At 53.7% G+C, this 141,921-nt stretch overlaps 2 protein-coding genes across 4 annotated transcripts; both read left to right on the top strand.

Moving 5' to 3' along the window:
• The first annotated feature begins 45,241 nt into the window (after positions 1–45,241).
• On the top strand, positions 45,242–55,379 carry CTSD (cathepsin D). The gene is made up of 9 exons (XM_079928192.1): positions 45,242–45,423; positions 47,485–47,644; positions 49,607–49,730; positions 50,196–50,314; positions 51,720–51,946; positions 53,590–53,712; positions 54,084–54,228; positions 54,323–54,421; positions 54,501–55,379. The coding sequence occupies exons 1-9, from the start codon at positions 45,353–45,355 to the stop codon at positions 54,666–54,668; spliced, it is 1,236 nt and encodes a 411-aa protein (XP_079784318.1). The 5' UTR covers positions 45,242–45,352; the 3' UTR covers positions 54,669–55,379.
• Positions 55,380–58,539: 3,160 nt separating this feature from the next.
• On the top strand, positions 58,540–73,088 carry IFITM10 (interferon induced transmembrane protein 10). 3 transcript variants are annotated; one of them, XM_079928771.1, is made up of 3 exons: positions 58,540–58,566; positions 60,098–60,550; positions 72,490–73,088. In XM_079928771.1, exons 1-3 carry the CDS (start codon positions 58,552–58,554, stop codon positions 72,637–72,639), a joined length of 618 nt encoding a protein of 205 aa, XP_079784897.1. In that variant the 5' UTR covers positions 58,540–58,551; the 3' UTR covers positions 72,640–73,088. The 3 variants fall into 3 exon arrangements, 2 of the variants coding, with proteins under 2 accessions (XP_079784897.1, XP_079784898.1); XM_079928772.1 differs by lacking the exon at positions 58,540–58,566 and adding an exon at positions 59,155–59,282; XR_013829352.1 differs by lacking the exons at positions 58,540–58,566; positions 60,098–60,550 and adding an exon at positions 61,684–61,825 and having other exon boundaries at positions 72,490–72,619.
• The last annotated feature ends 68,833 nt before the right edge of the window (positions 73,089–141,921 follow it).

Genomic DNA, 141,921 nt, shown 5'->3' with positions numbered 1-141,921 from the left:
TTTTATTGTAATAAAATACACAGAAAATTCAGAGCCTTGGCCACCCTTAGGTGCGCAGTTCAGTGGCATTAAGTGTCTTCCCACTGTTGTGCAACCATCATACCACCCACTTCCAGAACTTTCCGTTTCCCAAACTGACACTCTGTCCCCCTTAAACTCTCATCCCCCGCCCCCTCCCCAGCTCCAGGCCCCACCATCCTACTGTCTGTTACTGTCTGTCTCTATGGACTGAACTACACTAGGAACCTTATTCAGGTGAAATGGTGCAGGATTTGTCCTTCTGTGTCTGACTTAGGAAATAGGAATTTTTAAAAATAAAGAATACCCTGACCGATATTTCCAATTCCAGTGCAGAATTTCAAGCCTTTTTCTTGACTCCTTCAACTGTATATTTATATCTGCCAACTTGAAAATCTGTTTCCTAAGGGCATTTTACACAATTACACACACACACAGCATATAAATGTAAACACACACACACACAGTCCACCACATTTGACAGTTGTCTTCAGATGACTGTCCTTTAAAGTGGATTGAAATAAAGTCCTCCGGGTGCTTAAGTCACCGCCTCCGCATATGCGGTCAGTTCTCTGTTTCATCTTCTCCCCTTTCGGCTGGTTCCTTCATTTTGACCCCACTGGGTTTCACACTCCATGGCTCATTTCTGTGATTTTGAAGTCCCAGCTGTAGGGCACGGGAGGCTCCGCAGGGTGGTCTCCTCTGTGCCCTTGGGTTACCTTTTTTGTTAGCTTTGATTTACTCTCCCACCTGTTTAAAATGTCTTTATTCACGTCCAGACCCTTTCTGAAAAAATCGACCCAGGTCCTCACCCCGTCTGCCCCTGCATTTCCCCCGACTCCGGCCCTGCAGACCAGCCTCGCCCTGTGGGCCCCCTCCTCCCCCGCGCAGGACCCCGTACCATCCAGCGGCCACCCCAGGGTTTGTCCCACCAGACCCCACTTGGGGACCCGTGGGGCACCTCCAGTTTCCTGCTCCCACAGGGAGGGCGTCGAGCGTGGGCTGACACACGCCACCTTGTACATGTCCGGGCAGTTTGGAGCTGTCCTCCGCTGCCTCCTGAAACTCCCGTCCAGGCAGCTCTGTCCTGGAAGCACTCACGTGGCTCTGCAGCTGCTCCCTTTCGGTGCCCGGACCCGGACATCAGTGGCTGGTCCCCACCCAGGGGGACAAGGGCCGCGTCACACAAAGGTCACTGATAACGGAGTAACACGCTCGCGGCTTGGGCAGCTCAGCCGTTTCAGATGATGGCTTATCCTCTGGAAGGCCCCGGGTCCTCAGTGCGCCCGGACGGTACACACTCCGGATCCGCTCGCGGATGGAGACACTGCTGCGGACTGCGGGGCCCTTCCCGCCGAAGGCAGCGCACGCGGTGGGGTTTGGGCCTCTCTCCTGGGACACCACACCGCGCACGACGAGGAAGGCTGTCCTGGGCTGCCCCAAGCGCTGGCCGTCCAGGAGGTGACAGGGCTCGCTGAGGCCCAGGCCACCTGTGCCCACGCCTCCCAGCCTGGCCACTGGCCCGCAGCCCCAGGCGTCAGCGCCTTCCCTGCCCCACTGCCCTCAGGAAATTCCAGCGTAATCATCGCAGGACCCGGGCATCGGGTGAGGCTCTCCAGTGACAAATAACAGGTGGTCCCTGGCCACCCCAAGCCGAGAAAAAGGAAAGGAGTTTTCAGGGGAGGAGCAGGGGTAGCGGGCAGAAGCCAAGAAGGAGCCGAAGGACCAGGCCCAGGCTGGACGGGGGACGCGGATTCCTGGCCAGGGGACAAGTGGACACTCCCGCCGGGGCCTTCCTGCCATCCTTCCTTCAAGGCCCGTGTAGGGGGAGCTCCGCAGGCCCACCGAGATGGCTGCAGCGGAGGAGGAGGGGTTGTTTCTTGCAGGGAAAGGAGGTCTCTGTTCCCAGAAGCTGGGGCGGGGGGCTAGTGCAGGTGCCCAGAGGCTCCCCTGGCCGCCTCGCACGGTTGCCACCCGCGGGCCACCTCCACGCCTCCCTGGTTCCACTCGGCACTCAACAGCAGCACCTTTTCTGCTCTGTGGTCTCCTCTTCCCGCAGCCGGGCCAGTGCTGGGGGGTGGACAGGGGCGGGGGCCGCCCGAGGCTTAGAGTCGGACCCCTCCCTGACGTCCTCCTGCCCGCTGCAGCCCTCCAGTAGGCCGGCCTGGCCGAGCCTTCCCACTGCGTCCTTCTGCACGTGCCCCGGGCTGTAGAGGACCTGCCTGTGTGCTGCGCGCCATGTGATGGGCTGGTCTATGTCCCCCACAGTCACACGCTGCAGCCCTGACCCCCAGCTTCCCAGATCGTGACCCTTTGGAGCCGGGCCCTTAAAGAGGTTATTAAGGTAAAAGTGAGGTCACCAGGGTGGGTCCTAACCTAGTGTGACTGGGGTCCTTGTAAGAAGAGGAGGTTTTGCTCCAGGACTGGGTGACAGTGAACGTGGTTAAAGCTTCAGGCTGTGGGACTTTGTTCTGGCCACCTGAGTTCACCAACGCAAGCGCGAAAGCATTCAGGCGGGACACGGGCTCCACTGGCCGATGTCACTGGGCCTCTGGCAGGCTGCGGCACCCATCCTGAGTCCAGGGCACAGGTACAGGTTAGGGTCAGGTGTGAGTGGGGGGTCTCTGGCTGGCACTAGGAGTGAGTTTCTCCTTAAGACACGGCAGCATCCGCTCAGCTCACCACTCCATCGTCCCCAGCCCGTGGCCCTCACATTGTGGGCAAGGATGCCCGTTGCCGTGCTCTGGATGAAGGGAGCATCAGATGAATGGAGGAAGGAAGAAGAGGACAAAGGCCAAACAACCGCTGTCTCTCAGGGAAGGTTCCAGAAGCTGCTGGACACGGGCTTGCAACCGCTGGCCAGAACTGAGTCACCTTACCACATCAGCTGCAGAGGGTGGGAGGTGGGGCTGGGCATGGCGGGCGGCACGGGAAGGTCATACAGCGAGGTCAAATGACGTGCCCGGGAGAGCGTGCCTCCTTCGGGGACCGGAACCTCCATCTGTGCTGGGCCCAGGGCAGTGGGGCCAGGAAGCACACGGCCCCCAGGGTGTCCTGGGGGGTGACGGCCAGTGGCTGCCTCTGCTCTGTGACAGTCAGCTTCACACGTCAGCTCGACTGGCCGAGGGAGGCCCAGATTGCTGGTACCACACGGGTTTCGGGGGTCTGTGAGGGCGTTCCCAGATTGGCGTTTGACGGGTGGCCGCGTACACGCCCTTCTCGATGCAGGAGGTCATCATCCAGCCCGGGAGAGCCTGAATAGGACAAGGGGATGTGCTCCTTGCTAGAGTGGGAGCCTCCGTCGTCTTCTGCCCTAGGACACTGGCCCTTCTCGTTCTCAGGCCTTCGGACGTGGACCGAGTACCACCACCAGCTGCCCTAGCCCCCCTTCCTGCACATGGGGCTCCACGATGGCCTGAGTCAGTGCCTATCATAAATCTCCTCGGGGCTCTCTATAGCTACTGGGGCTGCTTCTCTAGAGGCCCCTGACTAAGCCACGCTCCCACCCTTTCTCCTGGACCCAAGCGTCCTTCTTTGCGGGGAGCAGTGTAGAGGTGGACTGGGTGTGCGTCACTAATGCCGAAGGATGACAGCCCTTTCCTCCGTCACGTCGTCTCCATGTGGTGCTTCCGTGATGCCTTCAGAGGACCATCCCCGTGCTCCGTGTGGCATGGTGTGGACATGGCCGGTGGACCCCGTGCTCACGGGCCCTGCCCCGCATCCTCCCCTTGGGGCTCCCCGGCTGGAGGCTCTGCTACGTGAGACTCTTCCCATCTCCCACCTTCAGTGCGTTTCCTACAGGCCCCCGACCAGAGAGCCCAGCCACTGGGCCCTGCCCAGAAGTCTGTGTTTTCTCAGCTTGGGCCACTTCCCCTTCCACACAGGTGGGCAGTCAGGTGCACGGCGCTCAGCCCCGCCCATCGGGGTGCCTTTCCTTCTCCAACATCTTTCAAGGCCGCCTGAGACCGGGTGCGACGCAGCCACCGTCCTTGACTCGCACCTGCGTGTGGAGCAGCCTGTCGGGACACTAAGCGCAGAGCCTTCTTCCTTCCCGCACCTGGTCCCGAGGGACCCTCCTGTGGCCGTAGGCGCGGCGGGGGAGGGCCCTGTGGCCGGGGACTCGGGGCTCTGGACTAGCTGGTCACTTACCGTATGTGCGCACCTTGGTCCCGCTTGGGCTTGGTCTCGGAGTACCACCTCCAAGTTGCTATGCACAGAACTGAGCTCATCGTGGGCACGGATGGCGGGCAGGGCCCAGGTATGTGCAGGAGCTGTTGACCCAAAGGCATGTAGCTCTGGGCGGCAGGCAGCACGGCCTCGCTCCACGGTCCCGGGAGCTTGCCTCGTGAGTCCCCACTGACGCTTCCCACGAGCTCCACGTCGTGTGTTTGCCCTTAGCTGACACATCAGCATCACAGGGTCTGCAGGCCCTGAGCTCAGCTGTCAGGGTTCCTCACTCCGCACCCGGGACCCCTGCCCCTCCCACTCGGGTGCCACTCACAGCCGGCAGGCTCGTGTCCCCCAGTTTCCAGGCTGGAGAAGATCCCCAGGTGGGGGACACGTGTCCTCTCGGAGACCCCATGCAGAGGGCGGGGCTGTGTTCAGACTCAGTCTGGTCAACGTGAAAAGGGAGAATTTTACTTTTAATGGCCCCAGGGGCACCTGGCACACATGCCATCCTTCACCGAGACAGACCCACACCCCTCGCGACGGCACGTCTCCGTGACTGCTCTTTTCCTGAAGGATCTGGCCCTGTGTAAACATCTTTTCTACATTCTTCCAGGAAGCGGTTAAGAAAGTAAGCGGAGACGTAATTTACAGCAGCACGGAGAATAGAAAGCCCCGCTATCTGCCCCGTAAAAGCAGCCAGACGTGCTCAACAATGAGCCTTTAAAACGGTGCTGAGCTTTCTAGAAAATAACAGTAGTTCCCAGATCATAAAAAAGGGAGGAGGAATGCAGCTTCTGGGAATGACGGACTACACCGCTTGACCTCTCCTGATGACAACAACCAGAGAAAACATCAAAAGAGCAAAACAGAGTTTTTGAAGACAATGGAGGTTTAACAGGGCTGCCGGGATTTATTTGTGTAAGATTCAGAGAGGAGATAAGAGTGCTGGGGCCAGAATCTTCGGGAGATTACCCGTTCCTAAAGCGATCTCAGCAGCTGAGAGTTGGAGGAAGGGAGGGGAGTTTTGTGTCTCCCACGGCTGGAGGGACTGAGTGCACCACGAGGGTCAGAGCTGGGACCCCGGAGCGCCACACGCATGGGGAAAGGGGAGCCGAAAGCCACCTGCCTCGTAGACTGAGACCCACTTTAAGTCAACTCTATTCTAGAGTGAATTACAACCATCCTCTTAGCCCCATCACCTGATAGATGGTGAAGGAAACCCTCTCTGGAGGGTGATAACATCCTTCAGAGCTTCTGATCATCTCCTGGGATTTTTATATAACAGGTCTGGTCCTAAATCAGGACCAAGCAAGCCTAGAGAAGCATGAGAACCAAAACGGGGCGAAAAATAAACAAGAGGAACAGAGCAGCAGAAGATTCAGCTCCTGGAATTGTCAGGCATCTCTTTAATAGAAACTTGATTATGATTTTTAAGAAATCAAACAACCAGATAGAGGAATTTGGCAGAAAAATTGCAAAAAAGCATGGAACGGAAATTCTAGAATTAGGAATGCAAAGACCTCAGGGGTAGGTAGATGGATGCAATATACGTTAGGCACAGCTTAAAAGAGAATTAGTAAAATGGAAGATCAAATATTTAAAAGAAAGGAACATAAGAGCGTTATACATTCCCAATGTATATGGGAACATAGATGGATGCAGCCACTAGGAAAAACAGTACGGATGTCCCTCCAAAAATTAAGAATAAAAGAGCCATATGGCCCAACAGGTCCACTTCTGAGTATATATCCAAAGGAAATGAAAACAGGACATCAAAAGGCCGTCTGCACCCCATGTTGACAGCAGCTCTAACCACGATAGCCAAGACGTAGAAGCAACCTTGGTGTCCATCAACAGATGAATAGATAAAGAGTTTTACAGAGAAATGGGAATGTTTTATGTCCTAATGCAGTCAGGGTTCAACGAGTGTATACATTTCTAAAACTAATTGTACTGTACACTTAAAATATGTTCATTTTATTGTCTTTAATTCTATCTCAATGAAGTTGATACAATAATTTCCCATAGACACTGAAAAAAGAATGCGTGCAGCTGGAGAAGGTATTTTCCACACGTGTAACTCTGAAAAAGACTGTTGACTTCACGAAATAGCACATCCAGATTCCCAAAAACCACGTGAAAAGGTGCTCATCGACAGTGGGGGACATGCAAATGTCAACTACAGTAATAAATTATTACACACTCATCAGACTGGCGATCATTTAAGTCTGAAAATGCCACGTGTTGGGAAGGGTGTGGAACCTCAGAAATGCTCACGCGTGGCTGGGAGTGTGTAGTTTGTGCATCCGCTTGGGAAAGCCGGGGGGCGTTGTTAAATTACCATCTGTGGGGGGACTTCGCTGGTGGTCCATTGGGTAAGACTCCATGCTCCCAATGCAGGGGCCCAAGTTCAATCCCTGGTCGGGAAACTACATCCCACATGCCAAAACTAAGAGCCGGCGCAGCCAAAATAAATAAATAAAATTTTTTTAAAAAAGTGTGTAATTGGAATCGCAGAAGGTGGAGGCTGGGGCCAAATAATTTTAAAAAAAAAATTTTTTTTAATTTAAAAAAATTTAAAAAAAATTTAAAAAAAATTACCATCTGTGTACATCAGACTTTGTCAAGTATTGATTATTTCATATATACGTGCATTTATGGGTGTGTACATACATGTATACTACACACACACACGCATACACTATGCACGCACAGACATTAGGCACACACGCATGCATGCATGTATACACGCGTGTACATTCACACAAGCATACATGTCCGACAGTAGAGATACACACAATGCAGTGCACATACACACGTGTACACACATGAATGCACACACGTGCGTGTGTACGCGCGCACATTCATGCATGTGCATGCAGGCACACGAGACACATGTGCCTCTGCGCACAGATATACACACATGCACCCGTGTGTACGTGCACATGCATGTGTACAATATACATGGATGCCTATATGTGCACGTGCACATCTGGGTCCACGTATACAATGAATAATAACCGTGGGCGTGCGCGTGCACACGTCATGTGCGCACATATGCATACATGTGTGTGCGTGTACATACACCATCTACACAGATCACACGTCCTGCACCCACGTGTGCCTGTTTGCATCTTCCGTAATGCCGTTTGCGTCTGTAATCCATCCATTTTCATTGCCATGTTGCATCCATTGTACGAATGTCCACATTTATTTATCCATTTTACTATTGAGGGATACTTGGATGTTTACCAAGATTTCGGCAAATACAGTGTTGGAATGTCATCAAAACTGATAACACATCCATAGCTAGTGGTTCCTAGGTGAGCAGGAGAGACTAGGATTGAGGAGGGACACGTGAGAGCTCTCTGGAGAGGGAATAATATTCTGTCTCTTGACCTGCACAGGGGTTACATGGATGTTTGCTTTCCAGTAATTTATTAAACTGTAGACATGTGCTTGTGCATCCTTCTGCATGTTTCACGATAATAAATGAATGACTGAACGAAGGCACATCTATTTGTTTTACATCCTTAACATTCTAAAGATGTCCATCACCCCCAGATGGTCTATAGATTAAATGCAATCTTGATCAAAATTTTCACTGGTGTTTTGTGGAAATTGATAAACTGACACTAACATTTGTGACAAAAATGCAAAGGGCCAAGAAGAGTAAGACACTCTGGAAGAATAAGAAGTCGGAAGAGTTCCCCAACCAGCCATCAGGGCAGCACAGAACTGTAACAATTGAGAGAGGATGGTATTCACTGCGTGTGCTAAGTGATAACTAGTAAGAATAGAATGGAATGCAAACCCCAGGGAGCAATCCGGATGGGTCTGGACCACTGGCACGGGGCAATGCTGGCACCAAAGGTCAGTCCCTTAGAATTCGATGCTGGAGCAACAGGGCACCCGTGTGGACGAAAAGAAACACACAACGTTAGTTATGTGGACCGATCCTAAGACATTTAGAAGAAACACTAGGAGAATATTCTCATGACCTAAGGTAGGAAAAGGCATCTTAAACCATATCTGAAAGGAAAATAGAATCAACATATTTGACTACATTTAAATGTGTTCAATAGTTAACTCTCGAAGTTCTGTTCATCAAAAGACACCATAAAAAGTTCAAGGAAAAGTCACAAATTGGGAGAATACGTTTGGAAGACATATGAAATACCAAGGTGTTGTATATAGAATAAATGATCCATGCCTGCAAATCACTGAGAAAATAAAACAGACAATGCAACAGAAAAATTGGCGAAATATTTAAACAGCCATTTCACCAGCGTGGACATGCAAATGGCCAGTAGACGCGTGAAAAAGATATTCTACCTCATATATAACCAAGGAATGCAAATTAAAACTGCAGGGATGGGTAGACAGTTCTCCAAAGAAGACGTACACATGGCCAACAAGCACATGAAAAGATGGTCAACCCCATCAGCCATCGGGCAAACACAAACCCAAACCACAGAGAGGTATGACGTCACACCTACGAGGGTGCCTAGAATCAAAGTCAGACAATAACAAGCGTTAGCGAGGCTGTGAAGGAACTGGGATGTTCGTGGACTGCTGGTGGGAATATTCCTCAAAAGATTAAGCATAGAATGACCTTATGACCCAGTAATTCTCCTCCTAGGTCTATTCCCAAGACATGAAAACGTGCGTCCACACACAAAAAGCGCACACGAGTGTTCGTAGCAGGTGTAACTCGTAATAACCGCAGGGTGAAAACAACCTAAGTGTCCACCAACTGATGAATGTATAAACAAGACGTGTCACATCCCGACAATGGTAACCAAAATAACTAAGTACTGCCACACACAACAACGCGGATGTACCTTGGAAACATCACGCTCAGTGAAAGGAACCGGTCACCAAGGACTTTGTCTCGTGTGAGTCCATTTATGTGGAATGTCCAGAACAGGCCAAGGTATGGAGTCCAAAATTAGTGCTTGGCGGGGCTGCGGGATGGGGTACGGGGGTCACAGCTAAGGGATCTGGGGGATGACAGCATTCCGGACGTACCTGGAGCCGTGTGACAGTCACCCAACTCTGTCAATATACCAAGCACCACTGAAGTGCGCATTGTATGGTATGTGGATCATACCTCGATCAAGTTGTGTTAGAAAATCCCACCGACTTGCCCTTTCAACGTCCCGGAGAGGCTATTAGCATTTAGATGCCTGACTGAACCCAGCTTTGTCGGGGCTGCAGATCAGAGCCCTCCTGCTCTGCTGTTCCCATGGAAACTGGTACGACACCTGAGAACCAGTTCGACGTTATCTGGGAAAAGTGAACTTCCATGTTTCTCGTGGCCATCTAGCAATTCCACTCCTGAGTACAAGGGCCTGGGTGGTTCACGTAAACATGCATCACACCACCTGAGTTCGTGAATGGCCATTGAGGCAGTGTTCATAACGGTCCCAGATCAGGAATGAGACAGATGTCCACGCGAGATGGACGCGGTGACGAGGGCAACGCAGTGGAGACGCACGGGAATGAGGAAATGCAAGAAGAAACGGTGAGTGACGTAACTGGTGAACATTGGGGTACAACTAAGCAAATCTCAAAATAATAAATAACTAATCTGTAGGGATAAATGAACAAAGTAGAAGTAGAATATTTGCTGATAACACATCATGTAGGAGAGAGAGATTGGGGTTTAAGGCCGTTGAGAGATCGACTAACAGGAAACATTGTAAAGAACACATATTATATTTTAATGCATTTAACATTTTACAGACAGCCAATTGCACTTTTTTGTGTACAGTTCTATGAGTTTTGCCAAGAGTTATTTAACCACCACCAAAATCAAGAGACAGAACAATTCTCTCACCAGCGTCCTGTGTGTCATCAACCCTCCACCCCTAACCCCTGGCAACCACTGATCTGGTTTCGGGCCCAGAGTTTGTCGCTTCCAGAATGTTCTATTCATGGAATCGTGCAGCACATGTAGGCTTTTGCGTCTGTTTGCTCACTCAGCCCGATGCATCCGAGGTTCATCTACGGATCGCTAGCTGGTTCCTTGTGTGCCGTGGATGGTCCCATTGTGGGCTTATCTCAGTATCCGTTCACATGCTGAAGGACATCTGGGTGGTTTACAGTATTTCATGGCCATGACATGACAAACGCTGCTGTAAACATTCCCGTCCAGGTTGTTGTGGGAACCTGAGCTTTCATCTCACTCCAGATGCCTCGGAGCGTCCAGGCTCGTTGGCAACGTGTGAGAGCTCCCAGTGCACTTGGCATCGTCTGTTTTATAATTGCTTTATTCCACCTGCTCTCACAGGTGTGCAGGGGTAACTCACTGGGGTTTAACTTGGGTCTTCAGGACAGGAATGGTGTTGAGCGTCCTCGGGCCCGTGTATCTTTGGTGAAGCAGGGTTTTTTTCTTATTTAGTCGTGAGCGCTTTCAGGGACTCTAGATGCAAATCCGCTGTCGGATACGTGATCTGCAAAGTTTCTCCAAGTCCACAGCTGGTTGGTTCTTTTTCTTAACCCTGCCTTTTGAAGAGCAAAGTTTTCATCGTACTGACGTCCAGCACAACCGTTCTTTCATTTACAAAGTACGCTTTGATTCTCAGATCTAAGAGCTCCGCCTAACTCCAGTTCATGCGGGTCTCCCTCCTATGCTGTCTTTGAAAAGTTTCATTTGCCACATTTTACATTTCGGTCCATGACCACTTTGAGTTAATTGTTGTGTACGTTGAGGTACGGCTCCAGGCTGTTGATTTGCTTCGATTGAAGGTGATGTCTGGGGACGTCCCTGGTGGTCCAGTGGTTAGGACTCTGTGCTTCCACTTCAGGGGGCCCGGGGTTCGATCCCTGGTCGGGGATCTAAGATCCCGAAAGCCGTGTGGCCAAAAAAAAGAAGGTGATGTCTGGTGTCTCCAGTACCATTAGTTGAAAAGACGATCCTTTCTCCACTGACTTTACTCTGTGTCTTTGTCAGAACTCAGTCGACCATCTCCGAGCAGGTCTGTTCTGGACGTACCCTCCCAACCCACTGACCCTGGAGTCGGTGTGTCCACCAACTAACTCCACGTGGCCTCAATCGCTGGGGCCGCAGAGCGGGTCTGGGCGCCGGGTGGTAAGACTCCTCCGACTCTGATCTTTTCCAAAGTGATTTTGGCTCTTCTAACTCCTGTTTTTCTCCACGTGTTTTGGAATCCTGCTGCTATTTTTATTGGAATTGTCTTAAATCTGTAGATGAGTTTGAAGAGAACATCTGAACAACACCGACACTTTTAGCTACTGAACATGATAGATGGTCTCTCTCTCCACTCATTTAGGTTTTTAATTTCCTCCGGCAGATTTCACCTTCCTGCCTGCCACTGTTTCATACACCCAGAGGGTCTGTGTCCCAGCTGAGGCCCCTAAGCTTAGGAAACCCCAGTGTTTTATACGGGGCTGCTAGCAAGCCCAGCCCGCTGTGGCCAGGGAGACGTTATCTGTGTCATTCTGGACGATCTGCCGCCTGCCCCACAGGGAGGCACTGTCTTCCAAGGCTGTTTGCTTTACAGATGCTCTTAGAAAGATGGTCTGGAACCAAGTGTGCCGAGGAGGGAGGGCCTGTGGGAATTCCCCGGTGGTCCAGTGGTCAGGACTCCACGTTCTCGCTATGCAGCCAAAAGATAAGAAGAAGAAAAAGGAAAAAAAAAAGGAGGGAAGACCCATGTAGGGTGGTCTCTCAACACCCCCTCCCAGATCCCAGCTCTTGGTAACGTGTACTCTCTTTCTTTTCTTGATTAATTTAGCTGCAGTTTTATCCATTTCTCAATTACTCCCTCTTATTTTTCTGCCTTTTGTTTTATCGATTTCCGCCCTTAGTTTTAGTTCTTCTACTAAACTTAGCTTCATTGGTTTTTTTTTTCAACTTCGTTAGGTGGAACTCTAAATACCTAATATTAAACATTTCTTTCTCTCTTTTTTTTTTTTCCTTTTTTTTCAACTTGGCCGTGCAGCTTGTGGGATCTTAGTTCCCCGACTAGGGATCGAACCTGGGCCCTCGGCAGTGAAAGCACGGAGTCCTAACCACTGGACCACCAGGGAAGTCGCTCTTCTTTATTAATATAATCCTTTGAAGCTGCACATCTCCTTCTAAGCACAGCATTTACTGCCTTCCACAGATTTTTGGTGTGCTGAGTTTTCATCTTTATTCAGATCAAATGTTTTCAAATTTCTCTTGTGGTTTCTTTTCTTTTTTTTTTTTTTTTTTGCCAAATATTTTGGGGGCTTCTCTGGATATCTCTTAAAAGCTGATTTCTAATTTCCCCTGGGTTCAGATGATATACTCTGTGAGACAAATCTTTGGAGAGTTTGGGGACTTACATGCACTGTCCTTGGTTTTTGTATTGGGATGGGCTGGCTTCACAAAATGAGTGGGAAGTGTCCCGCCCTCTTCAATATTGTGGAAGAGCTTATGTAAAATTGAGGCTAATCCTTCTGGCATGGAGGTTTCTTTGTTGGGAGCTTTTAAGTTGCAAATTCATTTTCTTTAATAGTTATGGGGGTTTTCGGATGACCTGTGTCAGCTCAGTTGAGTTTGAGTTAGCTTTTAGGCGCTGGTCCACTTCTTAACGTTTTTGTTTTTTTTTTAATAAATTTATTTATTTATATTTTTGGCTGTGTTGGGTCTTCATTGCTGCACGCGGGCTTTCTCTAGTTGTGGCGAACAGGGGCTACTCTTCTTTGTGGTGTGCGGGCTTCTCATTGCGGTGGCTTCTCTTGTTGCGGAGCACGGGCTCTAGGCGCGAGGGCTTCAGTAGTTGCAGCATGTGGGCTCAGTAGTTGTGGCACGCAAGCTCTAGAGCACAGGCTCAGCAGTTGTGGTGCACGGGCTTAGTTGCTCTGCGGCATGTGGGATCTTCCCGGACCAGGGCTCGAACCCACGTCCCCTGCATTGGCAGGCGGATTCTTAACCACTGTGCCACCAGGGAAGCCCTGGCCCACTTCTTTCAATTTGTCAGATTTGTGAGTGTAAAGGTGTCCTTCGTACCCGGCATTGACTTTCCCGCTAGCAGGGCCGTTAATTGCTAGGTGGTCACCTTGAACTTGCAGAGACTCACCTCACACTTCGTTAGAACTGTTCATTTCATCCCGAGCCTCCATCTTAGGGCAAATCCCTATTCTGGGGGCACAGTCTGCTCTGAAGCCATGGTCCTTCTGGGGTTTTGATGGAAGCCCCACGGGGTATCTAGCTTCTCTCCTGCGGTGAGATTCAAAGTCTAAGCTCCGCCATCTCTTTGGGATCAACCTTTGAAAGCTCTGCTCAACTCTCACCTTCCAGCTTCAACCAGTCACCTGGATTTTCTCCTGCACATGCCTGGTTTAGGGGTCGGGGTGAGTTTGGGGTGAATTTTGGGGTCCCCTCTCTGGGGCTCCCTCCTATCTGCGGTCTCCCCCTTCACCCCCAAACCAGCCTCTGACACCTGAATCCACCAAGATTTGAACTTTCTCCTTGCACCCCAGCTTCCCTGCTTGGCACTGACTGGCGGACCCGCGGGACCAAGCCCCCCGCCGCTGTGTCTGCCCCATACCTCGAACCCCACCCGCTTCTGCTTGCTTGTGACTGTTCCCAAGTCCCTCCACAGAGTTTTTTAAAACATTTTGTCCAGAATTATCATTGCTTTCGGCAGAGAGCTACGTGCAATTTCTGAAACCCAAACTACAGATGATTTAAAGACAGGTTAGGAAGTCTGATGCAACAGAATGACATAGTTCCCTGTATCTGACAGTCAGAGAACCATCCTTTTCCTCAGGCTCACGTCTGTGACACCTGACTGCGTTTAAGTCCGTAAAGGAGGAATTTGTGTCATACTGACCCCACTCTCTGACCATATTGCAAGTAGGTTAAAAACCACAACACCACCAAGATAACCTAACATGCGTTTTTAAGCCTAAAAGATAAAAGACATTCTAAACTAGCTGGAGACCTGAGAATAAGTCATAATAGAAATTAGATAGAATTTGGAACTGAGCAATGATGAAAACAGAAGACACCACAGGCCAGAGCTGGAGGACGGCATTGAAGCAGTGCTTATAAGAAAACCGAACGCTCTCAGTTGGAAAGGAGCCGGGACTGAAATCCAGGAGGGAATCGTGTGATTCATGAAGTCAGGAGGAAGAGCACGGTGACCCGCCCCTAAATCTGAAGGAAAAGAAATTCTAAAAATGCCGTAGAAATTAATGAAATTGAAAACAAAGATGTGTTAGAAGTGCTCACAAGGTCAGAGAGAGGAAGACAGAAAGAGAGAATGAATCTACAATACCGGTCATGAAATCTACAATGACAAATACGAACGAACCCGAAGTTTCATAAATAACGTGAGAATGCTACAAACAACTGCAGGCCAAGTCATTTGAAATTGTATTTGAAAGGATCAAGTTCATAGCAAAAGATCACGTCCAACTCATCTCAGGTGGCCTCGGCCTGCAGCGGCTTGAAGCAGGGTTTCGGTTTCCCGGCCAGAGACTGAAGTCAGGCCACGGCAGTGAGATCGCTGAATCCGGGCCACTAGACCACCAGGGACCAGCGGCCAGTGACAAGGCCCTGGCCCGTCAGCGGTGTAGAAATGAATTTCCACAGAGAGACGGAAAGTTGTGAAACAAGTAAAGTGTTTATTAGGATTAAAAAGAGTGCATGTGGATAGACACAAGGGCAGGCTCAGAGAGAGAGAGTCGCACCCTTGTGGTGGTTTGAATCACGCTTATGGGCCATTTCTTCCAGGTTTCCTCTGGCCAATCATCTTGCTTTGTCTGGTTCTGAGTCCGTATTTGGTTTATCTCAGGGTCCTCCCACGTGTGCACATCTCCTGGCCAAGACGATTCTGGCGCAGAGGCCTGTGGGTAGGTTGACATCACTCTCTTTTTGACCTCCGAGGAGCCTCTCTGCGCATGTGTAGTCGGGAAGGTCTCCTTGACCTTGAGAATGAGGAACATGTGGTCTTTTATCTCTTATCCGGGCAGGACTCAGCTCCGCCTCCTCGTCATCTTGCATTATCTGTCCACAGGGGACAAACTCCAGCTGCCCAGCCTGGGGCCCATCTATCTCCTGCCTCAAATCTGACTCAAGAAGAAGAAGACAATCTGTCTTGACAGCACTGAAGCAGTTAAATCAGAAGTTATAACGTATGGGCTTCCCTGGTGGCGCAGTGGTTGGGAGTCCGCCTGCCGATGCAGGGGACGCGGGTTCGTGCCCCGGTCCGGGAAGATCCCACATGCCGCGGAGCGGCTGGGCCCGTGAGCCATGGCCGCTGAGCCTGCGCGTCCGGAGCCTGTGCTCCGCAACGGGAGAGGCCACAACAGTGAGAGGCCCGCGTACCGCAAAAAAAAAAAAAAAAAAAAGAATAAGTTATAACTTAACCCTAAGAAGGTGAGAGGTGGGGAATAAAAGACCAAACTGTTCCAACCTTACACACATGTGACTATGAAAGTAAGTTGGTTTTAAAGTTTATTTTATGAGACTAGTGTAACTTCAATACCTAAATCAGATGACAGTCGAGAAAAAGAAATTACAGGCCAATCATATTTGAATGCAAAAATCCTAAATAAACATGTTAGCAAATCACATCCTAAAACATGTGACAAATTTTCCTGACCAACTCACGTTTAAAGCAAGAGTGTAAGGATGACCTATTAGAAGCTCTATTAAAAAGTAAGGTCATATATGAAACGGAGTTTGGGACGATGCCTCATTCAAGGTGATACTTGGTAGCATCTTCTAGGTGAGCTCTCTGAGGCTCTGGGATTCAGCAGTGAATAAACCCAAACAAAATGCTGACTCCATTCTAGTCGGGGAGACAACAAATAGAACCAGCAGGTATTAAGATACCAGCTGTGTGTGGTGTCTGCTTTGAATAAAAATAAAAGATACCTGTTACATGGTATCTACCTTTGCAGTTTCAGGGTGAACTTGCTTGTCTGGTGGGACAAAGCCCTACCCTCGACTCACTTATTTTGTAACTTTTAATCTCCCACCTATTTCTCTCCTGGCCCCGCCCCACCCCCTCTGGCTACCACCTGTTTGTTCTCTGTATCTATGCCTCTGTTTCTGGTTTGTTCGTTTGTCTTGTTTTTTAGAGCCCACTTGTAACAGGGAAGGGCAAAATCTGACTTCTCTTTGGATCTCTTTCTTTTACTTTAACCTTTGCTTTTCGTTGCTTTTATTATTACAATCCTCCATAATGGCCTGCCTAGGGGAACCCTGCCCCTCTGCCTGTATGTTAAACTAAATTGCCTCTGTTCAGCTCACAGGGAGACAATCTGACCCTGCCCACCTGTGAATGGCTGCAGAGAGGAAGAAATTAACACATCCCCTCCCTGATGCTGGCCACGGGAGATGTTTTGCAAGATAAGTGGCCTTTTTACTTTACTTCCTCACCTCCTCCCCCTCTCTGTTCTGTGAAACAGACTGGCATCCAGACCCCGGATAAGATGGTTATTTGGAGACTTTAGTCCACGATCTCCTCCGTCTGCCGGCTTTCGGAATAAAGTCGTATTCCTTGTCTCAACACTCATCTCCCGATTCATGGTCCTGTCGTGGGGCAAGCAGAGCGAGCTTGGACTTGGTAACACACATATACGTGCAATCCTACAGTATTTGTCTTTTTCTGTCTGACTTATTTAACTTAGCATAACGCCCTCCAAGTCCATCCATGTGGTTGAAAATGGCAAGATTTCATTCTTTTTATGGCTGAATAGTATTCTGTCGTGTGTGTGTGTGTGTGTGTGTGTGTGTGTGTGTGCATGCCACATCTTCATCCATTCATCTATCAATGGACACTAAATAATGCTGCAGTGAACTTAGGGGTGCAGATACCTTTTCAAATTAGTGTTTTCATTTTCTTCAGATAAATACCCAGGAGTGGAATTGCTGGATTACACAGTAGCTCTATTTTTAGAGACATCTCCATACTGTTTTCCATGGTAGCTGTTAGTGGAGTTTCTTGAAACTTACTTAGATTTTAATTTATTGTTTCTGACTAAGTAATATGTTCACATGGGTGTAAATTAAAAAGGGCACACAGTGAAAACTCTTCACCCCATCCGTGCCGTATGGGACTGACCATGTTATCGGTAAGGCTTCCGGTCAACATTAGGTTATTAGTAGTTAATTCTACTCATTAGGGGAATAAAATACGATGCATGGATTTTCCAGTGCACGGGGGTCAGCACCCCAACTCCCTCATTGTTCAAGGGTCAACTGTACTTCCTCTCCTCTGAATTTCTCCTGCTCTCAGTTGCCTGTGCTTCTATTGTGTTCTTTTTTTAAATTATTATTTACAGGAGCTCCTCATATGTTAGAGAAATGAGTCTTTCTCTGTGATTGTTACTTATTCAGTTTGTCCGAGGACTTTTGACTTTGCCTATTGGCGTTTTACCTCATTAAACATTCAAAAACATTTTCAACTAATCAAAAAATTTTTTTAACTAATTAAAAATATATATATTTTTAAATGTAGGTAACCAAATTCATCCGTCCTTCAGGGTTTTGGCTTCTGGGTTTAGTGTCATGCTTAGAAAGGCCTTCCCCACTCTAAGATGCTAAAACAACAATAACCAAAGACAATAATGATAATAATGACAGCTCACTCCCACCTAGTGAGTCATACGTGCTGGGCCATTGTAAGGGCTTAACACCTCATTATTCTACAAGGCGGCTCTGCCTTACTGCACCTTATAGATGAGGAAAGGAGGGACGGAGGTCACGGAGGTCGCAGAGTTCACACCTGTGTGAGCCAGGATGGGCATCTGGACTACATGGCTTCAGAGCCTCTCATCCACTCTGTTCCGCTGTCACGCCTCATCGGCTGTGTGCTTCTGTAGTTCCGTAACAGGGAAGAACGCAGTCTGACCCCGTGCTGGAACTGTTTCTTTGGCTTTAGCCTTCTTTCTCCTTTGCCTTTGTTAGTATCTGTCTACAGCCGTACTCACCCAGAATGGCCTGCCTCGGGGAACCCCGCCCCTCTGCCTGGATGTTAAACTAAAGTGCCTTTGTTCAGCTCACAGGGAAACACCCTGACCCCGCCCACCTGTGGATGGCTGCAAGAAGGAAGAAAGTAACGCATCCCCTCTCCGAGGCTGGCCAAACCAGGTGCTTTGCAAGACGGATGACCTTTTTACTCTACTTCCTCACCTCCACCTCCTTTCTGTTCTAGAAAAGAAACTAGCAGCCAGACCCCGGTAGGATGGTCTCTAGGACATTATTCTGCCATGGTCTCGGTCTGCCAGCTTTCTGAATAATGTACTCCTCGCTCAACACCTCGTCTCCTGATTGATGGGCCTGTCGTGTGGCGAGCAGAGCGAGCTTGGACTTGGTAACAGTTCCACTTTTTATTGTTAAATCATGGATCCGTCTGGAATTTAATTGGGGGGGTGAGATACACCCTCATTCCTGCCCCCGGCCCCCGCAAGCTGTGAACTAATGGTACCCTCGCCATTTTCTCCAACACTCCGTCTCCCCTGCTTTGAAGTTCCACCTTAACTCGGCCTCCACCTCTGCTCTGGGCACCCTGAGACATGGAATATTTCCTGCCATATCAGTAAACAAGGGATGTCTGAGCCAGTGAGCCCTGAGGGAACTCAGGAAAGAAAGAATACCTGTCATCTAGCAGCCATCAGACTGCAGCCACTCCCCACGGGGCACCCCGAGGGGACTCAGGATGAGAAAGCCCAGGACACTGGCCCCAGGGAGCTGACGTGCACATCAAAGGAATGATTTCAGTGAGCCCAGACTCTTGTATCTTCCCATACATAGAAAAGCGCTACATTCCTTAACTTGGGATATCTGGTTTTCTTTAATGAACAGTAATCTTTTGACATTCCAATTACCTGCCCTTAGTTGCAAACCTTCTGTATAATCTAGCTCCCCGCCTCACTTCCTGGGAGCAGTTCTCTCAGGGTTACTTGGGATGCTGCCTCCTGGGCTTGAAGTCCTAAAAATTCCTGCCTAATAAAATATAACTCTCAACTTTTAGGTTGTGCCTATTTTTAAAGTCAACAAGCCTCAGTCCGCAGGGAGCTAATTCAAATTTCACGAATACACCAGCTCCCAAATTGGGAAGTCCAGCTCAGATCTCTTTCCTGAACTGGACCCACGAATCCAGTTCTCTGCTCAACACCTCCCCTCGGATGCCCCCCTCCAAGCCCGAAGTGCGCGCAACCACCAAACCTTTCCTCCCTCGACCCCCAGATCTCCCGGCTCAGCAGATGGAAGTCCCACTATTTCAGGTGTGCAGGCCAGCATACCTTGACCCTTCCTCCCCTCAGACCCACTCCTAGTCCCTCAGCAGGTCTCACTCAAAACACACAAAATAGATCCAGAGTATGACCGCTCCCAGCAGGGGCTGTGTGTTCCATCACTTCCCCCGGATCCCTAAGTGAGATCTGGGAGGAATGCGGACCCTCAGCACCTGCAGGCCAGGTGAGTTGATGCCCTTGCTCTATTTTTCCATTCAGCCTATGTCCATACTTAACGATTTTCCAGACACAGCTGGGGCGGGGGGGTGGGGGTGGGGGGGCTTTGACCCAGGTGAGGTTGCCTACATCTCCAGGCCACCTGTATTGGAAGAAGATGCCCAGCCCAGCCAAGCTGCTGCAGGTACCAGGGGCCCTGGAAATCCTGCTCTGGTTCTGGGGCTTTCAAACTAGTTCGGATCTAGTGCTCAAGGGCGGGGTGTGACTCCCCGACTGTCATCTTCCCCGAGGCTCAGGGGTGTCCTGGCGTGTGTGTTGGGGGGATGACCCCATGCAGGACAAGTCAGGTGAGCTGAGGTCCTGAGGAGGCAGCATGTACACCTGGGGCTGCCCACTGGCAGGTTGAAATCCTCTCCAAACACAAGGAAAGCCACGGGCAAACTTCCTCCTGTTGCTCAGAAACACGATGTCCATCTGTTGGAACCATTTTCCTTCTATTTAATCTATAAAAACTCATCTCTCTGTGTTGTTTTGCTATAAATCTCTGTCAACTAAAAAATAACTCACAGCCTAAAAGTTGAGAGTTATGTTTTATTCAGCGGGAATTTTTAGGACTTCAAGCCCAGGAGGCAGCATCTCAAGGAACCCTGAAAAGGGACTAACTAAGCGGTCCAGTGGTTAAGACTCCGCACTTCCACTGCGGGGGGCACAGGTTTGATCCCTGGTCAGGGAACTAAGATCCTGCAGTGCAGGTGCGGCCAAAAGAAAAAAAAGGTAACCCTGAAAGAACTTGTCCAAGGAGGTGATGGGGTGGGGGTGAGGGTAGGTTATATAGAAGTTTTGCAACAAAGGGCAGGTAGTCTGAACATCAAAAGGTTATTGTTAATTAAAGAAAACCAGATATCCCAAGTTAAGGAGTTTAGGGCTTTTCTATGTATGGGAAGATGCAAGGGTCTGGGCTCACTGAAATCACTCCTTTGATATGTACCTCAGCTACCTGGGGCCAGTATCCTATGTTTTCACATCCTGAGTTTCCTCAGGGCTCAGCAGCCCACGTTGGAGGGCTGCAATCGCTGATGACTGTGACACCCCTTGTTTACCGATATGGCCGGCAATATTCCATTTCTCATCTCAATTAGATCCCAAGACAAAAGGAAGCAAAAACTGGCTTCCCTGCTCTGGAAAGAGTTCTGGCCTGAACTTCAAAACTTTCTAAGGAAATAGAAAGAATGGAAAGAGAAACAGAACAGCCCCCGATCTGGGAGACTCCTGCTTCCCGCCACGATGGGGTAGCAGACACCAGATTACCCTCCAATCTGAAACACACAAAAATAGAAAACAATATATGAAACAAAATATTTTCAGATATTGGGCATCTGTCAGTGCAGGGCTGGGGTCCTTGATGGGGGCGGACAGATGATCTAAGAGTTGCCACAGCCAAACATCTGCAGAGAGTTTCCAGGCTGCAGTGGTGATGGGACCCGGGTGGAGCCTGGCAACCTCACTGAGGAGATGCGTGTGGAGTCAGGGGAGTTAGAACAGCTGAAGTTCATACAGCAAAGCACCAGAGAGGAGACAGCAGCGTGGGGAGAGCCCCAGAGGCCTGCAAGGATCTCTCTCAAGTTTTTAGCTATGATCGGTGCATGCATTTGGGGAAACCACCCCCAAATGGGGGAAGAACCAACCCAAAGGAAATGGAACAAACCTCAGAGCTCACACAATGCCAGGCAGAGGTGGTGTTCACCCCAGCCAGAGTGGAGACGCCCCATAATTCACAGTACTGCCCAGAATGAAGAATTAAGGAATTAAGAATTAAGGGAATCCAGTAGTGCCCAGAGAGGTCTTACTTCAATAGTGGGCAAAATTAGCTCTAGACTAAATGCTGCTTTGGCTCTGCCTAACAAGGCTTTCCACCAAGACCCAAGAGAATCAAACACAACCGGTTCCCAGAAGGAAGATCAAAAATCCTTGTGGGAATACAAAGTATCCGTCGCTCAACGAGGTAAGAGTCACAATGCCTGGCATCCAATCAGAAATGACCAGAGTGCAAATAAGCAGGAAACTGTTGTCCATAGTGAGGGGAAAAATCAGTCCAGAGATACAGACTCTTAAATGACAAAATGGAAGAATTTGTAGGTAGGAGAGCAAAACAGCTATTATAATCGTATTCCATACGTTCAAGAAGGTATAAAGCGAAGCACAAGCACATTAAAGAGAGATGGGGAGACGTGGAAAAGGTCCAAAGATGTCTAGAGATGAAACGACAGTGTCCGAGACAAAAATCACACTGAATAGGATCAACGGCAGATTAGTGAACTGAGTATCCAAATGAAAGTCAGAGAGAGAAAAGACTGAAAAATAAAAAAAGGCACAGCGTCCCTGAGCTGCGAGAAAACTCCGAGCAGGACAACGAGCACAGAACCAGAATCCACCAAGGAGGGAGGACACAAAGATTATCTGAAGAAATACCGACTGGAATGTTTCCAAATTTCATAAATCCACAGATTCAAACATTTTAATGACCCCCAAGCAAATAAACACAAACAAACTGCACCAAGACACATCATGCTGAAATTGCTTAAAGCCAGCAATCAGCAATAGAGGGAAATTTTTTAAAGCATCTGTTAAAAAAAAAAAAAGGCATGTTGCCTATAGAGGAATAAAATAAGAATGACAGTAGACATTATCAGAGACAATTCAGTTTAGAATACAAGAGAGCGAGTTCTGAAAGAAGCTGTAAACCTGAATTTCTATATTCAGCAAGAATTTATTTTAAAATGAAGGCAAAGGAAAAACATTTTCAGACATCAAAGAGCTGAAAGGATTACTAAGCAGAGACCTGCACATTAAGAAATTCTTAAAGGACATCCTTCAGGCAGGAAGAATGTAACACCAGATGGAAATCTGGATCTACACAAAGCAATGACGTGTACCAGAGATGATATACACGGAGATAAACAAAAAAGAAAAAATTCTATTGAAAACTATCTTTAAAAGGGAATTGGTTGTTCAAAGCAAAAGCTGGAACAATGTATTGTAAGGTCTATAATGTGATCTAAGTAAAATGTGTAACAGTAGCACTAAAGCTGGGAGGGGCAAGGAGAAGTATACTATTGTGAAGCTCTTACACTCTACATGAAGTAGCATAATGTTACTTGCAGGTAGACAGAGAAAAGTTAAAGATATGCACTATAAGTCCTGAATTCACCAGCAAAATAACAAAACAAAGAGTTATAACTAAGAAACCATTGAAGGAAATAAAATGGAATCAACTGAAAAAAAAAAGAGAGAGAGAGAGAGAAAGAACAAAGAACATACGGGACAAATAGGAAACCAATAGCAAGATGATAGACTTAAATTCAACCATATCAATAATCACATTAAATGTAAATGACCTAAAAATCTTAATTAAAAGGTAGACATTGTCAGACTGGTTAAAAAAAGAAAAGCAAGACTCAACTATATACTACATATAAGAAACTTGTTTAAAACATAAAGACACTAGTAGGTTAAAAGTAAATGACTGGGAAAGTATACACCATGTTAACAGTTATCAGAAGAAAACAAGTGGTGGTGGTTGGGGGGATGGCATGATGAATTGGGAGATTGGGGTTGACATATATACACTAATATGTATAAAGTAGATAACTAATAAGACCCTGCTGTTTAAAAAAATAAATTTAATTTAATTTTAAAAAAAAAGAAAGAAAGAAAAGAAGGCTTCCCTGGTGGCGCAGTGGTTGAGAGTCCGCCTGCTGATGCAGGGGACGCGGGTTCATGCCCCGGTCTGGGAAGATCCCACATGCCGTGGAGCGGCTAGGCCCGTGAGCCATGGCCACTGAGCCTGCGCGTCCGGAGCCTGTGCTCTGCAATGGGAGAGGCCACAACAGTGAGAGGCCCGTGTACTGCAAAAAAAAAAAAAAAAAAAAAAAAAAAACATAGAAAAAGAAAAACATGTTAAATTTAAAGTAAGCAGAAGAAAAGAAGAACAAAAAAAAGAGCAGAAATCTATGAAATACGAAACAGAAAATCAATGAGACCCAAGCTGATATTTTTAGAAGACTTTTTAAAAAATGGATAAAATTCTATGTAGGCATATTGATCCAGAAAAGGAGAGAAGATACAAATTATCAGGAATATCAGGAATGAGCAGTGATTACAAGGGATCCTCCAAAAATGAAAAGAATAATAAGTACCTGAAAAACTGTGTTTGCCTGTTGGTGAGTGTTGGGTCAAAAGACACAGCCAAGCCACAGATCCGGAAAGGAAGGGTTTATTTCTTGCTGCAAGTAAGGGGAACACTGGGGATCTTCTCCAAAGCAGTGTCTCCCCGCAGAGTCCTGGGTTCATTTGATTGAAGTCAGGAGGGTCAGAAAAGGTCATCTTCACCCCTTAGATTCCGGTAGGTCTGGTGGTTGCAGGCTAATCGTCACCATTGAAACAGAACCGGCAGTCTTTGCAGCTGGTACACTATCTTTGCTATTGCTACTTCTATTCTCTGATTACAGTTTGTTCTTTTGTTCCCTTAAGACCATTAAGTATTACTGAGACCTGTTCAGGGGCAAGCACTGTGGCCAGGCTAAGGCCAAAAATGGCTTCTCTTATGTCAAAAAGCTCTATCTGATTCTTTTCCTTGAGGGACCCCCTACCCTATCTGTTTACAAGGGGACACAACAAACAACTTTATGCCAATATGTTCAGCCACTAAGATGAAATGAACCAACCACCAAAGCTCGCTGAAGGAGACAGATATGCCTCATGGCCCCTTATCTGTCAAAGAAATTGAAACTGTAGTTTAAAACTTTCCCTCAAAGAAAGTTCTGGAACCAGATGTCTTCACTGGTGGGTTCTACCAAACCTTAAAAGAAGAAATAATACTACACCAACTATACACGAGAACTGAAGAGAAGAAAGCACTTCCTGGCTCATCCTCTGAGGCCAGCGTTGCCCTGACACCATAAACCCGGCAAAGATTTTAGAAGAAAAGAAAACAACAGATCGTGAACATGACAGCAAAAATTCTTAACAGAAGTTTAGCAAATCAAATCCCAAAATATATAAAAAGGATAATATATTATGACCAAGTCAGGTATATCCCAGGAATGCCAGGTTCTTTAAACATTTGAAAATCAATGGGTTTAACTCACCATATTAACAGACTAACAGGAAAAATCACACAACAATCTCCAAAAGTGCAGAAGAGGCATTTCACAAAATCCAACTTCCATTCCTGATAAAAAGCTTCCAGAAAACAGAATAAAAGGGAATTTCCACCACAGAATTATGGAATTTCCATAAAAGGCATCTATGAAAAACTTACAGGGAATTCCCTAGTGGTCCAGTGGTTAGGACTTGGCTCTTTCACTGCGGTGGCTGGGTTCAATCCCTGGTCAGGGACTAAGATCCCTCAGGCTGCGTGGCCCAAAAATGTAAACTGAATGCTTTTCTCCTGAGGTCAGGAGGAAGGTGAGGATGCTTTTCTCCTGAGGTCAGGAGGAAGGTGAGGATGCTTTTCTCCTGAGGTCAGGAGGAAGGTGAGGATGCCTGCTCTCACCACTGCTGATCACCACCGGTTTCAGCCAGTGCAGTTAGGGAGAGGAGAAAAATGCATCCAGATTGGAAAGGAAATAAAACTGGCTTTATCTGGGGAAGACATGACCATCCTTGTGGAAATCCTACAAAACTTATAGAAGAGTTACTGGAACTAATGTGAGAATTTAGCAGGGTCATAGGACAGAAAGTCACTAGACAAAAGTCAACTGTATTTCCATTCTCTAGTAGTGAACACTTGGAAACCAAAGTTTTTAAAACACCATTTACAAGGGAATAAAAATGGGAATTATTTAGATATAATTTGACAAAAGATGCCTAAGACTTGAACTCTGAAACTGTAAAATATTACTAAGAGAAAGTACAAAATGAACAAATGGAGAGATATACAGTGTTCATGGATAGAAAAAAAAAATCTATGTTGTTCCCCAAGTGGCCTATAGATTCAAACAATCTGAGTCAAAACTCCAGGAGAATTTTTTTGTAGAAAATGACAAGCCGATTCCAAAATTTAGATGAAAATGCAAAGGACCAAAGATAACTAAAATAACTCTGAAAAAGAAGAATGTTGATGAACAGCTTACCCCACCTGACTTATTATAAAGCTGCAGTAAAGACCAAGCTTGTGTGGTATTGGTGTGAAAATAGACAGATAGATAGATGGGTCGGAATAATGTCCAGAACCAAACCCAAACACACATGGCCAACAAGGCAATACGATGGAGAATGGATTCTCTTGTAAACAAAAGGTATTGGAACCACTGAATAACCATAAAGATGGACATCGACCTTACCTCACATCATAAACAAAAATTAATCCAAAAGGGGTCACAGACCTAAAATAAGAGAGAAAATGGTAAAACTTGTAGGAAAAAAGCATAGGTGAAAACCTTACTGACCTTGAGGTTAGCAAAGATTTATTAAATAGAGCATTTAAAAAACAGAAAATCAATAAATTTGACTTCATCAATGTTTTTTAAACTTCTCTTTGAAAGACATTGTCCAAAAATGAAAAGACAAGCCACAGGCAGGGAAAAAATATTTGCAAAGCATGTGTTTTTTGCAAAAACACAAAGGACTTGTATCTAGAATATATAGAGAAGTCTTTCCACTCAGTAATAAGACAACCTAATAGAGAAACAGGGAAAAGATTTTTTTTTTTTTTTTTTTGCGTTATGTGGGCCTCTCACTGTCGTGGCCTCTCTCGTTGCAGAGCACAGGCTCCGGACGTGCTGGCTCAGCGGCCATGGCTTATGGGCCTAGCCGCTCCGCGGCATGTGGGATCTTCCCGGACCGGGGCACGAACCCGTGTCCCCTGCATCGGCAGGCGGACTCTCAACCACTGCGCCACCAGGGAAGCCCGTAGGGAAAAGATTTGAATGAATACCTCACAGAGAAGAAATGGTCAATGAGCACATGAAAAGATGCCCTAGTTCCTAAGTCATCAGGGAAATGCAAATTAGAACCACGTGAGAAAACACAAACACCTATTTGAATGGCTAAAATGAAGACTGCCAACCATAGTAAGTGCTGGTGAGGGCATGGAGCCATGGGACTCCTCAGGCACTGCCAGTGGGAGTGGAAAATGAAACAAGCACTTTGCAAACACCGTTTGGATACATCCTTAAAACGTACCCACCCCTCTACCGTATGACCCAGCAATCCCACTCCTAGATATTTACATAGGAGGATCAAAAGTGCACATCCCCACGAAGACTTGCACACGAACATTCCAGCCGGCTGTAGGCGGAATGGCTCAAAGCTGGAGCCCGCCCAAATGTCCGAGTAGACAAGTAGTGGCACACGTGCATTATGGGACAGTACACGCCAATAAAAACTAGGAACCCTCCTACACGGTTGGTGGGAATGTAACTTTGTGCGGCCACTGTGGAGAACAGTATGGAGGTTCCTTTAAAAACTATAAATAGAGTTACCATATGATCCAGCAATCCCACTCCTGGGCATATATCTGGACAAAACTCTAATTTGAAAAGATATGTGCACCCCAATTTTAACAGCAGCACTATTTACAACAGTCAAGACATGGAAGCAAACTAAGTGTCCATCGGGAGATGAGTGGATAAAGAAGATGTGGTGCAAATACACAATGGAATACGACTCAGCCATAAAAAAGAGTGAAATCATGCCATTTGCAGCAACGTGGATGGACCTAGAGATTATTATACTAAGTGAAGTAAGTCAGACAGAGACAAATATACGATATCTCTTGTATGTGGAATCTAAAAAAATGAAACAAGTGAACTTATTTACCAAACAGAAACAGACTCACAGTCATGGAAAACAAACTTATGGTTACCAAAGGGGAAAGGATGGGGGAGAGATTAATTAGGGTTTGGTATTAAAATATAGACACTGGGCTTCCCTGGTGGTGCAGTGGTTAAGAATCCACCTGCCAATGCAGGGGATATGGGTTCCTGCCCTGGTCTGGGAAGATCCCACATGCTGCGGAGCAACTAAGCCCGTGCGCCACAACTACTGAAGCCTGCGCTCTAGAGCCCGTGAGCCACAACTACTGAGCCCGTGTGCCACAACCACTGAAGCCCGCGCGACTAGAGCCCGTGCTCCGCGACAAGAGAAGCCACGGCAATGAGAAGCCCGCGCACCGCAACGAAGAGTAGCCCCTGCTCGCCACAACTAGAGAAAGCACGCACGCAGCAGTGAAGACCCAACACAGCCAAAAATAAATGTTTATTAATTAATTTAAAAAAATATTCACACCACTATATATAAAATAGATAACCAACAAAGACCTACTGTACAGCACAAGGAACTATTCTCAATATCTTGTAATAACCTATAATGGAAAAGGATTTGTATAACGGAATCACTTTGCTGTACACTTGAAACTAACACAACACTGTAAGTCAACTATGTTTCAATAAACATTAATAAAATCAATAAAAATTTAAAAATAATCAATAAAAATTCAATAAAAATCAATAAAAATTTTTTAAAAACTAATGAGATCAATTGTGGGGGGCAGAACAATGCTCCCTAAAGACGCACACGTGCTACCCCCGGAACCCGTGATTAGGTTCGGTTACAAAGGGGAATTAGGTTCACTGGGCAGCTGACCTTAAAATGGGGGGATTATCCGGATTACCCGAGGGAGCAAGGTCATCACGAGGTGTTTCAAAGGGGGAGAGGGAGGGAAGAGGAGAGTCTGGGGGGCGTGTGATGCCCCTGAAGGGCGGGGGACTGACCACTGCTGTCGGTGGCTTTGGCTCTGCAGGTGGGCCACAAGCCAAGGAATGGGGGTCTCTGGCAGCCGCTAAGTGTCAGGACCCGGGTGTTCCCCGGGAGTCCCCGGAGGGAGCGAGGTCCCTCGACACCTGGATTCGGGCCCAGTGAAAGCCGTTTCAGGCCTCTGACCTCCAGAATTATAAAATGCTAGATCTGGGTTGTTTCAAGCCACTAAGCGTGCGGGACTCTTACAGCAGCAGCAGGAACGTCACGCCTTGATTCAGGCAGGAGCGCGGCTAAATCTCCAAGTGACGATGCCGTGTGACAGAGACCCGACGAAGACAGGCACCTGCTGATTCCAGCCCTGCCAGCCTCTAGGGACGTGAGCTCGGCTGCAGGGCCAGGAAGCCGGTCCAGGGATGCCTGGCACTGGCGGGGGCGGAGGAACAGGGGGACACTGGGCAATGGAACCTTTGCGCTGGGTAAGCTTGCCTGTGACCCCGAGATGTGTCCACGGGGCAGCCATGGATAGAAACATTCAGGTGTGCACTTTAAAGACGTGTGGTTCATTGCAGGTCACGTGTGCACCAAATAAAATGGTGAAAAAATGGTGCAGCCTGTTGAAAGGTCACGGAGCAGGGGCAGTGGAGGTGTGTCCGATGGTTCAAAAGAAATGCGGGCGGTAGATTTGGGCTGAGGGAGACCAACCTCATTAAGGGTTAGGAGAGCAGCACACTGGAGGTAGGACCTGAGGACAGGAGACCGGGGCGGGAGGCAGGGTGTCAGCACCCACAGGGCCCAAGGGGAAGGCACAGGGGCTTCTTGGGGAAGGGTCCCTGGGGTGGGCGGGGTCAGCAGGGATGGGCCGCGTGGGGCCTTAAGGCCTGGGGAGAACGAAGTGGAACTTGGTCCTGTTTCCAAGTGCGCCGGGAGTCATTGGGGAGTCTCCGGCGGAGACCAAAGGGGTTAGATGCACCCTTGACAAGCCCCTGGGTCTGGGGGCTCCAGGGAGCAAAGGAGACGGCACCGGCCGCCCAGGGTGGGCCTCGGAGAAGGGGTTTGGGAGAAAGGGGGCTGGGAAGGGATGAACGCTGGGCTGAGGAAGCACGTGCCGTCTCCGTCTTCCGTACTGGGAAGTCAGCAGATGTCAGAGACAGGAATAGCACGGAGCAGCGCGCTACTTAGAAAGAGCTGCTATGAGAAATAAGGCATTTATTTAGAAATAGGGAGGTGAGCGTAGGAAGAAGCTGCGGAAAGACAGAAGGGGGTGTCGAGGGATGGGAAAATGGAGGGAGAGCAGAGGGGTGCTGCCTACGACCGGCTGAACTGTGTCCCCCAAATTCACACTTTGAAGTCCTGACCCCCAGCACCTCAGAATGTGGCTGTATCAGAGCTGGGCCTTTAACGAGGTGATGACGGTAAAATGAGGTCACTGGGGTGGGTCCTAACCCCACAGGACTGGGGTCCTTATAAGAAGAGGAGGTCACGACACAGACACACACGGAGGGACGACCCCGTGAGGACGCAGGGAGGAGACGGCCGTCTACACACCGAGGAGAGAGGCCTCGGGAGGACCAGCCCTGCCCACACCTGGGTCTGGGATCCCAGCCTCAGGACGGGGGACATAAACGTTGCTGTTTCAGCCGCCCGGGCTGTGGTTTTGTCACCTCGGCTGTGACACCGGCTGACCCACACTCTGCTTTTCTGAACAAAACTCTGAGTGTTCTTGGCCTCCATCACCGAGGGGTGTAAAGCTGATGAAACAAAAACGTGGGTCTGTCCAGTAAGGCGTGGGAAGGGCCCGCCGACCCGGGGAGGCTGCTTCTGATGCGGGGACAGTGGCAGGAGGGGGATGGTGCCCCCCCTTTGTCCCTGGCCTGCAGCGGGAGGGGAGGGCGGGGAGGCCAGGCAGACTGCTGGGGCCATCCTGCCTGTACCCCTCGGGTGGTGGGTGGAAGCTCAGTCTTGGGAGCCAGACCCTGGCGTTAAAAGCCTGACTCCACTTCTTAATAGCTGCTCGCTCGACCTGTCCAAGCCGCTGTCTTGTCTCCTGGAGTGCGGTCAGGCCACCCAAGGTGGCTGCTCTCTGTACATCCCTGCTGGACCGGTCCCCGCCTCACCTGCACCCCACTCAGCTGGCTCACCTTCCCTCTTAGTCATAGAGCCTAATCTATGCCTACATACTTGCCTACATACTTGCCCCCTGGGCCGCAGCTAGTGATGACTGTTACAATCTTCAGGTCAGAGGTATCTCCACTATGACAGTTTATCTGAGGGGCAGTGAGGGGCACGCCCCTCTGTTGGTTTCCCTGTAATCCATGAGCCAAACAGACGTCAGTCTCCCCCACAGCCAGTAACCTCCCCACCACGTCCTGCCCGCCGTCTGCCACGCACGGTGGGGTGTCGCTCCAGGACCCCGCTTCGGATGTGGAAGATCCCCCGTCCATTAAACCGTCGCTGTCTCTGTCGCTGACTCCGGGCTCTTTCTTGGGTCTCGAGGGCGTGCAAGTACAGGGCTTGCAGGCCTGCGGGGTGAAATTTCCAACCCCTGTGAAATGGAATCGCAGCTCCGCCTCTCGGAGCGAGGCGAGAGGATGCCCCTCTTCAGAGGTGGCAGCGTCGAGCCTTCCAGACTCTCTCGGACTCTGGCCCTCCTGCCTCCCTCTCGTCAGGACCCTCGTGACCACATTTGGGGGCCACCCCAAAAATCCAGGGGAATCGTCCCAGCTTGAGATCCTTCCCTTAATTATATCCGCAAAGTCCCTTTGCCACGTGAAGTCACATATCCACACGTTCTGGGAGCTCTCCAGAGAAACAGGACCAACAGGATGTCTAGCTACCGTACCCCACCTTCCTGTCTTATGAGGTGTTGATCCCGTGATTACGGAGGCTAAGTCCCAGCATCCGCTTTACCGAGTCCGCCAATTCGGACGTTCATCTCATCCAGAAACACCCTCCCAGACACACCCAGACTCGTGTTTGACCGAACATCTGGGACCCCCATGGCCCAGTCAGGTTGACACATGAAATTAACCCTCACAGACGTGGATCTCCCTGGGGGATACTATTCAACCTAGCACGAGGATAAAGGGGTTCAGTGGCAGGAGGGGGTGGAGGAAGGTGGGAGAGAGGTGGGGCAGAGCCCCCAGAGCCGGGACTGGGCACAGCGGCCGTCTCGCTGGAGCTCGAGGCCTGGGCTCTGCTCACCACCTGGCAGGTCTGTCCGGGGCTTGGGGTAACGCTTCCTCTCCTGGGGGGCGGCGGGAGGGTCAGTAGTGTGTAGCTGGGGGCTCCATGGTGTGCTCGGGTTTCTGCTGCCTCAGACCTGGAAGCCAAGGGAGGGGTCTTCGCCGGCCCAGATGTGAGCCATTGGCCGGTTGAGAGTGGGGGTGAAGGGGGTGGAGGGTGGGCTGGAAGAGTATCCTGCCATCAAGAAGCTCGGAGTGGGCACCCAAGCCCTCTGCCCGTCAGGGACCCTGTCCAGGCCACAGAGGAGGGGGCTCTTTCCCCGTGGACACGGGAAGGAGGGGCTACAGTTTCTGGGGGGCGACCCAGACTGTCACCCCGACGGGGTGAGGAAGGGCTTGTGGGTGAAACCAGGTGCAGGGATGTGAGGGCTGCTGGTGCTGGACACCAGTCTGCAGGCAGATGCTTCTGGGACCCCCGCACCTTCCCCCATGTGCTGGGACCCCATTCTCAGCTTGGTCTCCTGACGGCCCTCCCTCGTGCCCCCAGGCTTCCCGTGTTGTCAGCAGGAGTCCCACCCCCTGGAAACCACCGGCCTGCTGCCCCCCCGCCCCCAGGGTAATAACAGCTCCCGTGTCTGGGCGCCCACGTGTTGTCTGCACCCCAGGAGGGGGACGCCCCAGGCCGAGGTGCTGCCCCTGACGTGGTCTAAGCGGGGGAGGAGGGGCACCACATGCAGGGCAGGGGGGCCTGGCAGGAGCTGCAGGAGCCGCGGGAAGTGGCCGCTTTGGAAGGGCCTCCGAGAGCCTCTGTCCACCCGAGAGACCGGGCCTGTGTGCTGGGTGGGCAGCTGTGCTGAGAAGCGGGGCGGCCTCCCCTGGGGATGGAGTGGACGGAACCTGAGGCCAAGGCAGCTTCCCGCGGCTCCCGACACAGACAGCAAGAACCCCGGCCAGAAAGGGAAGGAAGCTGCCGGCGGGGCCGATCCTCGTGCAAAAAGCCTCCCGCCACTGTCATGTGCCCAGGGCTAGCAGGCCTGGGGCCCCGAGGGCACTCGGTGCAGGCTCTGGGGGGGGAGTGGCCTCCAGCTGCCTGTGGCCAAGCCGGCAGAGAGGCCGTCGTCCCTGAAAGGCTCTCCCAGAGGACACTTCCTGGCCATGGCCCCCTCCCCTCCCTTGTAGCCACTCTCCCCGGGATGGACCACAACCTCAGCATCTCCTCTCCCCACCGGACCACTCCCCAGGGCCACAAGGGCTGCCTCTGGTGGAGGGTCCCAGCCTCCCCCTCTGGAGGCATCAGAGCATCGCTCAGGCCACCGGCCGGCTCCATGGTGGCCACCTCCTGCTCTTGGCTTCCAGACCCTGTATCCTGCTGCCCTTCAGCCCCGCTGGGGTCCTAGCAGCATCTCAGCCTGCCCCTCGCACGTGCTCCTCTTGTGGCCGCGTCTTCTTGGAGGTGTCCTTGGCCCCTTCTCCCTTCCCCTCGGCTAGCCCATCCACTGTCTCCCAGCCCCATGCCAGCCTCTTCCCTCCTCTCCCCCCTGACCCCACCGGGCTGCACCCAGTCCCCTCTGCTTCTCGGCCCTGCGGAGTCCCCACAACACTGGAGCCCTGCCTCGGAGGCCCTGAGCACTCCAGCCCAGGCCCCACGCCCTCCCACCTCTGCGGTCCTTCCTTCAGCCTGGGGGTCTGTGACCAGAGAAGGCAAAGCCCCTGGGGCTTCTGCAGCGGGGACAGAGAGGGGGCGGGCTGCACCTGAGCACTGGCTGCCCTGCCCCACACACCTGCCCCTGTGCTCTCTCCCTGCAGGAGAGATCCCACAGCACGACCCCATCTTACAGACAAGAGACTGAGGCATGGGGCAGCTGAAGAACCCACCCCAGAGGGCTGAGGGCTCGCCACTGGGGAGAAGTCTGCTCCAGGGCCATGCTCCCTGCTGGCAGGGAATGGGGGAAGTACAGGGGACAGCCCTGGGTCACTCACAGAGTCGGGGGGGGGGGAGGGGCGGGGGGTGTCTGAGTCCGTGGCTCCCGGTCCCTCCAGGATTGAAAGTCGAGGCCTCAGTATTTGCCTCCAGGTGGGCCGAGGCCCATCCCTCCCGCCCCTCAGCTCGTGCACTGGCTACGACAGAATCCAAGCTGGGTCTCAGAAGAATCAGGGCATTGTTCACGGGACACAGGCCTCCCCCCACCCCACCTCCCCTGCTCTGCTGAGTCACTGCTCCAAAGACAGTGGGTGTTGCAGCCCCAGACCCGTCTGTCAGGCTGCCTGGGAGGGGCTGGGTGCTGCAGAGAAGCTGGTGTCCCGAGAGCAGGCGGGCATTGACCGCCAGCCACCTGCCCACCCCTGGGAACCGGCCCTGCACTGCCGGCTGTGGGCGGAGGGTGGGTGGGAGCTGCGGGAAGAGCGATCAGGTCTGTTCCGGAAGAAGGACCGGCCCTGGGACTGGCCGGTGAGCCGATGCCTGGGCTCCACTGCAATGGGCTCCCACCCACCTGTGCACCCACACCTGGGAGGTCATGACGGGGTCACCGTGGCCCTGCCCTCAGGAGGACAGCCATGTGGGCACGCCCCTTGCTCTGCTCTAAGGACATCTCGGGGTGGATTGGGGCGCATCGAGGCAAGACGGCCTGGGCCCCCTTCTTGTCGGGAAGTGCGCCTTCCCTGGGAGCAGCTGGCCCAGCACGTGGCTGTAGATGGAGGTCAGCTGCCTGGCGGCGGGTCCCTGGCCACATCTGGGGGTGGATTGAATGCAGAGTTTTGGGTGGCACGCCTCTGCTCCATCGGCCTCCAGCCGCCAAGTCACAAGTCACACCTTCGTTCTGCAGGCACGTGGAGGACCCGAGAGTGCTCCGGGGAAGCCGCAGACAGTTCTTCCCGACACTCACAAAGCCGGCGCCGAAAAACAAGCAAGCCGGCCGGCCCAGCCCGGCCCAGCAGACCTGGGCAGAGCAGCGTGACCACCACCCCAGCTGCACCAACCCGCCCCACAGTCCTGCAAGCCTCCCAGGTCCAGCCACCCGCCCATCCCACTTAGCCTCTCCGGGGCATCCGTCCCGCACCCCCTCACCTGCCCGCTTACTCTCACTATCCTGCTCCACCAGCCCCCCCGCCGGCTGACCGCCGCAGCTCCACGCCTCTCCTGGCCTTGCTCTGAACTTGCCCCACATGTCCACGAGCCTTGGGGACGCCTGTCCTGGCAGGACCAGCCCACCGGCACCGCACACCCTCTGGGCCCCAAACTGAACTCCTCGTCACCACTTTAACGTTCCCGTTTTCTTTCTTTCTTCCTTCCTTCCTTCCTCTCCTCCTTTCTTGCTTTTTTTTTTTTTCGGCCACCACGTGGCATGGGGAATCTTGGTTCACAGACCAGGGATCAAACCCTCACCCCCTGCATTGGGAGTGCAGAGTCTTAACCACTGGACCACCAGGGAAGCCCGATGTTCCTCTTTTCAACAAATGACAGTGTGGGGGGTAAAATAACACCCCCTCCCAGTCCCCCAAACCCGTGAATGCGTGACCTTCCACGGCAAAGGGGACTCCGCAGGTTGTGAGCGAGCGGAAGATCTTGAGATGCGACATGGTCCTGGGGTCCCCAGGTGGGCCCAATGTCATCACGGGGGTCTTTATAAGAGAGAGAAGGGAGAGGCTGCACCAGTGGCTCTGAGGATGGAGGAAGGACCACGAGTCCAGGATGCGGCGTCTCCAGAAGCTGGAAGAGGCAGGAACAGATTCTCCCCTGGATTCTCCAGAAGGAACCAGCCCTGCAACACTCTGACTTTCGCCCATCGTGGCTGAGTTCAGACGTCAGGTCTTGCGAGCGGTGGGGAATGACTGTGCTGTCTGTGCGGCTGTCACGGCAGCCACCGGACACTGACAGGGAACACTTCCCCAGGGCCTCTCGCCAGAACCAGGGGTGCCCTTATTTTCAGGAGGAGCAGACAGGGCAACAGTCCGTGCAGCCTGCCCCCTCTTCCTCACCCTCCTGCGTCCACCACTCCCGGTATCTGTTGTCAGTCCCTTTGTCCCATTCCTAAGGCCACCATCCTAGTCAGGTCCATCCCCTCCGCCTGGAGAACCCCCAGGCCACTGTAACATGCAGGAGCTGGTGGTCAGGTCACTCCTGGGCCCTCTGCTCTTTGCACGTCCTCACTGCTCTCACGGCTTCAGGCCCGTCCCGGGAGCCGGCCTCATGGGGTCTGCACGGCAGATTCCCACTGTTCCATGGGTGCTCGTTGCCCCGTGAGTGAAGGCAAGGCTCTTGCTCCGGGGCCTCCCACAGTCTGGCCGAGCTCCCACTGGGAACACCGCCTGACCAGACAGCCCATCATCCCTCTGCCCACACCCCCACTCTCCCCGCCTCCCATCGGGGGCTTCTCTGCATCCCTGGAGCTCACTGCTCTCCATCCCACCCAGGCTTTCCCCCCCCACCCCCGCTATGTTGGGTCTTTGCTGCTGCGTGCGGGCTTTTCTCTAGTTGTGGCGAGTGGGGGCTACTCTTAGTTGCGGTGCGTGGGCTTCTCACTGTGGAGGCTTCTCTTGTTGTGGAGCACGGGCTCTAGGCACGCGGGCTTCAGTAGTTGTGGCTCACGGGCTCAGTAGTTGTGGCTTGCAGGCTCAGTAGTTGTGGCTCGCAGGCTGTAGAGCGCAGGCTCAGTAGTTGTGGCTCACGGGCTCAGTAGTTGTGGCTCGTGGGCTCAGTAGTTGTGGCTCACGGGCTCAGTAGTTGTGGCTTGCAGGCTCAGTAGTTGTGGCTCACAAGCTCTAGAGCGCAGGCTCAGTAGTTGTGGCTCACGGGCTCAGTAGTTGTGGCTCACGGGCTCAGTAGTTGTGGCTCGCGGGCTCAGTAGTTGTGGCTCGTGGGCTTAGTTGCTCCGCGGCATGTGGGATCCTCCTGGACCAGGGCTCGAGCCCATGTCCCGTGCACTGGCAGGTGGATTCTTAACCACTGCGCCACCAGGGAAGCCCCCCACCCAGGCTCCTTGCACATGCTGCTCCCCAAGCTCCAAAGGCCCTCTTCCCCCCCAACCCGCGGCCCACATCGTCCCGGTCCAGCTCCCATTCACCGTTCAGGAGGGCATATGGTGGCCGCCACCTCACCGCAGCCATCCCCTCAGTACCAGCCGTAGCCTGTGACCAGGCCATGCACTGCTCGAGGACTTGGTTTGGGTCTAGCTGCCCCAGGAAGGCAGGTCTGCTTCTGTCTTGTTTGTCCCCAGCGTGCAGCTCAGAGGCTGGCACCTGGGAGTGAGGTGGGTTCTGTTAGAGAACGAGGGGAGGGGTCCCTGACCAAACGGGGTCGGGGGGGACACGGGGGAGGTGAGTCAGCATGCCGCCACTCCAGACGCCGGCCACAGCAGGCTCTGCACTCTGCCCAGGCAGGTCCCTAACATGTTGGCTCCTGGGGTCCGAAGGGCCCCATGTGGCTACCAGCCCCCGCCCCATCCCCCCTCCCCAGAGAAACCATGATGGAGGAAGGCCATGGCTCAGGGCTCAACCCTTGGGGCTGGGATGCCTGCTCCAGAGGGCTTGTGAGCCACTGGGACCCTGGTCTCCTTTTCATCAGTGCCTGGACTGAGGCCCTGAGAGACCACTGGGTACTGTCTCCATCTCAGAATCTGGGACTTCGCAAAGCTCAGCACAGTCAACCAGCTAGCGTTCATGCACACACGATCCTTGGTAGCACGGGCCCATCTGGACACCCCAAGACACCTGCCCATGCAGCCAGGCCTCACCCACAGCTCCTTGCTGGTCTAGAACCAGGCCCCGTGCTGGGCTCAGAACTGGGGGATGCTCATGGCTGGGTGCAGGCCGTAGCAGGAGCCCACTGGGAGGGGACTCCCAGGGTAACGTTTAGCCACTGTGGGCCCTGGAAGCTGTTTCTCTCCATCGTGCGGAGAACTGGACTAAGGTGCAGGGGGCAGAGGCCAGGGAAGGAGGCACTGAATGACCCTGTCCGGGCATCAGGGTGGACGAGAGCACTTCAGCCATGCCAGGTCCCTGCCCTGCAGGGCACCCAGGGCTCCTAGGCCCTGGACCAGGGGTAAATGTGAGTACCTGCGCCCAAGCCTGTACCCCCCCATCCTCCACCCGTGCCTGGGCCCCCCCACATCCTCCACCTGTGCCTGGGCATGGACCCCCCCATCCTCTACCTGTGCCTGGGCATGGACCCCCCCCATCCTCCACCTGTGCCCAAGCATGTACCCACCCATCCTCCACCTGTGCCCGGGCATGGACCCCCCCCATCCTCCACCTGTGCCTGGGCATGGACCCTCCCCATCCTCCACCTGTGCCTGGGCATGGACCCCCCCCATCCTCCACCTGTTCCTGGGCATGGACCCCCCCATCCTCCACCTGTGCCTGGGCATGGACAACCCCCATCCTCCACCTGTGCCTGGGCATGGACCCCCCCCATCCTCCACCTGTTCCTGGGCATGGACCCCCCCCATCCTCCACCTGTTCCTGGGCATGGACCCCCCCCATCCTCCACCTGTTCCTGGGCATGTACCCCCCCGTCCTCAACCTGTGCCTGGGCATGGACCGCCCCCATCCTCCACCTGTGCCTGGGCATGGACCCCCCCCATCCTCCACCTGTTCCTGGGCATGGACCCCCCCCCCATCCTCCACCTGTGCCCAAGCATGTACCCACCCATCCTCCACCTGTTCCTGGGCATGGACCCCCCCCCCATCCTCCACCTGTGCCCAAGCATGTACCCACCCATCCTCCACCTGTTCCTGGGCATGGACCCCCCCCTTGATCCTCTACCTGGGCCCAAGCATGTACCCCCCCATCCTCCACCTGTGCCTGGGCATGGACCCTCCCATCCTCCACCTGTGCCCAAGCATGTACCCACCCATCCTCCACCTGTTCCTGGGCATGGACCCCCCCCATCCTCCACCTGTGCCCAAGCATGTACCCACCCATCCTCCACCTGTGCCTGGGCATGGACCCCCCTTGATCCTCTACCTGGGCCCAAGCATGTACCCCCCCATCCTCCACCTGTGCCCGGGTACCCCCTCCTCTGCCCTAACTTTGCCAACCACTCACACCTCCCACCCTTCCCCCACCAGTGGGTCCCTGTCCAAGATCAGCTGATCTGAAGCTAATTCCCTCCCTCCGGCAGCACTACTAGCCGGAGCCTATGGCTGGGGCCCCAGGGGCTGCACCCTCCCCTCCCTCCTGGGGTCAGGGTGGCCCAGCTCTGGGGGCCTGAGGGCAGGGTGACTCAGGCCCTAGAGGTGGGCGGGGCAGTGAGGACAGGGAGAGGCATGACCCAGCAGCCCAGCCGCACCTCCACCCACCTAAGGGAGGACCTGGTGACAAACCACTTCTGGCCGCATCCCGGAGCACCTTGCCCACTCTGCCCTTCACCGTCCCTCTCAGCTGCTGGGCTCACAGGGGCCTCATCCCTCCTTCCCTCCAGGCGCCAGGGAGCAGCAGGCTCAGAGCTTCACACAGGGCTGGGGGCTCCAAGCCTCGGGCCAGACCCGAGCCTGGGGCAGGGAGACCAGGGCAGAGAGAGCCCACTGCCCATCTGCAGCCCCCACCCTTCACCTCGCAAACTGATGGGAGGGAGGTGAGGACAGCAGGACCAGGGGCCCTGCCGCAGCCCCACCCCGCATCTGCAGGGTCCACCGCGTGGCCTGTGGTTACCGTTCGCCCTGCAGGCTGTGTGGCCTCCGGGCCTGTAGCTGTGCCATGGAGTGCCCACCCCCTCCAGCCTCGGGGACTAAGCTTCCACGGGCCGCGGGGCTTTCCTCGTGGGGCTATGGTGTCACGTTCTCCACCTGCCTCGATAGCCAGCATGTGCACCGCTGACCAGGACAGCTGGGGACCAGCTCCAGTGGACGGGACTACATGGCCCTCCAAGGGCCGGTCCCCGTTCCCTGGCACGTCCGTCTGCCCCACGTCTCAGCCACGCTTAGCTAATCCGGTGTTTCCACTGGAGCCACTCTGGGGGGTGTGTAAGGTCCCTACCTGGGATCTGACTGGCACCTTCCTGATGACAAAGGAAGATAAGCACTTTTCCCATCTCTTGGGCACCTGGTTCCCTGTGCCTGTGTGCGAAGCGTCTAGCAGATCATTCTCCTGGTTTGCTTTGCTCTGTTAGGTTTTGCCTTTTTATGGGTTTGCTGCTCCTTTTATATTTCAGATGCTAGTTGCTCGTCAGATTTGTGTAATGAAAACGGTTTTTCCCTCTCTGTGGCTTTGCCTCTTCACTCTCTTAACACGGTGTTTTTTGAGAAACAGAAGTTATCAATCTTGATATAGACTAATTTATCACTTTTCCCCTGAGAGAGATTGATGCCCTTTTTTCTATTAATACTTTATTTTTTAGAACAGTTTTACATACACAGAAAAATTGCAGAGAGTACAGAGTTCCCATAAACTCACCTCCCCCACACACGCGCGCACACACACACACACACACACACACACACACACACGTGTCCACTATTATTAACATCTTGCATTAGTGATGCATTTGCTAAAATCAATGAGCCAATATTGATACATTATTGATATTGATACATTGTTATTAACATTAATGTCACAAGGAGTCACAAGGAGTGACGTTAACATTAATGTCACAAGGAGTCACAAGGAGTGACGTTAACATTAATGTCACAAGGAGGGACATTAAGGTTCACTCCTTGCGTTGTACATTCTACGGGTTTTGAGAAACCCATAATGTCCTGTATCTACACTTGAAGCATCGTACGCAGAGTCTCTTAACTGCTGTAACAGTGGCTCTACTGAGTCTGCCCGTTGACCCGCCTCCCCTCCTCCCCTCCTCCCCTCCTCCCGTCCTCCCCTCCTCCCGTCCTCCCCTCCTCCCCTCCTCCCCTCCTCCCGTCCTCCCCGCCTCCCCTCCTCCCGTCCTCCCGTCCTCCCCTCCTCCCCTCCTCCCCTCCTCCCGTCCTCCCCTCCTCCCGTCCTCCCGTCCTCCCCTCCTCCCCTCCTCCCCTCCTCCCGTCCTCCCCTCCTCCCGTCCTCCCCTCCTCCCCTCCTCCCCTCCTCCCGTCCTCCCGTCCTCCCCTCCTCCCGTCCTCCCGTCCTCCCCTCCTCCCCTCCTCCCGTCCTCCCCTCCTCCCGTCCTCCCGTCCTCCCCTCCTCCCGTCCTCCCGTCCTCCCCTCCTCCCCTCCTCCCGTCCTCCCCGCCTCCCCGCCTCCCCTCCTCCCGTCCTCCCCTCCTCCCCTCCTCCCCGCCTCCCCGCCTCCCCTCCTCCCGTCCTCCCCTCCTCCCCTCCTCCCGTCCTCCCCTCCTCCCCTCCTCCCGTCCTCCCCTCCTCCCCTCCTCCCCTCCTCCAACCCCCGGTTCTTTTACTACTGATTCTTTTACTGTCTCCATGATTTTGCCTTTTCCAGAATGTCATACAGTTGGAATCACAGAGCGTGTGGCCTTTTCAGATTACCTCCTTTCACTTACAGATATGCCTCTATGTTTCCTCTGCGTCTTTTCATGGCTTGATAGCTCACTTCTCTTTAGCGTTGAACAATATTCCATTGTCTGGATGGACCGCAGTGTATCGATCCATCCACCTACTGAAGGGCATTTTGGTTGTTTCCAGATTTGGCAATTACGCAAAAAGCCGCTATAAACATCTGTGTGCGGGGTTTTGTGTGGACAGAAGTTTTTAGCTCCTCTGTGTAAATACCAAGGAGCGCAGCTGCTGGATCATATAGTAAGAGCAGGTTTAGTTTTTTAAGAAACCACCAAACCGTCTTCCTTTAAAATGACGGCACCATCTGCGTTCCCACCAGTGATGGGTGCGGGTTCCCGCTGTTTCACACCCTCACCGGTACCTGGTGCCGTCAGTGTCCAGGTTTTGGCCGCTCTGATGGTGTGTAGAGGTATCTGGTTGACGGCTTTCTGTTCGGTTTTTTTAAATTAATTAATTTATTTGGCTGCATCGGGTCTTAGCGGCAGCGCATGGGTTTCTCTCTAGTTGTGGCGCGTGGGCTCTAGCGCACATGGGCTTAGTCGCGGCGTGTGAGATCTTAGTTCCCGGACCAGAGATTGAACCTGACCCCTGCATCTGAAGGCGGATTCTTAACCACTGGACCACCAGGGAAGCCCCTCCGGTTGCCATTTTAACGTGCGTTTCCCTGCTGACGTGAATGTCTCTCCACGGGCTTCTCTGTCCTCTGGACGGACGCCTCCTTTGCTGGGGCGTCTGATCCTGCGCACTTGCCGACTGTTGGGTTTCAAGAGTTTCCACGTATTTTGGATGCCTTCTCTTCTCATTCTCCTTCTCTTCTCATTCGCCTAATCCTGTCTGTCTTTTTCACAGATTTGGTGGGGTTTGTGCATTTCCTATTTAAAAAACAAATCTTTGTTGGTTTCAAGATCATGAAGGCGGCCTCCTTTGTCGTTTTCCCCCTGATGCATTTACCATGGATCTAACTGACCTAAGGAATTGACCATCTTCCTAACCCACCTGGGATTTTGACAGCTGTGTGTGGTGTGAGGGAGGGATTGAGGCGCTCCCATCCCGCTGCACGTCCATTGAGAAGAGAGCCTTCCCCGCTGCAGGAGTGCAGGGCTCTCCTTCGTTCAGCTCCCCCATCTATTTGCCTGTCTTTGCATCAATACCACACTGTCTCGATCACCGGGTCTTTACAAGAGCTGCTCTCTCTTAAACATCACTGCTGCCGCTTCAGTGAAACTGCTCTCCTCCAGGCCAAGTCACTAAGTCCCGTGGTCGGTGCAGAGTCCCATCCTGCCCCCGGCCCATAGGCGGGCCACAACCCTCCTTGGGCACTCCTCCTGTCCCCAGCGGCTCCTGCTGTCTCCTTTGCTGGTTCCCCCTCGATTCTCTAACCACATAAAGCTGGGAGCCCTCAGGCATCTGATCTCACCCTTTAGAAAGTGCTGAGTACTGATGACGCTCAAGTTTCTGTCTCAGCTTGGATCTCTCTCCTCAACTCCCAAGCCCAGTAGCTGCAGCCACTCAGCAGTGCCACTGCATGTCCCCCGGGCATCTTGCCAATGTCACAAACATCTGAAACGGAGCTCCCCGTCTCCCTCCCCGTCCCTCCTCCCGCCTCCGTCCCCACCTTGGCCGCTAACATGCCATCCTTCTGGCCATTGTACACACACCTGCGTCAGTGTTAATCCCTCCACTGCACACCATTTTCCCGATCCATCAGCATAGCCCACAGGCTCTGCCTCAAAAGTGCATCCCTGTGAGAATCTAGCTGCTTCTCACAGCCTCCTTGGCCACCGCCCCAGTACAGGCCACCTCAGCCCCCACGTGGATGGTGGCCCCAGCCTGCAAGCTCGTCTACGGTCGCCCTTCCTCCCTCGCCTTGCTCTGCAGGGCGGCCAGAGCGTGGTGCTCAGAACCCTCCAGCTCATCCCACCCGGGGTCCTCTCGGTGGCTGGACGTCCGAGTGACCTGGCAGGGAAGCTCCGCTCTGACCCCTGATCTCATCTCTTCCACCCGCTCTGCCTGTGCTCAGCTGACTTAACGTGCTTGCACGAGGCTTCTCCGATTGCAACACCCGCTTCCTGTCACTTGCCGTCCCTCCTCTGCCCCGACTTTCCCTTCATCATCTCCTTACAGTGACCTGTGTAAGCGGTCTTTTTATCTTCTGTCTCCCCTGCCTGGAGTATAAACTCCACAAAGGCAGGGATCCTGTTTTGTTCCCATGATTTCCACAGCGCCCAGAGCTCGCCTGGCATGCGGCTGGTGCCCCACAGTCACATGTTGGGAGGGGAAAACGGATGCACAGGGTCCCAGAGGGCCTGACCCACGAGATGCCGAGCGGAGGTCAAAGGGAGGAGCCCCCAGAAGGGGCTACTCTTCTCGACTCACCTGGGCAGGGCACCCCCCCCACACACACACATCTGGGCCTGGGCTCTCCCTCCTGGAGCATCAAGGGTTGGGCTGGGGACCAGCACAGAGAGCATCTCTGCTCTGTAATAAATGGACAGACGGCCTCCGCAGTGGGTGAGGGCCTCTCCACCCTTTGGGCCAGCAGAGGGTCCCTTCTCGGCAGCCCCCTGCCGCCTTCAGGGAAAACCAAGGATGTCAGCTTGGCTCCCACCAGCTCGGGCCAGACACAACTGGCTGCCGTGTCAAGCTTCTGGCCCCTCCGATCACCCACGCTGCCTCCTGCCCAGACCCCCCAGGGGCCTCAGAAATGCCTCTGAAGAAGAAGCAGGTAGGACACTCTGAACGTGTGTTTTCTCAGACGTCTGTCTCTGAGCACCACAGGTACACGCTATCGTGTCCCCACCAGACATCAGGACCAGCACGGTGACCCAGGGGACACCAGCTGGGACCCCTTCCACTGTATGGCAGACTCCAGCCCACCCAGGACCTGGCTGACCTCTCCAAGATACTGGCCTGCCGGGAGGGAGGGGATAACGCCTGGTGCAAGGGCCCCGCTTCTGGGCCTGCACGGAGGACAGCCTTGGACCCGAGGGCGCGGGGCCAGATTCCGAGGGCAAGGATGTGTGCCTGCTTTGCTCCCGGCTTTAGTCCTCACATCTAGAACCACAGCAGGGAACCCAGTATTTATGTGATGGCTGGGTACGGAGGTAGGGCGAGGCGGGGGTCACTCACCTGTAGCCATCAGGCTGACCAGCGTGGAGGCGGTGATGGTGGCCGAGGTCAGGGTTCTGGTTTATTTAGTGGTTACAGAAAAGACGGGAATTCTAACCCTGCCTCTGTGAGCCACAGAACCTGTTTGCCCCCCTTTAAGTGGGGGAGCTGGGAGGACCACTCACGAAAAAGTGCCCTGGGCAAGTCCCCTTGTGAAGGTTCCTCACTGTTCACATCCTGCACAAATGTCACCTCCTCAGGGAGGCCCGCCCCCCACAGCGGTCACTTCCTAGCACATTCTCCTGTTTAATTTCCTTCTTGACATGACGTTCTCTGAAATGACCTGTCCGAATTCTTTCCTCCTCTGGCTGGGACTGAGGGTGGAGGGATGGAGCTGGCCCTCTCCTTGGGGAGCAGGCTGGGCAGGAAGGAATGGTTGCTGACCGGGTCACTGTGGCTTCAGTCAGGGCTGAGCACTGGCCAGAGCAAGGGGCTCTCCTACCCCTGAGGCCCGTAAAAACTGATCGGGAGTACCTGCGGCCGAGACCTCCCTCCCTTCCCGCCCCCTCCCCCCGCCACAGCATCCTTTGAGATTTGGGGCCTGGTGGGGACGATGCGGTGCCGGGTTACACAGGAAGGAGGGCCTAGGGTGACCCGGGCAGGGCCAGGCCAGGTGCTGCTCTGGGGAGGGGTACTGGGGGGTGGGAGGGCTGTGGACACCTGGAGAGGGAGGATGAGGGTGGCTGGAGCTTCCAGAGGGGGTACCTGGGAGATTCCCAGGGTGAAGGAAGAGTGGGAGGGACAGGGGCGCCCCTGGAGGGAGCAGGGGGAGGGGGAGGATGGAGCAGGGCGCCCTGCACAACCGCGCGCCTGGGGCGGGGAAGGACCCGCGGCTCCGGGGACGTCGCCCGGCTAAGGTGTCCAGGGGGTGGTCCCAGGCCCCATCCCCTTCTGCCCCGGCCGGGTCTCGGTAATTCCCGGGGGGTCAGGGCAGGACCCGACTGGGACGGGCGGCGAGCGCATGCCCGCCCGCCGTGCGCGGGCCCGAGCCGGAGAGTCTGTTCCGGGCCCGGGGTCGCCCCGCCCCGGCCCCGCCCCGGCCCTGCCCCCGCGCCGCCGCCGGCGGCCCACGTGATCAGCCGGGGTGCAAACAAGCCGGTCAGCTGATCCATCCCGACTTGCGCCGTCATCCCGGCTATAAGCGCGCGACCTCTCGGACTGTCCGCTCCGACCGGGTCGCCGCCGCCATGCAGACCCCCTGCCTGCTGCTGCTGCTCGCCCTCGGCCTGCTGGCCGCGCCCGCCGCCGCGCTCGTCAGGTGAGCCCCGCAGCTCGCGCGCCCCGGTGACTCCCGGGCACCGCCTGAGCGCCCCGCGCGGCATGCGGCTCTGCCGCCCCCGCGGACTACTGCAGGGTCCACCCTCGGGCGGGGCGGGGGGACCCCTGCAGGTGCGGGGTCGCCCAGAGCCCCCGTCAGCCCCGCGACCCTTCCTCTCTACCACCATGGGGTCGGCCTTGGGGGGACCGGAGGAAGCAGGAGGGAGGGCGGCTGTGACTGGGCCGACCCAGCGTCCCCAGGACAGGCAGGGTGGGAGCCTGTACTCAGGGCCCGCTCTCGGGTGGAAGTCGGGAAACCGAGGGGTAGGCCCAGGAGCCCGCTGAGCCTGGGCAAGTCATTTTCCTGCCTGGGGTCGCCTTTACTAGATGTGAACTGGTTGTGGTCTCACCTGGTGTGTCCCATGAGATCTTACCATAGGTCCTGGGCCGGCTGGGAGACCCTCTGGACACCAGGAGACCCACACGTCCCGGAGTCAGAGGGAGTCGGCCTAAGGAGTGGGTCTGGGAGAACGGCCCAGCCGGCACCAGGCTGTGGGCGGCTCCCCCCACTCTGGGGCTGGGGCTTTGTCGCAGCAACACCAGCCGCCCCCAGTGAGGACCATGCCCTCCTCAGGCCTGGGGGGCTCCACTGGGCCCAGTGACTCCACGGACTATCGGGCCTGGTCCAGGGCTGTGCCGTGCTGTGTCAGCTAGGCGGAGGGTCCCCCACCCTCCCGGCCTTGCAAGGCAGCCTGCTCGCCCAGCAGGGGAGGGGTGCGGTGCGCCCACCCCTTCCTGCCCCCACCCTTGCCCCCCCACCCCCCGCGGGGCCTTTGTGCTCGGCAGGGGCAGGCATGCTTCCACCTCTGTTGTGGGCCTTTGCCTGTGGGCAGGTGGGTGAGGTCTCAGGGCTGCAGGAGCTGGCTGGGGCCAGAGCGGACCGAGCCTCGCCGAAGGGCTGGCTTGTGTGGGCGCCTGTGTGCGCTGTGGCCTGGGGGCGAGTAGTCCCAGCTGGAGCAGTTGTGGCGGAGCTCCTGCAGGCCTGAGCCTGCTCTGGCCTCAGCCCCAGGCCCTCCCCCGGGGGTGGACGGCAGTGGGGAAGGAAGCCTGGGGCCTCTTGGGGCAGCTGAACCCCAGCCCTTCACATCTCGCAATCCTATGGGACCGCAGGCACCTGTTTCCTTAGTTGCTGGAGGGCGTGTCCCTCCCTCCCCCCAGGCAAGAACCTCAGGCTTTTCCAGCCTCTCCGGTCTTAGGCAAGAGGTGAAAGGCCCATCTTCCTGGAGCACGCCCTTGGCCTGTGAGGAAGAGCCAGCTGTGACCTTGAACTCGAAGGTCCCCAGAGCTGGGAAGACATTTCATCCAGTAGCTCTGTTTGGTCTGGTGGCTCTCCTCTCCCACCTCCTGGGGTGGGTTCAGACCCCTGGGGAGCTGGGGATGGAGAAGGGCCCCTCACTCTGCTCCCTCCTGCTGGGTGGGCCACCCAGGCTGGCATGTGTGCTGGGAAGGGTGCTCCAGGCGGGGGCACTGGGGCTTGCGCGGAGGAAGGCAGGCCTGGAAGCCCCCGCCTCCAGGGTCCAGGCGCCAACCTTGCCCCCCTTCGGCCTGTGTGGGGAGAGAGCCGCTGGGCTCAGTGCGGCCTAGGGTGAGGACTGCAAGGAAACGGGGTCATGTGAGGGGGACTGGGGGGTGGGCAAGGAGGGCTTCTCGGAGCGGGTGGCCTGGAAGTCCCACCTGACAGGCAGGAGGTGGCCACCCCATAACTCAGATGGGTAAACTGGGACCATCTCAACGCGGGGTCTGCGTGGAGAGTGGCAGGTTTGGCCAGAGGGCCAGGCAAATGGGACTCCACGGAGGGCTTTGGGCAGACGTGACAGGTGACCACCGACACCCTCATAGCCCGCACTGGTCAGAAGAGACCAGAGCGGGCCCAGAGTAGGGACAGTGGGGTGCAGGTGTCTGGGGGGGGCGGTTGGGCCTCCAGCTTGGATGTGGGTGTGGGAGCCTCCAGGTGGGGTGGCAGCCAGCTGGCCCTGACGAGCCCGGACCCCTGTCTTGACAGGATTCCGCTGCACAAGTTCACATCCATCCGCCGGACCATGTCGGAAATGGGGGGCCCCATGGAAGACCTGATCGCCAAGGGCCCCATTTCAAAATACTCCCAGGGGGTGCCCACTGTGACCCAGGGGCCCATTCCTGAGATTCTCAAGAACTACATGGATGTGAGTTTTGGTGGGGGCGGGGGGGGTGCGGCCAGGGGCTGGGGGAGCGGGTTGACTACGGACGCAGTTGTAGACAGGGGCTGGCTCTTAAGTTCTGTGAGCCAGCGCGGATTTGGGTGAAATACTCGTGTTCTCAGCCCCAGTGGTTTTGGGGGCTTCGGCTGCATGGTATGGGGGAGGGGCTTCTGAGCCATGCCCTTCGCCATGGCTGCTGCCCACAACCCCCTCCAGACTGAGGGCTCTGACCTCCCGCATCCTCCCCAGCTCCCCTGCCCGCCCTGGTCCTCGTCCCGGGGGGCTGAGAGGGTTGACTTGCGCGGCCCTGGCACCTCCCTGGCGTCTCCCCCACGTACCGCCCCCGTCAGCTCAGAGCTGGGCCGGCGTCTTCATCCTGGCAGTCAGCCTGGGGGGAGCTGTGTCAGCCCCTACAGATGAGGGCGCTGGGCACGGCACGGAGGAGCCCAGGATCGGGCCCAGGCCTGCCCGAGAGTCTGTGGGTGGGGACCTGGGGGTCCCTGAGCTTGGATCGCCTGTGTGCCCAGGCGGCACTGACTGCCCTGGAGCTTCTGTGCTCTTGCCCATTCTGCTGGAAGGCCTGGGGCAACCTGTGGCCCAGTCCCTGGGCCCTACCTTCCTCTTCGGTCAGCGGCCAGCCCTTATGCCCACTGCCCGTTGAGGGGGAAACAGGCCCAGAGGTGGAACATTCTGGAAGCCAAACAGCAAGCTGGGGCCAGGTCCTGGGCCCCAGCCTGGTACCTCTGGGGCTGCCCAGGTGACATCCTCTTTGCAACCCCCGCCCCCGGGGTCTTGGGGAGCCAGCTCCTTGCTGCCATCCATCCTCTGGTCCACTTAGGGTTGGGACAGGTGGCCTTGCCCTCTGTCCTGCCTGGTTGGAGCCCCAGCCGTGCCAGGAAGCTGTGGCCTCACAGGCATGTGATCAGGCTGGTCAGAGGGGCCGTCTGCCTGGGGCCTGACGGACCAGTTCCTGGTTCCTGTCCCCCCAGCGCACATGCACGCGCACATGCACACGCACACATACACATACATTCACACACACACACACACACACACACGCGCACACACACGACGGAGATTTGCTGAGTCATTCTCTGACCCCCGTCCCCCCCCCTCCCCCAAGTCTGGCCACTTCTGTCGGGTCATGAGTCAGCGGCTGCCGAAGTGGCCGGCAAGAGACGACTGGAGGGGTTGGAGCCAGAATCCTGCAGCAACTGGTGGCCCAGCCTCCCTCCCTCCCTGGGGAAGGGAGTGCCCGGGAGGCAAGGCCCAGATGACTCCAGACGAAAACGCCCACGTCCTCTGACCTGCGAGAGGGCCAAAGACGGGGTTTCCCTGGGAGGCTCCAAGGGCCACGTGCCCCCTTCATGCTCACCTGAGCCCTTGGTCAGCACCTGGGCCTCCCCCGGGGCAGCCTCTGCTGCCCTGTGTGCAGGTGGGAACGCTGAGGCCCAGAGCAGTGAAGGCAGCATGGCTGGCAGTGAGGGATTCAGCCTGCGCCCTCGGCCACCTAGATCCCTCTGCCTGGGGGCCCTCCAGGCTTGGCCCCGTGGAACCTGAGGCCCCAGAGTCAGGCCCTGACTTGACCCCCACGCTGGGAGGAGGTCTTCCCTCCTGGGGCCCTGGACCCGTGAGTCACAGAGGGTCCTCAGGCAGGCGTCTCAACCCTCTCGCGACACTGACTCCACTGCTGGCTTTGGGGCTTTCCCGTGGGGTGGTCGTCCCCCAGCTCACATGCAGGCAGGACGGGGTGGTCCCCAGGGGCCCTGGAACCCGAAGTGCCCATGGGTACCAGGACCGAGGGCTCGGGAGGGGCAGGTGGGAGTGGGCAGCCGAGGCAGCAGATCTGACCCTGGGCCCCTCCCCTGGCCCGGGCCTTCTCTGGGCCCCGTGGGGAGGTGAGGCTGCCCCTTGCCCTAGCCCTGACAGACCCTACCTCCCACCCAGGCCCAGTACTATGGGGAGATCGGCATCGGGACGCCCCCGCAGTGCTTCACGGTGGTCTTCGACACCGGCTCTTCCAATCTGTGGGTCCCGTCTATCCACTGCAAACTGCTGGACATCGCCTGCTGTAAGTCAGCCTGTCCCACGCCTCTCCCTGGTGGCCAGAGGGAGACCGAGGGCTGGGCCCAGCCCCTGCCTGCCATGGACGCAGGAGGGTAGCGGCCCTGGGGAGGGGCATGCAGCCCTCCATCCCTCTCCCGCATGCGCTGTCCCCGCGGGCGCTAGGGCTCAGCTGTCCAGCCTCAGCCCACCTCCTCCAGTCCTGGGGCGTAACGGTGGGCAGGCACAGACCTCTGGTGGCCCTGTCCTGGCACCTTGTGGGCAGCTCGCAGCTCCCACCTCTCGGCCACACCAGACAGGCTTCCCTCCCTGGGGTCTCCACCCTTGCTCGCATCTGGGCTGGGACCGTGGGAGCCAAGGATGGAGCGAGCTGGGAGGGTGGTTGGTGGACGGGCTGCAGCAGGCGGCGGGGGTGCCCAGCGGGTCTGGTCGTGGCCCGGCGGGCAGCCTGACGGGCTCCCGGCCGGTGCAGGGACCCACCACAAGTACAACAGTGGCAAGTCCAGCACGTACGTGAAGAACGGCACATCCTTCGACATCCACTACGGCTCAGGCAGCCTGTCCGGGTACCTGAGCCAGGACACCGTGTCGGTGAGTGCGTCTCTGGGCCACTCCCCATGGAGGGGGGTTGCCCTCTGAACCCCAGGGCAGGGGTCTGTGCCAGCTCCCCAGAGGGGCTCTTTAGTTCGGGAGGCGAGCAGTGGTCAGCTGAGCGAGGGGCCTGGGGGTTCAGCTTGAGCAAAGGCCCAGAGGTGGGGAGCTCAGTGTGCTTGGTGGCGAGGAAGTGGTAGTGGGACGGGGACGGGGACGGGGTGGACGACAGCTGGGAGATCGGAAGGGGAAGTGGGCAGAGAGCCATTGAGGCACAGGTGTAAGAGTGCTGGGCAGGGCTCTGGGACCAGGACCCCCGTGGGTGGTTAGTGGTGAGGCCCCTGGCCACAGAGCCGGGTGGAAGAGCCGGTGGGAAGATGGGGTCCCGTGCTGACGTGTTGGCTTTGAGATGCCGTTGGGTGATGGGGTCAGGCATGGCCGGGGTTCCTGCAGCTGGAGCTGCTGGCAGAGGGGCACCTGCAGAGGATGCTGGGCGGGAGTGGGCAGCAGCCGGGGTGGCTGGGGGGCAGGGGGCGCCTGCAGGATGTGCCCACCTGCCCCGGGGAGGGCTGAGGGGCCCTTGTGGGCTCTGCCCGTGCCCCTGCGCCTCTCACGAGCTCTGGGGTGGAGCTGCTGGGGCCAGGCCGCAGGAGGGGCCCGGGTTGGGACTTGTAGAGGAAGAGGAGCAAAGCAGAAGATGGTCCCCTCGCAGCCCCCAGCCCCGGGAAGGCCGCGTACTGCAGTACTTGGATGGGGGAATGGCAGAGGCGTGGGGGGAGGGGCAGGGGCACTGTGGTTCCCTGTGGGCCACCCCTCCCCCTCCTTATTTGCCTGCCCAGGTTTATCTGCAGGGGCCCCTCCGCCACGTTCTCTCTGGGCCTGAGATGGGATGTCACCCAGCACGTTCCCCTCCTAGGTTCAGCCCCAAACAGCCATTTCTTCCCACATCCTGTGCTGTCTTTATCTGCAGCTCCTGGTGGCGGGGGGGGGGGGGGGGGGGGCGGGGCGGGGGGGCTGTGTGGCCTTGAGTCCTGGGTCGGGTCACGGGTTCCCCAAGGGCAGGAACAGGCCAGAAGGGAGAGCTGTGGGTGGGAAAGCCTGAGCTCACAACCCCACCCTCCCTCCTCCCTCCGTTTGCATCTATCCTTGAAATATTCCTGGCAGGGTGTGGGCCCCGCACCCCTGTTGTCCCCACCTGTGTCCGGCCGGGGTTGCCAGCCCTTTCTTCTGGGTCCTCTGCCCTTCTTGAGTCTCCTGTGGGCTACCTGACAGGCACCGACTGAGCTGGGCTTTGTAGCCGTGGCTGCCCTCGCAGGGACGGGAGGTGATGGGCTGCCCCGGGTCCAGCGTTGGGCTTGGCGGGCCGCGTGGCCCACTGACTCCTCCCCGCCGCCGTGGCCCTCAGGTGCCCTGCAAATCAGGGCTGTCGAGCCTGGGCAGCATCAAGGTGGAGAGGCAGACCTTCGGCGAGGCCACCAAGCAACCGGGCATCACCTTCATCGCAGCCAAGTTTGACGGCATCCTGGGCATGGCCTACCCCCGCATCTCCGTGAACGGCGTGGTGCCTGTCTTTGACAACCTGATGCAGCAGAAGCTGGTGGACAAGAACGTCTTCTCCTTCTACCTGAACAGGTGGGTTAGGGCGAGTCCCTGTCATGCTGGCCCTTCCCGTGGCCCCCGGCCAGGCGCTGGGTCACAGCTCCTGACCTCCGACTGCAGGATGGGTTGGCGCCCTCTCACAGACGGACAGGCAGCCCCTCCAGAAGGCTGTGTCTCACCGGGGTCTGGGATCTTGGAGAGCCAGAGCTGGGCCGGGGTCTTGGCAGGGTTCCCCCCCACGTCAGTCTGCCCACCATTCCCGGGCCTGGTGATGGGCAGATGTGGTCTTAGCCCCCGGGTCATTTTCGGCCCACAGGGGACCAGGCCACGAGCCTCAATCTGTGACAGGAGTTCTGGAGGCAAGAGGGCCAGGGTTTTCCTGCGGGGGTGACCTCGGGGAGGGCTTGGGGCGATGTCATGTGGGAGGCCTCCCCAGGGGTGCTGCTGGGGAGGGGGTCCTTGGGGAGGGGTCTCACTCTTCCAGTTCCCGGCCTCTTCCCAGGACGACAGTGCTGCGGGCCTCGAGAGGGAGCCCAGACGGGAGGGGGATGCAGCTGTGCTGAGGGTGAGGCTGCGGCAGGGCGTGGGCCGGGTGGCCGCTGCCCTGAGCTCTGCTCATGGTCACCGAGCCCTACGTGCCCCCCCCGGGGTCTGACCCCGGGCATTACTGGCGGAATTCCAGCGCAGAGCCCTCGGCCTGGCCTCTGTGGGAACTGCCTTCTGTCCTTTGCTGGGTCAGGGGCAAGTACTCAGCAGCTGCTTGGGGCCAGGCCACCTGCTGGATGCTGGGGTGCGGGTGAACGGTAGGGCCGTTCCCCTGAGTTCTTGGGTCCAGGGGAGGCAGACGAGGTGCAGTGGACCCGGGAGATTGGCCAGGCCTGGGACTGGGGACGGGTGGCCCAGCGCTATGACTCCCCGGGTGATGGGCTGAGGCAGGAAGTGGGCTTGCAAGGGCAGGGCTGAGGGTGCGGAGGGGCCCTGGAGGTGAGATCTGCTTTCCACACAATGGGTTTTGGAGGTGACGGAGGTGGAGGCCACAGTGGTGGCGGAAGCACAAGCTCAGCAAGGCGTTTCTGAGTGCTGGGGACAGCCGGGCAGACGTGCTGAGCTCAGAGTATTAATATAAGCGTAAATGAGAGGTGGGGAGAGTCAAAAGCTGAGATCCGAAGGGGGAGCGAGTCATGGAAGGATCTGGATGGAGGTCATCCTCGGGAGCAGCAGGTGCAAAGGGCCTGGGGCAGGAACAGCTGGCTCAGCTTCTCTCAGGGTTGCCGGCACCTACTGGAAGCCCTTGGTTTTTCTTCCAGGCAGGTAAGGTCCCTGCTCCTGGAGCTGTTAGCATTCATGTTCTCGTCTGCCTGCTGGCCTGACCCTGGCCGTCCTCAGCTGGCAGACCAGGAGCCCAGAGGCCCAAGCAGGATCTCTTCTGCTCAGGATGGGGCTTGGCCTGCGGTCCACACTGGTTGTAGGATCAGAGCCCCTCCCCCCTTCTGGATACTTCCACCCCTGCCCGCCCAGGAAGAGTCCTGCTCTGGGGCACCTGCTGAGATCGCTCCTCCCATTCCTGATTTCTGACCTGGTCCCAGCCTGTGCCTGTCCACCCAGTCCTCGGGCTGGACGCCTGGTGCAGGGGTGGGCAGGGCAGCAGACTCCCTCCCTCCCTCCTTCCCCCTCAGGGACCCAAATGCACAGCCCGGGGGTGAGCTGATGCTGGGCGGCACCGACCCCAAGTACTACAAAGGCTCGCTGATCTACCACAACGTCACACGCATGGCCTACTGGCAGGTCCACATGGACCAGTGAGTACTAGGTCGGGCCCCTCCCTTGGCTCCCCAGGGGGCGTGGCTTGTGGGGACCCCGCCCCCGGCCTCGCACTCAGCAGGGCCTTGTTGCGGTGGAGGGGGGCCGGGCAGGGTGGGCCTGGACCCTGTGTCCCGCCAGCCCTAGGTGCTCTGGGCACCTTCTGGTGCCCAGCCGAGCTCTCGTACCCGGGCTCCAGCCAGTGTCCCCTCGTCCACAGGCTGCCTAGGGGACTGTTAACCCTGCTCTTGGCTTCTCCAGCCGCCTCCCTTCCCCTCCCCTCCCACCCAACTCTGCTTGGGCTGAGTCCTGCAGTGGGGGCGGGGTCTCCAGGTGGCCCTGGGAGGGGACTCACACCACCTCGCTGCAGGGTAGACGTGGGCAGCAGCCTGACCTTGTGTAAGGGGGGCTGTGAGGCCATCGTGGACACGGGCACCTCCCTCATCGTGGGCCCCGTGGAGGAGGTGCGGGAGCTGCAGAAAGCCATCGGGGCCGTGCCGCTGATCCAGGGCGAGGTGAGCAGGCGGCGGGGCCGGGTGGGGAGGACGGGCACCCCGGGCCGCCGTGCCCCTCCCCCTGCACATGCAGCGTCTCCTCGTCCCCCCTTAGTACATGATCCCCTGCGAGAAGGTGTCCAGCCTGCCCAAGGTCACCGTGAAGCTGGGGGCTAAAGACTACACGCTGTCCCCAGAGGACTACACGCTCAAGGTGAGCTGGGGGCTGGGGGCGTGGGGCGGAGCACACCCAAGGGCGCGGCCTGGGTGCTGACCTCCGTTGGCCGTCACAGGTGTCGCAGGCTGGGAGGACCATGTGCCTAAGCGGCTTCATGGGCATGGACATCCCCCCGCCCGGCGGGCCGCTCTGGATCCTGGGCGACGTGTTCATCGGCCGCTACTATGCCGTGTTCGACCGCGACCAGAACCGGGTGGGCCTGGCCGAGGCTGCCAGGCCATAGCTGGCTCCCCGCCCGCTGGCAGAGTCCGGAGGAGGGTCGAGGAGGAGAAGGCCTCAGCCCTGCCCTCCCGGCCACCCCACCCCGCCACACACTCACACTCACACTCGCACTCACAGCACAGCTCTCTGGAGGCTGCCCGGGTTCCCTTCTGTGGTTTCCCCCTCCCTGGTTTCGGAAAAGCTGCCTGCTTGTCTGTCTGTCTGCTGGAGGGGCGGGTGGGGGGCGGAGCCAGTGGGTGGCTGTGGTGCACAGGCTCCGTTCTCTAACCTGGAAGACCCAGCTCGCTGGGCGCTGTGCATCCTAGGACCCCCAGCCCCGGGGTAGTTCCCTCCCCAGCCTGCACCTCGGGGGCCTGGCCACCCGGTACCGCCCAGCGCCAGGCTGCACTCTCAGTCGCCCCTCCGTGCAGCTGGGGCCCGGCGCCCTGCACTGCGGCCCCCACCCGTCTGCCCTAGACCCGGCAAGGAAGGGGCCAGCTGAGGCCTGAGGATGAGCTGGAAGGAGCTGGCAGGGGTGGCAGGGGACAAAAGCTAGTCCTGTGAGGCCTCGGTGGGGTCATCCTGGGGCTTGACTCCGTTGTGGAGGACATTGAGGGTGTTCTCTGGCCTGGGGATGGGGTAGGAGGGGAGGGGGCTGGTGCCGGGCTTCCCTGCGGCTGCCCCCTTCTTGAGTTGCTGGGAGCAAAGTTGGCATGAAAATAAAATCCGTCTAGGCCTCTTACTGTGTGTCGGCGTGTTTTGTGCTTGGTGGGGAGGGTGGTGGGGAAGGAGCTGGTGTGGCAGATGCCCTGCTGTCACTTCAGAGGGAGGGCTGACCCAGCTACCCTGGGGTGCACCTCTGGGGTTGCCCTGGGCCTGGCTCACAGACCCAGACCCCAAGACTTTCGCCTCCTGCCCAGCCTCGTGGCCAAGACGCCACTGGTGGGGGACTGGCTTGTATGGGGGCCTGGAGCAGTGATCAGCAGGGCGGGGCACAGCACAGGGCTTCTTACGCGAGTACCTTCATGGAGGCACGGTTTTCAGGTCCAGGTGAGTGTCCTCCATGTTTCCTTGGATGTTCCACCAGCAGTGGGGCCCGGCAGTGTTCCCTGATCCCCCTGCACACATGATTCCGGCCTAGGAAAGAGGCCTGATGAGGCTGGTGCCACCTGGGCAGCCCACCTCTCATCTGGGCCTCTTCAACAGCCCCTGGAAGCCGTATCTCTGTGTGTGAGCCATGCCGATGCTGGAGCAGGCCAGCCTGGAGTCCTGGGGTTGCAGGGATTGAAGTTAGGAATCCCCTCAGGCCACAGTGACTTCCTGGCTGGTCTGGCCTGTTTGGTGGGGGTAGGCGGGAGTGGTCAGAAGCAGCTGCACAGCCAGGGGGTTTGAGGGATGAATAGGAGTTTGTGAACACTTGGTGGTGGGCAGATTCTTCAGGAATGGGTAACTCTGGACGACTCCTTGGAACCCACCCCCTGCAGGTGTAGGGGTCTGGCTGATGTGACATTTGTCGCTATCCTGGTGCCTTCTCAGCCAGCAGGGCTGTGGCTGTCACTGACCTGGCCCCAGGGGGCCCGGGGGCTGCACCCCAGAGCTGAGCCCTTAGCAAGCGCCTTCCAGAATTACGAGAGTCGTGAACACGTGCCCGGTGTTCTCTGCACCTGAAACTCGAGCTGGGAGCTGGCAGAGCTCTGCAGGGCTGTAGGACAGGGCTGCCAGGGAGGACGCACCCCTCCCCTCACCCCCTGCCCGTTGACCATCCCGGGCCTGCTCTCCACTCTGTCCCCCTCAGCCTCCCACCACCCGAGGCCAGCAGGGGCTCACCGACTCACGGGCCCCTGCTCCACCCGCCCTGCTCACCGCGACCCTCGGCTGGAGGGTCCTCCCTTCTGGAACATGGGGACGAGCGTGGCGGGACGCCCCAGACCCCTGGACGCTGTGTGGGTTAGTGCAGGGCGAGCCCCCAGCCCCTAGCCCAGACCATCAGGGCGTTGATGTCCTGCCCAGAGTCGGGCCAGTGCAGCCGCCCTGCGCTGCCCCCCGGAGGACCCGTTCAGCCGGCCGGGATTCTCCGGACCCTGCAGTTTGACTCTGGGCTCAGACCCAGCTTCTGTGACCGGATCCTGAGCCTGGAGTCTCTGTCTAGGGAAGGAGGGTGACAACAGGGACCTCTTCGCGCTGGGCCTGATGGACACGATGAGGACCCCAGCACAGGGCCTGGCGTTCGGACACTCCAAACACTGGCTCTCGTCCGGTGGGCGCTTCCCGCCTGGAGGACACCCAGCCTCGGGCTGAGCTCTCCGGAGCCCACCTGAGTCCGGCCCCTTCCCAGCGGCCTGCAGCAGGCTCCTGTGGGCCAGGCGCCCTCTCCTGCTGCCTGAGGGCCAGCTGGACGCGGGGGCAGACCAGCCCGTACAGCCCTGGGCAGCGCCTGGCCCAGGGGACACCAGGTGGCCTAGTTCACAGGCCACTCACAAGCCTGGGAGGGCCCCTTAGGTCAGACTCAGCCCGACCGAGGTCTGGTGCCCGCAGGCCAGGCCCTTGGGAAAGGGGCAGTGGGGTTTGGATGAGGGAGACTGAGCCCCAGTTCCCCGCAGTCCCCATCTGCCCTGAGAGACCTGTGGGCCCTGGGCCTGGGCCCCGCTGCGGGTGTGGTCAGGGCGGGGCCGGCTTTGCTTGGGAACACCGCCTGCTTGAAGACGGTTTTATCCACATCCTTAAAGCCAGCTCTTGCGCTGCGGGGTTCCTGACCAGCCCCGAAAGAGGCTGTACCAGGGTCAGCCAGGGGGTGGGGGCGGGGCAGGGGAGGGGCCTGGAGCGGGGGTGGGACGTGTCCAGGGACCGGGGTGCAGAGAAGGGCTCAGGCTCAGAGCGCACAGAGACTGGGGAGAGAAGTGTTCAGAGAGGGCCCGGCACAGGCAGGCGAGCACTCCGAGGAGAAGGGGTCCCTGAGAAGGACCCAGGCTGGGAGGAGAGAGGGTCGTGGAGGGAAGGGAGGCCGGTTGAGAGGGTCAGAGCAGAGCCGGGCTTCACGGGAGGAAGGGCTCAGAGCACAGCCTGGGGGGAGAACAGGGGTTCAAGGGAGGAGAGGGAGGGAACAGGCTGCCACACAGAAGGGCAGCTTCAGGGGTGGCGGGGTTGGAGGTTCCGGGCTCCATGGGGGCCGGCAGATGGGTGAAGAGGACCCAACTCAGAGAGGGCCACTGCGCAGTGAAGTGGGGACTCAGGGCGCAGCAGGGGGGCTGGGGTTTCTACTTCGCAGAGGGTATCCTTGGGACTCTTGCAGGAAGGGGAAGCCACTTGGGGGCAAGTGTCAAAGAGATAATGAAAGCAAGGTGGGGTAGACGGGGGCTAGCAGGCAGAGGCCGGGGGTGGGGGAGGGACTTGGGGGACAGATCCACAGGGTGAGACGGGCCGGGCTTGCAGAGAGGCGTGGGCAGGTGAGTGGCCTGGACTCCAAGGAGACCGGTGTCACAGGGGCTTGGAGAGGGACACCTGGTCCCAGGGGCAAAGGGTTCCAACAGGTGACGGGTCACAGTCTTCAAGACTGGACTTTGGCGGGCAGTCGTGTTATCGAGCGTGGAGCTCAGGGGCTCTGAGCTGGGCGCCCGTGAGTCCGATTTGGGGAAAATATGGGGGCAGGAACTCCAACGGGGGTGGGCTCAGGAAGGACAGGGCTGTGAGGGCGGCCTGGGGGCGGGGCCTCAGCCAGGGATGGGATTGCGCAGAGCTGGGCACTCCGGTGGGGGCCTGGGGAGGTGCACCCTGCTCAGGGAGAGACTGCAGCTGGGGTCTGGGGGCTGGGAGGGGCCAGAGACTCAAGGAGGACAGAGGCCCTGGAGGGGGCTTGGATAGGGTCTAGGGTCGTGCGGGGACAGGAGAGCAGACGGGCCGGGCTAGGCATGAGGACCCGCTTGGTGAGGACAGGCTGGAGGCACCTGGGCTCTGTGGGTGGAGGGGCTCGGGGAGGCCCAGACACCCACCGGGCCTGGCACTGCGGGGTGGGTGGAGGGCCAGGACTGAGGTGCGGACAGAGCCGGGGGGAGCAGGAAACTCAACAGGCGGAGAAGGGGCAGCACCCAAGGGGGAAGGGGCTCTGACACGGTCCTGGGAGCTGCGAGGGGAGCGGAGGGGGAGCACAGAAGGAGGAAGGGGCTCTCCCCTGGGGAGACAGATGCGAAGACTCAGCGAGGGGCTGGGGGCTCAGCAAGAGGGAGGGCGCAGGGGGCGGTGTCCAGGAGACGCAGGAGACGCGGGTGGCGCGGGCACCGGGGTCTGGCGCTGCAGCGGAACCCGTGCCTGGTCGGCTCTGCCACCCCGAGGGTCGCCGCTTCCGGCCGGCGCCCGCTGCCCCCACCCAGCCGGCGGGAGGGGGCGGGGAGGTGGCTGCGCCCGCCGCCGCCGCCGCCGCCAACGTGAGTCAGGCTTGGGCTGCAGCCGGCGGCCGGCCTGGCGCTGCGGAGGCAGCGCCGCCACCCCGCGCCCCTCCCCACCGCCACCCCGCGCGCTTCCCGCGCCGAGGTCGGGCCGCTGGGACGCGGAGCGGCGGGACAGCCAGACACCCGCGGGACGGCGGAAGGACGCGCGGAGCGCGGCGCTGGGTCGGGCCAGGCCGCCGAGGATTCGCCAGTAGGTGAGGGCGCGCCGTCCGGGCGGCTGCGGCAGACCCGGGTCAGGCTGGGGGCCTGCGGGGCCGCGGGGCCTCGGCTGCGGACCCTCGGGGCGGCGCGGGGCGCGGGTGCCTCGTCGGAGAGTGTTCGTTTCGCAGAGTGTCATTGTGCGTCCGTTCCCGGCACGGGGCGAGTGGCCCGCGGCGAGTGCGCGCTCTTGGGGTCCGGGCGCCGCTCGGGGCCGGGGTGTGAGGGGGCGATGCGCGCGGGTTCGGAGCCCCAGCGGCCGCCGTGTTCATCCTCGGGGGATCGTGTCGGGGCCTGTGTCGCGGTGTGTGTGAGTGTCACAGTGCGGGGTTGTTTACCTGGCGGCGTCTCTGAGCGCTCGGCGTGTGCCGGGGTCTGGGGAGCCGGGTGGTGGTGTTGGCGTTTGTGTCCGGTGTGACAGCGGGAGCCAGCGCGCAGGTGCTCCGGGGAGCTCTCCTCCTTCCGCCAAAGAGTGACTGAGGCTGTGTCATTGTGGGTCTGCGTGCCCTGTGTGTGCCGGGCTGTCTGGGGGTGCTGGTTGCTCTGTTTACCGCAAGAGTGTGCCAGTCGGGATGCTGGGGGGCGCTGCTGTTGTGTGTCAGTGGGTGACCGTTTGTGCGCAGATGGCGAAGTGACGAAAAGCCCCCGACGTCCCTGCCAAGGCTGCTGTGAGGGCTCCGGCATCTGCGGCGGGTGGGGATTGTCCTGGGGGGCTGTTTATGGGGCCAAAGGGGAGACACCGCAGGGTGCCAGGGTGGGCCCAATAGGGTGGTCCGGACCCGGCTCATCCTTCCTCTCCCCCTCCCTGCAGGCCCAGGGCTCCAGCCAGTGCCCAGCCCCGCTGGGAGCCCCGGCCAGCACCACGGACGGCACCCAGGAAGCCCGAGTTCCCCTGGACGGGGCCTTCTGGATCCCGAGGCCCCCGGCGGGTTCGCCCAAGGGCTGCTTCGCCTGCGTGTCCAAGCCCCCCGCCCTGCAGGCTCCAGCGGCCCCCGGGCCTGAGCCCTCAGCCTCACCCCCCATGGCACCCACCCTGTTCCCCATGGAGTCTAAGAGCAGCAGGACAGACAGCGTGCGGGCCACCAGCGCCCCCCAGGCCTGCAAGCACCTAGCAGAGAAGAAGACCATGACGAACCCCACGGCGGTCATCGAGGTCTATCCCGACACTGCGGAGGTGAACGACTACTACCTGTGGTCCATCTTCAACTTCGTCTACCTCAACTTCTGCTGCCTGGGTTTCATCGCCCTGGCCTACTCCCTCAAAGTGAGCGGGGGGCGGGGATGGAGGAGGGGGCAGGGGGAGCAGGAGACGTGGGTGCCGGCTGCATCGCTCTGCCCCCTCCCTCGCAGAGAAGCCCATGGGTGCAGCAGGTGCAGCGGAGCGGCTGAGGGATAGAAGGATGGTGGGGGACCCAGCGAGACACGGATGGCAGCCAGCTCGGGGCTGGCAGGGAGAGCCAGCCCATCCTGACCTGAGCTGGGGAACCTTCCAGGGTGTCTTGTCGGGGCTCGGGGTCCTCAGGGCCAGGGTCTGTGCACAGCGAGTTTGGTCTGTGGGGTGGGGACCTGGGACTCGGTGTCCTGTCCCCTGGGCGGGGGACGTGGGAATTAGGCCTGGGTGAAGCTGTCCCTAGGCATAGGGATGGAGCCAGCAGGGAGATGAAGAGGCCTTGGAATCCTTCCCCTGTTGACAGGAGGAGGGGTGACGTCACTGCTGGAGACCTTCTTGTCCAAGCCCCTTGCAGGGAACCTGATGCCAGGCAGGCGCTCCGAGGGAGGCCGTGACAGACAGACGGGGGTGCTGACCCCCAGCCACTGCTCTGTCTCCCCTCACACACGGTTTCTAGATGGTCCGTCCCGGGGGAGGCTCTGTGGGAGCCAGGAGCCCGGGGGAGGGAGGTGTGAGGGTGTCCCATACACCCTGACTCCACGCCCTGAGTGTATACAGCTTCCAGAAGCCCCTTGCTGCTGTGAGCGGAGCTGGTTGGGCGCACAGCAGTGTCCCGGGCAGACAGGACCCCATCCCCCCAGGGTGGGGGCAAAGTGGAGAGAAGTGGACTGAGATGACAGGCGGGGAGCTGTGATCGACTCGCACTTGGGGTCTTGGGGTCGGGAGATCCACGCAGATGTGTAAGGACCCAAGAGCCCGGGGCTGCTGGAGCCCAACCAGCAGGAAGGGAGGGGTAGACTCAGGGCCTCGCTCCCTTCCCGCCACCCCGGAAGGGCCTGGCTCACGTCTCGCCAGATCATCACTTTTCCCGAGCCCTGATCTGAGTGTCCAAGGCCAGGCGCATTTCACTGATTGCAGCTGCCCGGCGGGGCGGGGGCAGAACACGGGGCGGGGTGGGGGGGTTGCTGGAGGCCGAGGAGGGGCTGGGCCCGAGAGGCTAGCCTGGGGGAAGGTGCTGGGACTGCTCTGCCTCTGTGCGTCTCTGAGCACGGAGCCCCCTGCCCTGGCGTCACAAGCTCTGGCCACCTGGTCGTCTTGTCCTCCTGACTCATCATTGGCATCACGGTCACCCACCGCCTTCAAATCCAGGTCTGTGTACCCAGCCCTGGGCTCCACCACATGGACACCGTGTCCATCGAGTGTGCGTGAGTGTGGGCACATGTGTGAGTGTGCACGAGTGTGTGTGCATATAGGTGTGAATGTGTTGCATTGTGTGCGTGTGTGCCTGCATATGGGTGTGAGCGTGTGTGTGTGTGCATGAGTTGTGTAGGCATGAGAGTGCATTTGTAAGTGTATGAGTGTGTCGGTGTGAGTGTGCACGTGTGTGTAATTGTGTGTGTGGGAGTGGGAGTGCATGGGTGTGCATATGTGAGTGTGTGGCACGTGTGTGCACGAGCATATGCCTGCATATGGGTGTGAGAATGCATTGTGGATGTGTGTGCATGTGTGTATTGTGTGTGCGTGCAGGGGTCCCTGGGAACTGGGGGTGAAGCCCCCGGGCCAGCCTCAGCTCTGCCTCCCGGGGCCCTCTTGCCTGGCCCCACGAGTAGCCTGTGGACCTGGGGCCGGCTGCGTGTGCTCCTGTGGGCAGCTGGCTGGCGCAGGGCAGGCCCATCTGCTGCGGGCTGTAGGTAGGTCACAGATTCCTGAATGGTTCAGGATCCGCTCTGCAGTGCGGGGTGGGAGTTGCTGCTTCTAGAGGCAGAAGGGGATTCACTGCGCCTGCACCCGGCTGCTCCCTCACATCCTTCCTGGGCGTTGGCGAGGGCAGAAAGGCTTGGGGCTTCCCTGGGAGGGGTGAGCAAGGCGAGCTGCCTCTGTCCCGGGCAGAGGGGAGGACAGACCTGGCTGGCACGGCTCCCACGCCTGGGAATTCGTCCATCTGTCCGTCCAGCTGTCCGTCTCCTGGGCTGCTGCATCCTACATCGTTTGCAGCCGTCCTGGGCGCTTCCAAGGGCACCCGATGGCCTTGGGGTCAGGAGGCCTCGGCTAACTCCCCGCATGGCCTCTTGAAAGCCGTGCTCTCGCCTCACTGAGCCCATTTCCTCATCCGTTCACAAAACACAGCAAAACAAAACAGCATTCAAATAAGCACAGAAGCAGGGCGGAGGCTGGCCTTCGGTGGGTGAGAAAGAAGCGCTGTGTCCCTAGCTGTCCCCGTCTGTCCCCGCACGCCCCGCCCCCAGGGGCACCCTCGTGGGCTCGGCATGGTGTCTGGGGATGGCTCAGACGCAGAAGGCCAGGTCTCCGTCTGTGCAGTCTGTACGAGGTGCTCACCATGGCCCCCGGCTCCCCTTTCTCGGCCTGGAGAAGTCCAGCCTCCTCATCTTGGCATTCAAGGCCCGGCATGACCCACTTTTAACCCCTTCCCTAAGCGAGCTCCCTGGGTGCGCCTGGCTGCCCCCAGCCTGGGGCCTTTGTGACGCCCGGGTTGCCCCCACCCCCAAAGGCTCTGCTGCCTCCCTCTGGCCGAACCTTCCTCCCCATCAGAGAGCCCGCGCACTGACCACAGCTGCCCACTCCTGACCCAAGGCAGGGCTGGCCAAGTTGGGGGGCAAAGGATGCTGGAGGGATGGGTGGATGGACAGAGGGTGCATGGGAAGATGCATACGCACTAAACGTTTCAGGAGAAGAACACTTCACTCCCAGCTTGGGCGTGAGGTTGGGCTCAGCCCCGGACACTTCTGGGGGAGGCAGCATTTACCCGGGCCTTGAAGCGTGGGTGAGGGGACAGGAGTTCATAAACTAAGACACGAGGGTTGGGCAGTCGGGAGCAGCAGGGCCCCATCCTTAGTGGGGAGCAGAAGATGGTCCAGGAAAGGCAGACTGAGGCCGTGCAGTGAAAGACTTGGAGTTCCATGGGAAGGGTATGGGAGACACGGAAGGGAAAGGTGATCAGAGCTGTGAAGTCTGCAGCCAGGGTGGAGGGAGGGGATGAGACAAGCCCAGAGGCAGGGAGGAGTGAGGGTCCGGTGTGGTGGTCCAGGCGAGAGGGCACATGGCTTGAACCAGGACGGGGATGGTGGCAGAGAGGAGCAGCAGATTGCAATGAGGACACAGGCTGTGAGACTTCTCGGTGACAGGACAGTCAGAAAGAATAGATTAGGGGGAAGGATACTGTGTCTGTTTCTGTTTATACATACTTGCCCACTCCTTCCTTTCTGAATATCACCCGTCCATCCATTCATACATATGTACCTACGCCCACCCAGCCATCCATCATCCATCCACCCGTCCGTCCGTCCATCCATCCATCCACCCACCCACCCACCCACCCGTCCACTCATCCTCACATCCATCCATCCACCCACCCGCCCGTCCGTCCACTCATCCTCACATACATACATACATCCACCCGCCCATCCGTCCATCCATCCATCCATCCATCCATCCATCCATCCACCTGCCCACCCATCCACTCATCCTCACATCCATCCATCCACCCGCCCATCCGTCCACTCATCCTCACATCCATCCATCCATCCATCTACCCACCCATCCATCCATCCATCCACCCACCCATCCATCCATCCGTCCATCCACCCACCCACCCACCCACCCACCCATCCACTCATCCTCACATCCATCCATCCACCCACCCGCCCGTCCGTCCACTCATCCTCACATACATACATACATCCACCCACCCATCCATCCATCCATCCACCCACCCACCCATCCACTCATCCTCACATCCATCCATCCACCCATCCTTTCATCTATCTGTGCTCACTATATCCGTTGATTTCATTCATTCATCCACCTACGTGCTAACACCCATTTCCTCACCATGAATCTATTCATACTTTCACCTATCTTTCCATTCATTTATTCACTTAACTTTTCTCCCACCCTCACTCCTGATCCCCTTTACTTTCTCAGTTCATCCCAGAACACTGTCCAACACACCAAGTCATTCATCCATACCGAACACATCCACCTACCCATTCGTCTTTCCACCCTCCCACTGGTCTTTTTATATATGTCTTCTTCCTCCCTTCTTCCCTTCTCCCCTCTTCTTCCAATTATTTCCTCTCCAATGGTTCATCCATCTAACTGCCCACCTGCTCTGTTTATCCATTCTTCTATCTTCTCTCCCTCCTACCCACCTCTTCCACCTTCCACATAGCCATACGCCCAGTGTTCACGGTGGCTCTGGTGTACAGCATAGGTTTGAGTCCTGGGACCTTAAGTTGGTATTACATCTATCCGTGCCTTATTTTCCTCCTCGTAAAAATGGGGTTGTACCTACCTCAGAGTGTTGTTGAGAGGATTAACTGAGTTAATGCCGTGTAATGCTGTTAGCATAGCACCATGCCCATAGTCGTTTCTTTTATTATTTTTATTGTTCTTTCCTACATCCATCCTCCATGTCCATCCTTACCTCCCATTACTTCTACGCATCCACCTGCCCTGTGTATGACTTTACCCAGTCATCTGTCCATCAATACACATATCCACCAACTTTATTTAAACATCCATCCTTTTCCCGTTGTACATCTCTCTAACCATCTTCCCACCTTCTATTTCCTGTTCCCTCCTTTCTTCCCTTACTCACTTTAATTACCCGTCCATCAATTAATCTAGTGATTCAGGAAGATAATTCATCTCCTCTCTCTTCTTCTCAACTTTCTCATTCTTTTTCTCATTTACCCAACTGTCTATCTCCTACTCCATGTACCCCATATACCCTGTTTCCTCCTTGTATCCACTCATTCCTTCTTCCATCACTTTTACCCGTCAATGTACATTACTAATTAGTTCATCCAAGCTTCCATCCATTCATCCATACATACACATCCTCACCTTTCCTTTTCCCTTTTTTCTTTTCTTCTACCCATTTGCTCACCCCACACATACTTCTAGCCTCCTATCAATTCCTCTATCCACACTGTAACCCAATTCCTTCAGCTATCCCCTCCCACACACCTATTCACTGAATCCATCCATCCATCTCTTTCTATCTGGTTTACCCACACACCTTTGTGGATTTGTTTAATCTCCTCTTCTCTTCCCTCCTGTCTTTCCTCCCCTACATCCATCCATCAGTTTTCCCTCCATCTGTATATTCACTGTCTTCCCTCACTTTGATTATCATGCCCGTCGCCTCTTCCTCTCCTTCCCTCCCTTCCTTGTAGGTAACCATCATATCTATTCATTAAACTCTCTAGTCAATGACCTAGTCTTCAGTTCATTCAAACTTCCCAACATCCTTCCACTCTTCACGCATTTGTCTCACACGCAATTCTAATGCCTAGTCAGTGACAAGGAACACACGGCCCCTGCCCATGAGGTGCTTACATTCTGGTGGGGTGTCAGACAATAATAAAAGTAACACTTATGCATGTCAGATGGTGACGTCAGCTCTGAAGAGCACATGAAGCATGGTGAGGGAGATGTGCGCTGCTCTTTTATGTAGAGGCAAGGAAGGCCTCTTTGTTGAGATGCTATTTGAGTGTAAACCTGGATTAATTCACGCAGTAGCCATAAATGCGTCTTTTTGAGAAAGCATATTCCAGGAAAAGATCAGATATTGCAAAAGCCCTGCGGCAAAGTCAGGTTCAGGGACCAATGTGGCTAGAATGGGGGTGAGCATAGGAGATGGGTCCAGAGAGGTGGGGGAGGGGCCAGACCACATACATCTTGTCTGCCACAGTTAGGATTTTGTTTTGCTTTAAGTGAAAACTTTGAGGAATGTTAAACGAAGAGTCAATATCATGTGACTTACTTTTTTTCTTTTTTTTTTGGCCATGCCATGCGGCATGCGGGATCTTAGTCCCCCGACCAGGGGTTGAACCCACGCCCGCTGCAGTGGAAGCATGGAGTCCTAACCACTGGACCTCCAGGGAAGTCCCCATGTGACTTTGTCTCCAAAAATTCATCTGTTCATCTTCTTTCTTCCGGAATTTCACTTCCATACTGTCAGCCGTCCCTTTATTCACTCTTTCACTTATTTACAAAATTCATGTTTCTACTCGTTTCATCATCTGTCTTTTTTTTTCTTTCTTTTGTGTTACGCGGGCCTCTCACTGTTGTGGCCTCTCCCGTTGCGGCGCAGGCTCAGCGGCCATGGCTCACGGGCCCAGCCGCTCCGCGGCATGTGGGATCTTCCCAGACCGGGGCACGAACCCGTGTCCCCTGCATCGGCAGGCAAACTCTCAACCACTGCGCCACCAGGGAAGCCCCTATCTGTCTTTTTTTTCTTCCTCTCCTTCCACGGTTTATCCACCAACCTCATCCATTACTCTGTTCATCTATCCATCCACCCAGCTCTCCATCTAGTCTTTTTTTCTCCCTGGATTCATCTGTTTCCCCCCTTTTACTCATTCATAGTAATAGCAATAGTAACAAGCCAGCAAATAACAATAAAACAATTAATTATTGAGCTCTTAATTAACTAATTATTGAGTATATTCTAGGCACCTTTCTAAGAACTTCTAATTATTTAATTAGATGTAGCGTTTTATTTAATGATAACAAAACCCTATGAATAGGTGCAATTAATATCCTGGTTTTACAGATGAGGAAACGGAGGCACAGTGACACAAAGTAACTGCCTTGAGGTCAGCATCAGGTTCCTTTCTCGGACCCTTTTTGAATCACTGCACTCTTCTTCCTGTGGTCATCACCCTCTGTCCATTCATCCTCTCACCTCTTCCTCTCTCTGTCCATTTTCCTGCACTTTCTGTCCATCTCGGCTTATTCATTCATCCACCCAACCATACAGGCTTCCTTTGTACTATTCTCCATTCTTCTGCCAACTCCTATCTATATAGCTAATCATTCATTAAAACTTCTCTTCATCAGCCCTTCTCTCTTGCCTTTCTCCTTCTCACAACCATGTATCCACCCACCCACCATCCAGCCAGCCATCCGTCAACCATCAATACATTTCCGTCTCTCCATCTTTTCCTTTCATTTATTCCTGCTTCCCCTTCATTCACCTCTAAATTAAGTTGCCCATTCATCCATTTATATATTATCCCTCCCTTTCTTCCCTCTACCCCGTTCTTCCAATTATTTATTATATCCATTCGTGTAATCAGGTGTTGAGCTGGTATCCATTCATCTATACACCCATCGACCCATCCTCCCTCCCTTTCCTTCACACACTATCAATCTATCATCGCATGAAGATACACCTTCATAAAAGAACTGTCCATCCATTGATCCGTCTGCACATCCTCCCATTTTTCTTCCTTTCCTTTCTTTGACTGACTCACCCAAGTATCCAACCATCCATCTGTTCACTCACCTGTCTTCCTCCTTTTCCTTTCTTTCCACCCAACATCACCCATCCACCTCTTCACCCACCTGCCCTGCATCCATTTATCCATTCCATTCCTGCATGTTTACTCCTCCTCCTTTCACGTCATTTCACCCCCACCCACCGTCCTTTCCTTCCCTTTGCCTTCCTTCTGCTTTTTAGACTGCCCTTCTCAGCCTCCTTTCCTGGATACCTCTTGCTTCCCAGATCTTTCAACGTTGGGATGCTCTGGGGCTCAGTCCCTGGTCCTCTTCATCTCTTGCCTACACTCTCTCCCTTGGTGCTCTCACCCAGCCTCATGGCCCCAAGTAGCGTCTTTATGCTCATATGCTCCTCCAATTTGTATCTCTGCCCTAGACCTCATCCCTGAACTCTAGACTCGCAGAAAACCTACCTGCTCAAAATGTCCAGCTCTACGTCTAGAAGACATTTCTAGCTAAACATGTCAGAAACCCAACTACTGAACCATGCACAAACTTACTCCCCCTGGAGTCTCCTGCAGCTCCCTGATTTCAGTAGATCAAATGAAAAAGCCTTGAAGTCATCTCAAATTCCTTTCTTTTTTTCTCACACTCCACATCTGATCCCAGTAAATACTGTCAGCTCTATCTTCAAAATAGATCCAGAAAAAGGTCAGTTCCTACCACCTTCACGACCACTGCCCTGATGCAACCCACCCTGACCACTCACCTGGACTGTCGGCCTCTTCTTTACTTTGTCCAGCCTCTGCCCCTTCCACCTATTCTCTACACAGCATCCAGAATTACCAGGTTAAAACACGCCGGAGCCTCTGCCCTTGTATTTTCTGCTAAAAAGTGCCTACAAAGTCCCACGCAACCTGCTTCTTGCCTGTTTCCTCTCTGACCGTAAGTCGCACTCCCCTTCCACTCTGGGTTCTGCTCTCCCCACACTGGCCTCTGGTTATTCCCCAGAACACAGGTTCATCCCCACCTCAGAGCTGCGTGCTCTGAGACGTGCTTTCCCTGCAGATAAACACATGACCGAGTCTGTCACACTCTTCCGGGCTTTACTCAGATGTCCGTGCTCCATGTGTTCCTTCCTGAGCGCCCAGCTAGAGCCGTGCCTCCCACCATGCTCCGCTCTGTGTCCTCCTCAGCTCTCTGTTCAGCACATTTAACACCCTATACATTTTACTTATGTGTTGCGTTTACTTTCCATGTCCTCTCCCTTAAATGTGTCCTTAAATGTAAGCTCCATGAGGACAGGGGACTTTGTTTTTTTCCCTGCTGTATACTTGGGACCTAGAAGAGCAACTACACAGAGCAGGCACTGATATTGCTTGACTGAGTTAATGAACCTATTCACCTGCCCTGCATTGGTCTATACTATAATCTACCCAACAACCCTCCCTCCTCTCCAATTATCTACCCATCCCATTCACCCAGCACACATTCGTATATCCATCTATCCTCCATTCCATCCATTTGACACACTTTTATACGTCCCTATACGCACCTTTCCCACCACCTCAGTGCACATTCACACATCCATCTTACCCGCCTATCCCAACAATTCAGCATTTATTTCTAAACCCATCGAGCCACCTGTCCTACCCATCCAACACATCCTCATGTATCCATCTAGCCACCTGTCCAGGTTATCCAGCGCATATTCATAAATTCATCTACCAGCCTGTCCCGCCCATCCAGTATACCTTCCTGTGACCACCTAGGTACCTGTTCCCATCATGCAATGTAATTTCGTATATCCATCTGTCTACCTGTCCTGCCCACCTGGCATACCTTCATGTGTCCATCTAGCCTGCTCCATCCACTCAGCACCCGTTCTCAGGTATGGATCTACTTGCCTGGCCTGCCTGTGGAGCACGTTTCATGTATCCATCTGTGTACCAGTCCTTCGCTTCTGGCAAACACCCGTGTATCCATCCAACCATCCCTTCCATCCAGCATCCATTCCTATGTCCGTATCTCTGTGTGTCCCACGCATCCAGCATGGGACGTTCATATCTCCCTCCTTCTCATCACCCACCTGCCTTCCCATCATCAAATCACCTGTCCAGTTCTCCTCTTCCCTGATCTCCTTTACAACTGAATGGATGGGTTACTCAGCCATCCACTTCCAACATCCATCTCTATCCTTCCTTTCCTCATTCCAATATCCAACAAGGGAATCATGACCAATTGTTTATTTTTAAATAAATCAGCCTTGTTTCAACATGAGGAAAAAAAAATCAATGAATATAATTTACTAGTTAATGAATTAGAGAAAAAATATGTTTATCTCATGGGGATTTTTAAGAATACAGCAATCTACCTCTAATAATACAATGAACATCATTCTCAGTCGTGAGCTTTACAATTAAGACTGAGAGTGGGCTGCCTGTTACATCATTGCTAGTCAGCATCGTTCCGAAGCCTTTGCTTCCGTTATATAAGAGCTTGCTTTGGACCAGACACTATGCTAATACTTTGTGTCCACCAACTCATTAATTCCTTTCAACAGCCCTATGCCGTAGGTACTATTGTTATCTTCCTGTTACAGATGAGAATACTTGCTAAGGTTATGCAGTGATGGGCAAAACTGGGATTCAAATCCAGGCATCTGTACTCTTAACCACTGTGCTACAGAGGCTAAGAATAAAGACCTGAAGGAAGAACTAGAACTGTTATTTACAGTAGATGTGATTCATTACATAGAAAACTTGGTCTGTTATCATAATTAATACGATAGTTTAGCTGGGTACAAAATCAATCTGTAGAAGTTGAACTTTTATACACCAGCAAAAATCAGTTAGCAATGTAATCTTAGACGTCACTTACAATATGACAACCAAAATAAACAGACTAAGTCTAACAGAAGATGTCATAGCTCTTTCTTCTGGAGAGAATTATGAAATTTTATTTTAATGATGACGTCCAATAAGACCTAAATAAGTGGGTGATACATCATGTTCTCACAACGGAAGATAAAACTCAGTGAAGATGTGGGCTCTCTCCAAAATCACTAGTTCCACAAGGGCATAGACTTTTCTTCTTTTCTCCTTCCCTTCCCTAGTTCCTCAAGGCCAGCTTCTTTTCCTCCCTCTACCTCTCCATTCTATACAATCTGCCTTAAGTCACCCAATCTTCCACCCCTTCCCCAGTCCCTCCAACTTGTCCCCCAGCTCCACTCCACTCCATCTCCTCCTTCCCTTCCTCAGCCCCTCCATCCACTGCCAGACAGTCACCTCTGTCTTCTTTCTTCTCTCCTCTCCCTCTGTTCCTTCCACCATTCGCCTCATCCATCCATCCACCCAGCCACACTCCCACACCATCTGTGTCCCCACCACGTTAACTACCCATCTATCCTCCTGTCCATCTGCGTAACCCCCCTCCGGGCAGCCAGACATCAGTGTCCTCTATCTGCCCAACCCAGCCCCCTGCCTTTTGTCCACACATCCATCCGTACATCCATTTACCCACCAGTCTGCTGATGCAGAGACTTTCTCTCCCCGCCTCTCTCATCTCTCGGCTTCCTCTTTCTCCTCCTCCTCCCAGGCTTTGCTCTCTGCTTGCAGCATGCTCAGACCTGCTCTTCTCTGGACTCTGTGGAGGGAGAGGGGACTCCTCAGACCTAGCCTGGATGAGGGGACATGCTCCCCAGGGACACCTCTTCACAGCCAGAGGATCTTGGAAATGGGTCCACCGCTGTCCACCATCTCCCCAGGACTTACTGGGCTCCAACCACTCCCTTCACTTTAATATCCCGTTGCAGGGACCCCAGGGCTGCCTCCCGTCCAAGCACAGTGTGTATTCTCAGGGAATCCCAGGCAATTTTACATGAGGTGGGACCAATCAGATTAGGACACACGTGTATTGCCCCATCGTCCAATCACGTAACTCTCTGAGACCGGCTTCCTCTTATTTTATTTATTTATTTTCCCAGCGTTATTGAGATATAATCAACCTACAACATTGTATATGCTTAAGGTGTACCAGAAATGATTTCCACAGTGGGGTTAGTTAATACTCATCATCTTATATAACTATTTTTTTTTTTTTGGTGGTAAGAACACCGAAGATCTACTCTCTTAGCAACTTTCAAGTATATAGTACAGTATTAACGATCCATTTTACTTTATATAGTTTTAGATTTATAGAAAGGTTGCAAAAAAAAAAAGATGCAAAGAATTCCTATATACCCTTCACCCAGACATCCCCATGTTAACAGTGTGCCATATTCACTCTTCTTCTCTCTCTCTCTAAATACATATTATTTATTTTGTAAACTGTTTGAAAGTACGTTTCCGACCCGATGCCCCATAATCCGGGGCACGTTTCCACCCAGCAAGGGCATCGTTGTGCAGCAGCCCCGCACGGTTGTCAGGACTCAGGAATCGGCCACTGACGCTGGCTTGGGGCTACAGTCTCAGGGGCCCTCTGCCCTCATGCCCTCGCACCTGGCCCCTGCCTGTGTCCACCCCTCGGCGCCGGCTGCCGGTCTCACCTCCTCCTTCTGGCTTCAGGTTCGGGACAAGAAACTTCTCAACGACCTGAACGGGGCAGTGGAGGACGCCAAGACCGCTCGGCTGTTCAACATCACCAGCTCTGCCCTGGCGGCCTCCTGCATCATCCTCGTCTTCATCTTCCTGCGGTACCCGCTCACCGACTACTGAGGCCCCGACAGGCACCGCCAGCCTGGAGATGAAGCTCTGAGATGGGTTCATTTCGTGGCTGAGGAAAGCCGGATGCCCTGCGGTGGGGGCGGAGCCGGAGCCCCCCTGCAGCTGGGAACCCGGCAGCGAGGCAGGGGGACAGTGAGTTCCGTGCCAGCCCACGCTCTCTGCCTCCCGGCCCTCCTCCTGTTTCAGGGGGGCCCGTGGGTTTCTTCCTGTGCTGCTGCACCTTGGCTTCCAGTGGCTGCCCTCCCTGCCTGCCTGTGCCCCCGCCCAGGCTCCTGGGGCCCCTCAGACCTGACACCCAGCAAGAAGGGCTTTTGTGGGAGCTTCCCAGGATCCGGTGGCCGCCAGCATCTGGGGACTGACTCTCTCCTCCCTGATGCCACCTCCTCCAAGCCGTGACCCTGCTCAGAGCTCTTGTATCTGTGAACTTCCAATAAAATACCTGCCCAGCTCTGGCCCAGCCTCCTGTCCCCCACTTGGGCGGGGCTCGGGGTGGAGGGCGTGCGGGGGGCGGGACTTGGAGGCTTTGGGAAGCCCACTCAATCCCTGCCTGGGGATCCTGGGCCCCGAGTGCTGCATCCAGCTGGCTTTTCCAGGGGAAGTTCGCCCCATGATCCAGGTGGTCTCTTCTGTTCACTGTGCATTACGGGACCGAGGGGGCTTTTGGTGAAGTGCGCCCCTAACACGAGTCCCCACGAGGATCAGGCAGCCTCCTTGGAGAGGAGGGAAGGGGGGCGGGCACCAGGAGGGCGCCCCAGGCGGCTGTGGCAGTGCCCTGGCCAATCCCAGTCTACCTTGGGGACCTGGGACCTGGGCAGCTTCCTCCGTTTCCTCATCCGCGAAGTAGGGGATGTGGCTTTCCCGTTTCTCAGAGGCGCCATGAGGTTCACCAGAGGGGAAAACGAGGCATCTGCTGGAGGTTGCTGTTTCAGTATCAAGATCGGTGCAGGTGGCACGCGCGGGGAGCCAGGGCAGCGATGCTCCCACAGAGATGGGCTCTGCTCGCAGCCCGGCAGGGCGCGTCAGCCTCTGAGAGCAAGTCTGAAGAGTCCTAGGACAGGAGAAGTGCAGGCCCCGTGGGACCTGACGGAGGAGGCCCGATTCAGCCCAGGAGCTGCAGAGAGGGCAGCAGGTGGAGGAACCCCAGAGCCAGCCGAGGCCTCACCGTGAGGGATGCAGCCGGGCTAGGACGCAGAGGAGGTTGTGTGCAGGCAGACCTCTTCCATCGCTGGGGCGATGGTTGTGGTCGTGTGGATGTGGGGGCAGGAGTTGGGGGCTCCCCTCGGACCTCCTGGGAGAGAGGGGCCCTCCCCTGGAGTCCTCTGGGAAGGCAAATCTTCGGGATGGGCCGTGGGTCTCTGGAGAGCTGTGGGCCAGCTGGGTTGGGTGGCTGCCCGTCTAATGGCACGAGTGGTGGGCTCAGTGGCCTTCTCATGTGGCGCCCAGCTGCACAGACTAGAGAGAGGGAGCCCCGTGCAGGGGGCTGGGAGAGGTGTCCAGGAGGGGGGTGTTGGAACAGGACACAGGCTGCTGTTTGGTTGGGGAGGACGGGAGCCGGCTGAGGGGCTCAGGGACTAGAATCCTGGGGGGTCCACTGCCGGGAGGGGTGGGGACTCAAGGCGGGGGGCGGGTCACAGGAGCAGCGGTTCTGGGTGTTATGACCACTGGGCCTGGAGAAGTGTTTCCCAGGTGAGAATATCAAGACCCTGGGTGTTGGCTGCACGCCCGTGGATACGGCCCAGGGCTCGGAGTGGAGACTCGAGCTGGGTCAGGAAGCTTCAAGCAAAGCGGGTGCAGCCTGGGTGGATGGGGGCAGAGATGGGGTGAGTGAGTGGGACTCACGAACTCCCCCCAGGACGGGGGAGAAGGCAGACACCCGGTGCTGCTGACCCCTGACCCCGGGCAGCGGTGGATTGGGGTAGAAGGGGCAGTCAGGGGCCCTGCAAGGTCGTAGGGAGTTGAATCGCGGCCACCCCGTGGAAGGGAGCAGCCAGCCTTCCAGGTGGCCTCCATGGAGGGCTGGAGCCGGGAGGGCAGTTGGTGATGGGGCTGAGCAACCGGACACCGTGACAGACCACTGCATCTCAGTCATGGGCGCTCTCAACACTTCCGCAGTCAGGCCCAGGTAGGCGCCCACCACAGCCCGTGGGTCCCTGGAGGAGCCGGGAATGGGACGAGGAGTGATGGGAGGGGCTGCGGCCGGTCGCGGGAGAGAGTCCCCGCCCCGCACCCCGACGGGCTCCCCAGGCACCTGGGGTTCAGCCTGGGCCACCCTGGCGTCCTCGCGCTTTCTGGTGCCTGGCGGGGGTGCTGAAAGTGGAGGGGAAATGTTTCCATTGCTCATCCTCCTTCCACCTCCGATGCCCGCGGCTGGCTGGCTGCCGGGGACGGCTCCCAGGAGGAAGGGCATCCACATTGTCTGCCTCCGCCAGCTTCTCCCTGGCGGTGCCCGTGCAGCGGAGGCGTCGGGGTCCTGTTGGAGAAACGGCACAGTCGCCTTGCAGCCAGCAAAGGCGCCCTCGGCTCACGGATGCTCATATCCGGTCCTGGGCAGCGTGGGGCACGCGGCCCCCAGAGGTGCCGGCCTCGCACCGTCAGGCTCCGGAGAGGGGCGGGCATCCCCGGCACCACGACCCTGGTGGGTCAGGTGGACCCCTCGCCCTCACAGGCAACAGGCCGCACGGGCTGTGCCTTGGTCTCTGGCTTCCAGGCCTGTGTCTCTGCCTCTCTGGTCTCTTCCCTGACCTTCCTTCCGGCCCCGTACCCCCTGCGCTCTCCCCTCCGCATTTGTATTTGATTTTCAGTTTGCAGTAAATAATAAGTACGTATGAATGAATCGTCCTCGCTCACTCTCTTCCCGTCCCTCCTGGACGTGCCCCCTAGTTTTCTGCATCTTTGGGGGCATCAGGTGACATTCCCTGCCCTCCCCTCTCCCTCGTGCTGCCCTGGCTGGTCTGGCCACTGTCCTTGTGACCCCCCCCAGCCCAGAGTTCAATCTAAAAGGATCGGGACCAAGTAGCTGGATGGGGAGTGGGTCTAAAGGGCGAGACTGGCCGTGTGTGCGTGCATCTGAGTGTGTGCATGTGGGCACGTTTGCATGTGTGCGTGTGCGTGGGCCTCTGCCTGCAGGCATGGGTGTGCTGGGGTGGGGGGTGCCGCTGTGCAGCCAGCACAGCCCCTTGCCTTGACCACAGCCCCCCCAGAATTCCCCAGGGCCCATCCACTTGCAAAGCCACTGCCCACTCCAGCCTGACTCTGCAGACTTTGGAAACCCACAGAATATTCTTTCTCAGTCGTGCGCTCTCATCTCCCCCGCAGGGGTGCAGAGCTCAGGGTGTCACCCGACTGCTCCCCCTCCCACAGAATAGTGACCACCGGCCCAGATGGGGGCACGAGGGGAGGAGCAGGTCCCTGACTGCCACCAACCCCAAGCCCACGAGGCCTCTGCACGTGACCTGTGGGTGGGAGGACAGCGGGGACAGGTATGGGGGGCTTTTCTGAGTCAGAAGAGGCACAGCATCCCCTCCCCCACGGCTGATTTCCAGGACAGAAAGATGTGCTCCTGAGAGGGCTGCCAGAGGGGCGTGGAGAAAAGAAGATGGAATCAATTAGGCCACAGATTCAAGACCACTGAAGCCCAAATACTGACAAATCCCCACACATCACAGTAGGGGTAGCAAATCAATAAAATAAGAAATGAAAAAGGAAAAGTTATAACCGACACCACAGAAATACAAAAATCATAAGAGACAGCTAAGAGGAAGTATATGCCAGTCAAATGGACAACCTGGAAGAAATGGACAAATTCTTAGGTACAATGTCCCAAGACTGAACCAGGAAGAAACAGAAAATATGAACAGACCAATCACAAGTACTGAATGGAATCTGTGATTTCAAAACTCCCAACAAACGAAAGTCCAGCACCTGATAGCTTCACAGGCAAATTCTATCAAACATTTAGAGAAGAGTTAACACCTCTCCTTCTGAAACTACTCCAAAAAATCGCAAAGGAAGTAACATTCCCAAACTCATTCTACAATGCCACCATCACCCTGATACCAAAACCAGACAAAGAGATCACACAAAAAAAGAGAAAATTACAGGCCAATATCACTGATTAACACAGAAACAAAAAAATCCTCAACAAAATATTAGCAAACTGAATTCAACAATAAGTAAAAGGATCATACACAGTAATCAAGTGGGATTTATCCCAGGGATGCAAGGATTTTTTCAATATCCTCAAATCAATCAATGTGATACACCACATTAACAGAATGAAGGATAAAAATCATATGATCACCTCAGTAGATGCAGGAAAGGCTTTTGACAAAATTCAACATTCATTTATAATAAAAACTCTCCACAGAGTAGGTATAGAGGGACCATACCTCAACATAATAAAGGTCATATATGACAAGACCATAGCTAACATCATATCCAATGGCGAAAAGCTGAAAGCTTTCCCTCTAAGATCAGGAACAAGACAAGGATGCCCACTCTCACCACTTTTATTCAACATAGTATTGGAAGACTTAGACACAGCAATCAGACAAGAAAAAGAAATTAAAGGAGTCCAAGTTGGAAAGGAAGAAGTAAAACTGTCATTGTCTGCAGATGACATGATGCTATACAGAGAAAATCCTAAAGATGCTGCCAGAAAACTGCTAGAGCTCATCAGTGAATTCAGTAGAGTTGCAGGGTACAAAATTAATATACAGAAATCTGTGGCATTTCTATACACAAACAATGAAAGATCAGAAAGAGAAATTAAGGAAATAATTTGCTTTTGTTTCCCTTGCCTAAGGAGACAGATCCAAAAAAATATTGCTATGATTTATGTCAAAGAATGTTCTGCCTTGAAATTTACTATCATGTCAAAAAGAATAAAATACCTAGGAATAAACCTACCTAAGGAGGTAAAAGACCTGTAATCAGAAAACTGTAAGACACTGAAGACAGAAATTGAAGATGACACAAATAGATGGAAAGATATACCATGCTCATAAATTGTAAGAATTAATACAGTTAAAATGACCATACTACCCAAGGCAATCTACAGATTCAATACAATGGCATTTTTCACAGTACTAGAACAAATAATTTTAAAATTTGTATGGAAACACAAAAGACTCTGAATAGCCAAAACAATCTTGAGAAAGAACAGAGCTGGAGGAATCACACTCCCTGACTTCAGACTATAGTACAAAGCTATACTCATCAAAACAATGTGGCACTGACACAAAAACAGACACATAAATCAATGGCACAGAATAAAGAGCCCCCCAATAAACCTACACTTGCATAGTCAATTAATCTATGACAAAGGAGGCAAGAATATACAATGGAGAAAAGATAGTCTCTTCAATAAGTGGTGTTGGGAAAACTGGACAGCTTCATGTAAAAGAATGAAATTAGAACATTTTCTCACACCATATACAAAAGTACATTTAAAATGGATTAAGGACCTAAATGTAAGACCAGAAACCATAAAACACCTAGAAGAAAACATCGGCAGAACACGCTTTGATATAAATTGTAGCAATATGTTTTTGGATCTGTCTCCTCAGACAAGGGAAACAAAAGCAAAAATAAACAAATGGAACCTAATTAAACACAAGGGCTTTTGTACAATAAAGGAAACCATTGACAAAACAAAAAGAAAACCTACAGACTGGGAAAAAAATATTCCAGTTGGTCACAAATGATGCTCCGCAATGGGAGAGGCCACAACAGTGAGAGGCCTGCGTACCACAAAAACAAAAACAACAAAAAAAAGATAATGAACACTGCTGTACTTCATATACAAAAGCTAAGAAGTAAATCCTAAGAGTTCTCATCACAAGGAAAATTTTCTTTTTCTATTTCTTTAATGCTGCATCTACATGAGATGATGGATGTTGACTAAACTTTCATGGTCATCATTTCATGATGTATGTAAGTCAAATTGTTGCAGCGTCCATCTTAAAATTATAGAGTGCTGTATGCAATTATGTGTCAATAAAACTTGAAAGAAAACCACTGTGATACATTTGACAAGTCAAGGCACACATGGGTGACATCTGCGTGCTGAGAAGGTTCTATTGCTTTTTTTTTTTTTTGCGGTACGCGGGCCTCTCACTGCTGTAGCCTCTCCCGTTGCGGAGCACAGGCTCCGGACGCGCAGGCTCAGCGGGCACGGCTCACGGGCCCAGCCGCTCCGCGGCATGTGGGATCCTCCCGGACCGGGGCACGAACCCGCGTCCCCTGCATCGGCAGGCGGACTCTCAACCACTGCGCCACCAGGGAAGCCCCTAAGCTTCTATTTCTTGATGCTGATGGTGGGTACACAAGTATATGCTTTATAAAAGATTGTACAGCTATGCCTTATGAAGTTTTCTGTATGATATATATATTTATTTGTAAGTCTACATAACTTTTTTCTGTATAAATATTTATACGTATATATGTGTTTATACAAATGTCTATTTACAGCAGTATTATTCATAAATGTCATCAGTGGGAAATAAATGTCTATTAACATATATTTTCATATACGTATAAAAATAAAAAGAATAAATGTGCACAGTTTTGTTTGGACTCAAGCAATTCCCCTGGGGAGTTTATCCTTGTATTTATTCATAAATAACCACAATGCATAGAACAGAGTGTCTCTGGAAGGAGAATGATAGTGGGAAGGGAAACAGGTGAGCAGGAGATTGTCCATTTTTACTGTGAATGAAAACACACAGAGAGAAGTAGGAGGGGCACCCAGCTGGGGGGTGTTGGGGAGGAGGGGGGCCAGCTCCAAGGTGGGTGAGGAAGGGACCACGTGGGGGGTTGAGAAGGGCATCTTCGTGCGGAGGGACTGTAGTGATGACGGGAGGTTGGTGACAGACAAGGGAACTGGTCAGATTAGCAAAGATATCACAGCTGACCGGAGTCAGGTGTTGGTGAGGAGGGTGGGAAATGCGGAAAGGGATAAAATGGGGGTGCACCCGGGGTGCTCGCTGGCATTGGAGGAGGATGTGTGTCCTCTGGCTCTCTCCGCTGAGAGGGTCTGCAACGTCCCAGTAGCAAAAGCTCACCCAGTGCCCAGTGACACTTCGCCACCTACAACAGGGGTCCCCAGCCCCCGGGCCACAGACCGGTACCAGTCCGTGGCCTGTTAGGAGCCAGGCCGCAGGCAGGCGAGCGAGCGAGGCTCCACCTGTATTTACGGCCGCTCCCCGTCGCTCGCATTACCGCCTGAGCTCCACCTCCTGTCAGATCAGCGGCGGCATTAGATGCTCACAGGAGCGTGAGCCCTGCTGTGAACGGCGCACGCGAGGGGTCTAGGCTGCGCGCTCCTTGTGAGAACCTAATGCCCGATGATCTGAGGGGGAGCTGAGGCGCTGATGCTGGCGCTGGGGAGCGGCTGCAAATACAGGTTCTCATTAGCAGAGAGGTTTGGCTGCACAGAGACCATAATAAATCAATTGCTTGCAGACTCACATCAAAACCCTATCAGTGAGTGGCAGTGAAAACAAGCTCAGGGCCCCCACTGATTCTGCATTACGGTGAGCAGTATAATTATTTCATTTATATATTACAATGTAACAATAACAGAAATAAAGTGCACAGTAAATGTAATGTGCTTGAAGCATCCCGAAAACACCTCCACCCCCAGCCTGGGGAAAAATTGTCTGCCGCGAAACCAGTCCCTGGTGCCAGAAAGGTTGGGGACCGCTGACCTACAAGACCCAGGGCTCCCTGGGAAACAGCTGATTCCAGGGAACGCCCAGGGCTGACCTGGGCCAGCTTGCACCAGGAAGCAAGAAGGGCTGAAGGTTCGAGGAGGATGTGTCCAAAACGTGCAGGACCCCCTCCCAAATCCAGGACCATCTGAGGATCAAAGTAGACAATATTAGTAACAATTATAATCCTTTGAATAAAATAGGAAACCATGAGTCCATACTGAGGTTAGTAAATAAATCAGCTGGGGGTTTAATGGACACTGGGATCTTTGGTTTCAAAGAACCACCCTGAAGAATAATTATAATTACAGAGGGAAAACTGAGTGATGTCACGGGTGGAGAACTCTGCAGGTCCTACTCGATCTAATGACCCGGTGAACATCATTGGGAAGGGGACATATCAGAATTGTCTACCACCCGAGAGGATGCACCGGGAACAGCCTAACTCAGCCTCACTCGTGTGGATCCCTCCTGCTGTGGACTGTCGGAGCCTGTGCCTCCCAAACTGAAATGCCCCAACGTGATGAGAGTCAGATGAGGTCCCGAGGGTGGGACCCCGTGGGGGACTAGTGCCCTTGTGAGAAAAGGAAGAGAGCAGGGCCCCCTCTCCTCCATGTGAGGACACAATGGGACAGGTCTTATCAGGAACCAAACTGGCGGCACCTTGATCCCAGACCACCAGCCTCCAGAACCGTGGGCATAATTGTCCGCTGTTTAAGCTGCCGGGTCTGCAGTGTTCTTCTACTGCAGCCTGGAAAGAGAACCTGCACTTGTCCTGTGAGTCCCCTTTGCTTTCATACGATTCCCACACTCACAACACTCCTGACATGGGACGTGTGGGCGTTTTTCCCACATGAAGCAATTGCGCGGCACCGGCTGGGGGTCCGACACTTTAACTCACTTCTGACACTGTCTACACAGAGACAGCACCGATCCCACGGAGGAAGGGCTCAGTCCCACAAGACTGTCCCACTTCAGACACCCATGGCAAACTCCAGTTGTCGTCTCTGCCTCTGACCGACTGGCTACAAATCAGAGGTTCCCATGAACCCCCTCCTTGGGTTCGGTTAGTTTGCTAGAGCGGCTCACGTCGTAACCCAAGAAACCAGTTTTCTGCTTACCAGTTTATTATGAAAGGGTGTGATAAAGGATACAGGCGAACCTCCTCATGGAGGGCTGCGCGAGGCAAGGTGTGGGGAAGAGGCGTGGCGCTCCCATGCCCTCTATGCGTGCACCACCCAACGAGCACCTCCTCCTGTTCACCAACCCAGCAGCTCTCCAAACCTCATCCTTCTGGGATTTTAGGGAGGCTTCACCACATGGCATGATCAATCATTAACTCAGTCTCCAGACTGCTCCCCTCTTAAAACTCCAAGCTTCTAATCACTGCTTGGTCTTTTGGTGACCAGCGCCACCCAGAAGCCCACCCAGAGTCACCTGTTACAACAAAGGACACTCCTATCGCCCCCAGGAAATCCCAAGGGATTTAGAAGCTTGGTAATGGGGTCAAAACCACATGTTAGAACAAAAGAAGCTCCTGGGCTTGTATCTCTTAGGAAATCACAAGGGTTTCAGAAGCTCTGGGCCAGCCCGAGCTGACTGAAACACCGCCAGAAACACATAACCAAGCACCAGGCAGACCCAGATTGAGGGACATTAAAAATGTAGCTGTCCTGTGACCTTCAGAAGTATCAAGGTCATGGGAGTAACAGAAGACTGAGGAGCCGGGAGAATGAAGGAACAGATACAGATATTCGCAGTTTGCAGCTTGCCTTGTCAACCTCTGAACGTCATCTTTGATAAACCTAAGTTATTATTTTTCAAGTCCCATTTATAATTTTTTTCTTGGAGGATTAATGTTTTTGTCACTGTGATGAACGTCCTGCCGATTTTTAACTTTTTCTTCACTCCAAAGTCCTGAAGTTTTTCTCTTTGTTTTGCTGTAAGAGCTTCTTGTTCTTCTTTTGCTTGTGGGTCTAGGATCCGTCTTGAATTAATCTCTGTGGACAGTGTGAGGCTGGGGTCATGGGACTCCCTGGAGGTCCTCCCCTGACGCCCTTGCATCGGGGGCAAAGGGAGCGTTTCTTCCCATACAGAAAGAATGTCCTTTTTTCTGGCTACATTTAAGGTTCTGGTTTTCAGCGGTTTGACCCTAAGGCTCTGGCTGTCAGAGGTGCTGCCGCTGTGGCTCTAAATTCGTGGTGCCGGGTTCCCTCTTGGGTCTCGACACCGTGGTTTGAGGTCTTTCATCCGTTTTGGAAAAGACCCACAACCTCCTCTCCATCTCGCCTTGCCCCAGTCTCACTCCCCTCTGTTCTGGGACTTCAATCTCGTGCATGTTAAACATCGGATTTCTTCCCAATTCTACAGTCTGCTCTTTTCTGACTTTTACATTTTTCTCTCGGTGCCTTGTTTTTCTATATTCTATTCACCTTTTTGGAATTCACGAACTCTGTCTCCTGTCGTGTCCAGGCTGGGATTCAGCACATATGATGCATTTTTTTGGTTTCAGTTATAGTATTTTCCGTTCAAGAAGGTTTATTGGATTTTTTGTAGATTCCAGTTTTCTGGGGAGATTCTTTGTCTTCTCGTCCATTTCGTCATCTCCTCCTCTGTTCTCTCTCACGTGTTTACAGCAGTTGTTTTAACACGTGTCTGCGATCCCACCTAGTTCATTCCCAGTGCCCTGGCTTCAGTGCCTGGCCCATCATCGCTTGATTTTGGGGCGCATTTGCTCTTTGTTTTTTTTTTAATATATTTATTTATATTTGGCTGTGTTGGGTCTTCGTCGCCGCACACGGGCTTTCTTTCTCTAGTTGCAGCGAGCAGGGGCTACTCTTTGTTGCAGTGTGAGGGCTTCTCATTGCGGTGGCTTCTCTTGCTGTGGAGCACAGGCTCTAGGCACGCGAGCTTCAGTAGTTGTGGCACGCAGACTCAGTAGTTGTGGCTCGCGGGCTCTAGAGCACAGGCTCAGTAGCTGTGGCACACGGGCTTAGCTGCTCTGAGGCATGTGGGATCTTCCCGGACCAGGGCTCGAACCTGTGTCCCCTGCATTGGCAGGCAGACTCTTAACCACTGCGCCACCAGGAAGCCTCCAACTCCATAGTTTTCTGTGTAGAGGTCTTACACAGAATTTGTTAGATGTATTTCCAGATAATTGATTTTTGTTGTATATGTTACAGTTTGAAATCGTTTCTTTTCTAAGTGTTTATTGCTGATGTAAAGAAATGCCGTTGACTTTTGTTTCTTGTGTTTTTGTTTTTGCAATTAACTTTTAAAGACGGATGGGCGTCCTTTTACCATAAGTGTTTTTATTTTCATGATGTTTTTGTTAAGTTCTGGATTTTCCACATACACAATCATAGCATGTGATCATTTGAATAATTACAGTTTTAATCCTTCCTTTCTAATCCGCATGCATTTTATTTGTTTTTCTTGACTTAACTACATTTTTCTGGGACTTCAATTACAATGGGAAATAGAGGCTCTGAGGGCAGGATTTCCTTCTGTAATCCTCATCTCAAAGATAAATCTTTCCGGCTGTATAATTTTGGATAACATTTGCTCTCAGTATTTGTAGAAATCTTTCATTAGTTTAAGGAGCTTCCCTGTGAGTCATAATATGCTAATATTGATATTTTGGCCATAATGCCATGAATATGAACAGCTTTGCCCTCTGCAAAAGCATATTTTTTAGAATAACCGAGCCAACAGGAAAGTGGATTCTGGGGGCAGACAACTCAAAACCTATGCGGCCTTGTGACCCGGCAAAGACTGAACAACACGAAGCCCGGTGCCCACCGTCACTGTCACCCAGCACCTCAGCTGCTTATCCGCTGGAAGCCGTCAGCTCTGGCCCAGTATACTTAGTTCAACAACTGGGTCCTTAAAGGCATTCACTCCAGATCTCACCAAATTCTAACACCTGGTCCAAAGCACAGACATTTTCAGCCTTTTTTCAACACAGGGGAAAGCGTCTTCCCAGATTTTTCATTTGTGCTTTGGCTTCTCCGGACAGTTTAACACTGTGGACGCTGCCCTGGCTCTCGGCAGTCAGCTCCTGTGTTAGCAGGATCTCCTCCAGGGCTGTCAGCTTTTCCTTCAGGCCTTCATATTTCCCAGGACTTCCTCTATGATTGTGAAAATGAGACGAGCTGGGATCTGGGACCATTTGCTGCGGTGCTTGCACCTGAACAAATGTCTCCTTGAGCAACAGATACAAAGAAACTATAAGAGACTAAAAATAACTGCGTGCATGCCCAGCTGGGGCGTATTCTGGACAACAAGACACAAAAAGACCAAAGGCCCCAACTGCCACTTCTGAAGAGCCCGGAGCAAAAGCGGGGTACTGCGCATGCCCCCTGCACACAACACCACCAAAAGACTGGGCGAACCCCCTAAGCCACCCATCCAGCCCGACCCCAGGACACACCCCTACCCGCCTCCCATATGAGGAGCCAGCTTGCCCGACCTAGGGGAGTGAGCCAGCAAAGGAAGCTGTTACTTGTTTTCTCTCCCCCCTGCTGCAGCAGGGACCCCAATAAAGCCTTGCCTGAATTTCCTGTCTGACCTCTGATCAATTTCTATTGATTAAGGAGGCCAAGAATCTTGGTCAGTAACAAAAATGCCCACCTCAATCATTTAAAATCGTTACTGTGCTGGGGAAAATGGGTCTAAATAAGCATTCTTCTTTTTTTTTTTTAACATCTTTATTGGGGTATAATTGCTTTACAATGGTGTGTTAGTTTCTGCTGTATAACAAAGTGAATCAGTTATACATATACATACGTTCCCATATCTCTTCCCTCTTGCGTCTCCCTCCCTCCCACCCTCCCTACCCCACCCCTCCAGGCGGTTACAAAGCACCGAGCTGATTTCCCTGTGCTATGCAGCTTTTAAATAAGCATTATTCTTGTGCCACGCTGACATTTCTTTATTTACTAATTGCTTTTGAGCTAATTTGCATTTTATGAACCCACATCGTAACAGAAATGGCTCAAATTTATTACATTGATATTGAATGTTATTGAGTAATATTTCTCCTTTGATTTTTTTTGGCTGCGTTGGGTCTTCATTGCTGTGCACGGGTTTTCTCTAGTTGTGGTGAGCGGGGGCTACTCTTCGTTGCAGTGCGTGGGTTTCTCATGGCAGTGGCTTCTCTTGTCGCGGAGCACAGGCTCTAGGAGCGCAGGCTCCAATAGTTGCGGCACGTGGGCTCAATAGTTGCGGCTCGCGGGCTCTAGAGCACAGGCTCAGTAGTTGTGGCGGACGGGCTTAGTTGCTCCGTGGCATGTGGGATCTTCCCGGACCAGGGTTCGAACCCGTGTCCCCTGCATCGGCAGGCGGATTCTTAACCACTGCACCACCAGAGACGCCCTCTCCTTTGACTTGATTATGTGATTTTCCTCCTTTAATACCTTAATGTTGCAAATTACTTTATTTGGTGTTTCCCCCCAATAGTGAAGCAGCCTTGCCTGCCTGGAATAAATCTAAGATGTCCATTCCGTGTTATTGCTTTAAAACGCTGCTTTGCTTGTGGTGATTTTTTTCTTTGCCTTTATGTTCAGGAGGGTGACAGACTTGCAAGTTCTCCTTCTCCACTATCCTTATTAGGTTTGGGTGGCAAAGCTCTGTTAGTCTTGAATTCTTTCAAGGGTTTTTTTCCTTGTGTCGTCTTTGTGGCATGGCAGCTGGGGAAGCCACATGGCCCTAGCGTTTTTTAAGCAGGAAGGCTTCCTTTCAATTCCTTTAATAGTTACTATTTTATTTGTTGTCTTATGTATTTGTTCCTATCTCCAATATCTCACACTAAATGCTTACCTTGTTAATTTTAGTTTAAAATTTTTTTATTGAAGTGTAGTTGATTTGCAATGTTGCGCTAGTTTCAGATGCACAGCAAAGTGATTCACTTACATATATACTTTTTCAAATTCTTTTCCATTATAGGCTATTATAAGTACTGAGTATAGTTCCCTGTGCTGTACAGTAGGTCCTCTTTATCTATTTTACATACAGTAATGTGTATCTGTTCATCTCAAACTCCTAATTAATCCCTCTCCCCCTTTCCCCTTTGGTAACCATAAGTTTGTTTCTGTGTCTGTGTTACCTTGTTGATTTTGATCTTTCCTCGTTTCTTTTTTTCATTATTATTATTTTATCTTTTCTCGCTTTCAAATACAGATGTAACCACTGTTCCGTTTATGACGCTTTGCCATAAAGGCTGTGGAGAGCTTGTACGGCCTTTAGAACAACCTTTTCTTTTCATTCAGTGTAGTGACCTTCTTCTTCCCCAAATATGTTAAATAAATAAATATAAGAAGTGATATTTCGTCATTACGGTTTCAGATGAAGACACTTTTGTTTAACTCTCACACACAGTGGTGATCAGAGAACATTACCGTGCAGTCTGGAGTGTGCACCACATGTGGGCGAACCCGCGATGTTCTGTTTTGGGCACAAATCACCAGGCAGGGGGAGGCACAGGGTAGGGTGCAGGCTCTATACCTCTCGCGTCTATTATATACGTGTTCAAAGATGCTCTCATGTTTACCTCCTATTTTGCCCTTCAGCTGTCTTCCTGGGCTATCATTTTATTTATTTATTTATTTATTTATTTTTGCAATACGCTTCCCTCTCGCTGTTGTGGCCTCTCCCGCTGCGGAGCACAGTCTCCGGACACACAGGCTCAGCGGCCATGGCTCACGGGCCCAGCCGCTCCGCGGCATGTGGGATCCTCCCGGACCGGGGCACGAACCCGTGTCCCCTGCATCGGCAGGCGGACTCCCAACCACTGCGCCACCAGGGAAGCCCCCTCATTTTATTTTTAATAGCAGTTTGAGTGCAGGATAACTGGGACAAATTGGTTGAAACATTGCTGAAGAAAACGGTGCAGAAGAAATACAGGAAAACATGAACCTTCGTCACCTTTCATGCACAAACTGAATTCATTTCCAGTTGCCTTCATTGTTCAATTAAACCAAGTTTCCTAAAGTAGTTTTGGTATCTCGGGTGATGATACCACACCCAAACGCATCATAGTTTTTCACATTAAAGTTGATGGAAGTGTCTTATCTACTGATTTTGCACGAGTGGCAGAATTTTCAGGAAAATATGCCTTGGGTCAGGTACCCTTGCATTTAAATCATACTTTTTTTTCTTTCGTTGCTTTACTGATCTCCTTGTCTTGTTTTCATTTTATTTCATTGAACCATTTGAAATTGCTGCTTTCATGGTAAAAACAGCTAAATATTAGCGATTTCCTACTTTCAGCCTACGAATGGATTAGTAACATTATTAGCTTCAGATAAAAATACTTCCCCTATAACATTGTCTTTTTATCCACCATAGTATATTTATAAGACGTTTCTCAATATCCTATCAGTGAATATTCTAATTAAATTTCTTTCATGGAGTTCTAGCATAATTGAACTGTGGGCAGAGAATATTCTGTATATGATTTCAACCTTTGGAAGTGTTTACATACTTACTTTACGGTCAACCTTTTGTTAATGTATCATATGTCCTTGAAAAAATATTTATTTTACAGGCGGTGTTGGGCTCTTTATATGACTTGTAGGTAAAATTTCTTCATTATGATGTCAAATCCTGTGTGTACTTGCTGGCTTCCTTTGGGGGACTGTAATTGATCAAAGGCCCCAGCAGCTGTGCTCTGAAATCCAACACCCCATTTGCCCTGAAGCTACAGGCTGCCTTCGGCCATGACTGGGATTCCCAGGCAGGCTAGGTCCTGGGAGGCCTCGCTCTCCTTCCACGGACGAAGGCCGCAGAAGGGTTCCCCCGAGGCCTTGACCAACCTAGTCCAGTTGGGACACAGGGGGCCCAAGGCAGGAAGGACACTGCACACCTACAGAATCGCAAGAACTAGCCGGCAGGTCCTGGCAGGAGCCAGGGGAGCGCCCTTGGGATTGGACTTTTTTTTCCCCATTAACAAAAACTTGAGGTATAAGTAAGATGCAGTAAAATTCACAGTTTTTTGAATTTTGACAAATGTATCGTCATATAACCTCCACCAAGATCAAGATATAGAACAGTTCCACCATCACAATAAAACTCCCCCATGCGGTTTTGCAGTCAAACTCTCTCTTCACCCCCCGAGCCCTGGCAACCCCTGATCTTTTTTCTGTTCCCATGATATTGCTATTTCCAGAACGCCACATACACGGAATCCCATAACATGTATGCTTTCAAGTCTGCCCTCTTTCGGTGGCAATGGTGCATCTGAGATCCAGTACACTGTTCCATGTATGGGAGTTCGCTTCTTTGTATTGTTAAGCAGTGTTCCAATATGGAGATATACCCATTTGCCCATTCCCAAGATGAGGGTCAGTTTAGGCTGTTTCTGGCTTTTCATGATTACAAAAAACATTTAGGGAGTTCCCTGGTGGTCCAGTGGTTAGCGCTCGGCACTTTCATTGCTGGGGCCCAGGTTCAACCCCTGGTTGGGGAACTAAGATCCCACAAGCCGCGTGGCCAGGTAAACCAAAGAGCAAAAACATTTACCTACAGGTTTCTGTGTGAACACAGATTTTTTATTTCACTTGAGTAGATGACTTTGAGTAGAATTGCTGAGTTGTATGGTAAGTTCATGCTTAATTTATAAGAAATCACCAGGGACTTCCCTGGTGGTGCAGTGGTTAAGAATCCGCCTGCCAATGCAGGGACACAGGTTCGAGCCCTGGTCCAGGAAGATCCCACATGCCGTGGAGCAACTAAGCCCGTACGCTGCAACTACTGAGCCTGCGCTCTAGAGCCTGCGAGCCACAACTACTGAGCCCACGTGCCACAACTACTGAAGCCCGCACACCTAGAGCCCGTGCTCCACAACAAGAGAAGCCACGGCAATGAGAAGCCCGCGCACCGCAAGGAAGAGTAGTCCCCACTCGCTGCAACTAGAGAAAGCCTGTGCGTAGCAACAAAGACCCAACACAGCCAAAAATAAATAAATAAATTAAGGAAAAAAAAAGAAATCACCAGACTCACTCCCCAAGGGCCTGCCCCACTGTGCATTGCAACCAGTAGTGCATAAGCTTCCGCTGCTACCATCTTTGTCAGCACCTGAGATGGTCCGTTACTGTTTTTTTTATTCTAGCCACTCTGAAAAGTGCGTAGTGTTATCTCACTGAGGTTTTAATTTGCATTTCCCTGATGACGTGTGATGTGGGGCATCTTTTCATGTGCTTACTTGCTGTCTGTATATATCCTTCGGTGAAGTGTCCGTTTCAATCTTTTGTCCATTTTTGATATTTAATTCTTTTCTCAGCTTTGAGAATTCTTGATACATTCGGGATACTAGTCATTGATCAGACATGTGCGTTCAAATATTTTCTTCCTGGGGCTTCCCTGGTGGCGCAGTGGTTGAGAGTCCGCCTGCCGATGCAGGGGACACGGGTTCGTGCCCCAGTCCGGGAAGATCCCACGTGCCACGGAGCGGCTGGGCCCGTGAGCCATGGCCGCTGAGCCTGCGCGTCTGGAGCCTGTGCTCCGCAGCGGGAGAGGCCACAGCAGTGAGAGGCCCGCGTGCTTCTTCCCATCCTTGGATTATCTTCTCATGTATTCTCTTAACAATGACTTTCTGAATACAGAATCTCTTAATTTTGAGGAAATCCAACGTATCAATTTTTTTTTCTTTTATTGATGTCATATCTAAGACATTTTGGCCCAACCCAAAGTCACAGATATTTTCGCTTATATCTTACATTTAGATCTAAGATTCATTTGGAAGTAACTGCTGTGTATGGAAGTGTGAATCAAGTCCCCTGTTTCGGTGAGGGCATCGGTCGTTCCACCTGCTGAGAAGGAGTGATTAGCTGTCCACTTGTATGTGGGTCTGTTTCTAGACTCTCTACTTCGTTTCCCTGATTTATTTATCGATCTCACGGTTTCTCAGCCTTGACACCATTATCATTTTGGGCCGGACAATTCTTCGTCATGGGGGCTTCCTGTGCATTGTAAAGTGTTAGCAGCATCCCTGCTTCAGACCACCGGGTGCCAAAGACCCGTATCCCCACCCACACCCCCGTGTAACAACCAAAAACATCTTAAGACATTGCTGGCTTCGTTTTCTAGGGCCGGCATAACAAAGACCCACAGACCAGGGGGCTTAAACAGCAGACAGTCACTGTCTCCAGTCCTGGAGGCTGGAATCCAAGATCCAGGTGTGGGCAGGGCTGGTTCCTCCTGAGGCCTCTCTCCTCGGCGTGTAGACGGCCGTCTCCTCCCTGTGTCCTCACGGGGTCGTCCCTCTGTGTGTGTCTGTGTCCTGACCTCCTCTTCTCATAAGGACCCCAGTCCTGTGGGATTAGGACCCACCCTAGTGGCCTCATTTTACCTTCATCTCCTCTTTTAAAGGCCCCACCTCCAAACGCAGCCACATTCTGGGGTCCTGGGGGTCAGGACTCTAACACAGGGATTTGGGACACAGTTCAGCCAGGTGCAAATGTCCCTCCTGAACACATCGTGCCCAGCAGAGGACCACAGGTTTGTCGTGCTTTCTGTAGGTTTATAATAAGCCTTGAAGTCAGGTGGTATAAGTCCTCTTCTTTTCCTAAGTTGTTGTTTTGTTTAATCCAGGTCTTTTCATTTCTCTGTGTGTTTTAGTATTTCCTTCTTCTTCAATTTTCTGGAAGTATTTGTGTAGAATTCGTATTATTTCCTTTTTGTGTGTTTGGTAGAATTCACCCATGAAGCCATCTGGGCCTGGAGTTTTCTTTGTGGGAAGTTTTTTGTTTTGATGCGTTTTGTTTTGTTTTGAAGCCAAAATTTAACTTCTTTAATAAATACAAAGTTATTTAATTCTCTATTTCTTCTTGAGTGAGCTGTGGAAGGTTGTGGAATTCATAGATTTTGTCCATTTTATCTAAATTATCAAATGTTTTGACATAAAGCTGTTCATATTATTCCCTTCCGGTTCTTTTAACATCTGTGGAATATGTAGTGATTATGGTTTTGTCATGTGTGATCCTGGTAATTTCTGTCTTCTCTCTTTTTCTTGTCAGTCTGGCTAAGTGTTTGTCAATTCTTTTTTTTTTTTCTTTTTTTTTTTTGCGGTACGCGGGCCTCTCACTGTTGTGGCCTCTCCCGTTGCGGAGCACAGGCTCCGGACGCACAGGCCCAGCGGCCATGGCTCACGGGCCCAGCCGCTCCGCGGCATGTGGGATCTTCCCGGACCGGGGCACGAACCCGCGTCCCCTGCATCGGCAGGCGGACTCTCAACCACTGCGCCACCAGGGAAGCCCCCAAGTGTTTGTCAATTCTGTTCCTCTTCTCAAAGAACCATCTTTTGTTCTCACTGATTTTCCCTATTGCTTTTCTATTTTCTCTTTCATTGATTTCCACTATGACCTTTTACATTTTTCTTCTGTTTTTAACTCCTTCTTTCTCTAATTACTTAAGGTGGACCCTGAGGTCCTTCACTGAGAACTTCTTTTCTAATATGGACATTACCGTTCTAAATTGTGAAAACACAAATTCAAAAAGTGACATGCTTCACTTTCTTTCTTTGGAAATAGTTTCTAATTTACCTTCCAACTTCCCTTTTGATCTGTGGATTGTTCAGCAGTTTGGTATTTTGTTGCCAAATACACGGGTATTGTAAAGATTTCTTTCTAGTAGTAATATCTAATTTAATTCCATCTGGTCAGATAACATACTCTGTATGACTTGAAACGTTAAAAATTGGTTGACACTTGCGTTCTGGCCCAGAAAGTGGTCTTGGTTAGTCAACGGTCCATGTGTACCTGAAACGAATGTGTATCTGTCACGGGTGCCCTTGGACCCTAAGTCTTCTACATCCTCGCTTAGCTTCTGTCCATGTCCTCTGAGTCACCAAGGGAAGATGCTGAGTGCAGGACTGATTATTCTCTGCTGCTGGGACAGGTGTCTGAGATTTGTTCTGACCCCAGGAAGGTTCCTAACAGCTGCCTCTCTTTCTGGATCTCTTACCCTAGGTCTCTAAAGAATGCATCAGTCTCCTCCCAGCCTCCTCCCACGGGTCCTGAGAGCACCCTTGGGCTTGACTACACTCTGCTGCAAAAGAAGTCAGTTCCTTTGCAGAAGGATTGGGAGCCCTGGGGTCTACAGCCGGCTTCTCCCCCAGGAAAGCTCTCGGAGCCACAGTTCTGATGCTGGGGGCAGGAACCAGGGCTCGCAGCGTCTCACCCCCACTTTAGAAGATGAGTGATTGGTGGGTTGGGGGACAGCAGCTCCGGGTCTCTGCATGGACCACCCCACCTGCCACAAGCCAGAGCAAGGGTAACAGGGAACCAGCAACCTCAGTGTTCTAAGCCCAACGTGCAGCCTGCTCCCACGGGGGGGTCTGAGCCAGAGCAGGGAGCCCCCACCTCTCAGCCACACTCACTCAGGATTTAGCCCCAAACACAGATCTCTGGGCAGCAGGATGAGAGATGCTGACATGCTGCCCTCCCAGGAAGATAGCCCGGCAGCCGGATGCCGGGAGCGGGGGTCCCTGTGTGCGTGGCTCCCCAGCCTGGGGTGGGCTTCTGCCCTACTGAGCCAGAGCGGGGAGGGAGGACACACACCTTTGTTCAAAGGCCACAGACGCTCATAGCTCTTACCTAGTTCTGGTAGATTCTACGGAATAAATGTTTCTTCAGTGAAACGGCTCAGGGTCATTTCCAGAGAAGGGCTATTTGCAGTTTTTAAAAACCCATTTTCTCCAGCCTCACATTTGAGTGGGTCTGCAGAGCTCCCTTGGCTGTCATGCTGAGAGCAGCATGTCCCTGTGGCTTTATAATGCAGCGAAATTTGAATTAAGATTATCACGAGTCCCCCAAAGGCTAAACACTTGATGAAAAATGGCGCAAGAAAAAAGACGTCCCTTCCAAAGGGATCCTCTCCTTGCTTCTCCTCCACCGACCACCACCCACCGTCAAGCTTTCCCTTCTCCCTTGGCAAGTGTAACAGGATTTTATGACCTCACCCTGCACCGCCAAACTGTAATAAATACATTATTATCTACCTCTAATATATACTTGTTTGTATCACTCAAGATCACAGAGACTTTCTCCTACGCTTTACTCTAAATGTTTTGATTTGTGATTGATCCAGAGTTCATTTTGCCCAAAGTATGAGGATTAGGTGAAGGTTCTTTTTTTTTTTTTTTAACTATGGCCATTCAATTGTTCCAACACCATTTGTTGAAAAAGAAATAAAATATTTTATTTGTGGATGTTTAAATAGTGTCTTTGAATTTTGGTGAGTTTTGAATTTTTGGTGATTTTCAAAGACTGTCCCTTGTCTAGTTAGTTACCTTTGCATCTTCACGGAAATCAGTTGGTCTTATTTGCATTCACCTCTGTCCAGAGGCGCTGCTTTTCCACAGAGCTACATGTCTGCCCTCTGCTGACAACACACTGTCCAGACTTATATTGGAGGCTTCCAATAAGTTTTTTTTTTTTAATTTTTTTTATTGTGGTAAAAGTCACATAACATGCCAATAAGTCTTCAAGTCAGGGAATACCATGCCTCCAACTTTATTTCTCTTTTTCAAATTTGTGTCAGCAATTTTAATGTTTTTACCTTTCTAATTTCACAAGCAGACAAAATTTCATTTTGTCTCTGTCTATCAAAAAATCCTGCTAAGATTTTTAATGGAATCCCATTAAATTTGCAACTGAGTTTGGGGAGAGTTGATGTCTTTGCTGTTTTACTCTTCAATCCATGAGCGCCGTCTCTGTGTTTACTGAGTCTTCCTTGGTTTTCTTCATCAACGCTTTGGCACACAGGTTCCGTATGCGTTTTATTCAACTTATTCTTAAACATTTCATTTTCTGAGGCTATTTTTTAAAAAATAGCCTTGATTTATTTATTTGTTTTAAAATAGACTTTATTTTTTATTTATTTATTATTTTTGGCTGTGTTGGGTGTTCGTTTCTGTGCGAGGGCTTTCTCTAGTTGCGGCGAGCGGGGGCCACTCTACATCGTGGTGCGCGGGCCTCTCACTATCGCGGCCTCTCTTGTTGCGGAGCACAGGCTCCAGACGCGCAGGCTCAGTAGTTGTGGCTCACGGGCCTAGTTGCTCCGTGGCATGTAGGATCCTCCCAGACCAGGGTTCGAACCTGTGCTCCCTGCATTGGCAGGCAGATTCTCAACCACTGTGCCACCAGGGAAGCCCTAAAACAGACTTTATTTTTTAGAGCAGTTTTAGGTTCACAGCAAAACTGGGTGGAAAGTGCAGAGATTCCCCATAGACCCTCTCCCCCCACGTGTACAGGCTCCCACTCCTGACACCCTCACCGGACGGTGTGTTTGTTACAACTGATGGACCTTCATGCACGTGGCATCGTGACCTGAGGTCCGCAGCGTACATTAGGGTTCACTCTTGGTGTTGCTTTGGTTTTGGTTTTGTTTTCTGAAAAAAAAAAAAAAAAAGTAGCTTTTAATCGTAACTGACAAAACCACATCCAAGAATGTCTCCAAACAACCGACCAAAAGAAACAGGATAAAATTCTCCTGTTGAAGGAACTAGGTTTTCACCAGCCCCAGCACTTCTGAGGGTCGAGCCAGGAGCAGCTCATTCCCAAGGATGGTCCTGTCCCCCATGCCAGCTTCTCATCCCAGGAGGAAGATTGAGGGTGGGCGGGGGCCTGTCCCCTGCTTCCAGCATGCGGGGAGCTCTTAGGAAGTCACTGGTGGGGTGCGCCCCCCCCTGCCCCCCGCACTCCTGTCCTGAGGGACGTGAGTACCCTCGGGGCACCATCCCCAAAGCCAGGGAACAGAGCGAGACAGCCCCGGTGCCTCTTGGATTTTCCCCCAAAGCTTCACTCCAGTCTGATTGCTGGTGTTCCCAGTGCCCGGCGTGGGCATGAAACAAAATGTGCATTAGAGAAAAACCTCAAATGTCCCACAATCTCCACAAGGTGAGTCGCATAGCAGAAGGAAAAGTGGAACAGTGGCCCTAAGGAAGAGGGACGGTGGCCGGCCCTCAGTCGCCACCTGGTGGCAGTGGTGGGACTGCGGCTCTGGTTGGTGGGCTGTGGGGTGGACGGGCTGCCCTGGTGCGGGGGCACCGGGAGGCGGATGCGGGTGGCCGGCGGGAGGTAGGTGACTGACAGGTAGATAGACAGATGTAGCTGGAGGACGGACCGACAGATAGATACGCAGGTACACAGATATAGATGGATGAGAGATATGAAGTGTATGCTTTACACATCAATATATTTATATGTTAGATTTTAAATATTATACATAACATATATTTTATATATATATTTGAAGGGGATTCCCTGTATTTAATCTTAAAGTATATGTTTTATACATAAATATATTTATATATTTAAAATATTATACATAATATGTATTTTTATATATATGTATGTGTGTGTGTATATATATGAAGGGGATTCCCTGTATTTAATCTTTAACTCAGTTTCTCTGAAAATCTCTACTTCCCTCTCTCTGTTCTACCACAAAACACACACACCAACTTACATATATTTATATTTACAATATATATAATTATATATAGTGTCTAAAATTATATAAAGCATATGCTCACATATATATTTATATATATAAAACAGCTGGATTTGAGGCACTAATACTTGGTTGAGTTTGAGGTGATGAACACAGGTCTGTGGTTTTCTTCTTGAGATGTGTTTTGGTATCAGTAGAATGCCGGTCCCTCAAAAGAGTTGGGAAGTGCCCTGTCCTCTTATATTTTTGGAAGCTAGTGTATGAAATTTGCACGATTTCAACTGGTCCACTTCATCTTAGCTGTTGAAGGTACGTGTGGGCAGAGAGGCAGCTGTGTTGCCAGGTCTACCTGAAACCCTGAGGGAAGGAAGCGCGCCCCCGGCAGGAAGACCTGTGGGTAAAGCCCCCATGCGTGAGCTGTTGCAGTGGTGTTTTCTCTTGAGACCTCCCGGGAGCCTCCGTCCGGTGCGTCTGCTGCTTCTCACTTGTGGTGCCTCTTCCTCGCGTGTGTTGTGGTTTTGTGCCGTGGACTGGGGTCACCCGGACTCCGGCAGGAGCCCTGAAGGCCCGGAAGAGGCAGTGTCCTCTCTGAAGTCTCTCTTTGCCTCGCCTGTCTGTTCCCCATCCAAGGCCGCTCCCCATGACTTTCTCAGCCTGTGGTTTTCTGGACCATAAAATTAATGTCAATTTGAGCTTCCTACTCTGTAAGTGGCGGGGGCTGGATTGTCACTTGTCAGGGGAGACATTCTCTTCTTTTTTCTGGCCTCACCTTGTGGCATGTGGAACTTCCCTGACCAGGGATCGAACCGGCACCCTCTGCAGTGGAAGCGCAGAGTCCTAACCACTGGACCGCCAGGGAATTCCAGGGGAGACATTCTAATCACCCACTGCTCGGACTCAGGAAGAATGTTTCCTTGCTCCCTCCTTCAGACGATGGGGGGCTTCCCTGGACCCCCCTCGCTGAGGGGATGCAGCCTTTAGGAGTCTCAGCTCTAACCACCCACCATGCGGCCCCACCTCCCACTTAGCTCGTAGAACCAAAGTCCCAGAATGCACGAGGACACGGTGGTCCATCCACCCAATGGGATGCGGTGTGGCAGAGCCGTGAGTGGACCCCAGTCACCTGCACAGTGTGGGTGGAACCCACCAACACACTTGGATGGAAAGGACCCTGGAGCAAAAGGACACAAGAGATACATAGTGTGTGAGGGCATTTGTGTGACCCTTGGTAACAGGACTCATTCGGTTGGAGAAATGAGGAGAGCGGGCCCTCAGGGGCGGCGAGGGACAGCAGCTAGAAGCAGGCGTTCCTCAGGTGCCGAACGATCTACGTCTCGATCTGAGGGCTGGTGGTAGCAGGGTGGTCAGCTTGTGCCGTTACTGAGATCTACGTGCACGTGTGTCCCCTTTCCTGTGGTTTTCTTTCAGTGCGACGTGTCCCGGGAAGGAGAAACAGCTGCTGGGAGTCTGGGGTCAAGAGTGGAGCAGTCCTGACCACTGCCCTTCACAGCCGTCACCTGGGCCCCTCACTAGTCCTGTGACAGCCGGCCTGGTGTTTATGAGTCAGCTGCAGATTGAAAAGGACTTTCTTCTTTACCCACTAATTCCGTTCCTTTTCAGCCAGAGGAATTTTCCGGGTCATGCACCTTCTCGCGTGTCTGGAGCTGGAAGCCCTCCAAGGATGAATTCAAGGTCAGAAACCACACGTCTCATCAGGTGAGAGCCGGCAGGGGCCGCCCCCTCGGACTCCACGGGACTGGCTCCCGGCCAGGTGAGCGCGCGCAGGAGCCAGGATGCTGAAGGCGGGGGGCCCTCACCCTCTCGCCGCCACCCCGCCCCATCCTGCCCTTCCGTGGCGGGTGGCGGGCAGCGGCTCACGTGGGTTTTCTACTGTTTTATGGCATCCATTACTCCCCCCCCCCCCAGGGTGGGCGGCCGGGTCCTCACAGAAGGAAACCAACACACGCGCAGCAACGTGCTTGGCCGGCCCAGACCCCGGCATGGGGCCAGGACGTGTGTGGACTCGCTTGGGTTCAATGCTAGAGCCTTTCTGATGGCGAGGTATCTTCCCAGGATGGGGTAACTGAGGTCTTCTCTGAACTGTGGGCTCTGTTGTCCTAAATGGCATCATGCGGAGGAGGCTGGGCAGGGCCTGGAAGTACCAGGTGTGGACGAGCACCTGTGGGCAGCGTCCCCGCAGCCGGCGGTCAGCGTGCCGGTCAGCTTCTGCAGAGCGACAGAGCCGACAGGATACGCATCTGCAGAAAGACACTTACTTTAAGGCATTGACTCGGGCCATCATGGAGGCTTGGCACGTCCAGAACCGAAAGGGGGCAGCGGGCGCAGAGACTCAGGACAGGGCTGCAGTTTTAGTTTGAGGTCAGTCTTCTGGCAAAGCAGCAGAAGCCAGTGCTGCAGACGGGCTCCAGAGACCATCACACGCAGGCAGAACCTCCTCCTGCTCATGGGGAGGTCGGCCTGCCTTCAAATGCGGCCCACATCACGGGCCGCCGTCTGCTTCATTCAAAATCTACCAAGGTCAATGCAAATCTCATCATAAACACCCTCACAGAAACATCCAGAATAACGTCTGCCCAAATACCCGGGCGCCGTGGCCCAGCCGCGCTGGCAGGGATGTGATGAGCCCTCTACCCTTGCTTCACACAGGACCAGCCCCGCTTTCCCTGAACATGAACTTCAGACTTGCTGCCCGTGTGTGAATTACTTGAGCTTTTAGACTCGGTGGGCACAACCTCCCAGTCAGGGCTGAGAACCGGTCCCTTGAGTCTCACTGAGGCAGCCGCGGGGACCCTCTGCCCCGGAGGGCAGCTCCTATTCTGGGGCCCATCACCCCACATAAGTCTTCCCTCTGCAGAGGACAGGGGTGCTTCTGCAAACTGCTCTGCTCCCTCCCCCAGGCGACAAGGCCCGTGAGGCCCCTCTTTCCCTTTCAGAAAGGAGCCGGGAGCTCAGAGCAAAAGCTGGGCTTTCAGGCTCTCATTTCCCTGGACCTGGACGCCATGATGTCACTGTACTTCTACTCTTTCCTTCCTTTGGGAGGTCGTATTCTTGCCGCACTTTTGCTGTGAAATAGTCTGTGCCCTCTGGGTAAGTCAACAGCGTCCAAGGGAGCGGGGCAGCACGGGGCCTTGGGAACGAAGGGGCACTGGTTAGACCCTGGTTCTGCATTTACTGGCTCTGTGGCCCGGGGCACATTCCTTTACCTCCTGGTCCCCTGCTTTTCAATTATACATTTAGGATAGAGTATAGAAAACGTTTAACTCGGTTAATGTTTAAGGTGGCACATGAGGGTATATAAAATGTTTAACTCAGTTAACATTTAACGTAGCACATGACACTCAGTAAAAGTTAGCTATTATTATTATTTTTCAATCATGTTTTCATGTTAAGGGAAGCACTAAATTAGATTTATTGCCCTGAATGGGGTGGGCACCTCCAGCCGACAGGGAGCGTTCCTGGCCGAGGACAGCAGGCCAAAAGATGCCAGGCCCTCCTGGTGACCAAGGCTGGTCCCCGGGGACGTGGAGCCACTGAGCCCTGGGGGTCGGGGGCGGCCTGGGGCCCGTGCGGGCCTGTCCCAGCCTCGCCTGCCCTTCGCTGGGCCTGGGGTCAGAGAGAAGAAGCCGTGACGAGGAGGGGTCTGGGATGACACAGGTCATTATCCCGGTGATCCCAGGACTGAACGGGGACCCGAGAGCAGAGGGGGGCTCTGGGTAAACACGGGGCGGCCAGTGTGGGCGGATGGGTGGGGATGCGGGGAGACCACCTCACGGTCCTCTGCGCCCTCTGGTACCACCTCCTCGTGGGGTGGCTGAGATTCACAGTGGCTTTGGTAGGCCTGAAGTCCAGCCCGGGGCTCCCCGCAAGCCGCTGGCATCTGGCCTGGTGAGGGGCCAAGGAGCCCAACAGCCCCGGGGATGCCGGCCTTTCCTGTGGCGTGGCCTCCCAAGGCCTCAGAAACCTCACTGAGCGGGAAGGGCTGCAAGGGGAGCCTGCAGCCAGCCCGGGAGAGGCGCGGGGGCTCCAGGCCCAAGTCTGATGGTCACCAGGGACCTGACCTTTCCCACACCTGGAGGCCACGGGGGCCCAGGAAGGAAGCCTCCCGGCCGAGCCCAGCCTGTATGCCCTGTGGGCCCAGGAGGGACACGAGCCCCAGGCAGGTGCCCCGCCGCCACCTCCCCGCCATCTAGGTCCCCAGATGGAGAGACGTCCAGGGTATGTGTAAGCTGTCTCCTCCCCCCACCCCCCAGAGCAGAGGCCGTGCATGTCCCCCAGGCCCCTGCCCCTCTTCTGCCCTCCCGGCGCCTTTTATAAACCGAGGCCCTCGGCGCTGGCCGGGTGTCCTATCGTGGTCACAGGCAGGACAGACAGGCAGACACAGGGGTCACAATCCCACCTGCTCCGCCTGTGCCTGGGGCCTCGCCCAGGTGTGCCCGCTCGGTGCCGCGGGCTCAGACGCCACGGGGCCAAGCTCAAGGGCGGCTGCCGGACTGGAGGAGCCCGCCCCCCAGATGCTGACCCCCAGGCAGGGGTCTTTATTCTCCTTACTGGTGTCCCCGGGGAGAAGCAGGGAGCCCGAGACGCCGTGGGTGCTTAGTGAACGTGAAGACAAAATGGTGCGTGAGCTGTACCTAATGACAAAAACCTCAGCCCAGGAACCAGCGAGGACAAGGCTGGGGCTGGAGAATGCATTTATTCAAAGGGATCGAAGGTCCCTCTGGACACAAAGTCTCAGCTGTTGCTCTTTCCCTCCAGTTCTGACCTCAGCTGCAAGGCTGGCTCAGACAGGGAGTGTGGAGGGAAAGGGGCAAGAGGGAGGGTCCCATTGGGGCTGGACCGGGCAGCGGGCTCGTTGGAGATTTCAGGGCTCTGGGAGCTTCGAAGCTGTCGGGTACCCAGGTCAGGGGAGAAGGAGACTCCTCGTGGTGGCGGCAGAGGGGTCACAGGACAGGCCAAGGACGTGACAGGGTCATTCCATTCCTCGGGGCTCGGGAAACACTAACTCCTGGGTCTGGGAGACAGCCCAGAGCTGAGCTGGGGCTCTCGCCGCGTCCCGGGGAGAGCAGACTCTCCTGGGGTCTGAGACTCAGCTCTTGCACTGGCCGCAGCAGACGGGCACACAGCAGCTAGAGCCGCAGCAGCCCACGTTCTGGTGGGTGGAGAGAGAGGCAGGTGCTCAGGTGTGGGCCTCCTGGGCCAGGAGCCTTCATATACCTGCCAGGGCCAGGTGAGATCCGGGCACATGGTCACCTCCTGGTTCCCGTTTGTGCCTTTTCTCTGGGGTAATTGTATTTGTTTGTTCGTTTGTTTAATCTCAAAGTAACCTCAATGGTGTCGTGGTTTTGCACTTACGATCTTCTATCACACGCTCCCTGAGAAACAGCAGAGCCCCCGTTTCTGTGTCAGCTGGACATGATGGGCAGGGTCCTTGGCCCGACGCGCTGTCCGTCTTGCTGCCTCTATTAGCTTTCTGGGGCCACTGGAGCAAATGACGGTAACTGGGATGCTTACTCTCTGCCAGCTCTGGAGGCCAGAGTCCACACCAAGGTGTCGCAGGGCTGTGCCCCGCTGAGGGCTCGGTGGGGGGGTCCCCATTGCCTCCTCCAGCTTCCGGGGATCTCTGTCTTCACACAGCTTTTCTCCCCTGTGCTGTGTGTCTGCACAGCAAGTCTTCACTTCTCTTCTGAGAACACCAGCCATCTGATCAGGGACCAGCCTAATCCAGTGCAACCGCATCTTAAGTAGATTACATCCACCTCCTACCACCCACCACCCACCCCCAGTGAAGGCGGCCTGAAAGCTCTGCCCCCACAGGCAATGCTGAGCCCCGCGTGCAGAGCCTCTCAGCATGGGCGGGGCTGCAGGAAAAGGCTGGGGGGTGGCAGGCGCTTGGCTGCCAAGTCCAGTCCCCAGGAACCATTGCCTGGGTGCAAGCCCCACCCCTCCTCCCTGCCAGTCCTGTGACCTCAGGCAGTCAGGCAGGCTCCCTGGCCCTCAGTTTACCCATCTGTAAAGTGGGGTCAGCAGTGACTGCTTTAAGGCTGCTCAGTGAGAGTGGATGAAAAGCCACCGGCCCTTCGCAGGTCCCCCAAGGGCACAGAAACCACGTCATTCTTGCTCCCTGTCATCTCCTGGGCCCCAAGCTCTCAGCGCGGCCCCCCTCCCCATGCCCATCTGCAGTCCCCCCCGCCCCCCCCCACCCTACCCCCTCCTGGTCGGTCGTGGCCCTGGGCCTCGGGGTTGAGGGGAGCTGCTGTCTTTGAGGAGCAGAAAGGAGGTGGGCGAGCAGAGGCTGATGCAAAGTCCGTGGGCGCCCCCTGGTGCCGCGAGCCCCACATCTGCGGGCAGTCAGGGAGGGACCCAGGGCTCTGAGCAGGGACAGTCTGGAACTGGCCATCCGGCCAGGCTGGTCCCCTGGGCTGCGAGCTCAGAGCAGCCGGTACCACGGCCCCTTCCTCCCGGGAGCAGACCGCTGGCACTGAGGCGACCCACGTTCTCCTCTGGCCCCTTCCCTCCTGTGTACCTCACTGACCTGTCCCAGAGCTGGGAGAGACTGGGCATGGGAGTGTGACCAGAGCAAGCCCCTCGCCTCGGTCAGGAGGCCTACAGGCTGTTCGCCCTGTGCCCGGCGGTTGGGCGGGTCTGCTCTCCAGACCCCTGCACCTGCCTGTTCCTCCACGGCTCGGGCCGGCCCCCTGGGCACTGGGTCCACCTGGTGCAGGCCCACGAGGACATGGCTCTGCCTTTGCTGGCCTCTGGGTACCCCTGACCCTGTCCCCTCATCCAAGCCCCATCCCCGTCACACAGGGGTTGTCTGTGTCCTGGGTAGAGACTCTGGTCCTCGCTGCCAACTTGCTTCTGCTTCCTGAACCTCCTTCTCTCAGCTCTGAAATTGCACTGGTAGCAGTAAGGACCATCCCCACTAATAAGAAAATCAGGTGGGAAGATGCTCCACGGGGCCTCCTCAGGTGTGGACGGAAGTGAGAGGACGCCACCTGGTGGCAGAAGATGCACATGGCGGGGGACCGGCCAGTGGAAGCAAGGCTGCTGGCCTGGACACCTTCTGTGCAGGGGGAGTGACCAGCTGGCCTCCAGGGTCTGGGGTCTGCAGGATTCTGCTGAGGTCTCAAGGGGCTGTGTCCCCAGCTGGTCAGGAACCCGCATGTCCACGGAAACACCTGGAGGTTCTGATGAGATTACAGCCTGGGCCACCCAGATACAAAAGTGTGGAACCAAACCAAGTCCACGGGACCAGGCCAACAGGTGGCCGTTGTCCGGAGTCGGGAAGGCAGTTATGTTGCTTGTAGCATTTATCTAATTTTCATCATAAAGTAACCCTTACATTCAGTCTCTGTCTAATCAACGGAAGAGTTACAGGTACAGCCTAAGAGCCCTTGACCTGCCCCCAAATACCAGCACACCATAACGTAATGGGGGAGCATCCCAGACAGGATTTTGAAAAAGGGCTGTGATCCGAGGTGGACTTGGACGGAGGTGCGCAGAGAGAAGACTGGCCCCCGGGGGGACGCAGAGGTGTGGGAGGAAAGGTCTTCAGAGACAGGCCGGTGCTGGCCCCTGTGAAGCCAGGGACAGGGTTCCTGCAGACGATGGAGGAGGGACAGTCAGGATGAGCAGCCGGGGCCGAAGGCCTGTGACATCTGAACAGCTGCCGGGTGCTGAGAGCAGAGGCAAGACTCACCCAGGACACACTCAGAGCCGCTGCAGAGGGAGGTGGGGGCCCTGCCTTCCTTGAGCCCCGCGGGGTGCGCTGAAAGAGCCCAGATCCCTCACCTGTATCCCCCAAGGGGGCCGTAGTCTCCCCAGAGACAGAGCAGCTGCACCCACCCCTCACCATGGGCACCCACTGGCTGCAGGCATCACCCAGGCAGCTGCCGCCTCCCACGGAGAGAAACTGCCCCAAGCCAGGCTCCATCCACCCTGGGTCACAGACAGAGGCCACATGGCTCCCGGCACGGCAGGCAGTGTGGACGTCAGCACGCTTGCATTGGTTCCCTGCCACCCTGAGTGCCCAGCAGGGATGGAGGGGCATAATGACCACGGGCCCAGATGACACTTGCACGGCCAGCAATGTCGTAGCCAGTAGCAAACATGGCAGCAAGCGGCAAAGCGTGCAGGGAGCCCCCGCCACACACACACACACACACACACACACACACACACACACCCGTGCACGCTCGGCCCCCTCCCCTGGGAGCAGCTGCAGGTGGTCACGCTGCGGGCGCCTTCACCCGCTTCGCTGCCTGGGCGGCCGGCTATGGGGGGGCCTCAGCGTGGGGTGAGGGTGCGGCTCCGGAGCGCACAGCGGGCCGGGCCGTGGCTGCTCGGGGCCTGGCTCACGTCTCTCCCGCACCAACCAAGGCTGCGGGACCGGAACAGAGACAAGCTGAGCAAGAGCCCCCGTGCTGGCCTTCGCTGAGCCGCGGGTCGCTGCGCCCCGCTGCCCTGCAGGTGGCAGGCGCGGGCGCTGGGCTGCGGCCTGGCGGCTCCTCCCTGCTCCGGGGCAGGGCTGGGCGGGGCTGCAGGGCAAGGGGGAGGAGCCGGGCCCCGGCAGGGTGGCTGCTTCTCCCATACAATCCAGGGCCACGCGGCCTCCATCCTGCACGTTAGTTTCCTGCCTAAAACCTTCCTCTGGGATAAAGCCCTCTGCCTTGGCACCAAAAGCCGTGATCTGACCAAGAGCCACTGGTAACAGCCCTTCATTCCCTGCCGTCGGAGTTCTATGACCAGCCCTTCTGTGTGAGCCCAAAGGAAGGGCTCCGTGAACAGATTCCTCTTCTGTAAAGATGGAGAGGTTTCTGTGTCAGCCAGGACGGGGCGGGGTGGCGGGATGGTAATTACATAATTAAGTCACTACATGGATATGCAGAACCTTAGCTTTGCATCGCACCAGCGACTAGTGTTTGTCATCCCCCAATCCACACTTCAAGTGAGAAGAGTCACAGAATTTGCCCATCTTATTCTATCCACTGAAGCACTGCTGGTCCTGGTTATTCAGGCCACGTCCCTTTGTCATTAAAAAGCCCACAAACACAGGTATCTTCAGATAACCAAATTAAACTGATAGCCAAACACATTCAGGGTGCGGTCAAACACTCGCTAAATATAATGACAAAGGTTGTTACCATTAATATCTAGAGGATCTAAAAATTGAAGAATACACAAAACCCACATAAAATGGGCAAGCTAAGATGTTAGCCACATGTATGAAAAACGTTCGGCATTTTGTTAAGAAAAAAAACAAAAAAGGAAGGAAACAAAAGAAAAGAAAAAACTGGGAAAGGAAAGAGAGGCGCCCTTTCTCTCTCCGAGGGCAGCCTGGGAAGATGGTATCAGCCTCAGCTTTTGCTCTGAGGCCAGCTGACTGCTGAGCCCCATGCCTGCGGAGGGAGGGACGAAAGCATTTCTGGAAGCAGCCTGGCAGAATGGACCACAACCTCAAACCCTCCCTGTGCTTGGAAACAGCAATTTCCCTGCTGCAATTTCATCTACGGGAGCGCTCACAGGCTGACGCATAAAAGTGGCGCTGCTTAAAGATTTCTAACATAATAACGGAAGAGGGACAGCCCCACTTCAAATAATATTAGCCATTAAAGTCCTGGACGGAAAAAAGATGAATGTCCCGGGAAGTACACAGGTAGACAGCTCTATTTGCATAATCACACACCTTTGCAAGGAAAAAGTCCGGGCAGATGTAGCAAAAAGTGGAGCAGTAACCAGAGTGCTAAGTCTGCACGCGTCTGGGTGGTGAGATTTGGTCAACTTCGATTTATGTTTCATTCTTTTCTATAATGAAAAAATTATTGCAATTTGTCTGAAATCTACTGTTATTTTTAAAGACCCAGTGCATTACAGGGAACTCACAGTAACAATGGCCTAAGCAAGATAGGATTCTAAGCCTCAATCACAGTTTTTTGTTTTTTGTTTCTTTGCGGTACGTGGGCCTCTCCCTGTCGTGGCCTCTCCCGTTGCGGAGCACAGGCTCTGGACGCGCCGGCTCAGCCGCCATGGCTCACGGGCCCAGCCGCTCCGCAGCATGTGGGAACCTCCCGGACCGGGGCATGAACCCTTGTCCCCTGCATCGGCAGGCGGACTCTCAACCACTGCGCCACCAGGGAAGCCCTCAACCACAGTTTTAAAATCTAGATTCCAATGAGGTTCTTTACGAAGAGGCACCAACAGATACTCAGGTGTTCAAGCGCCTTCCGTCTTTCTGCTCCACACTCCTAGCTGGAGGAATCCATCCTTCGGGTTTTAAGATGGCTGCTGGAGCACCCGCCATTGCATCAGCATTCTAAAAAGCAGAAGGGAGCACAGAGGGAAAGACTAAAGAGTGCACTAGCCAGCAGAGTGTGTTCCTTTGGAGAAAGAGGGTTGAACATAGAATTACCATATGACCCGGCCACCCGCCACCCCCACCGCCTAGGTGTCGACCCAAAGAATTGAAAGCAGAGATTCAAGTAGATATTTGCACAGCCATGTCCACCGCAGCGTTATTCACAATAGCCTAAATGTGGAAACAACCCAATCTCCATCAACAGGTGAGTAGATACACAAAATGTGGTCCATCCACACAGTGGAATACTACTCCGCCTTAATTTAAGAAGGAAGGACATTCTGACACAGCCTACAAACATGGATGAACCTTGGGGACATTGTGCTCAGTGAAATAAGCCAGACACAAAGGGTAAATCCTGTGTGACTCCACTCCCATGGGGCCTCCAGGGTCAACACATCCACAGAGACTGGAAGCAGGACGGTGGGGCCGGGGCTGGGGGAGGGGAGGGAGTGAGTGTTATGGGGGCAGCGTGTCGGGGGGAAGACGGGAGGTTCTGGAGATGATGGTGTGATGGTAACACAACCAGGTGAGTGTGCACTTAAAAATGGTTAAGATGCCAAAGTGTACGTTGTATACATTTTACCGCAACTGGAGAAAACAGAGGGAACAAAGGAAAACCAGAAGGGTAAAGAAGGCTCCTGCCGGCCAGGATGGGTGACCACAGGTTAGCATCCTTTCTGGGCGCCCGGGATGCGGGCGTGTGGCCGCAGCTGGTGTGAGCGAGGCCCTGACACATGCGGCGACACCTCAGGGCTCCATCCTGGGCGGAGGGGGTGGGGGCCGGGCAGCCTCGCGTGTCCAGAGTGGGGAGCCGGCGGGAAGGCCTCGGGGTGAGCAGGTGGGCGAGGAGGCGCCAGGGCTCTGTCTCTGGAGGCAAAGGGGTCCAGAGCCACGTGCTGTCTGCTGTCCCCGCCGGCTGCTGGAGTTTCCCGAAAGCAGTGGGAAGCTGCTGAGGGTATTCAAGCAGGGGTGGGGGGGCCGCACCTCTGGATGCTCAGGGGGGCTGCAGGCCCGGGGGATGCGGGGTGGCCCTGCAAGAGGGGTGGGCAGTGGGATTGAGGTGGGGGCCTTGGGGCCAAAACCCAGAGACGGGCCGGTCCGGGCTGCCTGACAGCTGCTCTGAGGAGGGGTCTGGGGCCTGAGCGAGGACGAGGCCCAGCGACCGCGGGGTCTCTGACCTGGACGCACGGGTTGGCGATGCCCTTCACCTGAGCGGTCACCCGGGGGATGGGGGTGTGTGGAGAGGGCGGGGACTGCGGTCCTGCAACCCGGGGACCGAGGCTGGTGCCCGGAGGAGCCGGAGTCTGCAGAGGAGCTGGCAGCGTCCCGGGCACGTGGGCCACTCGGGCGGGTCCGGCACAGCCAGAAGACAGACACCAGGGCGTGGCTGCAGGTGAGAGCAGGGCTGCAGCCCCCAGAGCGGCTGCAGCCCGTGTTCTGGTGGGTGGAGGGGGGAGCAGGTCTGGGGACAGGTGGAGGGGAAGGGGTCGGGGCCAGACCCCTGTGCCAGGCGCCCTCTGACCCCGCTGTGGCTCTGCCCCTCCAGGAGCCCTGTCTGTGACCCCCACCTCCTCCTGTGCTGGTACTGACCCCCTCCTGGGTCCCTGGGCTCTGGGCTCTGGACACTGGGTCCCTGTGAAGCAGGGCCCCTCAGAGTCCGGGGACATTGACAGAGCCCGGTGCCCACCCGCAGCCTCAGTTCCCAGACCGCCCCAGGGTGTCCGGCATCGCACCCCCTGGGCCTGCGAGGATGGGGGCATGGAGAAGCCCCCTGCCCTCCCCCTAAGGCCATTGCCCAGGCTGAACGCCCGTCCGTCTCCCACCCAGGGGTCCCCGGACCCACCCCATCGGCACTGCCGGCCCAGAGCCCGGCTGACCGCCCGGGTGGCCAGGCCGGGAGCCGACGCGTCCCCCCCGTGGGGCCGTCCGGAGATGGCGTGACTCGCGTGGTGTCACAGATACTCCCACAGGGACGCCGCAGAGACCTGCAGAACGTTACAGCCAAATGAAAGCGAAGCCGAGGGGAGGCAGATGTGGCCACTGTAAACAGTCTGGTTTCTGAATGTGAACCAGGCTCTGGCCCAGGACTTCAGGTAAACATCTGTGTCAGCGCGCAGCCCCACCTCCGGGGAGGCCCGGGGGTCTGCAGCGCCTGCTCTGGGACACGCCAGAGTGACCGCCGAGACGCTTCGTAATTAGGCGAAATTGGCCTTGCATTCCTTCACTAAATCCCCGAGATCGCTGCAATTTTAGGTCTTCTCAAAAATGAAAACATTTGGTAATTAAATGATACAAGTGAAAAAAAGCATAGAATGTTCTGTCAACTGGAAAATACCAATTAGGGAAGCAGTTCTGCCTTTCCGCCCACCTTGGGCTGAGCTGGGCGCTTATCTGGCTGTGAGGACTCTGCTGGGAGAAGGGTCTGGGGCAGGGCCCCTCCCTGGAGACGCCCCCCCACCCCGGGGGAGGACGGATGGGCCGGGGCCTGGCCGGGAAGGGCCGGCTGCCCGTGGCTCTGGGACGCGGGGATTTGGGGCTGGGGAGGGGGCCGGCTGCCCGTGGCGCTGGGACGCGGGGATTTGGGGCTGGGGAGGGGGCCGGCTGCCCGTGGCGCTGGGACGCGGGGATTTGGGGCTGGGAAGCCCCAATACTGCATCCGGCTGCGTGGCAGCACCAAGGACAGTGGCCGCGCTGGCAAATGCCAGTGGTGAGTTTGCTTCCCTGCTGGCTGGCTGGGCCCCTGCCCTGTCCTTCCCTCTGGGAGCAGGACGTCGCCCGGTTGTGGTGGGCAGGGGATCCGTGTACGTTCGGCCCTCACAGAGTTATTCATGTAAAATGCTTACAGATTCCGGTTTTATCCATTTTATCTGTTTTCCATTCTTTTTTTAATCTTATTTAATGTTGCCTGTTTGATACCATAAAACATTTAACTGGCTGCAGAAGTTCCAGTTTCCTGCTCTCACTCCTTTCTGGTTTACCTTTCCTGTGGGCTTTGTTTGCAAGAGTAACTAGCTATGTGCGTGTTTTCTGCTCCCTCTTCTTTCTTACACACAAGATTGCATACAGTACATGCTCCTTTGTTTTAAAGCTTATCATGTCTTTTTAAAACATACTTTTTATTTGGAAATAATTATAGACACACAGGAATTTTCAAAAATAGAATCTAGAGTCCCATGGACACCTCACCAGTTCCCCAGTGTCCCTCCCCTTAACTACAGCACACGTGGCCCCAGGACCCGCCGTCGTTCCGTGTGGTCTGGTTGGAAGGGACAGTGTGATGTTACCACCCATCCCCGTAGCCATGCCCTTGACGGTCACAGACCCCACCCCACCCCTAACCCTCAGCTGCCACCTGCCTGTCTTCTGTGGCTATAATTCTGTCTCTTTCAAAATGATACATATATGGAATCGCACAGTATGTGACTGTTTGAGGTTGGCTTTTGTCCCTTGGGACCATCTATGCTATTGCGTGTGTGAATAGTTTATTTCTTTTATTGATCAGCCATCTCCCATGGGATCCACAGTCTAATGTTTGAAGGATAGTTTCGTTTCCAGTTTTCGCTATTACAGATAACACTCCTATGAACAGTCATATGCATTTGCGTGTGTGTGTGTGTGTGTGTGTGGACATGTTTTCTCTTCTCTGGGGTGAATGCCCGGGAGTGTGATTGCTAGGTCCTAGGGTAAAGTGTTTGCTTAGTTTTTTACAGAAACTGTCAAACTCTTCTCCAGAGTGGATGCCCCCTTCTACATCCCACAGCTGGGTGTGTGATCTCCAGCCTGTGGGACTGTCAACGTTTTTTATTTCAGCTGTTTTAATAGGTGTGTAGCGGTATCTCACTGTAGCCCTTACTCCCATTTCCTTAACCGCTCGCTCATCGCGTTGGACATCTCCTCGCGGCTTGTTTGCCACGCCCGTCTCCTCTTCCGTGATATGTCCCCTCATGTCTTTTGTCCGTTTTGTTAGTCTCTTTATGGTCGAGGTTTGAGAGTTCTTTATAGATTCTAAATAAGAGTCCTTTGTCAGAGATGTGATTTGCAAATATTTTCTCCCAGTCTGTAGCTTATCTTTTCACAGGGGCTTTTGAAGGGCAAAAGTTTCAAATTTTGATGATTTTTTAAAAAAATTTATGCACCATGCTTTTGATGTTATGTCTAAGAACTCTGCCAAGTTCTGAAGATCTTCCCCAATGTTTGCTTTTAAAAGTTTTAAGTTGTATGTTTAAATCTGTGATCCAATCTGAGCTAATTTTTTATAAGGTCGTATGAGGTTTAGGTCAAGGGTCTTTTTTACCCTCTGGATACCTGATTGCCCCACCCAGCACCATTTGTTGAAGAGACTATACTCCTTCCACTCAACGGCTGTAAACTTTCTGGTGTCCGCACTTGTGTGGGGCTGTATATGGACCTCCTTCAGTTCCACTTACCATGTGTCCATCTTGTCTCCAGCACCATCCTCTTGATCAAAGCAGCTCTATAGTAAGTCTTAAAATCCAGTGGTGTGAGTCCTCCAACTTGAGTCTTTAAAATTTTTTTTTAAATTAGCTCTTCTAGTTCTTTTGCCTTCCATATAAATTTTAGAATCTATGTCTACAAAAAACGTTTTTCCTATGTTTTGGTAGGAATTATGTTGAACCTATATAGATCCATTTAGGAAGATTAAATTAAAATATAAAAGCAATCTATGTAATTAACTACGTGGATGTACCGAGTGAATAACACTCCATAGATGACACCCAGGCTGCCCCAAACCCTCTGTCAATCACCTATTCATACCTTCAGCCCATTTTTCTGTTGAGTTCCTGGCGTCTTACTTATTGATTTGTGTAATCAATTTGGACATTAGGGATATTCATAGTTTCTTATTATATTCATTAGGAATATTTTCTCTGACTCTGTAATCCTTCTTTATGGTTGGGATTTTCAGTAGAGAGATGTTTCATTTGGAAAGAGTCGAGGGAATTCCCTGGTAGTCCAGTGCTCAGGATTCTGCACTCCCACTGCAGGGGGCACGGGTTCAATCCCTGGTCGGGGAACTGGGATTCCGCATGCTGTGAGGTGCGGCCAAAAAAAAAAAAAAAAGTCGAATGTCTCAGACATTCCCATTATTTCACTCCACAGAAAGAGCTCTCCTTCCCCAAGATTGTATTAACATTCCCCTGCACGTCCTTTCAGAAACTTCATATTTTTATGTTTCTCTTTAGATTTTGGTTTGTCTTTACTTTCATGTCTAAGTTAAAATTTAATTCTTTTTTAATTAATTAATTAATTAATTTATTTATTTATTTATGGCTGTGTTAGGTCTTCGTTTCTGTGCGCGGGCTTTCTCTAGTTGCGGCAAGTGGGGGCCACTCTTCATCGCGATGCACGGGTCTCTCACTATCATGGCCTCTCTTGTTGTGGAGCACAGGCTCCAGACGTGCAGGCTCAGTAGTTGTGGCTCACGGGCCTAGTTCCTCCGCGGCATGTGGGATCCTCCCAGACCAGGGCTCGAACCCTTGTCCCCTGCATTGGCAGGCGGACTCTCAACCACTGCGCCACCAGGGATGCCCAAGATTTAATTCTTTTACTCCAGATGAACTAGCTGTTGTTGCCCTTGAGTGGCAGGCTGTCCTCTTCCCTGTTACGTAAAGATGCCACATCTACCTTATCCTGAATCAGGACGGGTGGGCTTGCTGGGGTGCCCGGGTGGGCTTCATTGTTCTGTCTGCCTAATCTTGAGTTGGCACGCTGCTCTTTCATTACTGGTCCTTTGTAGTTTGTTCTAATATCTGTCTGGGAAATCTCATTCTGCTTCCTTTGTATTTTGCTTTCAAAAAGTTAATAGCTAGTCTGTATATATCCTCTTTAATAAGAACTTTAAGGAAACTTGGTAAGGTACAAATAGTCCATTCTTTTAAGTGGGATGGAATTAAATTTGTAGATTCACTTTTGGAGAATTGAAGTTATACTGAGTTTTCCCAGTCAAGGAACAGGTTGTATTTCTCTTCATTTATTTAGATCTTTTCTTTAGGAGAGTAGGCTCTTAGGACTTTTTTTTTTTATATGAAATTTTCTTCATTTATTTTAGTTTTTTGCCAAGGAGTTTCCTATAGTATTCTATGATTTCTAAATTAGAAATGGGAAAAGTTATCACATGAGATTTTCTATACATGGTATATAGAAAACCTGTTGATTTACGGTGTTTTATCTTGTACTGAGATTTTATTTGTTCTAGCGGTTTTGTCTCCCCCTTTTAAATATTTTAAATTATATTTACTTTTTATTTCATCATGGTGCTGTCATCCAAAACAATGCTAAGTAAAATAGGTAGTAGCTTTTTTCTTCTAATGTTTCACCTTTATATGAAGTTTAGTGTCAATTTCTGATGGATGGACTTTAGAAGTTAAAGACATTGCTAGCTTTTTAAGTCTTTCCCTTTTTTCTAAAAAAATGAACGCTGAGCTTTAAGCTTTAGGCCTTTGAACTTGGTTGAACATATAAGCCTTTGCAGCTTATATCTGAGATATTCATCGATTTTTATCATTTGTCAGGTTTCAGGATTTCATAAATCGATCGTCTGCTAGCCTTATCTTTCGGGCAGAATCCATCGTTGGGTTAGTGCCCGACACAGAGTAGATGCTCGATAAACATTGTCACCTAAACAAGTGAGTGGAGGGGAAAGATGGGGAGAAACCCCCTCCGTGGTTCTGGCACGAAGGGCCTGCGGAAATCAGGGGAAGGGGGGGTACCCAGGCCCCACACCACAGCACACGGAAGTGCCGGCCGCCGGCACGGAAGAGAATCCCAATCTCAGCCCTCCTACTGGCCAGAAGGACCAACCTCTCCCTGAGGTCCTGGCAGAACAAGAGAGCAGCCCATTCTGGACCTACATCCATGTATCCCATGTTCTGCTGCTCTGGCCACAGTGGCTGCCTTCAGCAGGGTTTTACAAGGTGACAGAAGAGGAAGGTATAGGGAATCGCTGTCGTTTGATAAAGCAGGGGGTTAATGGAACCAGCCTAGGAGACCGTCAAGTGATGGAACTACCATGGTTCCTCATGCAACCACAGAGCTCGCTCCAAGGAGGACCTAAATGTAGGAGCTAAAAGTAAAACTGTTACAAGAAAACACAGGAGAAAATATCTGTAGCCTTGGTCCAGGCATGACTCCTCACATATGACACCAAAAGCAGGATCCGTATAAGAAAACACGGATAAATTGGACTTTATCAAAATTAAAATTTTGTTATGCTTCAAAAGACACCATGAAAAAAATAACATTAGGGCTTCCCTGGTGGCGCAGTGGTTGAGAGTCCGCCTGCCGATGCAGGGGACATGGGTTCGTGCCCCGGTCCGGGAAGATCCCACATGCTGCGGAGCGGCTGGGCCCGTGAGCCATGGCCGCTGAGCCTGCGCGTCCGGAGCCTGTGCTCCGCAACGGGAGAGGCCACAACAGTGAGAGGCCCGCGTACCGCAAAAAAAAAAAAAAAAAAAAAAAAAAAAACAAAAACATTAACCCCTCATACTATCCCCTCATATTTAAAAGTGTCTGGGGGGCTTCCCTGGTGGCTCAGTGGTTAAGAATCCGCCTGCCAATGTGGGGGACATGGGTTTGAGCCCTGGTCTGGGAAGATCCCACATGCCACAGAGCAACTAAGCCCATGTGCCACAACTACTGAGCCCACATGCCACAACTACTGAGGCTACGTGCCATAACTACTGAGCTTGTGCTCTAGAGCCCGCGAGCCACAACTACTGTGCCCGTGTGCCACAACTACTGAAGCCTGTGCGCCTAGAGCCCGTGCTCCACAACAAGAGAAGCCACCGCAATGAGAAGCCCGTGCAGGGCAGCAAAGAGTAGCCCCTGCTCACCACAACTAGAGAAAGCCCGCGCGCAGCAGCGAAGACCCAACGCAGCCAAAAATTTAAAAAACGAAATGTTTGGGGCTGGAGGTGAATTTTCCTGTTGACTGTTCTTTCCTTCACGTAAACCACCCCCGTTGTCCTCTGGGCCCAGTTTGGCTGGGTGGGCAGTGGGGGGAGGGTTAGGGAGGCCGGGGCCCGTGGTGCCCTCTGACGCTCACGTTCCTTCAACCTGGGAAATTTTAGGATTTGCCTCTATCATTCGTACTACAATGTACTTATGGGAAGGAGTGCGTTTCTTCTCAAACCCTCTTAATATGAGAGTTTTTAAAAAAGTGTTTCTTTAATTCCGGGGAAAACTCTCTCAATTATTTCTTTCCCTCCAGAGTTCCTCCTCTCAGCCTCAAATTCCTATCATTTACATGTAGGCCCTTCTGCTTTTATTGTCCATATCTTTTAGTTCCCCTTTTATATATCCATTAACTTTTCCTGCTGCTTTTGGGCAAACTCTCCCCACGTGGTGTCTGCCTTGCTTGTTACATGGCAGCTCGGCACCCTGTATTCCTCCAGAGGCACCCAAGGGACACCCCCCCCCCGGAGACACGGGCGCACACAACCACTAGAAGAGGGTGGGAGAGAACAGCAGTGAGGAGACAGGTCTCTGGGGTCAGGGAGAGCCTTTGGAGACGCCTTGGCGCTTGGCTTTAAACACAGGAGTGACGGAAGTTGATAGAAGGCGGGGAGCTTGGATACAGCAGTCACTGCACGGCTTCAGTCCTGGGGCCTGTGGGCAGCAGCCCAGCTCTCACGCTGGCAGCACACGGGCACCAGCAGCCAGAGCCACAGCAGCCCATGTTCTGGTGGGTGGAGGGTGGAGTAGGTCAGAGGAGCAGGTGGGGAGGAGGGCAGGTGCTCAGGTGTGGGGCCTCCAGGACCAGGAGCCCTTATATACCTGCCAGGGGCAGGTGAGATCTGGGCACACGGTCACCTCCTTGTGTCTATTTGTGCCATCATCCAGAGACATTTATTTCAATTTAAAAATAACCTGTCGTTCACTCTAATTAGTTCACACTTTGCATGCTTACTTTTTGCATTTTTGTGAAAGTCAACCTGGGAGGCTGTGGGGTTCCTGTCACCTCCATTTCACGGCAGAGGACGCAGGTCTGAGGACCCTCTGGCTGGAGGGGTTCAGCCCAGCCTCCTCATTGCTCTCTTTCCACAGCCTCTGTCCCTCCAGGCCCCCAATTGTCAGTGGGAGGGTCTGTGGAAGAGGTGGACCTTGTTCAGGGAAAGGCCAACTTTGACCCTGAAGCCAGAAACGCCCACGTGGGGTGAACCGAACAGCTTCTGGGGGCAGAAGACCTAGCAGCTCAGAGCCGTGAGCCTGGGGCTGGAGCCCAGCGGGTGACCCCAACCCTGGGCTGGGGGGCCCTGGTCCTGCTTGCTGAGCCTCCCTGGAGTCGGGAGAAGCTGAATGAGTGTCGGGTGATGCTGGCCTCAGACGCAGGGCCATCCCGGGCTTGGCACAAGGGAGACGCTGCAGCACAGGTGGGACCAGGTACCGAACACCTGGGGGCGGAGGCGGGCGGTCACACGAGGACTGGGAGGGGAAGGACGCAGCGCCCGGCCCCGCATGGGGTCAAGTACCAAGTGCCTCTCTATTCCATCCCCAGAACTAGAGGAGGCCTCAGCGCACAGCCGGTGAATAAATGTGTAAGTCTATCATGTGATAACTTGGAACCTGGCATCCTGGCCGTCATTTTAGGATGGTACCCACGACCGTCTCCTGAAGCTCTTACCTGGGACGTAAGCTAAGGAAGCGGCTCTTTGTGAGACCGTGAGATCAGAGCGATTCTCCGAGGAGGCTGAGACTTCAGAGCAAAGGGCATCGCGCCCAAGTCCAGGCGGGGCTCTGTCCGGCAGGTCAGGGGTCAGCACACCCGCTCCATCTCCCCGGCCTCTAAGCCTGGAGGTGCATCTAATTAACTTGCCCCAAAGCGCCCAATAGCATCTGTAACTGCCCAGCAGACCCCACTCCCCGCCCCAGCACCCAGCCCAGCGTCTGCTCATGGGAGTTACTATGGCGACATCCACAGAGAGCGACTTCGAGCCGCAGGGCTGGATGTCTGAGGATCACCAGGTGAAGACCTTCCTGGTCCCAGGACAGCATCACCAGCAGAGGTGCCCGGAGTCCCCATCCTCTGGCAGCAGGGAAACACACGCTCCAGGGAGCGCTGGCCGCTCATCAGGGACCCGGCAGGGAAGATGGTCCTGGCTGATGCCAGGTCAGTGGCGATGGTTGATGCCTATGTGCTGTTGAGACTGGTTTGGAAGAACCTGGGAAAGCTGTCAGCTCAATGCTGCAAGCCGTGTCCTGTCTCCTGAGGGCGTGGAGTGAATCCACTTTGGGAGAGTCAGCGCATCAGCAGCAGGGCTGTGTCCGTGCTGGTCCTGAGCCCGAAAGGAGGACAAGGAGGGCAGGGACCTCCTGCTTCCACCTGCCCTCACCTTGGTCCCGAATCAGGACGCCTGGGAGTCCACACGCAACAACTTTGGGGTGGAGAGCTGGGAAGGACGCTTCTCGTCCTCCGGACTGAGAATCTTCTCCTCACTTCCTGCCCCTGGATCAGCCTCTTGCTAGCAAAGGGCCTCCTCGGGACAATGGCACCAGAAGAAGGAGCAGATTTCCGGGGCTTCAGGCCTTCAGAGTCACGGGGCATCACATATGGGACAGCTGCAGCCCAGTCAGCCCATTACACCCTCTCCTCCAGGATTTGGGGAGGGCTGAGCCCTGCCATGGTGATTACGAAACTCATAGAGCAATGCAAAGGACCTAGAAAGGGCTTCCCTGGTGGCGCAGTGGTTGAGAGTCCGCCTGCCGATGCAGGGGACACGGGTTCGTGCCCCGGTCCGGGAGGATCCCACATGCCGCAGAGCGGCCGGGCCCGTGAGCCATGGCCGCTGAGCCTGCGCGTCCGGAGCCTGTGCTCCGCAACAGGAGAGGCCACAACAGTGAGAGGCCCGCGCACCGCAAAAAAAAAAAAAAAAAGAAAGCTGCAGCTTCAGCTTTTCAAAAGACACAGAGAAAGGAAGCAAAAGACATGCACAGACTGGAATAAAATATTTGCAAACCACATATCTGATAAAGGCCAAGAATGTAGAAATAACTCTCAAATCTCAACCATCAGAAAACAAACAACCCAACTCAAACATGGGCAGAAATGCAATGGTCATTTCACTGAAACATACAAATGGAAAATAAGCACATGGAAAAGTGCTCCCCGTTCTTAGTAACTGGAGAAAAGAAAGTAGAACCACAGTGTGACGTTGTCACACGTCGGACGCCACCCTTAACAAGGATGCGCCTTGGAAAACCGGACCCTATTCAGCAGGAACACGGGTGAGCCTCAGAATTACCGTGCTGAGTGGTAAAGCCAGCCCCAAAGAGCACACGTGTTATCCTTCCACTTCTATAAAAAATTCACATTAATACGTAGTGGCAGAAAGATCAGGGGTCACGTGGGGATGAGGTGGGTTAGGCAGTCATCGGAGGGAGGGGTTACAAAGGCGTGAGGGGCTTTGAGGGAGTTTGGTGATGAGGTTAGCATTTAAACAGCCTTTAGAATTTCAGGAAGCAGCCTGTCCTCCATCGTGTGGAGGGCCTCATCTAATCAGTTGAAGGCCTGGCTAGAACAAAAGACCATCTCCCCGAGCAGGAGGGCGTTCTCTAGCCGGCGGCCTGCGACTTCACCTGCGCCCTGGGCTCTCCTGGTCTCCAGCCCACACTGCAGATTTTGGACTCACCAGCCTCTGTAATCACCTGAGCTGATTCTTTTTTTGTTTGTTTTTTGCAGTACGCGGGCCTCTCACTGCTGTGGCCTCTCCCGTTGCGGAGCACAGGCTCCGGACGCGCAGGCTCAGCGGCCATGGCTCACGGGCCCGGCCGCTCCACGACATGTGGGATCTTCCCGGACTGGGGCACGAACCCGTGTCCCCTGCATCGGCAGGCGGACTCGCAACCACTGCGCCACCAGGGAAGCCCGCACAAGCCAGTTCTTGGTGAAGAATCTCTCCGTCTACACACATGCATGTACGTACATTTGTTGTTCTGTCTCTGAGCACTCTGCTATGACCCCCAAGGAAGGCAGGACTTGAGGGTCCACGATACCAGGGCAAAGGGAACCACAGGGTCATGGCATTCAGTCCGGGGCTTTCCCTCCCGGGATTTCTGACACCTCAACTGTGCCCACGTGGAGTGAGAAACCAGGCAGGAAACAGCGGCGCCAAGCCAGAATTCAGGTAGGGACTCCAGCAACCTTGTGGCATCGGGAGGGGGTGGTGGCAGCAGTGCGAGCCCTGCCCAGGTGAGGGGCCCCGGGCTGTGAGCTGAGACCCAGGACGAGGGCAAACGAGAGACTGGCCGTGCCTGCATCACCGCGATGCGCGGTACTTTTCCTGCTGCTGGAAGAAAACGTTTTTGGCTCTGAGGGAGGTTACATCATTCAGACTCTTTACGGATGTTCACGCACGACATCTGATGCAACCGAAGCTTTTCGGGGTGCTGGGCCTCAATGTGTGTGACCTTGAGTGAGCTACTTCATTTCTCCAGCCTTAGCTCCTCAATGTGAACGGGGGGCGGGAGTGGCAATGCGGGCGTGAGGCATCCTGGTCCTTACGGCTCACAGGTGAACCATCACTTTCCTCTCCCCTCCCTTCTGCCACAAACTATAGCACAAAGGCCAACTGTGAGGATGCCTCCCCCCCCCCCAAGCTGGATGTGTCAAGGGTCCTGCCCAGGGCAAGCAGGGGTTTGATAGGAACAGCACACACCCCTGGCGGTGCTGCAGCGTCTGGTCACAAAGGCACAAAGCCCTGAGGGAGGGGACGCAGCTGCTCTGTGTCGGTGGCCCCTGGTGCCCCAAATCCCCTGTGAGCTTACAATCCACGCTTCACCTGAGCGATGGGGCGCTGTCTTATCAGGAGATGCGGCCAGGCCATCTGTCTTCTTACAAATTACTGTTCTACCACCGAGCTATAAAAATTGCTATTTTAGCATCTCAGGAAATGCTTCTCCCACGCAAAGCACTGAGAACTCGCTGTGCCCTTCACGGGGTGACCCGCTTCACAGTGTTTCTGATTCAGCAGCGCTTTCGTCCAGAACCATGCCATTGGTCACCCTGCAGCTGCGGCGTATGTACAGACCTGGGTGTGTGTAATTATACTCACTGCAATCATCACTGCTTTGGACCCAGCAATTACGTTCTCCCAAAAAAGCAGACACGTGACACACGCCCACTGGTTTATCATCACACCATTGGAAAGATGGGACCCAACTCAGAGAGGCGGAGAATCGAGTTCAGCCTCATCCCTCATGCAGGCTGGAGCTCTGGTCCCCCAGGCGGACCCAGCTGGGCCCACGCTCGGCCCAAGGTACCACATGACGTTACTTTTGTGTCCTTATGGGTTGATCAGACACCTTTGAGAGCGAGGACCTCTTCTCAGTCCCCTGCTTTCCACCCGCCTTGCCCATTGCAAGTTAGTGTTCTAGAAATATATACACGTATTGACTAGAATTTCTGGAAGCCCAGGGATCTTGAGACAGCATTCAAACACTCAGCTGAAGCTCTTTCTAAGGGCCTACCCGCTCCATGCAAAAGGCCGAGGGACGGAGACCTGAGCCCGGGGCCAATTCTCTCCTGACTGAGATGATGTCTGCGTGGGGACGTAGGGCAGAGTCTGCAGACGGTTTCACGGGGGCCAGACAATAAAGAGCGAAGGTTTTGCAGGCATGTGGGCTCTGTAGCAGCAGCTCAGCTCCGCCATCTGAGCGAGAAAGTGGCCACAGAAAGTCTGCAAATGGACGGGGCAGCTGTGCTCCGGGACAGAACACACGGGAGCTGCAGGCTCTGAAACGTGAACTTCATGCAATTTCCATGTGTCACAAAGTATTACTCTTTCAATTTTTACCCAACTATTCGAAAATGTAAATCCCATTCTTAGCGTGTGGGCTGCAGAGGGACGTGGTCTCAAAGCCCCCTCGGGTTGGGCCTGGCGGGGGTGACCCTTTTCTCTACCGACCTTTGAGGGCTCCTGAGCCTGCAGGTGGGAGGGGAATCTGTTGAGAAATGAGGGGAGAGCCGGAGGTCCGCAAACACAAACGGAGCTCCACCCTTAGGGAACTGACCAAGACCAGCCCCGATGGGGGAGATGCTGAGCAGGGCAGATGGGGAAGGAAGCTCCCAGGCCAGGAAGCGGGGCAGCCGGGCCGAACGCACAGGAATCCCCTGCCCACCACAACCGGGCGACGTCCTGCTCCCAGAGGGAAGGACAGGGCCGGGGCCCAGCCAGCCAGCAGGGAAGCAAACTCATCACTGGCATTTGCCAGCGCGGCCACTGTCCTTGGTGCTGCCACGCAGCCGGATGCAGTATTGGGGCCTCCCAGCCCCAAATCCCCGCGTCCCAGACCACGGGCAGCCGGCCCCCTCCCCAGCCCCAAATCCCCGCGTCCCAGAGCCACGGGCAGCCGGCCCTTCCCGGCCAGGCCCCGGCCCATCCGTCCTCCCCCGGGGTGGGGGGGCGTCTCCAGGGAGGGGCCCTGCCCCAGACCCTTCTCCCAGCAGAGTCCTCACAGCCAGATAAGCGCCCAGCTCAGCCCAAGGTGGGCGGAAAGGCAGAACTGCTTCCCTAATTGGTATTTTCCAGTTGACAGAACATTCTATGCTTTTTTTCACTTGTATCATTTAATTACCAAATGTTTTCATTTTTGAGAAGACCTAAAATTGCAGCGATCTCGGGGATTTAGTGAAGGAATGCAAGGCCAATTTCGCCTAATTACGAAGCGTCTCGGCGGTCACTCTGGCGTGTCCCAGAGCAGGCGCTGCAGACCCCCGGGCCTCCCCGGAGGTGGGGCTGCACGCTGACACAGATGTTTACCTGAAGTCCTGGGCCAGAGCCTGGTTCACATTCAGAAACCAGACTGTTTACAGTGGCCACATCTGCCTCCCCTCGGCTTCGCTTTCATTTGGCTGTAACGTTCTGCAGGTCTCTGCGGCGTCCCTGTGGGAGTATCTGTGACACCACGCGAGTCACGCCATCTCCGGACGGCCCCACGGGGGGGACGCGTCGGCTCCCGGCCTGGCCACCCGGGCGGTCAGCCGGGCTCTGGGCCGGCAGTGCCGATGGGGTGGGTCCGGGGACCCCTGGGTGGGAGACGGACGGGCGTTCAGCCTGGGCAATGGCCTTAGGGGGAGGGCAGGGGGCTTCTCCATGCCCCCATCCTCACAGGCCCAGGGGACAGGATGCCGGACCCCTTGGGGTGGTCTGGGAGCTGAGGCTGCGGGTGGGCACCGGGCTCTGTCAATGTCCCCGGACTCTGAGGGGCCCTGCTCCACAGGGACCCAGTGTCCAGAGCCCAGAGCCCAGGGACCCGGGAGGGGGTCAGTACCAGCGCAGGAGGAGGTGGGGGTCACAGACAGGGCTCCTGGAGGGGCAGAGCCACAGCGGGGTCAGAGGGCACCTGGCACAGGGTTCTGGCCCCGACCCCTTCCCCTCCACCTGTCCCCAGACCTGCTCCCCCCTCCACCCACCAGAACACGGGCTGCAGCCGCTCTGGGGGCTGCAGCCCTGCTCTCACCTGCAGCCACGCCCTGGTGTCTGTCTTCTGGCTGTGCCGGACCCGCCCGAGTGGCCCACGTGCCCGGGACGCTGCCAGCTCCTCTGCAGACTCCGGCTCCTCCGGGCACCAGCCTCGGTCCCCGGGTTGCAGGACCGCAGTCCCCGCCCTCTCCACACACCCCATCCCCCGGGTGACCGCTCAGGTGAAGGGCATCGCCAACCCGTGCGTCCAGGTCAGAGACCCCGCGGTCGCTGGGCCTCGTCCTCGCTCAGGCCCCAGACCCCTCCTCAGAGCAGCTGTCAGGCAGCCCGGACCGGCCCGTCTCTGGGTTTTGGCCCCAAGGCCCCCACCTCAATCCCACTGCCCACCCCTCTTGCAGGGCCACCCCGCATCCCCCGGGCCTGCAGCCCCCCCGGGCATCCAGAGGTGCGCCCCCCCACCCCTGCTTGAATACCCTCAGCAGCTTCCCACTGCTTTTGGGAAACTCCAGCAGCCGGCGGGGACAGCAGACAGCACGTGGCTCTGGACTCCTTTTCCTCCAGAGACAGAGCCCTGGCGCCTCCTCGCCCACCTGCTCACCCCGAGGCCTTCCCGCCGGCTCCCCACTCTGGACACGCGAGGCTGCCCGGCCCCCACCCCCTCCGCCCAGGATGGAGCCCTGAGGTGTCGCCGCATGTGTCAGGGCCTCGCTCACACCAGCTGCGGCCACACGCCCGCATCCCGGGCGCCCAGAAAGGATGCTAACCTGTGGTCACCCATCCTGGCCGGCAGGAGCCTTCTTTATCCTTCTGGTTTTCCTTTGTTCCCTCTGTTTTCTCCAGTTGCGGTAAAATGTATACAACGTACACTTTGGCATCTTAACCATTTCTAAGTGCACACTCACCTGGTTGTGTTACCATCACACCATCATCTCCAGAACCTCCCGTCTTCCCCCCGACACGCTGCCCCCATAACACTCACTCCCCTCCCCTCCCCCAGCCCCGGCCCCACCGTCCTGCTTCCTGTCTCTGTGGATGTGATGACCCTGGAGACCCCATGGGAGTGGAGTCACACAGGATTTACCCTTTGTGTCTGGCTTATTTCACTGAGCACAATGTCCCCAAGGTTCATCCATGTTTGTAGGCTGTGTCAGAATGTCCTTCCTTCTTAAATTAAGGCGGAGTAGTATTCCACTGTGTGGATGGACCACATTTTGTGTATCTACTCACCTGTTGATGGAGATTGGGTTGTTTCCACATTTAGGCTATTGTGAATAACGCTGCTGTGGACATGGGTCTGCAAATATCTATTTGAATCTCTGCTTTCAATTCTTTGGGTCGACACCTAGGCGGTGGGGGTGGCGGGTGGCCGGGTCATATGGTAATTCTATGTTCAACCCTCTTTCTCCAAAGGAACACGCTCTGCTGGCTAGTGCACTCTTTAGTCTTTCCCTCTGTGCTCCCTTCTGCTTTTTAGAATGCTGATGCAATGGCGGGTCCTCCAGCAGCCATCTTAAAACATGAAGGATGGATTCCTCCAGCTAGGAGTGTGGAGCAGAAAGACGGAAGGCGCTTGAACACCTGAGTATCTGTTGGTGCCTCTTCGTAAAGAGCCTCCTTGGAATCTAGATTTTAACACTGTGATTGAGGGCTTCCCTGGTGGCGCAGTGGTTGAGAGTCCGCCTGCCGATGCAGGGGACAAGGGTTCCTGCCCCGGTCCGGGAGGTTCCCACATGCTGCGGAGCGGCTGGGCCCGTGAGCCATGGCGGCTGAGCCGGTGCGTCCAGAGCCTGTGCTCCGCAACGGGAGAGGCCACAACAGTGAGAGGCCCTTGTAGCGCAAAAAAAAACAAAAAAACTGTGATTGAGGCTTAGAATCCTATCTTGCTTAGGCCATTGTTACTGTGAGTTCCCTGTAATGCACTGGGTCTTTAAAAATAACACTAGAGTTTGGACAAATTGGAATAATTTTTTCATTATAGAAAAGAATGAAACATAAATCAAGGTTGACCAAATCTCACCACCCAGACGCGTGCAGACTTAGCACTCTGGTTACTGCTCCACTTTTTGCTACATCTGCCTGGACTTTTTCCTTGCAAAGGTGTGTGATTATGCAAATAGAGCTGTCTACCTGTGTACTTCCCGGGACATTCATCTTTTTTAGGTCCAGGACTTTAATGGCTAATATTATTTGAAGTGGGGCTGTCCCTCTTCCGTTATTATGTTAGAAATCTTTAAGCAGCGCCACTTTTATGCGTCAGCCTGTGAGCGCTCCCGTAGATGAAGTTGCAGCAGGGAAATTGCTGTTTCCAAGCACAGGGAGGGTTTGAGGTTGTGGTCCATTCTGCCAGGCTGCTTCCAGAAATGCTTTCGTCCCTCCCTCCGCAGGCATGGGGCTCAGCAGTCAGCTGGCCTCAGAGCAAAAGCTGAGGCTGATACCATCTTCCCAGGCTGCCCTCGGAGAGAGAAAGGGCGCCTCTCTTTCCTTTCCCAGTTTTTTCTTTTCTTTTGTTTCCTTCCTTTTTTGTTTTTTTTCTTAACAAAATGCTGAACGTTTTTCATACATGTGGCTAACATCTTAGCTTGCCCATTTTATGTGGGTTTTGTGTATTCTTCAATTTTTAGATCCTCTAGATATTAATGGTAACAACCTTTGTCATTATATTTAGCGAGTGTTTGACCGCAGCCTGAATTTGTTTGGCTATCAGTTTAATTTGGTTATCTGAAGATACCTGTGTTTGTGGGCTTTTTAATGACAAAGGGACGTGGCCTGAATAACCAGGACCAGCAGTGCTTCAGTGGATAGAATAAGATGGGCAAATTCTGTGACTTTTCTCACTTGAAGTGTGGATTGGGGGATGACAAACACTAGTCGCTGGTGCGATGCAAAGCTAAGGTTCTGCATATCCATGTAGTGACTTAATTATGTAATTACCATCCCGCCACCCCGCCCCTGCCTGGCTGACACAGAAACCTCTCCATCTTTACACAAGAGGAATCTGTTCACGGAGCCCTTCCTTTGGGCTCACACAGAAGGGCTGGTCATAGAACTCCGACGGCAGGGAATGAAGGGCTGTTACCAGTGGCTCTTGGTCAGATCACGGCTTTTGGTGCCAAGGCAGAGGGCTTTATCCCAGAGGAAGGTTTTAGGCAGGAAACTAACGTGCAGGATGGAGGCCGCGTGGCCCTGGATTGTATGGGAGAAGCAGCCACCCTGCCGGGGCCCGGCTCCTCCCCCTTGCCCTGCAGCCCCGCCCAGCCCTGCCCCGGAGCAGGGAGGAGCCGCCAGGCCGCAGCCCAGCGCCCGCGCCTGCCACCTGCAGGGCAACGGGGCGCAGCGACCCGCGGCTCAGCGAAGGCCAGCGTGGGGGCTCTTGCTCAGCTTGTCTCTGTTCCGGTCCCGCAGCCTTGGTTGGTGCGGGAGAGACGTGAGCCAGGCCCCGAGCAGCCACGCCCCGGCCCGCTGTGCGCTCCGGAGCCGCACCCTCACCCCACGCTGAGGCCCCCCCATAGCCGGCCGCCCAGGCAGCGAAGCGGGTGAAGGCGCCCGCAGCGTGACCACCTGCAGCTGCTCCCAGGGGAGGGGGCCGAGCGTGCACGGGTGTGTGTGTGTGTGTGTGTGTGTGTGTGTGTGGCGGGGGCTCCCTGCACGCTTTGCCGCTTGCTGCCATGTTTGCTACTGGCTACGACATTGCTGGCCGTGCAAGTGTCATCTGGGCCCGTGGTCATTATGCCCCTCCATCCCTGCTGGGCACTCAGGGTGGCAGGGAACCAATGCAAGCGTGCTGATGTCCACACTGCCTGCCGTGCCGGGAGTCATGTGACCTCTGTCTGTGACCCAGGGTGGATGGAGCCTGGCTTGGGGCAGTTCCTCTCCGTGGGAGGCGGCAGCTGCCTGGGTAATGCCTGCAGCCAGAGGATACTGGCTGAGGCAAGTGTGGTTATTTGCATCCCGAGACAGTACCAGGCTGACCTGTCTGCTCTGAGTAGGGCGCTGTGTCTCACCCAGCACCTGGCTCAGCCGTCAGGATCTTTCAAACAAACTCAGTGACACACTGGGGTCCTGTCTCCCGGGTGCCCGCCACAGTCGTCAAGCTCACCACCCTCCTCCCAAAGGGCTCCTGTCCCCACCTCCAGCCTCCTTCCCTGCCCTGCCTGGTCCTCCTGCAGCGGCTGCTGCTGTCTCCTCCAGGCAACGTTCCCAGCGGCCTCCTCTCCCCTTCCTCTTCTTTTCTTCTCTCTGCCTCTCCCTCCCCCCGACTTCTTTATTTGACATCTGTATGCAAGAAATTCCCGGCGTGACCCTCCCCCATAGCCGTGCTCCCACACATGCTTTTGTGATCCGCTACCTGCTGGACGCTGCACGACTCGTCGCGGGCACCTGCCCGTCCGCACAGGGCTGCCCCGGAGCCCCGTCCCCCCCATTGGGGGAGAGCCACGGCTCCCGGGAAGAAACCTGGGCATCGTGCTGGGGACGGGCTCTTCCTTCGACCCCACACCCCATTCATCAACAGAGCCGTCGCTCTCAGCCTGAGATGTCTTCACATTCGTGCACATCTTGAAGTTATGGCTGACGGCCCCCCTCGGGCCCCATCTCAGCCTCCATCATTTGTAATGTGCCGGAAGCTTTATTCTCAGAACTCGGCCGGTCCCTTCCATTCTTCTTTCCGTCTGACAACCTGTCATCACAGAGCAGCGACAGTGGTCTCTAAAAAACCCAAACCATCCCCTCTCACCCCCTCTGCAAAGCCCCACTGGCTCCCCGCTGTACTTAGAAGAAAAGCTAAAAGCCTCCACGGAGGCTGGTGCTGCTGGGCTGAGCGCGCGTCTTCCCGTGGGGCTGTGTGAACACACGCCTGGGGTGTGGGGTGACGGGTCACCACGATGTCACGTGTCCCAGGACAGACGGATGGATGGTGTCTCTTTTCTGGCCCATATTTTATTATTAAATAAAGTTAGTTAACTCGATTTTATAGTTTAAGGCATGTGGATCTAAACCTTTTCTGTTTAACTTATTTCTGGTTATTCCGTACTTCAGCCGCTTGTGTCATTGGTGATGTCAGGTGAAGCCGTGGGTTTGGGGTTTCGTGTATTTTTCCTTGTTCTCTCTGCCACTTCACGTATAAACACTGTCTTCCCCAGATGGACAAGGGCTGTGCTCCAGGCCAGGCGCACACGGGCATCCACCCAGCCAACACCGCCTCTTTGCTTTCTTGGTCTGATTTGCCAAGATTTGTCAAAGACCAAACGCCAGGTCCGTTGAGTTTTTTCGTTTTTTCCCTTCTTTTCTATTTCTTTATTTTATGCTTTTATCTTTGCTAATCCACCTCTTTTCGAAAAACTGAAGTCAAAGACTTTGTCTCTAATTCCCCGAACAGTTGTTTTTATTTAAATAAAAGGATTGCAATATGTGCGTCGTCCTGCATCCTGACAAGTTTTCTTTAATTTGTACATTCCTTTAGATAGAAAAAAAAATCTGACTTTTGTTACTAGGCGAACAATACAGCGGTAAATAAATTAAAAGTGAAAACTTCCCCCCAACTCCCTCTAATTCCAATACCACATTGTCAACGTGAGACATTTGGGGTATACATTTTCAGCTTTCTGTGCTCACGTGAACACAGAGAGACAGAGATCTTTTTTATTTCTCAAACAGGAATATTTTAAGGTCACACTCATTCTTTACAAATAGTTGCATAATATTCCATAGTTGAGTTGTATCATCATGTATTAAACAGTCACCCTGTTGGTGGAAAATCATATTATTTCCAGATCATTTGTTGTGTATTGTTTTGCAGTTTCCATGACACATAATGCCACGGTAGACATCCTTGTTTATGAATATCTCTGTGCTGACATGTTTCAATTAAAGCTAAGGTCCAAAGGGGTCTTGAAGAGACAAAGGATATTTGCAATTTAAATGCAAAAGACAAAAAGACTAGTAGAAATACGGACAAATAATGTAAATGAGAAATTCATATAGAAGAGGAAACACTGATGGCCGGAGCACACATGAAAGGACCAACAATAGTCGTACAAACGCAAAGGAAAACTACAGATGAGATCCATCACTCCTCCCGGGTCGGGGAGGAAGCAGGGGGCCATCAGTCACAGCCAGGAGCACAGCCCGCTCATCCCAGTGTGCACAGGATTCTTCCCGTTTCCCACTGAAAGTCCCGCACGCGGGAGACCCTGCAGACTTGAGCAGCCCCCATGGGTGGAGAAGTTCAAGCTCTCTCCCCAGTGATCCGTCAACAGCAAACAAGGGGTCCGCCGGTACCCGCCCCCCACCCAGGTTTCCGACTGCGTTTCTCTCCTGAGGCTTCTTCTGTTTTCCACCCCCGCAGCCCGGCCCCACCAGCACCACAACAAGTAACACTGGTGGCATGGGGGGGGGGGCTCTGAACCTTCCTTTAGTGGCGACGGTTTGGGGTCCGTATTTTAAAGTTCTGGTCCTCACTGCCTTTTGAAAAATAATATTTTCCCCACGTAAGCCTTCTCTTTCCACCTTTGTTTGACGTGGGGTTTTGTAACAAGGGGGGTTGAGTTTTATCAGGTACTCCATGGGTGTATGAAGAGAGGATCCGTTATCTCATGAGGTTTTCCAGCAGCACCGGCTTCCTCTGGAGCGGATGCCCCGACGGGTACAGTTTGGAGGATGCACTTGTTTCCTCTGCCACAGCGGAGAAGCCCGAGCCTTCCTGTCTCCTGGCAGCTGAAGTCGGGCGAGTGGGACATCCGCTCCCCTCCCTCATTTCCAGACCTTCTCAGCATCTTGACCACATCGGAGGCCAGTTTCCTGAGCGAGGACCCAACCAGCATCCCCTCAGAGGAGGTGCCTTGCCCCGACCCCCGTGGCCTTCCACAGGTACGACTCAGCTCCGGTCTCTCAGGGCCTGTTGACATTGGATCTATGAGGACGAAGAAGGCTATGGCCACACGCCAGTCAGAGCCGAGCTGGAGGGTGTGGGAAGCAGGTGAGTAACGGGATTCCAGCCCAAACCCAAGTCAGGGCAGGCCTGGCAGGGATTTTGCCTCCGTCCTGCAATTGTCCCCTCGGTCACTGGACTCCCGGCAAGAGGAGGCTGGCGCGGGCTGCCCGAGGAGCACGTGGACCCAGAGGTCACCAGCCCGCAGGACCCAGTCCATCGGGGGGACCGAAAGGCCCCGAGGTCGCTCTCCGGATCCATGAAACCCTCCGGTCCTGACCGTGCGCAGTCCCAGCTCGGGTTCAGAGAAGGACAAGCAGCTCCGTCAGATCAGGACTCTGAGAGCAGCCTCCGTCCGGGCCACCTGCCCTCCCGACCACGTCACCGCGGCCTCCGGCTTCCACGCAGAGCCGAGACCCGGTCAGCGTCTGCCTGCAGCTACGCAGACTTGCCCGTGTCTTTCTGTGGACGCCGCCAACACTAGGCAGCCCGGCTCTGTCGTGGGTCTGCGGGGACCCCGCTGGTACCACGTGGCAGGGAACCACGCCACCCGCACTCAGAAGACACCCTGCTGATGGGGCCAGAGAGAGGAGGCAGCTGAGCTGGGGGCCTCGGTGAGACCCTCGCCTTCCAGAAAGCGGGAGGTGAATTCAGTGAAGCCCCGGAGGGGACACCTCCGGACATATCCAGGCTGCTCCAAAGTGCGGGGGCGGGGTGGCTGTCCCCTACACTCCCTGCCACTGAGCAAAGTACACAGCGACTGGTGGGCCTTCTAGACCCCTGGGTGTGACCCAAGCCGCATTCGCTCTGCGGCTGCGACCCAGTTACCAGGAGACCCAAGAGGCTCAGCCCTGAGTGAGACCAAGGTGGGGAAAGATCCCAGCGGCCCAGCAGCTCTGCTCTGGGCGTCATGTGTGCTCCAGATGCCGTGGGCCGATGGAGGGCCCACAAGGAGGCTCCAGAAAGCCACAGGGGAGCAAGGAACTCTTCTCTTTGTAAACAAAAAATAAAACCCCTGCTTTCTCCTGCATTTTGATGGGAAAATAAAGCCTTGGTCACGCGACAACAAGTGGCTAAGGGACTCCAAATGCCCACTGGGGCCTGGTCCCACCCAACAAACCTACTCCACCAGGGGGCGGGGGGCAGGCAGACCCAGCCTCGGAGGGAGCTCCCAATCGGGTGAGAGCGTGACCCACGGGACCAGTGACCGCATCACTCCCGGCCCCGGTCCCAGATGCTCTCTAGGATACGGCGTCGGTCGGGGTAATCCAAGCTCTGCCGTGCATCAGACGAGGCCTGAAATCAAGGGAGGTATCTTCGTCTGTTTCTCCTCCAAATCAGACTCTGAGACACGGACTCACCAGGTCTTGGTTCAGGGAGAACACGGGGTGAGGGGGTGAGGCAGACACTGTGCGTGGCTGCAGGAGCCCTGGGGACCGTCCCTGGGTCTGCCTCTCTACTCCTGCCCTTCATGTGTCCTTCATGGGCTCAGGTTACCCCTGGAAGGGAGTTAAACCACCACACTCCCCGGCTCCCACACTGGGGTCCGCAGGTGACCAGAGGTGGCCCAGAACTGAGCAGGTGGGAACTCGCAGCACCTGCTACAATCTGCTTGCTCAGGGCACAAATCAGGGGCAGTTACGAAGCTCGTGGGAGAGAGCCCTCCCAGCAGAGGCTCGGGGACCTGGCTCCTTCCTCACATGTCCTGGCCTGGGGGAGTCTCTCACCTCCAATCACATAGAAGAAAGAGGCAGAGAAAGGAGAATGCCAAGGGGCGGGGCCGGAGGGGGCATCACTCCTGCCCACTCCCTTTCCCTGAGCCCCAGGCCCCACCTGACCTCAGGGGAGGCTGGGGTCGAGGAAAAGGGGCCCCGTGAGCACCTAGAAGGTCTCGCCCCGGCAGGTGTTTGGGGAGGATAAAAACTGCAGCAGAAGTGCACGTGGCTCTGCAGAATCTGGGGCATGGAGGCTCCGGCTGGGTGGTTTCTGAGACGACGCTGCCTGTCGTGCACACGGAACTCAAATGATGAGCCCACAGCAACAGAGTTCCATTTTCTCTGGTGTCCCGGGCTTTAAAGGGACGCAGAGCCAAAGTTTTGTCCCCAAAGGGAAGGCCGAGTGGCAGCTCCCCGAAAGCAGCTGCCCTCGGTGCCCCGCAGCTCTCTGTGGCGTTGGCCCCTCCGGGACTCAGACATCTCTGCTGCGTGGGCGCGGGCGCTCACTGCTCTTCCCTCGGCTCCTGGAAGGGGCTCCATCCCCGCCGGCCACTCCATGCTTTCTGTCGGGCAACAGTGCCATCTGGTGGCCATCTCTGCACATTCCACCAGTCCCCTTCCTGGTCAGAAAAGAACATCTCAGAACCCAAGATTCAGGCACAGAGTGATTTTTCTTTTCTTTTTTCTTTTTTTTTAAACATCTTTATTGGAGTATAATTGCTTTACAATGGTGTGTTAGTTTCTGCTTTATAACAAAGTGGATCAGTTATACATATACACATGTTCCCATATCTCCTCCCTCTCGAGTCTCCCTCCCTCCCACCCTCCCTATCCCACCCCTCTGGGTGGTCACAAAGCACCGAGCTGATCTCCCTGTGCTATGCGGCTGCTTCCCACTAGCCATCTACCTCACGTTTGGTAGTGTATATTACTCGATCAAATGCAGAAGCTTTTGCTGAATTCAACAGGAAAGAGTTAAAGCTCCTAAAAGCTCTCTTGCAAAAGCAGCCGGGGGTGTCTATCATCACGACAGCCTCACCCAGAACATCCGCCACGGGGTGGATGAACTTGATCTTGGCGCGTCTGTCCAGGACGTCGGGGGGGAGGGGGGCGCCCGCAAAGATCTGCTCTTGTATCTTCTGAATGCTTCCCACTTTTGAAACCGTGGGACCATTTATGGTGAGAGGGGCAAACCAGTTCTAGCAACCACCTGGTTCATCACAGGTGATATCGTACAATGTCAAAGTCCTGGAACCATGAAGACAGTCCTCCAGTGTTCAGGAGAAGAGAGCAGGCCATTTCAAGAGCATCTTGTATGCCTATTACAATGGTTAATTTTGCGTGTCAACTCGGCTGGGCCTTGCTGCCCAGCTGTTTAGTTGAACACCAGTCTAGATATTTCCTTGAAGGTATTTTTAGATGAGATTAACATTTAAATCAGAAGACTTGGAGTAAAGCAGGTCACCTGCCATTTGGTGAGCCTCACCCAATCAGTGGAAGGCTTTAAGCGCAAAGATTGAGGTTTCCCAGAAAAGGAAGATTTCAAACTCAAGACTGCAACACAGGGAGCCTGCTTGGGTTTCCTGCCTGTCCACCTGCCCACGGAGTTCAGATGTGCCCCCGTCCCAACTGCATGGACCAATTCCTTAGACTAAATCTTACAGAGAGAGAAAACCAATAGGATATATACACACCCTATTGGTGCGTTTCTCTGGAGAACTCTGATTGATACACATGCATCCCAGGAAACAATGGTAAAAAGCCCACTGCCGACTAGAGCGGGGCTTGGCCGGCGCCAGGAGTGGGTGTAAGGAGTTCCATGCCCCTCTCATGTCCTTGGTCTGGTGAGGCTGGAAGGTCTGTGGGACTTGGAAATGCTCCTTAATCCACAGGCTCATTCAATCGGCAACTCACCAATCTATCCACATACGGTCATTGAGCACCACTGAATGCCCCACCTGACCCTCCAGTGGCCAACGGTAACTCTATAATTTTTTTTTTTTTTTTTTTTTGCCATACACAGGCCTCTCACTGTTGTGGCCTCTCCCATTGCGGAGCACAGGCTCCGGACGCGCAGGCTCAGCGGCCATGGCTCACGGGCCCAGCCGCTCCGCGGCATGTGGGATCCTCCCGGACCGGGGCACGAACCCGTGTCCCCTGCATCGGCAGGCGGACCCTCAACCACTGCGCCACCAGGGAAGCCCTATAATTTTTTAACTTTGTGATTTGGGTGATTTTTCTGAACTATGAGCTCTCTGCTGGCAAAACCAGAAAGCCCGTCGTTTTTCCTGACCCAGTGTCACCTAGGAGACCCTCAGTGACCACATACTTTGACCTACTTCCTCAGAAAACAAGAGGTGCATGAGCAGACAGCGGGAGACAGCGGGGAGACAAGCTCATCTCGAAACCGGTGCGTCTTATTAGGAAAGAGCTTCACGCCAATGGTATTTCCTGTCTTTCTGTCACCACCTGGAATTCTGCTGATCATTTAAATGTTAAGACAGTCTTGAGGTCTTATTATTATTACTGAAAGGTATCACGTGCAATGCTTTCTTCTTGGCTCTCTGGCCTGATAATTCCTCCACTGTCCCTGGGAATCTGAAGGCGGAAGGAGCCTTAGCCCAGACCCTCGTCCCTAAGGGCACGACTGCCCTAAGCGGGGTCCAGCCCAAGGAGAGACACGTTTTCATCCCTTTTCCCGCCTGGGTCTGCAGATGGTGGGAGGTGGGCGAGGTCACAGATGATGAGGCAGAAAGTGTGGGATAAGTGTTCCTCCCTGGAGTGAGGGGAGCAGCTCAGGGCTAGCCCCACAGCCGCCCACACATTTCTGGGGACAGCAAGCATGGCCCTGGTGGGTTTGGTCACAACTGTAAACCATGGATATCGCCTGGTACATGGGAAATCACATCCCAGCCCTGCCCAGGTCCTCTGGCTGCAGCCCCAAACGGACGCAGCTGCTGTTTCCCCCCAAAAGGAACTTTCTTCCGTCCCGTTCTTGGTCCACAAGGAGCCGCCACCCTGGGCATCTCATCCGCCAGACGGCGCAGGGGTGCCTGAGCGCCGGTCCCTGCAGACGCCGGCGGCTGTTTGCACCAGGCCTGTGAGGTCGGGCTGGAAGGCTGCTGAGGGCGGTCAGACATCCCATAATCGCAGCACAATTGCAGAAGGACTCCGGCCCCGATCATCACCGGGAACTCTGAGTTACTGAATGAGGTGTGGGTTTGCCCTCATTTTCCATGTTTCTGCGTTACTTGGGATTGGAAAACTCAAGCGATGTGTGTTTTTCTATCGTTGTAAAGGCAGCCAGGATCTCAGGCTAAAAGAGGGTCGTCTGTGGTGCTTTCACACTCAGAAATGAACGATTCCCGAACGTCACCCACTCCTAGCAGAACCGTGTCTCCCACTGCGGACGTGACTGTTTCTCTGAGACCAAGGGCACGCTGTCCCGCCAGGCTGCGCACGCAGCCACCCCCGCTGCGTTCCCAGGGAATGCTTTCTTCCGCGGCCCGCAGACAGCGCCTCTCTGGACAGCCGGCCTTATCTTCAAGCAGCAGCTGTAGGAGAGATTAGTTCTTAAGATGAGCTGGATTTGAAATATTTTCACCAAAGACAGAAATGTTTGAAGATACGAAGTTCCCAAAGTCAGTTTATCGAAAGGTATTTGGGCCTTTACAGATCAGGGCTGATGGCCGCTGAAATGCGTCTGCTGGGAACATTCCTCGGGGCTTTACAGCCTCTGGGCAGATCCGAGGCCCCTGGGGGGGCTGCTGCGGGGGGCGGGGGGGTTCAGGAGGATGAACTGGTTGCCTTTCCAAATCCCTGCTCTGGTCTCATGGTGGGAAATGCGTAAGAAGAAACATTAAGAAAAACACAGCTTGAAACCCATCCCCTACCTTAAAGAAAATCATATGAAATGATGATTCTTTTGTACAAGAGAGATATCACCATCAACACACTCACTGAATTTCCATTCTTTACACACACACAAATACACACCACTATTGCAGGCTCTCATTTGCCAACACTGAAATATTGCTTCAAAATCAATAGCCTTTGTGATTAATGAAAAACACCCACTGTCTCGGACTACGCTTGACTAATTGTCTATCTCGCTCAACATCACATCAATCCGATTTTCATATTTTAATGTCAGCTCCCATCATTTTGATGTGATGAGTAGATATGTAATATTTAAAACTCCCCGTGGATTCTATGAAATGCAAACTTTTAAGGGGACTTGTGACAGAGGAAGGCAGAACTAAGAGCAAGTTGAAATCATGCCTCCCCCCCCACACCCCATTCTTCGGCCCATGTAGTCCATCACTTTCGCCTCCAGAACGCCAAGAGTTAAACAGTAGAGAAATGTTGTTTGTTCCCAAATAGCCCATTAAGTTCCCTGAAGAACGTTCCCATCCCACGGTCCTGGGTTACTTATGGCCATTACTTGTTGTAGATAAGTTTGCTTTCAGCCTGGAAACCTTGCAAATAAGCAGAGATAAGACTGTAAAGTAAAAATAACTGCTAAGGACTTGAGGATTTGCAGGCGCCTTGTGATCCAGCCTGCGTGAGCAAGCAGAAGAACGAAGCAATGCTGCGCTTCCTTGAAGGCCAGGTGGCTCCAGGAAGTCTGCAATCTGCCTTCACCCTCTAATCTCAGATCCTCCTGCTTCCCCTTTCCCCTTCACACAAAAGAAGCCCGAATTCTACCCCGAATTCAGGTGGTTCTTTAGGACATTAGTCCGCCATCTTCTCGGTCTGCTGGCTTCCGAATAAAGTCACCATTCCTTCCCCAAGACTCTGTCTCTCAACTCACTGGCCTGTCGTGCGGTCAGTGGTACGAGCTTGGACTCAGTAACAGAAGGGCACTGGGGAAAAAGCCATTGACAGACAGTGAACACTTATAGTTTCGCTTAAAAATGCACCCTTCATTTTTCTTTTGAATTTTATTTTATTTATTATTTTATACAGCAGGTTCTTATTAGTTAATGATTTTATACACATTAGTGTATACATGTCAATCCCAATCTCCCAATTCATCCCACCACCACCACCCCCAGCACTTTCCCCCCTTGGTGTCCATATGTTTGTTCTCTACATCTGTGTCTCTGTTTCTGCCCTGCAAACCGGTTCATCTGTACCATTTTTTCCAGGTTCCACATATATAAAAATGCATACTTCTAATAATGTGAGTCCACAACAGATAGAATCACACTGCTTCCTGTATGGGGTAAGACCTCATTTTCCCGATTCCTCCCTCCTGTGTCTGTTGCCATGGTGATCAACATCCCACATCCACGTGTGCCCTAAGCATCCAACTCATCATGATCATTAGTGTTTTCAACAGTCCGTGATCTAGTAGAACAATGAAAAATAAGGAAAATACATTTTGCCTTCCTTTTTTTTCCCATTTCTGACACTTTTCCTTTGTCACACGGCTTTTGGGTGCTCTGTTCATTTCTTTTCACTCTTTCTTCTCTTTGCATTTCAGAGTATGTATTTCTCTGGCCCTATCTTTAAGTTCAGATTCTTTCCTCAGCTCTGTCAAGTCTCCTGATGAGCCCTTTTGGAGGCACAACGTTCTGTTACTGTGTTTTCAATTTCTAGCATTTCAATTTTATTCTTTCTTATAATTTCAATTTTCTGCTGAAATTGCCAGTGTGATTAAAAGGCCCCCACATGTCTCCTCTCATAGAAAGCCTTCAGACCCAAACACCATCCTGGCCCATGTCACCAGAGGTGAGTGGCACCTTTCTTTGGACAAGCGTAAGTAGAGATGGACTTATAAGGATGTACTCTTTGGAGGCTGACCCGCTCAACATTTAGGTCTGTGTTGTCACATGTGGCAGTTCATCTTTTCCTTGTCGCCAAGGGTTCCACTGGACAAATACACAATTTACTTATCTGCTTTGTAGTTTATGGACATTTGAAATGTTTCCAGTTCTGGGCTGTTTGGGATAAAGCGCCTTTGAAGATTTTTGTATCTGCCTTTTTGGTTAACATCACCATTCACTTCTGTTGGGTGTAAAATAATCAGGGGGATTTGCTGGGTCGTGAGGAAATAGTTTTTGAAAATGATTGAGCCAAGTTTTGCTTCTTCAACAGCGTGTGAAAGTTCCAGCTGACCTCACAGCCTGGCCATCATTTAGTATTTTGTCATTTTCATTTTAGCTGCTCTTACACGTGTATAGTGGTATCGTATTGTGACTATAATTTTGTATTTTTCTGCTGCCTGAGAATCTGAGCAGCTTTCTCTATGCTTATTAGCCATTTGGCTGTCCCTTTTGTGAGGTGTCTGTTAAAATCTTCTGTGCATTTTTCCATTGGATTATTTGTGTCTTTAAAATTATTCACAGAGGTTATTATTATTATATTTAAATTACTCATAGTAGCCTGCTACTAGTTCTTTGACAAATATGTCCCTTTTCAACATCTTCTCCAGCCCTTCTGGTTGCCTTTCCATTTTCTTAACGGTTTCTTTGTAATGAGAGATTTCTTAAATTTTAGACATCCCAAACTATTATATTTTTACCCTTTAAGAGAACATGGATCATCGTAAAGTTGTCCTCCTAGGTTTCCTATAAAAGTGTTATTATTTTTAAAAATCTTTCACATTTAGAAATGCAATGTATCTGAAACTGACCTTTGTGTATGGTGTGAGGTAAGATAGTCTATTTATCTCAAACCATTTATGGAAAAAATGACCCTTTCCATGTTGTACTAAAGCAACCTTGGTTATGATCACCTTGGTTATAAATAAGGTTATCGTATAAGACGTGGGACCATTTCTGGACTCTCTGTAAGCGTGCTGTGCAGTGCGGTGGCCGTTAGCCACATATGGCTGTTTAAAATGATTAGTAATTATAAATAAACAAAATGAAAAATTCGGTTCTTCAGTCTCTTCGGTTACTATTCAAAGACTCAACAGCCAATGGTGGGCAAGCGTGCACCCCATCGGGCAGAGCACAGGTGTAGAATAAGGCCGACACGGCACAGACGCTCCTGTGGACGGGGCGGTGTGCCGCTCCATCATTCCCCCCCCCCCACCCCCTCCACCCACCCCCACCCCCCGACTTTCTTCAATCCGTTTCTCTTAAACTCTACCTTCACACTAACTTTGGATGTCTGGTAAGTAAATCCTCCAGCTTTGATCCTCAAGATGGCCTGGGTTCCTCTTGGCCCTTCGAATCTCCATATACATTTTATTTTATTTTTATCTTTTAAAGATTTTTGGGGGGAGGATGTGGACCATTTTTTTAAAAGTCTTTATTGAATTTGTTACAGGACTGCTTCTGTTCTATGTTTTTGGTTTTTGGCTGTGAGGCATGTGGGATCTTAGCTCCCTGACCAGGGATCGATCCCGCACCCCCTGCATTGGAAGGTGAAGTCTTAACCACTGGACCACCAGGGAAGTCCCTCCATATACACTTCACAGTCAGCTTATCAATTTAAACAAAGTGAGCCTCTGGGATTCTGATATGGGTGACGTTGATTCTACATGTAAACCTTGGAAGAACTGACATCTTTATAATGTTGGCTTTTCAAATCTACAAACATAATACTTGGCTTTATTTACCTACATCTTCTTTAACTTCCCTCAAAAATATGTCGCGGGCTTCCCTGGTGGTACAGTGGTTGGGAGTCTGCCTGCAAATGCAGGGGACACGGGTTCGCCCCCTGGTCTGGGAAGATCCCACATGTCGCGGAGCAACTGGGCCCGTGAGCCACAATTACTGAGCCTGCGCGTCTGGAACCTGTGCTCCGCAACAAGAGAGGCCGCGATAGTGAGAGGCCCGCGCACCGCGATGAAGAGTGGCCCGCGCTCACCGCAACTAGAGAAAGCCCTCGCACAGAAACGAAGACCCAACACAGCCATAAATTAATTAATTAATTAAAAATTTAAAAAAACAAAAATTAAAAAAAAAGTTATAGGAGCCTTTTATAAAACAAAAAAAAGTCGCAATTTTCATTAGTTCTTTCTTTCGTTTTATACCTAGGTCATTATTTTCTTAAATTCCCTTGTTAATGATATATTCTAAATTTCATCTTTTATGTTATTGTAGCTTGTTAGCAAAACACGATTACTTTTTATATTGATCTTGTATCCATCTATCTTGCTATATTAACTGATTGATTATAATAGATTTCTTTGAACCTCATACATTCAAAAATCATGTTATTCATGAATTACAGAAATTTTATTTTCTCCTTTCCAATATTTACTGTTATTGGTTATTTCTTTTTCTTGCCTTATTGAACTGGGTTCCCCAAGTCAGTGTTTAATTGACCTAGAGATCAGATGCAACCAGGTTTTGTTCATGATTTTAGGGTATAATGTTTAGTATTTCAGGATTTAGGTGTTTTTTCATACTTTTATTTCTTTATCCAGTAGCATATATTTGTTAGAATTCAGTTTAGTGTTTGCTGTACGTTTTATAGATTTAAAAAATCAGATAGGAATGTTTACTTCTAGTCACAGTTCGCTAAAATTTTTATTATGCTGTGGTTCTCAACTGAGGACATTTGGCAAAATCTGGAGACATTTGCGGTTGTCATGACTTAAGGTGTGTGGTGCTGCTGGCTTCTCATGGGTAGAAGACGAGGACGTTTCTATATATCATCCAATGCACAGGACAGTCCCCACGACAGAGAATTCTCTACCCCAGATGCCAGCAGCCTAAGACTGAGAGACCCTGTTGTTAGGATTGCTGTGGAATCCCGTCAAATGTCTTTCTGCATCAAAAGAGACGATCAAATGAATCTTCCTCTTTTTTTCTGTTTTGTAATGCATTATATCGATTGTTTTTGAATGTTAAACCACCCTTGCAAACCTGGAATCAATTCCACTTGATCATAATATATTATCTCTTAAAATGTTGTTACACTTAATTAACATGTATTTTGTTAAATAGTTTTGCATCTGTGTTCGTGACAGAGCTTGGTTTTACATTTTTCTTTCCTGTAATGGCCTTGAAGGTTTGGGGTATCAGAGTTATGCTAACCTCATAAAAAGTTCAAAAATCTTCCACTCTGTTTATCTCCAGAAAAATGTATGTAAAATTAGTACTCTTCATTTTTGTTTTTGGAATTCACTGATGAAGCCATCTGGGTGTGGGGTTTTCTTTGTGGGAAGGCTTTAGTAATGGATTCAATTTACTTAGCAGACATAGAATGATTCAGATTTTCTCTTTCTTCTTCATTGACTCTGTAGAAATTTAGATTTCAAGGAGTTTATCCATTTATAGACATTGTCAAATCCTTTTATAATCTTTCTGATGTTTGTGGGGTCTGAAACGATGTCACCCTTTTCTTTCCCCGTGTTGGAAATTTGTGTTTCTTTTCTCTTGATTACACTACAACTCTTTTTTTTCCCAATGCACGGTTGGCCTGGTGAGAAAAGAAAGGTGATCATCATGAATTCTGACTCCACCACCTCCCTCCCGGTTCTCTGGGCTCCAACCTGAGGAGGAGAGAGGCAGTGGGATGACAGAAACATGGCATCCCCAGATGACAGGCCCAGCAAGAGGGCAGGGGTTGCCTGGGCCCTGGTGAGGCTAAACGTGGGCATTTATGTGAGAAGAAAGAAAAATGAGGCACACAGGTGGTTCACACTGCTGACAGCTGTGCAGGGTGTGGGGCTCACACCCGCGTCTTGGCTGTGACGCTCCAAGTCAGGGGAGAGAGGAGAACACAGGTGGAACGCACACTCCCATCACGGTTTTGAAAAAACAATGACCCTAAGGTGCATTTGGTCACAGGCTGTCCTTTACATTCTCATAAGTGTCTCTTGTATCTATTAAAGAAGTGTGAACAGCAGAGAATCTGTATCTAGTGCTTTTCAAAGCAAGGGAACAGAAAGTCCTGCTTTTCTCACAAGCCCAGAGACACACACACACGATCTACAAGACAACAATTTACATTCCTTCTTTCTTCCCAGAATTTACTGATATCTCTCAGTCCAGGAAGGAGACTCAAGAAGGGGCAGCTGTGCATCTGTTTGATTCAAGAAGCTCTCATGGGGCCCAAGTGAGGGCTCACGAGGAGGCGGGGGGTGCGGGGGCAGGAGAAACACTGGGGGTCGGACGGAGAGCCCCCAGCCCGGGCAGGACACCCCCTTCCCCAGCTCAGCCCTACCCGGTCCCCAGGCTCTGATGGCAGAGCCCTGACCTCCTTGGTATAAGCTGTGCTCGTCCACACAGCCTTCCTCCCTCCAGGGACGGCGCTGAGAGTAGATTCTAGACACGGGGATGTGCGTGTTCACAGAAACACGTGAATTGTATGTGCACGAGTGTTTATATCATGTTAAGGAATTACCCCATTGCTGTTTCCCTGTTACATATCAAGCATTGGTGACTTTGATCAATACCTTCTCAGGACTGTGGGCATAGCTGATGGGCCTCTACCCATGCAGTGGGGTATTCTCATACGTTTATCAATACTAAGCACATTTACATTCTTGGTACACATCCTCTATTGCCAGGACGTGTCACTGTGTAAACGCGACGTTGGATTTGCTTTGCCGGTACTTTCATTCAGGAAGCTGGGCCCGTTTCTGTTACGTGGGAGAGGCTGCAATTCTGTGACTGTCCCGCTGTTGCCAGGTCTTCACATCTGTGTGATGGTGAACCCAGAATGAGGTCTTGACACACAGAGACCCGGAGGCGTCCTGAGAAGGGGCAGCTCTCAGGGTCTGAGTGGCTCCAGGGGCCTCTGTGGGCAAGTCTGGGTTGTGAATGAGGTGGGGGCAGAGCAGGAAGGTCTGGGGGGAGGTGTGGGCAAAGAGATGGAAGGAGGGTCCAGTGGGTGAGGAGGGGTTCGGGGTCCTCTCCATCCTGACGATGTGTCTCAGAAGCTTGGGCCCAGAGGCAATGAAGTCCCTGAGTGAAATCATGGGGAGGGGGAGAGAAAGAGCCTGGGACAGCGGGCTGGGCATCGGCACAGGCCAGCTGAGGGCCAGAGCCTCAGCTCTAGCAACGGCAGCAAACGGGGACACAGCACCTGGAGCCGGGTCACGCCATGATGACTGTTTACGGTGCTTCCTGGGATGTGCTTATCCGTTTGCTGGGCTCCAGGTTTTCGCTGACCCAACCCAACGCTTAGAAACTTTTCTCAGTTTTCTAAATGTTGCCACTTCCCTATTGCATCTGGGCCTTATAATTGTCCTGGTCACCGGCTCCGCAGGTGACAGGCGAGAGGAGGGGTTTCCTGCAGGATCACCGGCCCCAACCAAGACGCCTTCCCTCGAATGGGCCACAGCCTCTGAAATATGGTTAACAACACACTTTTTCCTTTCTTTCTCTTTTTAATTTTGACTGGGGTATAGATGACTCACAGTGCTGTGTTAGTTTCAGGTGTACATCAGAGTGAATCAGTTATACGTACACATGTAACAGCACCTTTTTATATTACTTCTGACGCTTAAAATACAGGATGATCGTGCAAAAAAAGAAACTCAGGAAATATAAGAAAGACGTTAACGTAACCAACAATCCCAGCACCCAATGGTAACCTTTGGATCAACGTCTCCCCACCTTATCTTGCCACCTCTACAGCTATATTTCCTTTTCAGCTGTGATCTCCATGTAAGCATAGTTCTTTTTGACTGACCTTTTATCCATGTCATTAAAGAAGCTTACTTGAGAAGGATATTTTA

The sequence above is a fragment of the Stenella coeruleoalba genome (assembly GCF_951394435.1).
Source record: "Stenella coeruleoalba genome assembly, chromosome: 8".
In the NCBI taxonomy this organism is placed as follows: domain Eukaryota; kingdom Metazoa; phylum Chordata; class Mammalia; order Artiodactyla; family Delphinidae; genus Stenella; species Stenella coeruleoalba.
The sequence above is the reverse complement of the archived record's forward strand: the minus strand, read 5'-3'. Positions and strand labels throughout refer to the sequence as shown.

Coding starts and splice junctions, on each gene's coding strand:
- CTSD (XM_079928192.1), top strand. CDS start 45,353: ATGCAGACCCCCTGCCTGCTGCTGCTGCTCGCCCTCGGCCTGCTGGCC. Junction 53,713..54,083: donor TGGCAGGTCCACATGGACCA/GTGAGTACTAGG, acceptor ACCTCGCTGCAG/GGTAGACGTGGGCAGCAGCC. Junction 54,422..54,500: donor CAGAGGACTACACGCTCAAG/GTGAGCTGGGGG, acceptor TGGCCGTCACAG/GTGTCGCAGGCTGGGAGGAC.
- IFITM10 (XM_079928771.1), top strand. Junction 60,551..72,489: donor CCCTGGCCTACTCCCTCAAA/GTGAGCGGGGGG, acceptor TTCTGGCTTCAG/GTTCGGGACAAGAAACTTCT.